We start from the raw sequence: 103,335 nt of genomic DNA on the forward strand, positions 1-103,335 counted from the left end.
TAAGTCTGTCTGTTTTATTTCCAATGTTCTTCTGGTAATATACACTATACATATAATATGTCAATTGTCTTTCTAATGACTACTTACAGGAAAATTTAAAATTTTTACAATATCTCGAAAACATGAAATGGTGAAGAGAATGAAAAGAATCAATTTTCAAACAATCAATCATGATTTTCAGTATAGCAGGATACAAATATACGCGAAAACATACTCAGAGCCTTACAATAAATAGATTGTTTTATTGTAGACCATTGTAATTATTATCATAACAGTAATTTCATATACATATATGTATAACTGGGACTGTTGTTCACCTAAGTATTCTATGATCTATCAAAATAATGGTTTAAAAACAATGACTTTCCTCCTCTTCTAATTTTTATTTCCTACTATTCATCGCCTACTCAATTAATTTCTTAAGAGCCTCGTACAAAAAAACCCTATTTTCATAAAATTGAAACTACTGTTACATGTTTCGCCCGACCAGAGCATCATCAGACTAGATTTTCTCACGACATTTTAAATTTTATTTAAAAAAATGTGATCTGATGATAGCCTTGCCGGGTGAAATAGGTAACCTTAATTTTAATATTTTTCTTGCATTACTGTGAATTTTGACAGTTTCTTTTGTTGAAGCTATTTAATGTAATTACCCTTCATATACCCTTTAAATAAAAATTTTACTTATTACTATCTCAAGCTAAAAATCCATTGACTGTGCATTACGTAGTTACATTTTATTACAGTTACATTTTTAATTACTAATATAACTTCAGTTTGTCCTTAATGCTCCCATCCAGTGTATAAGATAGCAGATTGTCTCTTAGTGTGCTAGGATATTAGTGGTGGATCACACATAAGTATTTTTTAGTTTTAGGTGTAATTAGAACTATAGCTTAATCACGAAACCGGTAGAACATTAAAAAGCTTTATTTCTTTTGAATAATGTTATTAAATAAGCAAAAATTGGTATATAAAATTCCAAAAAAAACAATTATTTTTCTCTGTAAGAGACCAATCAATGTTCCACCTGAAAACAAATTCTAAATACTAATATTTTTATCATAATAAATATTTTACCTGCTAGACTTCCATCTAGTAGGACAATTTTGTACTTTTGCGCTACACAAAGTACACCTTCGGGAAGTACTGTGGATCGGCATATTAAATCCCATTTCACGGAGAACATTTACCTAAAAATGAAGCATTGAAGTACTTAGTCTTCTTTTCTTCTGCATAGTTTCTTTTGCACCATTAAGACTCAATATTACTGTATATCTAATTATTTTTATTGGTATTTTTATTTAACCCGGTGTTTGAAGAGTAAATAATCGTTTACTACACATACATCAAGAAAAAAAATCGATGCCGCAATTTCTTTGATTTTTTGTCTATTTGTTTGTAAATGTATTTTAATGTATCTAAGTTATTAACGTATCCCATACGTCAATTGTAATCGACTACCAGTAGCGGACATGAAATTTTTTAGGGCGCTATTTTTTGTCTCCTATTGACCACTAAACTAGCAGAAAGATCTAAATAGTTGCTCAAAAAACTATCATTTCACTTTTTTCCGTTCGTTATGTGTGAATTAACAATAGTCAGCTAATTTATTTACACTTCAATACTTATATTTTTACTCTATTTATTTACAACTATTTAAATCTCGCGCCAAAATTCCGAGCTTTAATTCACTTAACTGACAACTGGCAACTATCGGCGATGCGGCGCCTTATATACTCGGCACGATGTTCCGGAAAATTCTTGCTTAACCTTCACAATGTCGAGTGGAGTGCAATTTGCCATTCCGGAATGAGGGAGAATCAGCTGGTTTCTCGGTGTTTACGTAATTTCGTTATAATATATACGATACCATCTCTTTCTAGTTCCTTATTTTATTTCCGTTGGTAAATCTCTTTCTTTCTTTTTTTTTTACTGTGCAGCAAGCATAAATGAGATAGACCTGAAGGTCTTTTTGCAGACTCACATAATTAAAATTCACAGAATTATCGAAATAGACATGATACCCCTTTTCAACTAAAATACAAGATTAAGAGAAGTAAGTTTGAGAGAAGCTTTAAACCTAATTCTAGGTTCATCTATTAACTTATAAAGTTTGTCGTAATTTGCAGAACCTTTGGTAAAATTATCATGGAGATGAATATGCCCAAATAACCAATTCAATCTGTCTCTTGATAATGTTTGACTAATAAACAAGTCTCTTAATTTAAGTTAGAAGGACCAATAATTTTTATAACTTGGGAGTTTTTTTTATTTCCATTAACAAATTTATATAAAGTCAGTAGCTTTGAAGGTCGTTGCATTACCATATTTTAAAAAGCATCTAAATTTGTTTAAAAAACTATAAAATCAATAAGACTTACTCTTGATCCACACTAAAGTTATCCGTGTTTATATTAGACTTCCCATCACTAATATTGCCTGCGTCAAAGTCGATATTACTCGATATTTCCTCTAATAGGTTGAAAGATTTCGACTATATTTTACAAAGAGAGCTTGATACAATTTACAAAAAAAATGCAAAGTCTCGGTGTCAAAACCTATATAATTAAATAAAATTATACGTTTCAAGGGGTTCTTTAAATATCAATATCTTTAACACTTTTCTAATATTTAAAGGTGCCCCTTCCATGGCATTCAGATTCATCAGTAGAATTCCCATTCTACTTTAATTCTGTTTTTATATAGAGTGTGTACAAAACCTACCACATATTATTCAGACCAAAATTAACATTTACCCTGTATAAAAATACACAAATATTAAGGAACTTTAAAAAAATATATAAATTAGCAAATACTTAAAAAAATTGAAGGTGGAAAATATCTAGGATCTAAGGCACTAGTTGTATTAAGTCGGTAGCCATTATCGGAAGTAAAAAGATTTTTACAAGATTACAGGGAAATTTTATTTTTTTATGGCTCAGCTAGTAATAAAAAAGTAACAGTAATAAAATCAGATAAAACTGTTTTTAATCTTGAGAAAAGTAGTTAAATATGAAAGCATTGCGTGTCGTAAACTCGAATCTTAAAAAGTAGAAAGTGATTAAGGCGATTCTAAAAAGATTTCCAGAGCAATAAAACAGGTAATTTCAGCTTATTCAATTTGGACTCTAAGTTGTTGTTATTTTTAATCCAATAGGTGCTAAATCTATAGCGCCAGAAAAGCCAAAAGAACGAAAAAGATTGCTTTTCGGACAGATGCGAGGTTTTTATTAAGACATTTACTACTTTAACATTGTTTTATGCCAAAGAAAAAAATTACGATGGGCTATTGTCTTAACACTGCAATAATTTATTTATGGATAGCTAAGTATAATACTGACTGTCCCCTTTTACCATTTTAACGATTAAAGCCTTTGTTACAGGCGTTAATAATTACGTTTTTTGCAACAGCGTAATGATTGAAATATGTCCGTTTTTACCAGAAAATAACTGGCTACTAATTATAGTCTTTTTTTCTACCATTGAAATTGCTTTTAGTAGCTGTTGGTCAAGTCGTAGAGCAAAATAAATTACACTTTTTCATGGCTATTTTTTGACCAATAAATTTAAAGCACCCTTTACATGTAATTAACATTTGTCTGAAATTTATAATACACTATTGCGGACTTGGGGCGGAAAATGTTGACAACGTCCAATAATTCAGCACCTAAGGCAAGCTAATATCAGCTAAGAGGATTAAATTTACACAATCTACTCTATTCATTAAATCCTTTCCAGTTTTTGATTTGACTTTCAAAGTGGAAAAGCAACATTTATTTAAATACAAATAAAAACTTCGTTTCAGCAGTAATTTTCTGTGACTTAGCAAAAGCATTTGACTATGTCGATCATCATGTGTTGCTCCAAAAGTTTGAGGTCTATGGGTTTAGAGATGTAGCTTCAAATTGGTTTAAGTCTTAGTTATGTGATCGTAGGCAGTTATTAACCTATCGAGGACATATTTCCGTGTCAGTGCAGAACAGTTGTGGAGTGCCTCAGGGCTCCATCCTTGGTCCTCTCATGTTTTTGGTCTATATTAACGATGTTGCCTTTATGCAGATCGAAGGAGGTAGTAGGCTTTTTACTGATGATACATACGTCGATCATTTGGCATGGAGGTAGTGTCGGGTTACTTACTTTCGATAATAATTTGGTGCAAAACTCCTGTGCTTCACAATTAATGATAATTTTAAATTTGAGCAACACATCAGGGCTCTTTCGGTAAAGCTGCCTTCTAGTTGTTATGCCTTGAGAGTGCCTTCCAATCACATAGAGCCACTTATACTGAGATCTGTTTACTTCTTCTTAGTTGAGTCTTACATTACTCGTGGGGCATTTGGGGTTGTTGTAGTACCACCAGTTTTTCTTCAATATTTATCCTACAGAAGCGGGCTCTAGGATCTATGTTTTAAATATCTGTTAGGCAGTCTAGTCTATGAGAAGCATTCCAATTCAGTTGTATTTGACCATATGTTACAATGCAAGTGAATAATATTCGATTAGTGATTCCTAAGAGCACTTTGGTGAAAAAGCCTTTAATCGTCTTCTTTTAGGCATTAAGGTCTTCAAATATATACGGTAAATGTATTGCTTTTGGAGAAAGCTTATTATGACTTCTATGAATTCCTTAATGATGCTCTGCAAGGCGAACTATAGCATTTTAATGAATATTGTATATTTGTTTTCTTCTTTTAAGTTATTGCGGACTTGTAACTTGTATCTTTTTATCTCTCCCTAATATGATTTTAATTTGTTTACATATTGATAGATAATAAAACATGTGCAATAACCTTAACTTGAAAGTCTCTAGGTTGATCTGTTTCAAAAGAAACGGTTATTTATTATTAAGAATTAACACGAGTTGCGACTTAGACAGCTGTTGAAAATTTAAATTATCAAGACATCCGATGCACAAAAACAGTTAAATATTATTACTAGAAAACCAAATTTCATTTCTTACCCGCCTAGTTTTTAAGAAAACATTTATAACACGGACCGGATTTGAACCAAGGACCTTTTGCACGCAAATCAGAGACTATAACAATAACGCCAGATATACTGGCAATGAATTTCTCATAACAAGGCTAATTTTATCATATTGCTATTGCATGTTTTTTAATATAAGCAAAATATATAAACGCATAGGATATTAGGTATAACCGCTATCTTATGTAATCTTCTCCTTTACAATGAAATTAAAGTAATTGTTTTTTAAATTTTCACAATCACATTGGTGCAATTTGTACGTTTCTCAATTAAAATTAAGACATAACAAGTAGAATCTAAACGCTCTATTGCTTATTAGTTGTCCTAATGCCCTAGATGTTGGTCAACGGAATACAAATCGAATTTAAAGCAACATGTTCATAATGGCTTATCGGCTATAACGCAAGTCCTATTTTGTCCATTTATCTTTCATTTTGTGGGCAATAGAGCCAGAACTCCCTTAAACGTTATTAGTTATAAAGTAATAACAATAACGAGATACTAAATATTACTATAACTTTTTCATATATTAAGACATTAAATATATGGCTACTATTGATGATGGTTCTTCATAAAATTTGAATATCTGAATAATAAGAATGCAAGAAAATTAATTCCTACAAAGACATAAAATAATGTAAAGCCGTGACAGCAACAATATCAGGTCTTGTTCAAATAAGAATCGGACAATGTAAAACACAGAGAGCGGCCGAAGATAAGAACTTATACATAAATATGCTGGTTTCATTGTAATCTATCACCATCAACAAACTGGGTAAAATATAAAATCTGTTTCGGTACGTCTTTGCTGCGGTACTCCACCTTATTCATTAATCTTGCCCTCCTACCTTATAAATAAGGTAGTTTATTATTTATGTCTTTATTTTATTTAATTAGTCACTCTTACAGGTGGTAAGTCGCTTCGTATAAAACTTTAGAGAGAGTCTAAGGGGCATAACTAATAAGTGAAATGAATTTAAATAATCTTCGTATGCCCGATGGCGAAAATAAAATAAATTTGAAAAGAAGAATCAGCATTGTTAAAAACTGGTGGGTCATTAAATGGGAGATGAGTGTTGCCGTACCCAGATCGAAAAGCTTTACCTGTGGTCCTAAAATATATTCAATGTTAGGTGTCAGAAACCAATAAAAAAATCTAGACATTACTTGGCAGTATTTTATCTTCGAAATAAAAAGGAAAAACATCAATTCTTTCTTGAAATGACATTGGGCGGTACCAATATTTACATCTAATGTCAATAATCGATGGCGCCAGCGATATAAAAAAAAATATGTGCGTAGGATATTGTATTAAAATTAGGTAATACATTTTTTAAAGGTGCAAAATAAATTATATCGAACAATATAAACGAGTTTTGATCAAAGATTTATAACCGTAGTTTATGGACGATAATTTATATTTAAATTAAAGCATTGGGAATTTGGGTGTTATTGAAGTTGATCCACACACAACGTATTTCAAATGAAGTAAACATTCTCGCATTATCTATACCCACGCATCCTTTAAAAAAATAAGTATATTTTTAAACTGATGGAACGGACATAAACTATAATGGATGAGAATCAACACATTATAAATGATATAAAAGGGATTGCGGAGGTTTGCAGAAAATACTGCGAAAGACTGTCTGAAGGTGCTTTTTTCCTTTTGTTAGGTGTAAATTAAAACAATCGATAATGGTCAACTAAGATCGCTCATGACTACTAGAAATATTTATATTTATTTACAACAATTTAAATCTCGCACTGAACTGATAACTGACTACTATCGGCGTTGCGGCTCTTTATATACTCGGCAGAACGCTGTTTCGGACGATTCTCGCTTAACCTTCAAGATGTCGTGCGGTTTACCATTTGTATCGTTCCGGAATGACAGAGAATCAGCTGGTTTCTCGCTTTTAACAATGTCGTTACAATATAAATCGCGACGAGTATAATTCAAACAAAAATTCCAACATTCTAAAGTCAGAGAAAGAAAAAGCAATTAGAAAGCATGAAGATCTCCTGACCAGACCAGATCGCAGCAAGGTTTTAAAAGAGATAGGACAGGATGGAGTTAATATTATACACCTGGTCCGACGACTGGATAACGTCCAAAGTGGAAGTGAATTAAAACAATCGAAAATAGTCAACTAAGATCGCTCACGACTACTAGAAATATTTATATTTATTGTATTTATTTACAACTATTTAAATCTCGCGTCAATATTCCTAACTTTATTTCACTGAACTAACAACTGACTACTATCTGCGATGCGGCTCTTTATATACTCGGCAGACTGGACTATGTCCAAAGTGGACTTGGACGACATCCCTATTGTAGTGTTTTTCACGTTCATTAGGTGTATATTAAAACAATCGAAAATAGTCAACTAATTTATTTACATACTCGGAATTTGTCCTACGTTTACGAATCCGGCCGAACGGAAAAAAACAGTGTTGTCAGAACTCTAAAATATTCTTAGCAATGTGACCGAAATTCAGTATTCAGTTCAGGGAGGGGGATACTGTGTGAAATTGAATGTGATACCAACCATACAACAACTACAACGAATAAGGCCGTTCAACCTAGAACTTATTGTTGTGTGTGTGTGTGTTGCAAAGATTGAAGGATTTGGTAATCAAAGATTTTTTGATCAAGAATTTATTAATTAAGCCAGAAGGTATGAAACTTTTAATAAAATTTAAATTTAAAATTAAATCAGTTTTATACTTATACAAATTATTATAAAATAGACAATATAATTATGAGGAAAATCAAAGTTTTATGACCAATATGCTCTATTTTTTTTAAAAATATATGAAACCTGATCCAACCTTGGGCCAACCTAACTCGCCCTAACTTTGTCTAATCAAATGAAAACGACTGGACATCAATTTAAGCATTATTAAAATTTATTGGCTACACAACGTCCTGGTGACTTGGGTTGGCCCAAGGTTGGGTTAGGTTTTGAAAATTTTAAGAAAATAGAGAATATTGGTCATAAAACTTCGATTTACCTCATATATTGCCTATTTTATTCGGATCGTTACGTTATTGCCCGGCCATTATCGTTAATGTGCGAATTTTTATCATTGACCGTAACATATACACTATACAGAATACCCCATATTTCCATATAACTTAATAATACAGTTGCCGCCCGCGTGCGCCATCTAGCTATTAACAGTTGCGACACAGACAATCCATCGCATCGGTCGCTATTTAGCTGCCGAGATTCGTAAATACGGCGTTGTCAAATATAAATACCTCCTATCCTTGCTTCTATATCGAAATACAAACCCAGGATTTTCGAGGAAAAGCCGAACCGTTCCGATCGACCGTAGGACAAAATCTGAGTAGGACTAATTCCGCCTTCTCTTTATTTTTACTGTATTTATTTACAACTATTTAAATCTCCGCCAATATTTCGAACTTTACTTCAGTGAACTGACAACTAACTGCTATCGGCGATGCGGCCCCTTATATACTCGGCAGAATGCTGTTCCGGACGATTCCCTTAAGCTTCGAGACGTCGCGCGATGTATCAGTCGTGTCATTCCGGAATGATGGAGAATCAACCACTGTTTACAATATCGCTATAAATCACGACGAGGATACTGCAGAGAGAAAATCCAACATTCTAAAGTCAGAGATCGAAAAAGCAATTAGAAAGCTTGAACATCTCCTGGCTAGACTATATCGCAGTAGAGGTTTTAAAAGAGACAGGAGAGGTTAAAGTAAATGGGATACACTTGAGAATAATCTGGCGACTGGACAACGTCCACTTTCATCCCTAAATTAAAAAAACTTGGAAGGAATTCCACCAGATTGCAACAACTGCAGAATGGTAGCATTAATATAACAAGGAAGTAAAATTATACCTCATGTACATCCACAAAAGACTGAAAGCTTTTCTATTGCCCCAAATATCAGAAAAACAAGCAGGATTTGACCCTAGAAAAGAACACATTCTTAATGTCAGACAGCTAATCGAAAAAAACTAGTGATAAAGTAAAATGGCAGCATCTATGGTTAATATTAGCTGAGATGGGCTACCCCACCACTCAATTCAGCTGAAAAGACAACTGTACCGAAATAATAAGTGCACAGTAAAAATATACAACTTACATTCCAGAAATTTCAAAAAATATATGCTCTTAATCTCTTTAACTCTTAATAATCAGCTCAACATCTGAATAATCTCATCAAGTCTCTATAATATCTACAGCGAAAAGTACTAGACGTATGGAATATCAATAAGAGCCTATATGTATTTTGGTGTTACTTTAGTGCTCTTCTTTTTAACTATGAATTTGTAAGCAATGTATTTTATTTTTATTTATTAACGTATATATTGCTTTGTGCAATTTGAGCATGAATAAAGAATTTGAATTAATCTAGGATACATTTTTGTAAGTTTCTCCGCATTCCATTATTCACGATGGCCTAAGTTAGTAATGATTAAATGAAAGTTATAGACTATAACATTTATCCCCTGATGATGGACACCACCGTGTCCGAAGCATGTCGGGAGTTTTGAATAACTAAATGTTTAATAAATAAGTGGAGGGAGATTGCAGGATTTTCATTTTACCTTATTGACGATTTACTTTATATAATCCTAAAGACGACCTTATAGAGGTGGTCATATAAATTATTACAGTTATTTAAATCGACCTAAATCCAACAAAAGTACTATTAAAGTCGCTCTGTTGATGATTTTTGGATGTGAGATCAATAACGATACCTAGAAATAAGTGAGATATTTATTTTATAGCTTCTACCGCATTTCAATTTTCAAGCAACTTAAAATAACGTTTCTCTTCCGTGATAATACTCAATACAGACGAGGATTAATAGCTTAATATGATCCTCGACGAATCTTAGGTGCGAGTCTGTTATAATAACATTTTATTTACCTTCTAAAATGATTGGGCAGGAACGCAAATAAATTTCATAACTATATTTAAATCCAGCTATGACAACCTAATGATAACCATCAAAAAAAAAACTCGAAAATTGTTAGCGCCAACACTAATAGATTTAACATAATTTATGGTTATACGGAATAAAACAGATATTTTCACTATTCCAGCGCGTTATAAATCAAGCGGATCATACTAAATTTTAATACTGGCGTTTGAATATCTTTTGGGATCAAATCTAAAATTTCAAACGCTTCCTGTTTAAAAGCCAAATCATAATCGTCTTAATTAAAACGATTTTAAAATTCTATAATTAAGACTTTTAGGTTTTGTTACACCCTCTGATTTAATGGGTATAATAATAGTTTGGCTTTTCAATGATTTATGGCTCCCTGAGGTCTTTTTTTACCAATCTGTTGTTTATGAACCTTTAAATTAAAAAAGTTTTAAATAGACTGAAATCACGAATAGTTTGACAATAAAAAATTGATTTGCTTCAGCAAATATTAATGATTTATTCCACGTAAGTTTTGTTAGTTTTTATGTGTTTTTTACATTAATATAAATAAATAAATAATAACTTTTTTCTGTGCTATTTCTAATCTATATTTTTTCGGTTGTAGTGTCAAGGTCTTTGAATTTCTGACACATTTTTTTGTGTCAAATGCATCTATATTTAGAATAAACAAACTGCTTTAACAACGTTTTTAATTAAAAATAACCCAATTCAAAGTTACTCCCTATATTTATTTAGTTGTTAATATAGTTAATTAATTAGAAACCAAGTAAAAAATGTTCCCCTGGCAAATTGCGCAGATAAAACACCCATTGTCAAAGTTATTTACGTAAATTTTTACATGCATGATGTGGTTTAAAATGTAAATTAACGGGGGAGATAATAAATTCGGATTAATTATTCAAAACGGTAGTGGATGTTAAATTCGATATAAATTTGAATAGGTTATTCCTAATGGTGCAGTCAAAAACGTTTTGCTTTATTTGATCGATTGATGATGTGTAATTGATGATGTACTTCCAAATAGGCTTGAGCGAAGCAATACGGATATACATAATATAAGTGATTATAAATATTCAACACTTTAGTAGTACAAGCTTTAAACGAGTATGAAGATATTCGAGAAAATTGATTGGTTTTCCTTGAACAACCATTGCAGAAGTCTGAAGGAAAATGGGAATCTGCAAAGTGATTTTCTCAGTTCTTAGAGGAGTAGTTAAGAGACTCAGGTGAGTAGAAAAGGCTACTATGACGCATGACAAAACATAAATGGACTTTTATTTAGGGTTTACTAACTATAGTCGAGTTAAATAAACTCTTTAATTTTTATTTTTTTTATAAAATCAGTGTTATAATATTCAAGACTTGTTTATAAACACACCAAAAGGAGTACCGAGTATTGCAAACGAACTTATTAGTTAACATTCAACAACCATTGCAAATGTCAGGTCAAAAGGGCAAATATGCAGAGAGCTTTTCTCAATTCCAAAAAGGAAATTAAAAATAAATAACTATTATTATTTCAGTAAATAAACCTCGGATTTCCACAGAGTCATAAAATAGCAGTTTACTTTTATATCAGAATTTTAAATAACATTGCTTGTATTTGTTTTATGATAGATAAAAGGGAACTAAATATAAGCATAAAATTAAAAACTTAGAAAAAAATATAATTTAATTAAGAAGCCCTTTTTTTGTCAAACTTTGTTGTTATGTATTATTATATTACTTCTTCTAATTATTGTATTTTCTGCCTTTATTTATTTTTGTATAATTTTTACTTGATTTGTCTGCAAATTTACCAAATTTTTTTGACAATAAAGCCTCATTATTATTACTGATTTATCTATGTATTTCTCGATTACACTATTTGATGGAAAAAAGATGAAAATGTTATAAACCTTTAAAAATTAAATAATGATCACTCCAAGCCAAAACAACAAATTTTCCTTTAATGACAATTGTTAGATACATTGTATAAATGTCATAATAAACGTAAAAATCAACCAAAAACAGCCGCAAAGTAAATATAAAGATATGTTTAAGTGTTGACAGGAGACACGCAACAGTAAATTCAAAAGATGCCTTCACAGTAAATTGCATATCGAGGCAAAATATTAAATTTCAAAGTTAACAAAAGGCGTATAGGTATGCAAATTTATATCCAATTAAATGAAGTTGTCAGAGAGGTAAGATAATAATGACGTTAGATGATACTTCGAATTTAACTATCCCATATGCTCTTAGCTAGACCATACATTCAGACACACGCACGCCCATTCTGTTATTCTCTGTTTCAGAGAATATGCCATTTATACGCGGCATTTCACAGTAAAAAAGCTTCAACAATGTCAAATAACAATTTCACAGCTGTTGAGAAAATATATTAACTATTATAGTACAAAGAGGTAGTCGAGGAGAATTTGCTGGACTGAATTTCAAGAAATAAATCTATCTAAGTAATAGCCTGTCGTTCTATCAACCACGCCCTGTTTCATAAAGCGCTACATTTATCCTTTTGAAGAGCTGAATTTGTTTTATTATAAAGTAATGAGTCGGTTTTTTTTTTAATATTCTTATCCAGTTCAAACCGAAGAAAACGAAAATCCAAATATTCCTTAAGCGGGAGTTGAATGGGTGCTTTAGATAGATTAAACTGACTAGAGTCTATAGAAAGTTTGCGATAAGCTGTTACTCTTTTTTTAAGAGGTGAACTTACAGATAATCTTCTTTAATAATTGTGTTGTAAACTTTTGTGGAATTTTTCTTTAAAAAAATGCCGCTCTTTTGTGTATCTTGAACCAACCAATAAGCTCACAATTCTCCTGCGAATTTTGCAAGAAATTTTAGTAAAAAAATTATTAAACCTTATTTGCTATTTAACAGAGCTAACAAAATTACTCAATGTTCTCCAATTTATGTAATTTCTAACTTGACAAATTTTTTAATTGTCTTCCAATACAGTTTTATTTATTAAATATTTATATCCTTAATAAATTTGTTATTCAAAAACAAAGGCCTTGAGGGTTGACAAATAATTTTTGCAATACAGAATTATTTCTGTAGACAGAATTGAAGAAAAATAAGGCATAACATAAATGGACACAAAGCCACTTTTTATATATTTGTAATTACGGTTTACGGTAATAACTTTTTAGGTGAGTTTTTATTCAAATATTTAAAATCATTATTTTTACTGAAATACCAAAGTTCGCAAAAATAATTTGCAATAACTATAAACTCTATTTGCTTCGTTTTTTTAAATTATTTAATTAACCATTTGCTTTAAATTCAACGAATTTTTTACCATTTATTATATTTCTTTTTTATTTTCGACAAATGGTAATTTGGTAGTTTTCGCAAAATCCATATTTATACAAACCGTTCCCGCCCGTTTTCCGGAATGCCGATTCCCGAGTTGTCATTTTTCCGAATGTAATTTTACCGGAAAAACAAATTTTTCTAAACAATCATTTTATCGAACTACTCATTTCCCGAGCAATTAATTTCTCGAAGGCTCATTTTCCCAAAATCATTGTAGCGAATGTTGCGAACAACAATTTTTCTCGAGTAATAGTATTTTATCTATAGTAATAACATTTATTCGCGGTTGGGTTGAGTTATTCAGTATTTTAATCCAACAATATTTATTTACAGAAAAACGCCTACGCCGAGAAATTGGAAAAGTTTGGGTCACTTCTTTACTGGAAAATGGTGCATCAGGAAAAATTCTTTTCGGGGTTACACTGATTTGAGAATTACTTTTAAGGGTTCCTCAAATACCTCACTGTCCTACCGTTCAGCGGAATTCTTTAAAGTAATCACAGTGCGATACACAACGCGTTTTTAATTCGCCGCAATAATATGTGACAGATCCGTACTTTCATTCAAGGTTCTTTTGAGTTAACAGTAGACATCATCGGAAAAATTGATTTTTTTTTGAGTTTGTGATAATTTTTTATTCTATTACATAGCATTTTATGATTAAACCTTGTATATATATATATATATATATTAGAACATAAACTATTTTTATCATGATTTATGTTCATTACATGCAAATTTTGTCTGGAAATATATTAAAATACCGGAAATTTCACGACTAGACAAATTAGATTTTTTTTATCAATCGTGCTTTGTCGATTGCAGAGCAAATTTTTGGAATCTTTTCGACCAATTTTTGGAGTGCTTCACTGGCGATGTCCAGCTTTTCAGATCAGCCTAGGTCCTTTCAGACTGTCGAAAAACTGTTTTCCACTAGTCACCGGCATGTTCTTCACCTGCCGATCTAGCTTATCCCATAATAATTTTATCGGGTTGACATCAAGGTATTACGGAGGCCAACCCAAATTCTGAGCACACCGTTCACTTCCTTGGATGGTAGATATTTTATGCACAGATGGGAGGTACGTGCTTGGGATCATTGTCTTGTTGAAAGATCAATCCGTAACTGATCAAACCAATGCCAGATAGAATGGCACTTTGTTGAAGAATACTGTGTTAGTGTTTCTTTCTTTGATTTTGACCAGCTTTCAAGACTATCGTAGCTAAAACCCCCAGACTATCACAGAGCCTCCGCCATGTTTAACTATTGAAGTAATACATTGGGAATTATACGGCTCATCTTTATTTCGACGAACATACTGATGCCGCCTGGATCCCAAACTCTCAAACTTTAATTGATCTGTCCATAACTGACCAATCCTTATATTTTCGAGCAAACAATAATCTTTTTGCTTATTTTGTAGTCGTAGAAGTTTTTTCCACAACAACGCGACCAAAATATCCCTCCTCTTGCAAACTACGTTTGACAGTATCCATCGATATTGGGTCAGGGTTTTCTTGATTTCGGCATGAATGTCGGTGATGTTATGAACCGATTTTTCGTGCTCATTAATAAAATGTGCTGGTGATTAGCATTCAGCATAATAGAGTTGGTTTCGGCGAATCACTTCAACGTGGTTTTGAAACACCAACAATATTTGCAATTTCACGAATTGTTTTACCCAATTTTCTAAAAATCAGGATTTGTGAACATTTTCCAAGTGAAAATTCCTTTTCCAGCCATTTTCAGCGGTTTCTTCATAATTCCTTCGTTTTTACTAATAACAGTTAGCTAATTTAATGCAAATGTAAATCATGACTAATTCTAGGCCTATAGCTCTTTTGCCTGTCATGTACAAAGTTATCGATAGATTGGTGAAGAAAAGAATTATTTCGCTTTTGAGACGGTTGATTCTGTTAAGTCCTAACCAGTTTGGATTCTTGGAAAGAAAATGCACAGGAGATGTTATGTTTAGACTTCTTCTTCTAGAGGTGATGTGACTGCAGTGGTGTTTTGTGATGTACGTAAAGATTTGATTGTGTGGACCACAGAATACTGGAGTCGAATCTAGAGAGATATGACTGTCGAGGCGCCTCCTTGAAATGGTTTAGATCCTACTTGTCAGATCGTATTCAAAAGGACAACTTTGACCATTGTTCCTCACAAGAAGTGCGAGTTCGGAATAACTGTGAACAATAATCTTAAAACTTTAGGAGAGGTGTGATGCAAATAAGCTTTGTTTTAATTCCTCGGAAATAAATGTGTTGGTTTTTAATTACCAAAATATATAATAAGTTTCTTCTGGCTATTATTCCGTCAGAATAATTTCTTATAATTCAGACTTTGACATAGAAAGCAGCGCTTATCTCGCTCTTGTGCAGTCAAAAAAGAGAAACTCGCTGTCTGTCTAGAATAGGATATTGTGAATCAACTTTTTGTCAAATGTAAAATTCCAACTCTTTATTCTACAAATTTTATATTTAAAAATCTTAAAAACGAAATTATAAGAGACAATTATTTTGGTACTAGGCTCACTTACACTTTCAAATTGCTGATACCACACAGTGAGCAGTGAAAAGTCATCTGTTTATATCGATAAGAAAATCTTTAAACCACTTTTGTCTTGAAATTAGATCAATCCCCTTAGACTTAAGAAAGCTTTAAACAAACTGTTGATCACAAAGCTTATTAGTCTTTGGACGAATATTTGAATCTAACTATCTAGAATTAATAGTCTACTCATCTATATAATTAGTTTGTGTCTTATTACTGCACAAGTTTTATTTTGTATGTGTTTTAAAGTTGTTAAATTTTTTATGTATTTTATACCCACTTCTCATTTTTGTGCTTAAGAACGACTTTCTGTACTCTATTTAGTGATATTTGTATTTTATTAGAATTATTTTGGCTCATAGCAAGGTTTGTGATAATAAAGCTAGTTTTTTGAATTCGAATTTGCATTAACAAAATATTATGTTTTCTGATAATATACTAAAGTTAATCATAAAAAGCTGTTGATCTGATTAAACTAACTAGGAGTCTATAGAAAGTTTACGATAAGCTGTTACTCTTTTTTTAAGAGGTGAAATTACAGATAATCTTCTTTAATAATTGTGTTGTAAACTTTTGTGGATTTTTCCTAAAAAAACGCCGCTCTTTTGTGTATCTTAAACCAACTAAGCTCTATAAGCTCACAATTAACATGAATTTTGCAAGAAATTTTAGTAAAAAAATTATTAAACCTTATTTGCTATTTAACAGTGCTAACAAAAAACTCAATGTTCTTCAATTTATGTAATTTCTAAATTGACAAATTTTTTAATTGCCTTCCAATACAGTTTTATTTATTAAATATTTATATCCTTAATAAATTTGTTATTCAAAAATAAAACAAGGCTTTAAGGGTTGACAAATAATTCTTGCAATACAAAATTATATCTCTTGAGAGAATTGAAGAAAAAATAAGGCATAACTTAAATGGACACAAAGCCACTTTTTATATATTTGTAATTACAGTTTACGATAATGACTTTTTAAGTGATTTTTTACTTAAATTTTTTAAAATCATTATTTTTACTGAAATACCAAAATTCTCAAAAATATTATCCAAAAACTATACGCTCTATTTATTTCGTTTTTCAAATTATTTAATTTGTTTTAAATTTAATGAATTTTTTACCTTTTATTATTACTTATTTCTTTTTTATTTTTGACAAATTGTTATTTTGTAGTTTTGCCGAAATCATTTTATCTAATCTACTATCAGAACTACTTATTTCCCGAGCAATAAATTTCTCAAAATCATTTTAGCGAATGTTGCGAAAACAACTATTTTTCTAAAGTAATAGTATTTTATCTATAGTAATAACATTTATTCACGGTAGAGTTGAGTTATTACTTTCTATTGAACTCCCGAGATATTTAAAAGTTCGGGTCACTTCTTTACTAGAAAATGTTGCATCAGAAAAAATTATTTTCGGGATTACAGTGATTTGAGAATTACTTTTAAGGGTTTCTCAAATATATCACTACGGTCCTGCCGTTCAGCGGAATTCTTCAAAGTAATCACTATGCATTAATAAAATATTATGTTTTCTGATTATATACTAAATTTAATTATAAAAAGCTGTTGATCACAAACTAAAAAAATCGATTTTTTCAATGATGTCCTTATACTTTTGCACATAAAAGTGCACAAAAGAATATATATATGTATTGTGTTTGCCTTGCTATTTAAGTTACAAACCGAAATAGCTTCTTACTTCCTCTCCATGAGTATAAAAGTTATTTTCGCCAATTAAACCGAAGTAATCAGACTGTGTCCCCATAAATTACATGAGCGAGCCATTTACATAAATCTTTTTATTGATATTAGTCAAGAATGTCATGTGGAGTATCCAAACACCTTAGAGGCATCCCGCATTTTAATCACCCTATAAAATCTAATGGTCCATTAGAAAATACAAACATCTTAATTTTATATCCAATTGTTTTGAAGGCGTATTTATGACAGGCATATGATATGAATATTTGTAACAGCGACGTTTCAGGAGGAGAATATTTTGGTCATAATCATTTAGTTTTTGAATACAGTAGATGCCATTATTTGTAGTTGTTTATTTTTAGTGAGTGATTATTCAAGGAAGATAGTTGTATTTTTTAAATTATTCATCACGGTCATTTTTAATGCTCGAAATTTATATAAATAAAACAAAATTCCCTTCTGAGGACAAAATATAATAAAAATTTGCAGAAAAAAGAACATCGAGTATATTTTAATTTAAATTATACATATGTCACTTATATTGTTAGCGGCTATATACATATAACCCTGAGACTAATCAGAGTAAAGATATCTGCTTACAATAGCGTATACATTGGGCCTGACACCAAGAGATATATACCGAATGGCGACAATTCTTTACAACACTCTAAAACTGCTATCTTTAACAGGTTCATTTAAATAATTTATTCATTAAATTAAAAGTTTTACTTGGTATTACTCTTGATAACTATCGCAAGTAGTCATACGTTCTTGTCTGCAATTCTCAGGTTCTTTGGTCCACACTTATTCTATTCTCCCTTACGTACATTTTTAATAAATTTAGAAAATTAACATCAATACAGTTAAATCTATACGTGGAATATTATCAGCTTGTGCCCAACACATTACAGATAGACACAAGGGTATTCGTTTGTATATAATTCATTTAAAGGCATATTAATATCTAAGTACAAAGGTATTTGGATCAATGTATCTCTTGTCGCTCTACAGCGCTAAATAATTATTATCATTGCACTGCAACCACTTTGATCTATCCCTTTTCAGGGGAGAGGGTTAGTTAACGGATGAGGTAGGTAGTTCTCGACCGAATGGTGCAATTTGTTTACATTTATCTAAATCCTCTAACAAGCTTTAAAATAGTTGGTGAGTTTTATTTAGAAATTGGTATATTATATAAGATGAAACCCAACACGATAACTCATCTCATTGTGACTAACGTCTTTCATTCAATTTAGATCATCATTAGTTTTTTCATGATATTGGATGTAAAAAAATCGTAGATGTTTAGTTTGCGGGATCTGATAATGCTCTCATTTCAGTCAAATATATTCCATTGTGAGACTATGACTTTGTGTTCTGATATTTACTTGATTTCCTAGATATGTTCTTTATATATTTGTTAAAAAAAAGTTTATTGCGAACAGGAAACTCGAATCTAAATATCATGGAGAACACTATAAAAATATTATTTTCATCATAGGCTCCTTTCTTCTATTTGAATATAACATCCTCACTCAATTTAGATTATTGAATAACGAATGCACTAATCATGATATATTATCCTTTTTTACTATAGTATACTCATGTATGAATCGGTCAAAAGCGACAATTTTCTACGATTTCTGTAAAGCTTTCGACTGTGTAAATCATAATATCTTTTTTAATACTAACGTTATTAGAAAATATGCTTATCAACAATATAGGTCTATAATTTTTTTTTGATGTTCTTAAGGGATCATGCCACCTTTGGACTTTAAAAAAATAATTTTTTTTATTTGTTGCTTAAATGTTCGCTTATATTCTGGGGATTAAGAGAAGAGACTACACATTGTAACATTCAGTATTGGAAAACTTGTGCTGAACATTAATGAGTGTTTCTCTTGAAACACACTTTTATAGAAACGGTTCTGGTGGTATCTTCTAAAATTTCTCAACAATTTGCATAATTTTTACACCTAAACACTAAAAATATTTAAAAGATTTTGTTATTACAGTTTAAATTAACAAAAACATGGATAAATGTAGCATTTTCTTTAAAAAAGTCTATAATTTGAAAGCAAATCAATATTTCAACAAATCAATCTGACATTAATAAAGATATTATAATTCACGCTAAGCGCTTCCAGTACGCATGCACAGGATGGCAGATTTCGTAAGATCAGTGAAACTTGAAATAAATTACAACGCTCATGTGATTTTTCAACGAATTTATTGAATAAAAGTGATCTATGGATCTTGGGAGTGTTTTCACTTGTATTCATTAAAAAGAATTCGTCTTTCTTTATTAAAGAACGTTTGAATGATTATCCCAACAGAGAATTTGGTTAAAGTTGTACCGAAGCAGCTTCCTTTTCAAGTATAGTTCAAGCGTTGTTAATTTTTTTACCGCATTATAACCAGGATAGAGTACATGTTTATAAAGTATTCTTTATGAACATGGCAAAATCATTGTTTTTATTTCAAACTTTTATTTTATCTGAATTTCACTGGATCGACTCGAAGTAGCACTCATGCAGACCCTTGGGCGTTTCTTACTTTCAAAAAATTGGAGAAAGTTGATATTGGAACCCAACTCGTTATCATAAGTTCCAACTCGTTATCACGAGTTTGATTTACACGACCTTGCATCTGAAGTGATGCATGCAAGATAGTCTGCAATAACTGAAATCTTTTTTCATTTCTCACTACCCAAAATGTATGTCCCTAATAGTTGAGCTTCCATTCCTTCACAGTATTAACTCCTTCCTCTTCCTTGCCCATTCTGCTAAGAACCTCGATGTTTGTTATGTGATCTGTCCATGGTATTTTCAATATTCTCCGATATAACCATACGTCGAATGCTTCCAATTTGTTCCGTGCAATATTGTTATCATATAATTGTTGTATGAGATAAACTACATAGTCTGGGACATTCATTGACAATAAAGTAGACCACAGCTTTACCCATTTTATTATCAAAGGCTTTGCTATAATCGACAAAACATAAAAGTATGTAAAAGTATAGAATCCTCTCGACTTTTCAATGATTTGTCTATTATTTAGAATTTACTTCCTAGTACTTCTTGCTCTCGTGACTTCAGCTTGTTTAGGAGATATCTGCCATAAAGGTAGTGTTCCAAAACGAATAAAAAAATAGGCACGAAAACTTTGCTGATATAAGATTTTAAGGCAATCAATCTATAGTCGTCACAGTTATTGGTGTCACCTATTTTTATGATATGAAACAAAGACTGATTGATGTTCTCCAATCATCTGGTCATAAACTAATTATCCATATTCCCTGATGTAATATGCTCAAGCCTTCCAGTCCCATAGAACTTAGTGTCACGGCTGTTATAGCATCAATTCCAGGAGACTTATGAGACGGAATATCTGGTTCAAATTGGGTAATCTTGTTTTCACGATTGTTAAGATACTCATTGTCAGCATACAGATCCATACAATACCGATGGCAGACAATAATCACCGGATCCAAATCAGCAGCCAATTTCTTTAGTATCTTTAATTATTCAATTTTTTGTTTAAATTACCCGGTAACAAGTTTGATCTTCTGAAACAATGGAAGAAGTCTCTAGTAAGTTGAAATAAAATTGTATTTCTCTACATATTTCTTGGATGTAAATGTTTTTGTCCCTTCGGCATAACCTTTAAATTTACCTTGTATGCTCACTACATTTAGTTTTTCATCTTCTGCATGTAGAATCGAAGCTTTTAATGATCTTCGTTGTTCTCTTACGTAAAGGTTGTATGGTTCCATCCATGATTCTCTTGGAACAGAGTTTCGTCTACATTGAGTGATAACATCTGTAATATAACTTCTGACTGATTGCCACCCAGAATCTGTCAATATTGTAGCAACTGCTTTATAATAATAAAAATGCATTGTTTCTGTCTCCCCAAGACAAAAAAGTCTGAACCAAATATAATAGAGATACGACACGTTCATATTACCTCTTATTGTAATGGAAGGAGCTTATAATTAAATAAATTCTATAGTATATTCTAAACAATTTATTTATCTATGGTAACATATCTGCTAATCATAATTTATAGTAATTACCCCAATCTTTCAGAGACGATCTGTAATACCAGATACTTAGTACTATCATATTAACTCATCCTGGAGATACCTGACTGACATAGATGCAAAGATATAAATTTACAGCTACAAAATTATACGTATTAAGATACAAAAATCCAACTCTTTACTCATTAAGTTCAATCATGAGAAATTTTTCTCTTTCGTATTCGTTTAAAAAAATCGTTCAGTAAAAGTGGTGATTTCATTGGATAGATGGATCTGTGGTGTCTATTTGTGGCTTCAGTAACTGTCCATGCTTCTACCCCGTAAAACAGGATAATTTTATCATGGTGAGAAATTTTATATGATGGTTTGTGAACACATGTCTCATTTTGCTGAATGCCGTGCTGGCCTCTTCAATCCTGCTTCATATTTTCTGCGAATGATCTCATTGGAACGAGAGTCCTGAGATAAGTAATACTGCTCACTGGTCTTATCCGTTTTTGAAGATTATAAGGTGACAGTGTGTGTAAGGTTTTATATATCTGATTATTGAGCCCTTTTTGTAGCATAAACGTGCACCCTCAGAATGCGACGTCATATATCAAATGACTTTCTACAAGTGAATAATAAGCATATCAGTCGGCCTCCAAGTCCAGATTTTTTGCCGCAACCCTAACAGCATTCACTAGCTACTTTCTAGCTTACATTTGAAATTTGTTCATGGGATTTATTGTCAATGCCCACTCCAATAAACTTATGATATCTATTAACTTCTAAATTTTTTATTGTTTGGATTGATACAGGTAAATTTGAAGGTTAGTAATTTAACTTTGCCAACATCTAAGGATAAAAAATTAGCTATATCACACCGCTGCTTAACCTTTAATAAGTCTTCAGGCACATTGCTCAGCAGTATTTGCTGATGAGGAATATATCACACCACACGATACAACATATAGTCAGCAAATATTGTAAAATGTCCCCTAATATTCAGAGAAGTCAGGTCACTGATGTATAGCAAAAATAATATAGATTCAAGCATAGAACTCTGTGACACTCTAGGTTTAATTAAGGAGTACATACATCAATACGTTCAATACATCAGAAACATTACTTAAGGATTAAACAATTCGTGTTCTACTTAATAAGAAAGATCAAAACAATTCCAAGCCTTTAAAACCATAGTTAAACAGTTTGCCAAGCAGTACCTCATGATTAACGCAATTGAATGCTTTCAAAAAATCACAAAGACTGCGGCTGAAAACAAGAAGGCAAATATTGCATCTTCTGCACTTAAATCTTCAAAAAACTAAACTGATACTTTGTTATGAGGTGTCTTTGCTTATAATCATCTTTTTAAACAGTAACATCCAGGCCATATAGTTGACTGCATAAGGAATATTGTTCACTTTTTTTCCTATATTATTCACTTTATAGGAAAATACCTTAATCCGTGTGTTTTAAGGCTTCTTTAAATATGAGTTCTAAATAATTATTGAGCAACAATGGAGAGAGAATGCAGCTCTGCCTTACACCCCCGAGTATCTTTAACTCCTCTGTTGCCTTATTTCCTATTCTGACAAAAGCTGATTGATTCCAGTACAGGTTGACTATTATGTTAATGTTCGTTCCATCCAAGTCTAAATTTTTTGGAATTTTTACCATTTTTCCATGATTTACCCTATCAAAAGCCTTCTGATACTCAACAAAACATGCAAGCACGTCACAGTTCATGTCTCTGCTTTGCTGAACTACAACTTGGATGCTATATATGGCCTCTAGTGTTCCTAATGGAACTGTGAAACCAAACTATGTAGGTGCTATTTGCTCTTCACAGATCCTGTAGATTCTTCTGTGTATTTATGGTTCTAAACACTTTTTAGCTCCTGATTTATCTATGGTAAATATAACTTCCCTGATGAATATTAATCTCAGATTTAAGTGTCATTAAAAATTATGCTTTTTTTTTTCTAGTAATCTAGATTATGGATATATAACATTTTGAGATACACTAATAAATAAATCAAATGCAGTAGAATCCAAAACATGAGAATTTATTCAATTTTTTTTTATTTAATTACCAGTACAGACCCACATTCCAGGGTCATAATTAAATGATATATTCTATTTGCAGTAGGACAAGTTACATAAAAACAATAGAGAAATTATCTAAGGTTGAAAAAAAGTATACATTAGAAATTCGATATATCCCGAACTCAAATGTAATTCAGGCTGTAACTAAATAACGAAATCCGGTAAAAACCTAAAAAATTAACATTATCAAATAGTTGCATGACAATCTGAATTATGAATTGAACAAATTGTTCATAATTATACGTCTCCATTAACTAGACCAAATTTAATTTTTTTCCAATTTTTTGTCGGAACTAATAATGTGCACAGTGTACGCAATATGCTTAATCTCTTATAATTGAAACTTTTGGTTTTTTAAATGCTAATTGAACGCAAACCCTTCACATAATTAATTTCATTTGTGCTTTCCGCTAAATAATTAAACGGTTTTAAAGTATATGTGTATATAATTCGTTTTTAATTAATTTATATAGACTGTTTTAATAATATACTTAAAAAAAACAAGAGCGGTCTAATAAACACGGAACTTTTAAGTTGTTGATTAACGTTAGAAGATACGGCTGCCATATCATATTACATACCATAGCTTTATGATGAAGCTAAAGTTTATATAGAGTTTTATACGATTTTAACGAGGATATACCTACTCCATTAAACTATGGGTAAATTATTATTATTAATTATTTGCGCGGCGTCTTTATCGCCCATCGTAAATATAATAGACTTTTGTTTTTAGTAAGCTATGTGTAGTTTTTAATTTAAATTGCCTTATTTAGTAAGGTATTTAATAATAATTCAATTAAAAAATAAAACTCTTCCGGCACCTCTTCAGAGTTTTCTCCCTAGGCGTAAAAATATTTCTTTTTATTGTTCTTGACAGGTGTATTATGTCAAAGACCGCGACATAAAAGAAAAAAAAGGAACCATATAAACAAATAAAGCATTTTAACACCAAGAGGTGTGAAAAGTAATTTGGTCTGGTCTCGGGTCTGCGAGAGACAGATCTGATACGATATATGACTTTGTGCCACCCATAGGCCTTTTTTACATTAAAAGTAATGGGTTTCTTGATAAAATTTAAGGAAAAAATTATAAATATATTTTACAGTACGTCTTTTATGTTACTTAGTTTTACGTCAAAGTTTGAGGAAGCATTATTAAATTGGTAATTAATACAAAATAGTTTTCTATGTTTATTAATGATTTTTTTTAAATTGCAGTTATAATTACTGGTCATAGGTATCTAAATGTGTGTTTATATATCACAATACCCTGTGTCAAAACTCAGTATCTCACACTATCTTTGAGCAATGTATTTAAAACTGAAAAAAAAATTATCTTATACAGGATGTTCGAAAAATAGATGGAGATATTTCAATGGGTGATTCCTTGTAAAAAAATATAAAAAAAGTTTCTATAAACATGGGTCCGGAAATGCACAGTTTTCAAGATGCAAGGTGATAAATTTTTTTTTAATATTAATTTGAGAAGGTGTACAGAAATGGATGGTGGACATTTTCAACATTTGTTGTTGCAAAAAGAATGTTTGCTCCTAGAAATGTTTTTGATGTTTTGTTTTCCAAGGCATGTTTCTGTGATTTTTTTACCAAAAATTAATAAACCAATTTTGTCCAGTGGCATGCAATAAAATGGTATTTATTTTGTCGAAAACGAAGTGGGATACGAAAAAAATACAAGAGGCAAAAAAATAAAATTTCAAAAATATTAAAGTTGAAAAAAAGGCAGTGGCGTATATTTTTTTGTCAATAATATTTGCTAAGATGTCTCCCGGGACGCCACTGGACCTTATAATTTTAATCTAATTAGGGCTAAATTAGCCTCTTAATACAACAAGTAATTCTGCCAAATTTTAAAAGAATCGAGTGAATATTTTTTTTAATAATAATAAAAAAATAATATTTTTAAAAAATAAAATAAAAAATTTTATAGAAACTTTTTCTCATATTTTTTTACAAGGAATCACCTATTGAAATATCTCCGTCTATTTTTCGAACACCCTGTATATCCTAATTAAATCCGAGCATTTTGGGGCTCCTTATAAAATCTCCTCGACATAAAATCGATTCAGCAGTACCTCCTTCACATTCTTGTATATTATTAACCAACACCTTGCATGTACATCACAATTTTACTAGTTTTTCATCAATATACGAGATCTATTCCAGTATCCATCGTTACTACTATTAATGGTGAGTAGCTCAACTCATTAAAGTAAAACTTTGAACCATGGATCACACTCTCCAAAGTTTTACTTATATCACACCACACTACGCGCTTTATGATTCCTTTAAAAAATTCAAAAAACTCTTTGGGTTGTTTATTAGGAAAATTGTCTCAACCAAGGATCCTGAATACTTCAGGGAACTAGGTCCTGCCTTTATCCAGAGTGTTAATTTTAAGGGTTACTTTACTCTTCAATAAAAATGTTCATTAGCTAAAAGCATATCACCAATGCAAATCAATTATCAAAAAGCCCTTTTCTTTAGTATTTCTGTTTCATGTATATTGATCAACCAATTCATATGTCAAATTAGAATTATTTGACCAATTGCTAATGAACCAGAATTTTTGAATAAATTATATTAAATCCCTTGATTTTCTTCTTTCATGATATAGCTACAGTTCAGTTTATTTTAAGTTTAAAAGCAGTCAAGCTTGTGTCGAGATCCCTTGGAAATGAACGTGTTGAAGCCATAGTTAGTTCGGTGGATAGGAACGTAAAAAGAGTGGTTATGTCTTGTACATCGAGATAGTGCATAACCTAATGTTCCTTAAAAGAATTATATTACAAAAAATTACACTGCACTCTTTCAATGGCATGGATATGAACATTGTAATAGGGATTCCAAATACATGAACAATAACTAAGGTGTGGGAGCACAAGAGAGCAGAACGATAATTTAATGGATTTTACATTAAGGAAATCTGTTGTACAACGCTTAATGAAACCCAAGATTTGAACCGACATTATGATAATAAAGGATATGTGAGGTATGTGGACAACTGGTAATCAAGTATAACTAATTGACTAAAGTGTCATTTCATGAACTAAAGTCCATCAAATGACACTTATTCAGCGCCATTTTGATCACACACCATTGATCCAAGCGGTCCAAATCCGACTGTAATTTACATTCAACTTCAGAGCATCTGCAACCATAAGAAAGTTTTTATGAAGAAAACAAGATGAAATATCATAAACACTCCAGAAGGCACCTTGATCTCCACCGAATGAAAATTTTTAAGTCGCACCATTTGTGTTCTACCACTCAGATAACACTTCAACCACATTAAAAGCTGACCATGTATACCAATAGTCTCCCACTTGTTAATTAAACTTAAATGGTTTACTCGATCAAATGCTTTCGAGAAATCTGTATAAAGGGTGTGTACATGGCAACCTACGTCCAATGATTTAAGCAGAAAATAAGTAAAGGTAAGTAAATTAAGTTCTGTTGAACGTTGCAAGAAGAAATCGAAACTGTTGATCAAGAAAACGGCTCCTTAAATTGGGTGACAGAAATTCAGACCCTAGGCTCTCAAACACTTTGGGGATACAAATTAAAATGCTTATGGGTCTATAATTGCTTACTTGCGACCTGTCTCTTGACTTTGAACCGAATTTTGGAATAACTCCACTATTAAGAGAGGTATCGAAGACTATAAAAAGTGGTCGAGCAAGTATAAAAGCACAGTGTTTGATAACAATAGAAGGAATTTTGAAAGAATAGAAGGAATATTGCATTTATAAGTTTTTTCCTCAAGTTCCATACTGGCAATTAGTCAGCACTTGTCTTGAGCTGTGAAAATAGACAATATTTTATTTGCACTTGCAAGCAAACGTTCAGAGGCAATAGTTTTTTGCACATAATCATAATATTCATTAATTGAGAATTCCGAGTTTTCGTTACTCCAGAGAACCAGTTTCGGCAGATTGATATTTAATATGCTTTAATCATTTTTTACGTAATTGAAGCTGTCTGAACCTGATTTCGTTCAATTTTTTGATGAATCTCGCTTTTTGTTTGGGTCTTTGCATAACCATGTGCGCTCAGACTATTTTTTTTGTGCCTTTTAATTTGGTGCTGTTTATTATCAGTTGCCAGGAGATCAGATGTCACTAACGTCTCTTTAATAAAAATCAAAGCATCCTCGTGGTACTCCAAAATGTTTTATTATTTTAACATAATTTTTATTCACCAGTTTAATCAATATCTATCAATAAATCAATATCCTGCTCTACACGATACACATCTAACCAATGAGAACCAATTTTTTCAATTTTTACAGGTCATGCGTCTTTCAGTCTTACAAATGATTGAAATTAATATCATGAAATTTTACCATTAAACTTCGGCAAATAAAGACAAAAGGTGACCATCTGCTCATAAAGAATATACACGTTTAAAGCGAGATAGGCATGTCAGTAGTAGTAGGAGTCACAAATGGGAGTTTTATGACTTATCGGCGGCATAGGTATGAATAAAGGCCCGGACTGAAACAGGAATTATTTGGAGGTTCAGTTCCCATAACAACAAATAAATATTAATGGTAAGTTATCGGGTTCATGATATTCGATAGCGGTTCTTATAATTTAATAGCTTTATTCGGTGATGTAAGTTGTTTTGGGAAGGACCAGTTTGATCTTTTCAAACAGTAAACATTTGTTTTTTTTCGAACCGTAATATATCATCGTAAGAAAATTTGAAGCGACTGGAAATACACGCCACTGATCACCTAAAATCAATAAAGAACTCTTATAATCTATTTCCGAGTTATGCTTGGCCATAAAAGCAGTGATAAATCCATAGTAAAGTATTTTCGCTGGTCAGTTATAGCTCGCCATCTAGCAAAAATGTCTATTATTTATATTTCAGTATCAATAAAGAATACCTGGCCACATAAATATAACTTATTTTAAAACCAGGACGAAATAAAGTGTAGACAACATTCGTAAATATCATTGAGAAATTTGCAATTTAGGATACAGCCTATATCGTTATTAATTTTTATGAGAAGTAAACAACATTAAGTTAATTTTATGTGAGAATTTATTATGTAGATGACTGATCAGTACATACCGATCTGTATCTCTTCAATGAGAGCTTAGTATGTAAGTGATTGATTAGACATCAGTAGATCTTGATCTGCTGGTGAATATTAACCTGGTACATTTTTTGACAATGCTCACTCCAAAGTATCTCTTGAGAGAGAACTTAGTATGTAAGTAATTGATCAACAATCACTGATCCGCTGGTCAATACTAATCAATACAATCCTGATAAATTTTCTTGACAATCCCCACTCTAAAGTATCTCTTCGGCGAAAGCGTAGTATGTAAGTGGGTAATCAACAATCAGTACATACTAATCTTCTGGCGAATATTGACTAATACGATCCTGATAAATTATTTTGACAATCCTCACTTTAAACTATCTCTGATCTTTAAAAAATGTTCTCTCTCCTTTTTTATTCTTTATGTTCTCCCTTATTCAAACCCCTTTCTGTTCCCTTATCTCTAATACATGTACACTGAACGACGAGTTATTTTTTAGTAATTTTTAGTTAAATGGTGGTGGACCACAGTTATTTTCTATGACTTCTCAAAAGCCTTTGACTGCGTAAGCCATGAGATCTTACTTCAGAATCTTAAGCATTATGGTCATGGTTCTGCTCTTATCTTAAGGATCGTCGACAACGGGTAAGCTCTAACTGCTCGGATTATAGAGATGTGTTAATAAGAGTGTTCAAGAATCTGTTCTTGGCCCCCTACCATTCCTCATTAATAACAGTAATCTGGCAAACCTGAGGATATGGGGATAATTTACCTTACGGACCTACAGACGTTTTGCAGATAAAACAACCTTCATTCTCTGAATGCCCAGAAGACTAAAGTTTTGTGCTTCGGGGGAACACTGGAAGATGGATACCTACATTACGGCTTGCAGGGAAACTCGTATCCAGATGTTATGTGGATAACTTGGGCCTAAGACAAGGCGGTCAATATTTTACGCTCTCATAAGATTCCGGCTTCGTTATGTCATCCATTTTTGGGGTATCGCAAATGATTACTTACTACAATTACTTTTTGTAATATAGAAACACGCTTTAAAACATGTGTATGTAAGCAGCAATTCTTATAGGCCTTTATTTGATAACAAAAGATTCTCACGATGTCTTGTTTATAAAAATCGTACCAACTTTACTGTTTAATTTCCAAGGCAGACATACACACGACATCAGACAATTTGCACTTGTATCTACGCATTCTTACATCCAGTGTCATTAAAAAATTAATAGTCTTTAAATTTCTTAAGATGTATATCCCTCCAGTCAGACCTCCCTCGTGCCATAATGTCATGTTGACTCCCTAATCCAGTATTGTGTTAAGAATCAGCTTGAGTAAATCTCAAATTATTAAATTCAATTATCAACTTGGTGATAGTGTCTTGGTAAGGGTCTCACAAATAAGGGATTTGGGTTTTCTATTTGACTCCAAAATGTCCTTTAACTACAAATACCGATTGCAATAGAATGCTCGGGTTTATTAACAGACAGTGTGCTGACTTTCAAAATCATAGGACCATAATAACTCTCTATTATTCATATGTGTTTAGTAGACTCCAGTTTGCCTCAGTCATCTCGAGTCCTGGAAACAAGAATTGTAGCAACAGACTTGAACAGATTTTGAGACTTGAATCAGACTCGAACAGAGCCAGTTTTTGAGATTCATTTGTTACAAAGCTCATTTTCTCATTGAGAATCATAATTACTCTGATGCTCGTTCACATTTTAAAATTGTACAAGATTGTAAATGACTCTCAAGGTATACTCGATAAGGTTTGTTTAAGTGTACCTATTTTTCAACTTACAAACCACGAGTTGTTCTATATTCCTTATTCTAGAAGTAATTATTATCTGAATGCTCCCTTAGTATGAATGATTAAAGCTACCAACTTAAATTTAGACTTTTTTGCAAAGAATAAATCTAAGTTCTTAGATTTGGTTTGAGTTTGCGTGTTTTGTTTGTAACATTTAATTTTTAACATTTTGTTAGGTTAGTGTATAGCTAAGTATTACATTTGTTATATTTATTATTTAAATTAGATTATATATTAAATTAAATTGTAATATCAGGATACTATTGTTAGATTTTGTCGATATGTTTGTATCCTAAACACTGAAATATATAAATAAATGAATCATATAAAATGTTGCGAGAAGAAAAATTTTTAGCAAAGGTCATTAATATTTCATATTTACTAAGTTTATATATTAGTTTTATTTGTTTGGTTCAATTTGACAAAAAATCAAACGACGTACGTCCAAGTGTAAAAAAACTGAATTGACGTATCTAAATTATTTTTTTTATAATAAAAATCCCTAGTTTTATCAAATTTGTGTTAACTGTATATATTAATACCGCTTAACAAAGTTTTACTCTCAACAAAGCCTCAACAACTCCTTTAAAGCTGGATCGAATACTTTTTACGTAATTCCAAACTAATTTAGTACTTAAGAAGCATCGGATACAAGATAAAAAAGAAAACTGTAATTAGTATAAGAGCTGCCCATCTTAAAATTTCATCCGCCTTTGGCTGAAAACCCTTGCATTTTACATCGTATCTAATCAGTACAAACTTTTACACTTCGATTGCCGTTTATTGATTGGCTATGCTTGACTTCGGGGCAATTTTGTTAAATTTAATTTTCATACTTGCCGGATGTTTGCCTCATTTATATTGAACGGTTCGCGCGTATTTGCCAATTCTCTGTTTTAGTTCAACGGGTAAATATTTCAGAATTCGGGTGGAAATTGAAAAATTCACTAGTTGGTCAAACACAATTAGAACAATAAATCTGAAAAAATGCATAAATAACAATTTTTAATGGGATTTCGATTAGCAAGAGACCCCTACACCACGGGGATCTATACTAGATAATTGTATTCTTTATGCTAACCCCATCTGACGTGATAGATTGATACGTCACGTAAGATCTTGGCCATGCCCTCGATTAATACATCGAGGGCTTAAGGGAGACACGGATACAATATTGGATCTAATTCATACTAAATATTGAGTTGTAATTTAATGGTAATAGGTAATGTAAACAATAAGTGAGGATTCTATAAATAGAACACCTAAGCTCAATATCAGAACCAGAAAAATATTTATATTAATAAAATCACGGTTACTGTAAAATATTCTTTATAGTTTTTTTAAATTTTAGTTTAAAAGATTAACATAAAATTAACCAATAATCATTAACCGTGCATAATTTGCTTAGACAGTAACAAAAACAGTGACAAAAACTACATATGAAAGGATAATAATATCTGTTCTCGAGTTTATAACATGTTTATAATTATTTGCCTAATGGATCGGATAGGTTTTTGTGATTAAAGTGAAGTTCTTGGAGAAAAATAGACGCAATTAGTTCACTGCCTTTGCATAATAATTATTATAACGGATTATATTACTTTCACTCCGAGTACGTACGAGAATACACATTATTTTATCCGAAAAAAGGTCGGGTAAATTAAAATTTAATTCCATAACGATGTTAAATTTGGCTTATCTCAACACATAATGCGGTTAATGTTTAATCCAAAATGTTATGTAGGTAGTGCAGAACAGTGATTTACTTTCTATTGTTCTACATTAATTACACTGTAAATACAGGGTATCTTAGGGCAATTTTTTAAAACAGCAAAACAACCCTGATTAAACCTTTTTTTATCTATTTATGTTTTAATTCTGAGAACAAATTCCACTGTATCTTAAGTCCTTTATTATGTGAATATTATATGAACTGTGCAGCTCAAGGTTTATCTGAGAGTAAGACTATGATAATAATATTAATAAGAAATCAACATTAATAGAGGAATATTCCAAAGGGATCCCTCAGTTCACTATAGTTCTGTTTGTATTATGAAACCTATATTAACCTAAATTTTTGCTCTACATGGATGACATAAAAATATACGCCAACTCACAACGGCAACTTCGGCAGCTTAACCACATTACAGAAACTATCAACAAGGATATCCAAATGGCATTTGGCACACGCAAATAAAGGCAAAACCATACACATAGAAAAAAAAGTAGACAGACATAGAAAATACTATCTTAATTAGCAAAGAAATAATAGAACACATGACAGTCCAAATAACATATAAGCAAGAATCAACCGCAAAAGAACAGCTTGAAATAAAATAGAAAAAGGCTGAAGGCAATAAACATGTTTAAAGCAATCTATGAAGTACCTGTCCTCATATACTCGTTTGGAATAATACACTGGATACAGGCACGCAATAGACCCACCAGCACACAACACAGAAAACTGCATCCAAAATCTTGCACAGAAAGAATCACAATCAATAGAAAAAGATAAGAAGGTCTCATTGGCATACAAGCCTTACAAATGTACTGTAGACAAATAATTCTTCTTCTTCTTATTTTATAGAGTGTCTTGTTGTTTCAAAGTTGTAGCCTTATCTGTGACTCCAATGTCCAGCATTCGTAGTGACGTTTTAGAGGGCTTCTTGGTGGTCTGCGGTTGGTTGATTTCTCTTCTTTTGCGATTCTAGCTTTAACAAACAATTGACACCACTAAACTTTGCGATACTAAATATGAACTAACGTGCCAAACAAAAACAGAAAAAGAAATTTACATGTGCAGAAAGGAGCTGCACGACAGGCACTACAACATGGTTCACTAGGATGAGGTAAGCACAGACCTGAAATATAGATGGCTCTACCAAGGAAGCCTAAGTCCTACAGCAGAGTATATTAGTCACCTATTTGCAGAAACAATAGATCCCATCACATCTGTGTGTAAGCTACTTACTGCAACCCAATATACAGAAAGATACAACAACGCGAAGATCATCCACATTGAAATCTTAAACAAACTGCCATATTACACACACACACACATACATCCTGTACTATGACAGACCGATACTAATTGATAAAACAGTAATAGTTAATAGATCAGACATAGTATTAATCAACGAACAAACCTAACCAATATACCTTGTAAATCTAGCGAATGACAAAAATTGATATGCTTAACATAGAAAATTTAAAACTATTTACCACTAGAAGAAGTAAAAAGAATATGTAACCTAGTAAAGATTGTGCCGATCATAATTTTAGTAACAGAAATCGTACTGAAAACCACTATACAAAGCAAACTCACACTCCAATTACCCAAACTCATAATCACAAACGTACAGAAAACAGTTATTCTGAAAACAGGTAATATCGTCAAAAGATTCCTTGGCCAAATGCATTTCATATGCCTCAGTAAGTGAATACAGCTCATGATTTGGATTAGTCGCGTCACAAAGCTGTAAATATCAGGCGGTTAGACCTGTGGTGGAGAAATTTCATACAAATAATAATCATAGTAGAATCATCACACCTCCACCAAGCAATGTGCCAGGTCGACAACTCGGACCAGAAATTTCTACTCACCATTCTACCAAAAACGCAAAAATCTAGATGTGGAAGAAGAAATCACTCCATGAGATTACCGCAATGAGATTAACCAAGATTATTCCTATAAATCAGCCAAGACTACGAGCTAGTCTTGGGATAATTGTTTTCTCTTCAATGACAATAGTTTAGTCTTTTTAGTTTTAGTCTTGAGACTAAACAATTGCAACCAGAAACAACTTTAAATATGTAAAAACTGATGAAACCATAAGTAACGATAAATGTAGGTATGGCTATCGAACATCAGAAACTATACAGGATCTCACGGGAGTGCAAAATCTTTGTCGCCACTGACTTCAAAAAAAAAGGTTAGGATGCAGTAGCAAAAATGTTCCATCAAGAACTATCAATGAACTGCATTTATTGGAAATAAAAAAAATTCTATATTAATACTCCTCGAAAACGACGTTTATTGAAGTAAGCATTCATACCATACCAATGTTGTGAAAAATCTGGCTGAAAATATAGAAGTACAGACACCTTAAAGGCCGAATTATGAGACAATGCATGCAGTTTATATGATACCAACACAAAATAATCTGTGGAATTGGAATAAGTGGATTTAAGTCAAAATTTATACAAAATAATGGAAAAGTCTGTTCTCTTAGCAACATTAAGAACCGTTAGGACGTTCCCGAGTAACTCTTTCAATAACCACCAGCAGAACTAATCCAGAAGGGCATCCACTGAGCTCAATCCTTTTGACATCAAGAATGTCTGCCCGTAAGAGAAAGTGCGAATGGCCAAAGTCTAAGAAGGATGAAAAATAATGATTAAAGAAATAAGAAGATCAGCCATATAGCAGTAAAAATTATTTATTGAAAACCCAACAGTGAGATAGTATAATCTGGTACACAGTCGAATTAAAAATGCAATTCTTCAAGACTGGTTTCTGGCCTAACTGATTGGACCAGATTCAGCAGTTATATTATTTTTTTCTAAAATATGTAATAATTGAATGGAATAATTTTATTATTTTAAGTCGCTACTCAAATATTTACTTTTTGTTGATTTTATGTTTGGCTTTCTCTCATCCAGTCTATATTATTTGAGCTCCTAATGTTTTATCTATTTATTGTGCCATTTAAACAGAATCGCATTATATTGTATTTGATAAGTATTTAAAAATATATTGTTCCATTTAAATTAAGTAATTTTCGTTTTAGATTTACTATTTGATACAGTATTTCAACGGATATTGAAAAATACTTTGTAATGACTGGAAATGGAACGGTTTGGAATATTTTAAAAGAAGAAAATGAACCATTTCACACGTTATAATATTTCATTAAAATTAACCACGTGTTTGCTGTTTTTTTTAATTCAGTCTATTCTGAGAATAATTTTGAAGATATCTCATTTAATTATTAAATTTCAGTGATTATATCAATATAATCACAAACAAGATCTCCACATATTTTAGAACAAAATAAATAAAATAACACATAAGATTGTAAATGTTGCGTAGACCTTATTTAATCAAGATTTAACATAACTTAACTAACTTAACTAACGACAAGGTGAGAAATATGTGTATTATTTGCTAATTATATTGATTTTAGATATAATCAACCAACTCAAGATTAATTTTAAAATCTAGATTTTTCACACGTGAGCTGCTTTAATTAATTTTCTTCATGAATATTATTCTAGTTCACCAGTTTGTTAAAAAAATTATCGAATTTGCACTTCAAATCAAATTCCAAGAAAATTAATTTGATTTGTTAACGTTCTTCAATATATCAACTTTGTAAAATAGGAAATTATATCCTGGCATTACAAAATATTTTCTAATACAATCTGACAAAGAATCAAAAGATACTTTCTATCAAACTTCACAGCACAGTTTATGGGCAGCATTCGTCATTGATCAGTGAATTTTACAAGTGTATTAACACAGGTTTACTTACTCCATTTTATTGCAAACGCTGTTGGCGAAAATAAAGATTTATATATTTATTTATATTCCTTTTAGTGCGAAAACAAAAATGAAGGGTGCATTACATTTTTTTAGATGTGTGCCTGATTTTAGTGCTAACTGTACCAAGATACACCTTCACCCTTAAATAAATAATCAAATTTAGAAAAATTTTGAAGGGTTGATTTTTTTATTATTTTTATTTTTTTACATATTTAATCTTCACTTTACAGTTTACATCAATTTTAATTTTTTTTAGTTTTACATATATTTACAGTGGTGATCCCATAATTTCTCCTTCATGTTTAGAGTGTCATCTTCGGCACCAGAGACGTAAGTTATAAGACTTAGTAAGATTTCTTGGGTTGAATTGAAAAGCTCATATGATTTTGCAGCCGGTGTCTTTAAATGTTCCCAGGAGATAAAAGTAGACCTATTATAAACTCATATAAATGTTGTAATGATCTTAACACCCGTGAATATGCCAGTTATTCTCGAAAATCATCGGTGGAAGGATGAAGCGAGCGGCGGGTATACCTCGCGGCTTCTCGGGACATACGTAGAACGTTGGCAAATATTCCGGAACTATGGTCTATCTAATATTTATGGAGCCCAGTACAAATCTGAATATTGGCGCGACTTTAAAATCGAAATAAATACAATGTGAATAAATGTTTCTAGTGGTCTTGTGTTTATTATGTACATGTGTAATAATTGTGTTACAAGTGTATAATAAATCAGTTGGGTTTTTAAAATCTATTCTCAGATCATCATTTTGGCTTTCACAAGCACTATAATGAGTATTCTTAAACTTATTTCACAGATAACAGAAGCTTGAAACTGAAGAAACTGCAGATTTGTTTTGTGACTTGAGCAAGGTCTCTTACTGTGTTGAGCATAATATTCGTTTTTTAAAAACAACATTACAAGATTATGTTTAAACTTCTGCAAGTAGAAAAATTTATGGGTTTGTTCTCTTTGCTGTTGACACTACTATTTCTTTGTCAGAAAATTATTTGGCACTTCTGTGATATAGGCCTAAACAAGCTGAGCTCTAGTTCAACACCAAAGGCCACTTTTTAAATAAAAACAAAACACACCAGAGGATATTTTTATTCCTTTTTTTAAAATTCCTTGGGACATTAGATACTAAATGGCCATGGGCCCTCAGGCAGTAAAAGGAAATCTAAGTGTATATTTACTCTCAAGGTACTCTTATCATGTGTCATCAAGTAGGATATTGCCAGATCTGAGTTACAGGGATAATTCTAGAGAAGCAGCTATGTGGCATTAAATTTTGACATTACCATCTCTAGAAATTTTTGATAATTTATTACTCATTAACTCATGTACTAAAAATTAAAAAAAAACTAGGTTTCTCTCTTCTGCCATCTAGATAGGACCTGGCCAGGATGGACCGGACTGCTGGGTAATAAAACTGTTTAATGTTTTACGACAATTTTATTAAATAACTAATTTTTTGCACTTAATGATTTTATAAATTTTAGATTTGAATTCGTATAATTTTAAGGCAAATTTTTGTATTGTATCTGTTGGTTTATTTATGGGTTTAATAATTAACGTCATTTAATACTATAATATAGTTTAAAAATAAGGAATGAATTATTATAAAATGAGTGTTTTCATACGTAATTGGATTAACTGCAATAGAAGAACACAATTTTAGAATGATTTCGAGGATATTAAAGAACTGAGACAGGGATATGTCCGAAAAACCGGCCAAAAAGTCAAAATTTTGGCTCTCCTAAGACCTATATCCTGGACGCAGTTTAAATAAGCAAAGAAATATTATCAAATTAGTGTTTTCATACGTAATTACATAAACTACAACAGAAAAACACAATTTTAGAATAATACCGAGGATATTAAAGAACTAAGACAATGATATTTCCAAAAAACCGGCGAAAAAGTCGAAATTTGAGCTCTCCTAAGACCTATATCCTGAACGTAGTTTAAAAATAAGCGAAAAATTATTATAAAATGAGTGTTTGCATATGTAATTGGATAAACTGCAATAGAAAAACACAATCTTAGAAGGATACCGAGGATATTAAAGAACTTAAATAGGGATATGTCCGAAAAACCGACCAAAAAGTCGAGATTTGAGCTCTCTTAAGACCTATATCCTGAACGCAGTTTAAAAATAAGCGAAGAATTACTATAAAATGAGTGTTTTCATACGTAATTGGATAAACTGCAACAGAAAAACACAATTTTAGAATGATACCGAGGATATTAAAGAACTGAGACAGGGATATGTCCAAAAAACCGGCAAGAAAGTCGAGAGTTGGGCTCTCCTAAGACTATATCCTATTCTTACTAGTCCACAAACCACTCGCTTGTTTATGTTAGTTTGTTTTATGTTTGTATATAAAAATATTATTCACCTTTTGCAACTTCGGTAAATCCGCTTAATAAAGCACAAAAACCCAATATTAATAAATTGCTGACACATGGTAGATTTACATTCAATAGTTTATAACATAGAAACATCGCAAGACAAACATTTTTTACACAAAGGTTGTTTACAGCATCTCCGTTACGGCCCTTTGTTTTATGTTTGCCCACAGGTAAAATACGTTGCGTATCTGCAATTTAATTAAATCATTAACGCGTATGCCTTAACCTTCTTTTTTGACATTTCATCAAGACTGGTAAATTATAGGAGTGTTCCATCGAGCGTGTGTATGTAAATAAGTAAGGCAATATTATTTGTAAAAATATTTAAATATGAAAGATCGTTCCGCAGACGTTTCTTGGCCAGTTTATTATCACCTGTTATGGCCGAATGGCGCCTTGCTACCCACACGTACCAGAAACTTTAGAAAATTCGACGTAAATTACAACTTGTTCTTTTCGCGCTCGCCTTTTTTCAACATCGCGAGCCGAGATTGTTCAACAAATTTCTAAAAGTGCCTTTTGCTTATTCTCTTTGCGCTGCACACCGACACACTCCAATTATTTTAAATTTACGCGTTCGCCTGCTTTTCAATTGGATGATTTATTATTTTAGCTTTAATAATTTCAAGCTTGTATCACTTGGTTACTTTTTCCTATTTGTTTTGATAATCTTTCTTAAGATGATCATCATTACCCAAGCACGCGTTGAGAGTCTACTACTAAAGTGTTTTGCCAAACTGCTTGTTTTTCAATTTCCTTAATTCGAAGATCAACAATAACATCATAACAATCTTAATAAGAGATGTAGATATAAAATTAATATTAAATGTTTTATGGTTCATATTTGCAAAATTTTCCTGAGTACTTCATATGTTCTATTTAAATAAAGCGTAGGTGTCCCGCCAATGATATTAGGGACAGCACAGAAGGTCTACGAAATCGGCAGCAAGCAAGTCACATGTTTTCTCAAGCCAAACAAAGGTCGAAGATGTCGCACTTAGCGTAAGAAGGCATATAAAATTTTGAGTTAAGAATAGTCAATATTGTATTTGTATTACCGATTCCCACGAATTGTGAAATGTTTTAGCTAATAAAAAATATAGGCGCAGGTATTTACCTAAAGTCATAAAATTAATTGACCTCTCTCAGGCATGTTCCTTTTTTGGGAGCTTGGAAACTCATTCAATTTGCATGATACTTACTTATCACGCAGACATGGGTATTGTTTAAGATTTAAATTATATTTGTGTTCATTATTTATCTAAATTAACTCATTTTGTTTAACAATAATGTTTCGAGGCAAATATTGTCACGCAACTGTTAAATCGTTCAACATATAACTTGAAGAATTCATCCATTTTCCCAAAGATGCTGTCATAAGTTTTTATAAAAGGCAACAAGATTGTAAGCTTTGTTTATTTATATGTTAGGTGTTTTGTGTATGTTATGGTCTGATGATGCTCTAGTCGGGCGAAACATGTAACCTTTGTCGTTTTATTAAATGTTTCTGTAATGCTGTAGATTTTGTGTTTTACCTTTTGTAAAAAAAAAACATATGTCTATTAATTTCAATATTTTTCAAAGTCTTGAAGATTGGCGGACATTCAAATGGTAGATAGATATTTGTACCTTGACTATAAGGTCAGCATCTTAAGAGATAACCAGAGATGCGAACTAAAAAAAAGGCTCAGAAACCTTAACACACTAACTTTGTTAGAGTTACACATAGGAAGATGGAGAGATCCACGTTTGGTGTGATCTTGAGGGACCACATGAGAAGAAACGAGAATTTGTACAGATTAATCGAAGCTTAAGTGGAACTGGGCTGGCCACGTTGCATAGAAGAAGAAGGTAAAAGAAGCTTCTCTATTATTGCCGAGTGGAATTATAATTAATTAATTTATTGCTGAGTGGAACAGAAAAGCGAAGTAGAGAGGACGATTCGCAGGAACTGGATACAAATAGCACAAAACCCATTGGAATGGATAATGATTAGGGACGCTTATGTTCGACAATGGACATAGGCTGAATAATGATAATAAAAGGGAAACTACGTCTATTATAGCATTCTTACTACTCACTGTTAATTAAATGGCTAGCTTTTCAAAATGAAACTAAATAGGAGTCTATTATGTAATCGTAAATACGTAGCAGAATTCTTGGCGTATCCCACCCATCTCTTAAAGAGATCAAGGGATCCCTTGGTGACGAGGTCGCTCTCGTTGATTCGTTAGACTAGATGACGAGCTGAGGGAGAGGTCCCCTACTGCTTCAACAGAAGTTCAATGCAAACACCATTGATACCATCAGGTACAGATAAGGGGTAGTATGGTGAAATAGTTAATATTGGTTACGTGTATCTCGAAATTAGTTAAACTGCCTATTTTGCCCTTATACCATCAAGACTGTCTTATGCGATTTTAATTTGGGATATCTAGCTGGACTAAGATATGTAAAATGCAGACAGATATTCTCTATACAATTTTATGATAATAATCTCCGGGAATATCTGGTATATATTAAAAAACAAAGTAACGAGTCTGGTAGCACATTGCTGATATCTGAAGAGGTGCCAGGACCGTATTGATCTGCCTAGATACTAATCAAACAGATATTTTACTACAAAAAAAGAGTCTATTGAGATCGAGAATAATATTTGTGAAATGTTTACAGAATTATTAGATAAACCTATAGATTTCTTGACTTTTTTAAAAAAGTAGGTTTTTACTTTTATATACTTTTGACTCGCAACATTATAACTTATTAATTTATTTCCAAGAACCATATACAGTGCCTTTTTTTCAAAACCGAACCAACGACCCTTATTAACTTCTTCTAAAAAAAAATACAAGGACGTTTATTTTAATTTTTGATACAGTTCTGTCAATGGAAACCCCCATCGTGTGACACATAAGCCGCATTGAATAGTCTAGTCAATAGTGCCAAAACAAAATTGAATCGGTTGACGTACGAGCGAATAGTGACCAAAAATGTCTGGGAATGATGAATATTTTATCGACCTCAAACTTTTGTATTTTAAAGATGGCTACTTTAAGTGTGATACATAATTTTTAAACACCATACAATCTCCTATAAAAGAATCTGGTCAATTTATTAACTTATCAACTTAAACTGTGGTAGGTCAAATGGTTGCCTCATAGTGTCACACATTATTTTAAATGAAACGTTTGGAAATGCTGATTTAAAATATTTATATTTAAATGCTAAAGAATATTTCCTAAAGATCATGATCATCATTAATGCGCATCATCTTAAGTCATCATTAGAATGAAAATGTTGTATATGATATTCCTGACATTGCAATTTGATATTATAGTATCCATTTAAATTGATACTTAATTGTCTACCATTACCCCATTATTTTCCAAATTATTATGTGGATTAAATATTGTTATGATTCTGTACAATATAAATAAAACATTAATTCATGCCAGATTTTTTAAATTTGTTTGCACGTATTTTTTATTTGCTTTTTGTATTTCTTTATTAAAGCCTATTAAAACCGCTAGGTTTTAATAAAGAAATACAAAAAATATATAGCCGAGTCCAGATTTACTGGACTCGTCGGTACTCCTAAATCGATATGCATATAGTAGGTGTGGTGTTTGGCATAAAACGCCAATTATCGTAATTTTATGTTAATATTAATTTTAACGAAAACAAGCATATTAAATTGGTAAATATTTAAACTCTTATACATGACCCGATTTTTATTTGTGGCGTTATCTTTTAAGTGAAGAAATTCTTTTTTGTTTTCCTTATGTTTCCTTGTACGCTACTGGTTGAAATAGTTAAAAGACCTATATTTGGCAGATATTTACACAGATAAAACAATTTCTATTGTGTGAAGAAATCGCTGCTCCGCTACAGGCTATAAACTGTAGTGAAGCGTGGGCAGAACTTACAGATTTATGGAAATTGTACGTCCACATACGCTTGCAATGTTTTATTTGGATATTAAGGTCATACGCTTAGTTTTTTTGCGATTAGTTGATTTAAACGCAATAAAATTGTTAGAAAGTATAAAACTTTAAATTATAAAACCAGAAGGTATAAAATAGTTTGTTATGCCACCCACGTTTTAACAACACACAAATCAATAGGCGGTTGTATAAACGTCGCACAGGTAGACTAAATTTACAGGTTTCTCGTAAGATAATCGAAAGGAAAAAATGTTTATCCACCCCAAAAGGCCAGCCCAATTGTTAAAACGTCGAAATAAAATTTATAAAGTCTCAAACCGAGATAAAAAAAAAATAATGGTACCAAGACAAAGCCATTCGGGTCAACTACAGCGTAAGTATCGGGTGACAGCTTGGCTTTATCTTGGTTATCAACATCGGTATGGTAAATTAATTAAAGATGCTTGTGACATCATTAGTCACTTAGTGTTTCCTCGATCTGTCTACGGACAGATAGACTAGCTGATTTACAGCTGTTCATGTGGGGTATAAGTTTTACCCTAAAAGGGTCTTACAGGGGTTCTTCCCTCAAATTAATCCCTTTTGCTTGAGTAAATCGTTCCAAAGTTTTGTCATTTTGTCACTGAATCCTCTCGATTTTCAGTTCGATTAATGAATTGTTGCTGTCAACAATTGAGAACTTAGTTTTGGCGTCCTCTTTTTCTGATTAAATTTATAAGGAGTTTTTACTTTAAGAATAAATAAGGAAATGTCTTAAATAAATCAAAATATAACTCTTTTTTTTTATTGTAATTTTTTATTTTAATTTTTTTCTTCCAGTATACAAAGTATTTGTATAAAATGATCTGGTAACATATTGTAACGAAATTCAGGAACACACTTTTATTGACAACGTCAAAAAAAGTAAGAAATGAGAGAGAGTATTGAAAGCCTGCTTCAAAGCATTTTCATCTTTTTTCACCGATACACAACTTTGATTAAAAATTTATATAATAAACGAACTTTTCGAGTTCCATTGAAGGACTGTGCAATCAAAATTAAATTCGGCAGAGAAGTCAGACAGGGCGAACCAATCTCATCAAAATTGTTTACACTTGCGTTAGAGGATATATTTAAGAAAATTTACAACATACAAATTTACAAAATACTTTACAGAAAACATAATACAATTATGTATATATAAAAAATAAGTGATATAAAACTAAAAAAAGATTATAATAATTTTAACTCAAAAAAAAGTAATTTTAAGTGCTTTTTTTGATAAGGAAAAACATATTCCTTTATGGAGACTATTATCTGTCTGCATATTATTAATAAAAATAAATAAAATACAAATCAAACATTTAAGTTTATTATTAATATTTTAACAATTTTGTAGCACCAAGTGGCTTTAACCCAGTTTTAAAAAAATATATTTTCTTTTATATAATATTTCACTTCTTCAGAAATTATTTTGTTCCTTGTTCCCGATATAATTTAATTTAAATAAATGTTATTATGATTTGATGCAAAAATTTTATATTTAATTTAATACAGTTTAAACAATTTTTGGTGATTCACTTTTATCGCGTTGTCTACTACTATATAATTGTGCATACCACTAAATAGTCTTGTTTTTTCAAAAATGTATTCAGGTAACAATATGAGTAATTTTTTAATATTATTATTTAATCCTAAAACTTTAACGGATATAATATTTGATAAAATTAACATAGCATCAATTGGTATCACTGTTTATCTATTGCATACTAGAATAATCCTTATTTATCCACTCTGCATGATTTGTTTCTGTCAATTTTGTAGTTTTGAATGCCAAACAAAAGTGCCGAAAGAAAATTTAGTTGTGGTACAAGTTACAACACTATTGTATAGTAGCAATTTTATGTAAAATGAAAGATTTTTCCAATTCTTGAAATAAAATTAACTTTCATAGAAATGTGAGTTATGTGAAAAGAAATTGAGGCCTGAATCCAAGATAACACCTGAATTTTTATTTAGCAGCATTAATTTTTAAATCGTTGAGAATAAAATTAAATAGTAAATTAAATCAATTTAACGTAGCGATTATTTTGTTAACTATTACCTAAAGCAGACATATGTTTTTTACGAATTTATCTAAAAAAAAAAGAAACTAGTAAGAAAAATGGGGGATATAATGCCCTTTAGCCCTTTGGACACCTGACTGTTATGTATACAGCAAATCCAAAGTAAACTGTGACAAGTAAAGTAAACAATTTATTTTTTTTTTGGACAATAACTTTTCAAAAACAAATAAACATTTTAAGGGTCAAATTTCCAACGAACAGTCCAAATGTCCCTTTAAGCGAGGGACCGTAAGGGTCCTAAGCTCGACCCTTAAAACCAATTATTGTCTCTGATACGGCTGTTTTGAAATTTATGCGGAGCAAAAATTATTCAGCACTGAATTTTTTATAAAAGGGGTGCTTGCTTCTTTTTCTTTGTCGAAAGTAAATAAAGGATTAAAAAGTTAAATTTGTTAAATTGTACAGTGAGTGTCTAAGATTGTCGCACAATGTTAAATTGTACACAAGTATTGCAGACGGTAGCTCAGAATTATTGGATGCTAGGCGTAAGGAATCAATATAAGTTACAGTTTGCAAATTAATAAAATAATGATAAAGAGAACCAAATAGGCGCCACTTAGTTTTACTAAAACTATGAACATTTCTTACCTGATTATTTAAATTTCAGTAAAACAATTTGGATTATGCTATGGCAATCAGAGGCAACAGTTCCCAACAACCCATTTTATTCACATAAAGCCCTTTTTACACTTTATACAATATCTGTAAAATATAATCAATGATCACTCGTTATAGAACAATAATTTGAAATATTACGTAACCCTTTAGGTTAGATTATAGCTTCATAATAATAAATTATTTAAATATAGAAAAAAGATTTAAAAGATTAATAAATACTGGCCTAAATTCTCCTAGGCTCCAATCAGCCACACATAGAGCTTTACCAAGATAAGCTGGGCAGTGTGTCCGAGTCCTATCTGTATGAAATGGGGCTCACAATTAGGCTAGGTTTCCTCATCGTGGCTGACCAGAAAACCAGACTGTTCTGGTGGCACACACAGAACTCTAAACCATTATACCCTCAAGGAAGTGGTAAGGTTAAGAAGCAGTCGAAGATAATAATGAAAAGAAATGAAAATCCTCGCCGAGTTTTCAATTAAATCTTCGGCATCCTGCCAAGAAATTACTAAATCTTGTCTTGATAAGGTAAAAGAAGTTCCAATGAATCAATAGTAAGGAATATTTTATATAACTTGCATCCTCACTTCTTGGATTGAGCCGTAAAGTTTTACGTGCGCTCCTACCAACACACGAGAACCAAGTGGCAATCGATATCGATCTTGACAAGTGACAGGCCCATGAAGAACCAAGGCAGGGAGCAGAACTCCGCGGCGTAGCGATACTAGCGCCACCAGTATACCGTGGTGTACCAGTATATAACAGGTATTCCACTTTAAAATGAGCAATAAAAATGCATTTCAGTTATATTAATCATGAAAAATTGTTGCCTTATTTACTTGATAATTAAAAACAATTTATATTGTGATTTATTTAAGTAACGAATGGAGCATTTAGCTAATTTTAATAAAAATCAGTTTAAATGGAAAAATAAAATGCCTCAAGATGTAGAATGAATTAATTTGGAAATCAGCTATTGATTTTTCAAAAATATTCTTTAATAACTGTTTTATGGGAAAAAACGACTTGGGACTAAAACAGAAAAAGAAGCTTGTAAATTGCTGAATGCCAAATATTCAATGCCAAATGCCAAAATCAATAAAATGGTCAAGCATCAAGTACGTCCAGATAATCCAAAAATTAATGATAGCCCAAAACTGTACATAATATTAGAAATTAAGAAGGTAAGCAAAGAGATGCATCATCTAAAGTAGCCTTAAATGAACAACGTTCTATATACCAACGATGCTGAACGAAGACAATCACAATCGCAAAGTATAGTTTTGTGAAATTATCACAAAATTGAAATGAAATTGAAAAACTTCCCTAAAGTAAAGCAGACCAGTAAATAATCTTTTTGTTTTTTTTTTATAAATTACGTCAAGGACATAGTTATGTGTAATATTCAAAGAAGATAAGGCGCCCTGGTAGCGACCACACCATACCTCAGTAGAGATTCAACAATACATTTATATACCAGAATCAAGAGCTTATTAATAACTCTAATCCCATTTTAAATGTTTGTCAAAAGTAAATCTTAGATATCAAAGTGTTCTCAACTTGAGAGAACTGATCATCAAAGCTATTAATATATTGTAGCTAAAATACTCGATGCTCAAAAATAGTCTACTGATTTATTTTACACCTATAAGCTAAACGCGATCACTTAAGACAACAACAAATATTTATTTGCACTATCGATTAAAAGACGCGCCAACAATATCAAGCACTCAAGACTGCATTAGGGTGCATGGAATCCACCCCCTCTAAGTTACTACTAGCAGAAAGTGGAGAAACCAGTCTGGATTATAGGATGTGGTTTACCAAAAAGTTAGTTGGCACGATGAATGATTAAAAACCAATAAAACTGAAAAACAAATAGACAAAAATAGAGGATATTTTAATATAAAAGGACTAATCTTCTAATGGCCTATGAAGAAGTTGGACCATATGAGAGATGTATACAGAAATACAAAGTAACCCTATGTTATAAATATAACAAAATATCCCAAATGATGACAGTACCTGTCAGTAATATTGGGCTTAAAAAGGGAGAACAAAACATTTTTAAAAAAATTTAGATTTTAAAAATCAAAAATATTTCAAATACCACGACATTTATACAGATGGATCCTTGCACAAGATGAAATGGTAAGCAGGGTGTGGCATATATTGTCCACAAGAAGACCACAGATTCTCATCCAGATTACCAAATAGTCCCGAATATGTACAGCGGAGATTATTGCGAGTCTTAATAGTGTAAACTAATGTCTAGAGAAAGATATTAAGGAATCTATCACTTTTACCACTAAGATCAATACTGCATTAGACTACTTCACATGAACAAATTATATTGAAGGCAAATATGAATGAACTTGACGTATATTGGCTTGGCTACCGAGACATTCGGAGATAGAAGGAAGTATAATAGCAGGAAATTTACAAATATATGTAGAATATAATATAAAAGAGAGGCACTGGGAAAAATGGAAAGAGGTATGGAAGAAAACTCTAGACAACAAAGGCAAGCATATGGTACAAAACATATCATAACATTTATAGGCATAAGAACGGGACATTGTTTAACTCCTCAACATTTATATAGATTTAAAATTAATGTAAACCCAAACTGTTCATGTAAATGGGTGGGAAAATTTCTATATATTGAACTGTGCAAAGTAGTCCAAACACCGATTGCATTAATGACAATCCTCCGTGAACCGGCAGTGGAAATTATTACACAGAATAAAAGATACTAATAAACTAGAGAGTCATAATAAATTAAGTTTAATAAAGATAAAAGTATACCAAGTAAGAAATAAATAAGTAAAAAATAACACAGCGGTGAAGGAGATATAGGAGATAAGAAGTAACTAAGAAAGACAGTAGCAGATTTGAGAGGGCAGAATATAAATTCGACAGAACCTCTGAAATCGAGAAGAGAGATTGGGTAAATTGTTTGGTAGCAGAACGTAGTAGTAGAGAGAAAGAGAGAGAACAGCTGATATTCGCGGCATTGCCAATGTCGTACTACGTCATAGTCATGTGACATTATGACTGTCAAACATGGCGCGCATTTCAAATCTTGCGTTCTTATTGAAACACGCTTTAAATTGGTTTCGTGTTACTTGTAACTGTATAAATTTTTAAAAAAAATTAACGAAAAAAAAATTATTAATTTTTTCCCATAATCATGTAACATCTATCAAATCCACAGCGGTCAGTTACGAAAATTACGTAAAATTTTTATAATGACAAATAGCACGGAATCGTCCCCGCTATTTGAAAATAATGTTGCAGATATTCCCACTCCGATTTTAATCCCAGATTTTTCCATCAGTTACCGGTATAGGCGCATAAAAATATTTGCCTTGCATTGTTTTCGTCCGGACATGTTGCGGTTTTTAACGCTAAAAATTCAAAAATATTTGATTTGGGTAATTGTTATTTCATCTGTTTATATACGGCCCAATAACGCGAGAAAACAAAGATACGTTAGTTTAACTGGCTGCGAATCAATTTCCACTATGGAATACGAATGTTGTATAAATAACAACTTAGCAAATGTACCCCCGAAAGAGTGTAAGTACGTGGCGAATTGAAGTTCTAAGAAATAATATAAGAATTCACAACTTTGCGATAATTACGAGTACTTTCTAACAAAACAAAGTCGGCGAAAAATTCTTCCTAAATTTGTTTAAAGCTTTTTATAGGTTTCTTATCATACTTGAAACTTAAACAAAAAATTTATTTTTTAAATCCATAACAAATAGTTTTTGACGTTGGAAAAAACCCATTGTTAGCATAACTCGTCTACTAAAGTAAAACAAACTAGCAGTTAAGCCTACTAATCCCAAATATGTTAGAAGGGAATCTAAAACTTGGTAATTTGGCTTAAAATTAACCTTAAATTAGTCTTTGGGAATTATAGTTAATCTAGACCTGAATCTACTGATATACGTCGATAATAGCATAAAATACTAAGATATTTATCAATATAGATATGTACTTAAAAGGCATTGCAACAGTACTTATGATTTGCACAATTTATGTTTTTAATTTTATGAAATTTCATTACGGGAAAAAGTCACTGATTTCACATATATGTCTATGGAACCTTTATTTCAATAAAATACTAAAGACTAGTAATACGCTATTTCATTGTTTAAAAATACTGGGGAAATGGCTCCTCTTTCTCTATATACACTGTTCAATAATGTTTCTTTAAATAAAAACCTTGTACTTTATTAGAAAGGCAATATTAAACATAAATTTATACCGTCAAATTTTATATTTTAGTCATATAATATATTTTTAGATTGTGTCAACTTAGAAGTTATCCCTAATGAGCTTACTTTAAACTATAACTTCAAAGCAGATGGTGAGACATTCTACAATGGCAAAATAGGTAAAACGTACTTACAGTTTTTTCATAAAATTTAAGAAGTGGGATTGAACAACTTGATTGTCAATTCTCTTTATCCTTCGCAAAAAATTAAAATGTATATTTATTTAGTTATTCATTTCACCAATTAAGGTCTGGGATAAATTGATAGTACGGCGAAAAATAGGTTTTGTCGATTTTTTTAATTTCATCAGACATCAATTTAATTGCCTAGATGAATTTTCTTTGCTTTCCAAGCAGTTAATGACCAGAACATTCTAGTCCTTATCATGTTAGGAAAATATTGACTTTATTTATTTAAAAGAAATTTTGTTTTTATTTCAGGCAAGTGCATGATCATGACGTCAACATTCTGATCTTCCCATTTAAGTTAAAATGACTTCAACTGCCTGGAATAATCGTGCTTTTATTCCAGACAATTGATGACGTCTATATTCGAACTCTAATTCTAACTCGAAGTGAAATTTTTTTTTAATTCTTGGCAGTTGATGTCAACCTTCGGATCTTATTATTTAAATGAAAAATTGGCTTTATATGCTTTAAAGAATTTGGTTTTTATTCCAGGCATTTGATGACGTAAACTTTCTAATCTTCTTATTTATATAAAAAAATTACTTCAACTTTCTTGATGAATTTAGTTTTTACTTCAGACAGTTGATGGCGTTAACTTTCTGCTCTTATTATTTAAGTCAAAAACAACTTAAACTGCCTAGATGAATTTTGTTTTTATTTCAGACAGGTGATGACGTTACGCTTTGTTCTTCTCAATTAATCCAAAAATTACTTTCAAGTGCCCGGAATAATTGCGTTTTTATTTTAGGCAATTGACGACCTCTATATTTGGACTGTATCATTTAAGTAAAAAAATTGCCTCAACTGCCTGGAAGAATTTTGTTTTTATTTCAGGCAGTTGATGACGTTAACATTCTGATCTTTAATTCAAAAATTACTTTAAATACTTGGAATAATTGGGTTTTTATTTCAGGCAATTGATACATTCGGACTTTATCATTTAAGTCAAAAATTACTTCAACTGCCTGGAAGAATTTTGTGATTATTCCAGGCAGTTGATTAATCATCTTTAAATAGTTTGATAAACGTCCACTTGTATTATTTTCTAGATATCTAGTTATGGTAACTACTCACTAGATATTGGTTTTGTGTTTCTGGAAAAATAACGAATTAACATGAGTGGAAAAACTCTCCGATCCAAATAAACTAACAAACTCGTTCAAAATCAAAAACACGTAATTGAGGAAACTGGAATGATAATAAAATTAGTGAAAAGAATAAAAAATGTATAATTTTCAATGACAAAATTGGTAACCACTTAACCCTAGTTAATTCAGGTAATTGCGATTAACAAATGCCTTTGTCATCCCAATGCCAATTAATTGCTCTAACTTGATAAAGTTTCAATTTTAAGAAAATTAAAAAAAATCGGTTAAAATGAAAGATATGTAGTTTACTATAAAAATTTGGTAATTACAGTTCTCTCATAAAATTGAATGAACTAGTATTTAAAAATTTCGCTGTTAATCCTATTTTTCGATCGATTGACTTCAGTTGCTAAACTCTCACATTCAAAAAACTAATAAAAACATTCAATATTAAAATTACTCAACTCTTTATAACCATTATTTATGTTCAGCTAAGAAAATGAATAGCCAAATAACCGTAAATTTCTTATGCATTTAATAAGCGATTCTAGAACAAACATTGCGCTTTAAAATTCATTTCCCTTATGCATCCGTATAATTCTGCAATATCTGTTCAGCATTTATTCTTTATTTATTTATTTTATTTTTCAGACCCGAGTAATGCACCAATATGTCCTCCACCCTCGCCGTTATGCTTAACAGTGAATTACGTAAACATCGATAACAGGGAGATTTGTACCAAATTAGGGATAGGACCTTTAACTCTGGTAAAATTTCCCTGTTTTGGTATTAATGAAGATGGGCAAATTTTAGTTATTCCTAACATGTATTTGAGAAAAAAATAAAACCATTTAAGACTTTACTAAGTTTTTTTTGCAAATGCATTTCACTAAGTCAATAGTTTCTAGTAATAACCCTAATAGAAAAATACTATCATTAAAAATTACTATTCAAGTATTTGTAAGTGACTTAACAAGTGTGATCCTCATATTAACAATAAACATTTAATTTCAAGATGTTTTTTAAACAATAAAGTATTACTTAATTAGTTATCTTACGCATTATCGCCCGTGTGTAGTATAAATATTTAAGAATCTTTACAATTTTATTGTTGGTTAGTTGTCATAAAGAAGGCACCATGGTTAGGATTCAAGTTTGGTTGGCAGTTTTAATACCAATAGTTTTAGGTGGAGCGATTCCAGATTTATCTACTGTATATAGAAGTAAGTCTTGAAAATAAATATATTTTTTTAATTTACTTATAAATTAAATTTTTTTAGCGCTCGATACATCTGATTACCTAACTGAAATCTATTACCTAAATAACCTGACTGCTCAATATGAACAGTCAGAAATATCCTTCGATAGCATATCACTATTAACTCGTACATCCGAAGACAATGATGACGTCAGCTTTCAGATATTAAACAGAGCAAATTCAGACTTAAATCAAAATATAACTATAAGCCAAATTGCCAACATTACTTCCCTAACTTCCTTCGACATTGACTTACCGACCTTCTTTCTCATCCATGGATGGCGCAATGACATCAACTCAACGGTTAACTTTATTATTTCGGAAACTCTTTTAAGTATTGTAGATGCCAATGTGATAGTGGTTGATTGGGATGATCTGTCTGACGGGCTCTATGTCACTGCCTATAATAAAGTTCCACATGTAGGAAAAGTTGTTGGGCAGTTTATTCTAGCTTTAGAAGATATGCATGATTATTCTATTGAAAACGTTCAGCTTATTGGGCATAGCTTAGGAGCGCATATTTGTGGATATGCTGGTAAGTATTCTTTGAATTTGTAAATTAGACTTTAGAGATTTAGTTTACTTATTGAACTGCTTAGCGTGTCCCATATATTTAAGTGTTTGTAATAAATCACTATATCCGAGGAAGTTGTTACAAAATATAACCTTATGCAATTTAAACTGCATATTTCATATCATTCAATAATTCAGTCATAATCGTAACTTGCAACATTTGAAAAATAAATTCGTATTACCTGGAAAGTTTTTGAAATGCGTGCATGAGTATTTTCAATATAATTTCCACCCGAATTTTCGTTTTTATAATAAATAACGTGTCAACGAAACGTAAATATCAAATTGTTTCAAACAAGTTTTATTTTACGCACGTCGCAGGTTCGTTGAATATTTTTGACACATATTACCATAAATATAAACTGTCGTATTTTGAGGGGTGTTTTGAGGTTAATAGCAGTAAAGTAAAAAAAAAAAGATTTTATTCAAGTTGACTGCAGGTTCCTTTGAAAAACTTTAAAAAATATTTTTTTTGTGACAAAATTTGACTTATAAAAATTTTGCTATTTCGGTAAGTACAATTTCAGCAAACATACGTAGAATTTCACGCGAAATTCAAAAATGAAATAAAAAAAAGGTGTTTTCATTTGAAAAAATGAAGTTGATGGTCGTGTTATATTTTTGAGCAACCCTGTATATACAAACTTCACGTACAAAAATGCGCAACTTGAAATAAAAATCGACGGGTCCGAGCGTTTTTTTTTTCGAACACACCCCTGAATTTTAAATAAATTTAGACATAACTTTTAGGATGCACCGTATAGAATGGCCTCATAAGGTATCTTTTGTACAATTTTTAAAGTACATCATCAGCAAGTAATAAATTACGTTAAAAAATGTGTCCGAAAATCTCCCCTTTCACGATTTTCTCTAATTTATTTAAGATGTTCTTAGTGATATGAAGCCTCTGTACATTTTTTAAACTAAACGTAATAGAGTAAAATCCTACCATCCTACGCATCAGTATGCAAATTTTAGTACAATTTTTAAAGTCAACCCTTGACTAGTTCCGAATAAATAATGTTGATATATTTTCTTCATCAATTAAAAACTTGTACTTAAACACTTTTGATTATCACAATTTTTAAATTTCATTTTAGATACTATCAAAAGCCTCTGGCCACACTTTTTTTTACGTTTTTAGTACAATTTTTAAAATAAACCCTATCTACGAGTTAGGAGTATTGATAGAGCTTTAAATTATTTGACAATTTGTACTGAAACGCAACTTGTGAGGGACCAGAGTTTTTAATTATTAGCTATTCAGTTTCTCAGTTAATAAATTATCAGTAAATGTAAAGTCTGATCTGGGTATTCTTGATTATACAAACTTTGAAAAGAGTATCGATATTCCAAGAGCTCTCATAAATATTCTAGTTTTTCATCAGAGATTCAAGTTCTTCGTGGTCTAGTCCAATATGGATTGTCCCCAAGAAACTCGGTGCATCTGGTCAACGGAAATGGAGAGTTATCAATGACTTTAGATGAATAAATGAGCGTACAGTAGGAGATAAGACTCCCCTGTCTAATATAGCCGATATTCTAGACAAATTAGGTAGAAGCCAGTAATTCACTTTAGATTTGACGAATGTTTTCTACCAAATTGAGATGGGTCCACATGGCATCCCAAAAACTGCATTTTCCACAGTATCAGGACACTTCGAATGCCCTTTGATTTAAAGAATGCACCTTCCACTTTCCAAGGAGTAATAGATAACATCCTACGGGGTCGTCTTTTTATCGTCTTTTTATGTCTTCGTAAATCCAACTTCAAGGTACAAATGTGAATTTTTTCAAAAAGATGTTCAATATCTTGGGATATGTTAAGTCTAATGGAATAAACCTAAATCCAGATAAAATTTCTGCTGTCCAGAAGTTTGCCATCCCATCATGCTTTTCTTACCATTATCAGAATTTTTGCATTTAAATTTAGATTCTATGGAAATTTCTTAGTGATGCATAGCCTTATAATGCATAGCCCCAAGAGGATCTTGAAGATCATGGGGATCTTCATGATCTTGATATTTGGTGCGTTATTTAGCTGTAACGTAATACTCTACTTTCATCTTATTCCAAATTTCAAATCGAAACATGCTTTATTATCATAAAACACAAATTATTTGTAGACAACGCTTCTTATTAGATAAAACATTTAGTACTTGCGCAAGTGGCTTTCAATTTAAAAAAATTATGCACTGGTTTAGCAACTCAAAGCTAAATTGTAGTCATAAAATTTCAGCCTACCATCAATAAAAATTCCAAGTAATTTTTATTACAGAGGTTTATTTCCAGTTCTTTATCCTGTGTATGCATATTTATCTGATCAGTGCAAAATTAGAATCACAGCATTGCTTAACCCTACTTAAATGAATTAAATTTATGAGTCGACATCTTATATCAAGGTCATTAATATAAAGAAGGAATAAAATAGGGCCAAGCACTAAACTCTTGGAAACTCATTAATCTACTGAGCTTACAGCAGATACGTCTCCAGTCTTCTTCCAGATAAGAATGATTCAATAGCAAAAGAGTTTGCCATGTAATACTCTGTGATTCAAGCAATTAAATGCTTTGAAGAAATCACAAAAGAGCGCTGCGGCTGCGTCAACAATCTTCAAACTTAAATAAATATGTTCTAAAAAGGAAAACTGATATTTTCTTAAAATGCTGCACTTAGATAGACATAGTAAAAGTGAGTTGGGTCTATAACTAGCAGGGTCAGTTAGTTTAACACTTTTAAATAGAGGTTTTATAATTGATACTTTAGGGTTATTCGGAAATGTAGCTGTTTCAAAAGAAACGTTAATTCCAAATGCAAGAGAGGAGAGAGCTTGATCTGTCAGTCTTTGAAGAACCTTAGCATCAATCCCATAAGTGTATTATTTATGAAACTATTTCGCCAGTTTGTTGAAGCGGTGTTACCAATCAAAATAGTGTTCAAATTGTATTTTAGGAAACGTTGAACTGCCTGATTCTTCCGCCACCATACAATTCCTAACATTATCAAAATTTTTTGCATTTAGATGTTGATACTATATAAATAACGCATAAGGCATTTTTAGGACAATTTTTAAAGTGAACCCTTGACTTATTAAAAGTATGTTGATATATGATTTAAAAATGGTTATAAATTTTACTTAATAATAAAAAAAGATATGTAAACTTAGCGTCTGTTTAACCTAATAAAATTATATAAATTAAAATAGCTGAATGCTAAGAGTAAATTTATGTGATTTTCGGCGTGTAGGAGCGCACTCTTAGGCGATAAATACCGAATTTAAAGATAAAGTAGAGATATATTTGTGATAAAAACATTTATGGCCCATTCCGGATAAATTTGAATATTAATTTTATTAATCGACCATTTTTTAACTCGATAAGAAGACATAAAATGGGACAAACAAAAACTTTTAACTTTTGAAAGACTGAGTTTAGATTCCCAATAAAAACATAATTTTACTAAACTAAAAGTATATTGGCACAATTTGCATCGATGTACAAATTGTACTAAAATTATGAAACTTTAAAGTGGCTGTAATGATTGATTTTGAATAGCTTAATCGGATAAATTACGCAGGAAGTAGTTAAACGAGATTAAATACCTCATACTTATTGCGACCTATTTAATGTATACAACATGCAATCAGATGTGGAAACTTAAAAATTGAGTGTTTACGCAAATTATTTATTTAGTAGTAAGTAATTCAAACGTCTGGGTATTTTTAGAAAAAAATATTTTGCCTCATATTATTGAATTTTTTCGTTCAGTATATCTGCAAAATTCGCTGTAATTTGGCGAAGGCGACAATTTTATAGCATACAGCATTATATGCTCTGGACCTTGATGTCAATTTTAGTTGTTTCCTACTTTTTGTGTACTTAATTAATCTGAAAGGCATTAGTACCTAAAATTAACATAAAGAGCATAATTATTACCTGTGCTGCGAGATACAAAAAAATTAAAACATGTTACGGCCTCTCAGATTTTTTTGCTTCATTAGGCATTTCCATATGTGCTTTGATGTCACCTGAGGGTTCGAAAGGGCCTTTGAACCTCCCTGAATGTCCCATATAATTAGTCTGTGCTCTTTCGTAAGCGCTTTTCTGTATTTATTGTTGCTGTGCATTCGAAAATTCCCAATGTGTTTCTTCGAAACAGGATTTCCAGTTGATGGGAAGTCTTTGTTTTTTTGAGTTTTTCCTGAACATTTCAATTTATTTCTTCAACAATTTTTGGTTATGTTATATACCAGAAGTCTGACTTACCAAAATTACAAAGCACATTCCTTTTTTGCACGTTTTTTTTTTAATTATAGGTTTCATTTAAGAATGCCTGTGGCGTCATCTAAAAGCCATTTTACAAACCATAAATTAATTATCAATGAATTATCTGTTGCCGAAAAGGTAGTAAGATTATAATACATAGTCGCACAAAAAGTGTAGCGCCAAACTAAAAATTCTACACTCGTTACAGATAATAAATTTCTCATCAGAATCATTTCTTTTTAGGTCAAGAAACTAATGGTGCAATCAAAGTGATCGTAGGACTGGACCCGGCAGGACCTCTCTTCTTAAAACTATTCCCAGACCGCAGACTGAGCGAGGATGATGCGCAGCACGTCCAGGTCATCCACAGCTGCGCAGGTGTACTCGGAGTGGACTACAATGTAGGCCACGCAGATTTTTGGCCTAATGGTGGACACATACAGCCCGGCTGCAGCCTTGATGTGAGTTGCTACCATGGAAGGTCATATTATTACTTCAATGAATCGTTAACTTCTTCGTTGTTTATGGCAAAGACATGCGGGAGTTATACTTCTTATACTAAGAGCAAATGTGAAGATAATGCTTTTGTTATTATGGGAGGACTCTCTATTAATACTACGTAAGTAATATTATTTAAATGTTTATAGGATATTAAAGTAATCATTTTGTAGGTTATCTGGAACATTTTATTTGGAAACTAATTCGTCTTCTCCATATGCATTGGGAGATATTGGACTGTAAAGGTGTACATAAATGTATGTTATAAAAATGAAATATAAGTAACTGTGTTTTTAATAATAATTAATGTGTTTTTTTATTACCTAAAACGTTTTGAAAAAACAGTCTTCCTTTGAAACTGGATAGAGAGGTAGAAGATTTTAAACTACTAGGGATTGCATCAGAGGCTTTAACTACAGTATCAGTAAATGAATTATGAAATTTAGTAGTCCTATATTTAGGAATAGTAAATCTCGCGTAATTGCGTATATTTCTACCATGTGTTGCTGTTATGGGTGAGAAATTTTCTAATAGAACTAGCTTATGAGCTACAGTAGAGAGATGCACTTGGTATATATCTTCTAAACTCAACCAGTTAAGAGCTTTAAGTCAAAGTATATATTTTTTAGCGTTGAGGCAAAAATTTTGAAGTTTCTGTGAACTCTGTTTTCATTCTGATTAAGTTTGATTAGGTCACAGTCTGTATAGCCACATTGTTTCCAAGGCAACGGCGTAGTGGTTTGTCCAGACTTTTTATAGTTTAGTCCCCTAAAACAAAAATTATCCTAAAATGGGAATTATCCAACCGGATACTATCCCGTTTGGAAAAATCCTAGAGGATACAGGTACATTTATGGCAGAGGTTGTGATTTGAACTTCCTTTATAGTTGAGGCATTACCAAATTGTGACCTTAATAGACAAGTTTCATTAATATCGGAGTTATTTTCGAACTCCAGTAATGGGGTCAATCATCGATCTGTTGATTGAATTAAGATCATCAGAACCATTTTCACACTTGGACTGTTGCTCTTTATATTCTTAGAGTTTCGTCTCTAAATTATTTTTGCTCTTTCTCTTTTAGAATTTAATTCACTTTGTATCTGTTTTTAGAGGCAAAAACATGTTTAAATTACGATGTTCTTTTTCTTTCCCTTTTCATTGCCATTTGTGGCTTACTATGATCGGATTTCATTGTACCTATCTGCTCTTGCAACTCAAGAATGGTTTCGTCTTTATTCGCACAGTCAACTGATTTATTATAGAATTATAGCAACATATACATACACTATATTCATTTCTTGCTATTTATTTGGAATTAAAAGTCGCGCCAATATTCAGACTTTCTTTTCCGGTTCCGCAACTTTCCACGTGCGCTCCGAGATGTCGCGCGTTGTACTCTTCGCTCGTGACACAGATCTGGTTCCAAGGACTCTAAAATGCTTGTATCATTTCCGATTATTTCGAATATTTGTGTAGTTATTGATTAGCACAACCTTTATAAAACGATTATAGTCAAAAACTATAGAAAGACTTAACCCTCAAATTGTGCGAGACTTACATTTACCATTTACGGTCAAAAACGTTCAGCTTATCTCCTTACAGGGTCGAGAATTCATGTTTTCTTAACTGCTGGACCGATGTTCTATGGTTTTTTGGGTGCCAAAAATTGTCTGGTCAAACAAGGTATATTAGAGCGGACAAAAAAGAGAAAAAAACATTAAATAACATTATCATTATTTCAAAATAAAATACACACAATCTATTTGACAATACAAAATTTTCCGTTTAATGATAAAAAAGGTATTTAACGCAAGTATTAAACAAAATTAAAACACTCGGTGCGCAAAAATAGTCAACTAATTTATTATTACACACCCTTAGCAACATTTATTTATAGTGTATTTATTTCCTACTATTCATTTCGATTTAAAAATAGCGCCAATGTTCGGACTTGAACTGGCCTCCTAGCGGCGAAAGCTGCAGATATACTGTTGTTCCAGAACTTACTACGTGCGCCCCGAGATGTCGCGCGGTGTACCTACCGCTCGCGATACTGAGATGATCCCCGAAAGATCGAGAACAGCTGGAGTATTCTCGATCTTTACAATTGCATTACTGTTTTTTTAGGACAAATATCATTTTTTGAAAGAGATGACCTTTTTTTCATAAAACTTTCTAAAGTACTTTTTTAGTAACTATGCCTCAAAGAATGATCTGAACAGTTTCAATTGCAAATAAACGATTCAAATGTTTGATAATAATTGTTGTAAGATTATATTTTTAGATAAATTTAGGTAATAGCTATTTCAAAACTGATTAACGTAAGCTAATTATTCTTATTTATTTCATTATTAAAACAAGTAAAAAATCTTATCATAAATAGCAAATTTAAATATCGATATCTTAACACTCAATTAAGTTTCGAGAGGATATAAATAATTCGATTATTTTATTCTTGTATTATTGTCCTTACTTGACACCAATATGGCTACAAAACTGTTGGTGGTATTGGCGACATTTGTTGCTGTAGGTTTAACCAAACCTTCGGGTAAGTAAAAAAAATACTTTAAAGACTTACCTCAATATTTAATATTTGCAGCTTCTTTATATAAACAATCAGAAATCAAAGAATTTCTAAACAACCCTAGATACATGGTCATTGAAATCGAAGAGGGTGTTTTTGAAGTTGAAGATCTTGAAACGAGTGTGGCTGATATCACGCTTACTGCGACCGATGATGATGTTACCTTTTATGTCTACACCCCCGAGAACACCAGCGGTAAAAAAATTATTTTAATTAAAAAAAACTCTAAAATGTATTCTTTATTTAGGAGCTATAGTCAAGGCCAGCGAAATACCCAATATAGTAAAACAAACCGGATTTAACCTCGCAAGAAGTACCATTTTCGTAGTTCATGGTTGGAAAAACTCCGTCGAATCAGCTGTAAATGACAGGGTTAAGGTAGCTGCCCTTGCAAATCGTAATAATATCAACGTAGTTGTAATAGACTGGAGTCCAATTGCTACCAAGAATTACATTAGTGCCCAGGGGTCAGTCTTGGCTGTAGGTAACTTTGTTGGAGACTTTCTAATTGCTCTGAACAGCCAATTAAATTATAGCTGGGATAGTATGACTTTAGTTGGACATTCACTTGGTGCACACGTTTCAGGTAATATGACTTAACAACTTTTCTCTTTAAAAAAAAAGTATTTTTTTATGATTTATACTATACAGAGCATCCCAAATATGATGCTTGTAAGGCTTATTAAACATGTCGACTATTTACGGAGATATTTTTTAAAAAATGACAACTAAATATTTATTTTTGTTTTTGGTGCTATTTAAAGTGGTGGTGGTCAAATAAATGGAACTTTTTCATGGTCATTTTTTTCGTTATCATCATCATCATCACGAAACCTTCTCGTGTCCATTCCATCGTCACATGAGGGAAATTTTAACATTTTAAACGCGCATATTTAAACGGTCCTTTTTAATTACCTTATTAACGACGTATTACACTTACATATCCAATAATTATCTCGGATTTTTTCCATGAGACCGTTTCTCATCGGAGAGAGAAGGTTAGATCATTTTTACGTAATCATTCATGTAGTCTATCAGAAAAAAAAGTTGATGATGGTCACCAACAGAAACGTTGTATCATTAATAATTGTGAATTATTTTTCTCTAGAGCTCTAAATAACGTCAGGATTTTTTTTTTATTTTTCGTTTTTTTTCGGTTATTTCTTAAAGTATTTATTTTTTTTTAGAGGATTCGACCCTGCACAACAATACTCTCGATTATTACAAGTGTGTACTAATTATGTCCGATATGTCAGTACAAATAAAGATAGTTTAAGTACAATCAACTTATATTTAATCTAATGTGCGATTTCGAGATTAAAATGTGCGACTACAAAGAATGATATTTTTTAGTGTCACATTCCTGAGATATCTGCCTACGGTATTTCGGGGAAATTCCATTTGAATTCTAGAAATTCAAAACAATTGTTACAGATCTCTTTTAAAAATTCTACCACTATTTTTCAGAATGCTCGGGCCTCATATTAATTAAACATTAAAAAAATCGGATCGAGTATATTAAGCATATATTTTCAAACAAAAACTTCTTGTAAGAAAAATAACAACTGCCTAAAAATAATTACAGGTAATGCTGGCGCAAGAACCGGAGGCAAAGTGGGTACCATCGTCGGTTTAGACCCTGCTGGTCCTCTTTTTACCAAAAAAAACATTAACAATCGTTTGGACCCAACTGATGGTGCTTACGTTCATTGTATCCACACCAACACTGCTATATTAGGTACCTCATACAAAACTGGACATGTGAACTTTTATCCTAATGGAGGTAGTAGCCAACCCGGATGTGGCTTGGATGTAGCTGGAAGCTGCGCACATAGCAGAGCGTATGAATACTACGCAGAAAGTTTAAATAGTAACAACTTCAGCGCCTATTTATGTGACAGCTATTCTAACTACAAAAAAGGCACATGTAGCTCTAATACTGCTTGTAAACTGGGATGGTACCCTGTGGCAAAATCGTAAGTTATTCAGTAATTGTGTAACTTTATCATTTGTTTCGTTGGTTTTAGGACATCTGGAGATTATTACCTGTATACTAACAGCAAATCCCCATTTGCTCAAGGATAATTCAATAATGAAGTATATGATATCAAATGTTAAGCAATTCATTTTAAGAATTGTATTTTTTGATGAATAAATATAAAAAATTGTCATTTTAAAATGTGTCAATTTAATTGAAATAAAGATTTGTAAAAACAATTTTTCTTATTACGACTGCCATGTAATAAGTAAGTAATGTAAGAAAATTAGTATAGAACCAAATACCCATATTATCCTTAACAGAACATAAGAGCCCTCGAATTTACCTGATGTACATCTAAGTTGATATAGAATTTCGTATAAAACACTTAGGTGGATTAAAGGGCGGAAGCAAACATTTCTCATCTGAATTTCAATATACAAATATAAAGATGACGCTTTATTCTCATAGAGAATGCAAATGGAGTAGCTAATATATGAGGAGCTTTTTATGTAGAAAGACATATTTAGAAATGAGAAAATGTAATTAAATTTTTTGCAAAGGTATTTCGAATGCCTTAAAAGCTTATGAATATTCGTCAAAGCGATTGGGAAAGGGAATTATACATTTTATACGTTATCTGACTTTTTTAAGTCAAGAGGGGTTTAAAACGTCTATGCGTAGGAAAAAGTATTAATAAAAATGATATGTAAATAATTCAGTAGTCTATAAATGTTCTTGGATATGTGTAATTCCAGTGGCGGCTTTATTATTATTTACTAATATCAAATGCCCGGAAACCATAAAAACTTACTTTGGAAGCCTTAAAACGTAACAAAAAAAAATTACGACATATTAAAGCAATAAGTAACATCAAAATATTACGTCAAAATGAAATATTAATCCTAAAGGAAAATGCTATTTCGTTTCAAATTGTTAGAATACATAAAGAAGTTGCATCAACTAAAAGTCGCGAGAAATTCTTTGCAATGCTTGGAACAAAAAGAAAACTGTTTCTAAAAGCATGAAACAAAAAGGGACATTTTAAATGCCTGGAATTAAACGAAAAATTATTTTAAATTCCGAAAAGATATGAAATTGGCATTTTATACATAGCAGCATAGATCTTAAAAAACCAATAATTTGTACATTTTATGAAATATTTTGTCGGCTTCGAAAGATGATGGGATGCAACCCCTAAGAAATTTGCAATATCTCGAGGAAGTTTTCGTGAAAAAATGGCAACAATTAGAAGAGATTCGTTTGAATAATGGAATGGTTAGATAAGCCCAATCCAATTGTCGAAAATATGAGTTCAAAATTTATCCTTCAACAAGATAATGACAGACCTCGAAAGAACAAGTGTTCGTATAAGAATGGTAATGGCCAGAAGATATTTCTTTGAAGAACGGTATGGTTAAGTCAACCCAATTTTATTCTTAATAAATTGGTTAATGTTAAATGCCCAAAAAAAGGTATGAGACGATGCTGGCGAGAAACCAGCTGATTCTGGTATTACACAAGTGGCACACCGTACGTCATCTCGAAGGTTAAGCGGGAATCTTCCAGAACAGCCGAGTATATAAGGAGCCGCATCGCCGAAAATTGTCAGTTCAGTAAATAAAGTTCGGCAAAGCAATTTAAATATTTGTAAATAAATATCTCTAGTAGTCGTGACTGACCGTGTTTTCGTAGTGAAGTGTGTAAATAAATAAGTGTACTATTTTCGATTACAATATTATAGCGTTTTTCCTGTGGGATAAGGTGTGAATTAAATACTCCATTGCACAAAAAGTAAACTAATTTATTTACACAGTAAACATATTTTTTACAACTAATTAAAGCTCGCTACATTATTCCGAACTTTACTTACTTTACCTTACCGAACACGATCATTTAACTGATATTTTACCTATATTTATTTATTAATATTATTAATGTCCGATTTAAATATCGCGCCAATATTCTAAACTACACTGTACTGAACTGGAAACTGTTTCAGCGGCGACGCGACTCCTTATATACTCGGCTGAACGGCTGGTTTCTCGGCGCTTCCAATATCGTTACAATATAGAAATGTAATAATCAAATTGCTTGAATTCTCCGTCACTTTTTTATCCCTGATGAGAATAATTCGACCTTAACTTTAAAAAAATAAGAATATCCACTTGCATATCAAGAAAAAATATAAGAGACAAAAGAACTGCTTCATCTATGACACAAAATAATAAATTAGCCAGAGTACAAGTTTCAAGATGCATTGGCTTATTGAACACAGAATGTACATGAAGCTTTAGACAAAAGAAAACCAGTAATGAGCATTTTCATTCATTTAACTACGGCATTTAATACAGTTGATAACCGTGAAATGCTTAAAACTTTAGATAGTTTAGGGTTTAAAGATACGTAGTTTAAATTAATAAAAACAGTGCAGTTAACATTAATGTAAAAGTGAAGGTTATCAGGTTTGCCCATGATATAGGGATTATCTAGGCCGAAAGTGACTGAGAAAAACGTAAAAACTATGGCAGAAGCTGATTACTCAAAATACGATAAGTTTATTTTGTTTAAGAATCTAACAATGAACTGGGAATCGACAATGTTTATGCCATTTAGTCTTTACTAATCAACTCTACCCAGCTATAATTATCCTAATTCGAGTAATCGAGATTAAGTGTTGTTTTGCATGAAGGTCAAGTGTACAATCCAAGCTTGTTGTTGTTGTCAATGTTGCGCAACATAATTCATTCATTCTGTTATATCTAAGAATACAACGCTGCAACTAAATATCACCCATTAGAGTCCATTTTGCAAGCACCGATATATTTTTCATCTATTTCTTCAATATAAATTGCTTAATATAATATACATGCTAAAATGAAAAAAAAAACAAAATCAGTAATCAACAAATCATTTCCTCTTATATTCTAAATATAAAGTCAATATGTAGATTGACGTATAAAGTTGTTTCAAGTATAAGAGAGGATGATTTTTAAAGCTTATTTTTGCTTTTGTCCAATTTGATATCTTGAGATATCAGTTGTGCAATAATGGATAAGACACTAAGAAAACAACAAAATAATAATAAAATTCATTTTTTTAATCTTATCATCCTGAATAGAAGTTAATTATAAATGCAGATTGTGCGAATTTACAGCATATAAATACAATTTTTACTAAGTACCTTGCAGTTGACTCCGGAAGACTGTAGTAAGAATGAAGATACTAATAATATTTTTTGCTGTTTTTGCAGCAGCTGTTGCAAATACAGTATTTTTAACCGACGGAGAAGTCCCTCCGGAATTTACAGATAATTCTAGATATCTTTTGTGGAAGCATGAAGAAGGACCTCGAAAAGGACTGACCCAAGTTGAAGATCTACAAGCAAATGTCAACCTATCTGAACCAGAGTTGATGGCTAGTGAACGAACTGTTAGCTTTTATGTTTATACTCCTAGAAATCCAACACAAGGTAAATAAATATTAAGTAAAATAGATTGTAGAGTGCTAAATAAAACTCCTTGTTACAGGTGTGCAAATAAGAGAAAGTCAATTAAGGAACTTAGTCGAGCTTACTGGATTCCAAATAGGCAGACCAACAATAGTTTCTATTCATGGTTGGACCAACGATTATAGCTCTTCAGTTAATACACGCATTAAAAATGCTGCTTTGGAAAAACACAACATTAATTTCATCGTTGTCGATTGGAGCTCCATTTCTAGACGGCCGTACACTACTGCACAAGGCAAAGTTTTGGAGATCGGAAACTATATTGGAGATATTCTTTTAAGAATGGAAAGCGAGCTGGGACATAGAGTTGGATTAAACACTCTGGTTGGATTTTCACTTGGAGCTCACATTGCAGGTATACCAGTTTAATTACTAAATGAGCAGACCTGATTGGTGAAGGGACATAACGTGCCCCACTCACAACATACCTAACCTAACCCAATCAGTTTAATCAATAAGCCTTTTAGTATTATTTATCGTCGTTTTTAGGAAATACTGGAGCAAGAACGGGCCGTACTGAAGTGATTGTTGGATTAGATCCAGCTGGTCCTTTATTCTCCAGGAGAAGAACCGACAACCGCCTTGACCCTACTGATGCTAAGTTTGTCCAAGTAATCCACACTAATGATCTTGTTCTCGGTTTTGGAATTCGAATGGGTCACGCAGACTACTACCCTAATGGTGGAAGCATTCAGAATGGCTGTGCAGCTGATTTGACTGGAGTTTGCTCTCATAATAGAGCATGGAAGTTCTTTGCTGAAAGTATAAATGGTGACACGAAATTTGTTTCTAGACGGTGTTCTAGCTACACTGCGTACAGACTAGGAACTTGTGCAAGAAATACTGCTAGCGATATGGGAGGATATCCTGTTAACGTAAATACGTAAGTATAGCAATTTATTTAATAGTTCGTGAAATTATTTTTCACTTTCTTGTTTTCAGACCTGACGATGAATACTTTTTAGACACCAAGTACTTGTCTCCATATGCAAAAGGTTGATTTGTAATTGTCTATTTTTGATTGATTTATTTCTTTATTCGTTTCTTTCAGTAATAAATATATGTTATGCAATTATGAGACCCTTTTTTATTGATCTCTTTATTTATCCCAGTATATTTTGTGCAAACTTTTTTGGTTGGGGCACATTTTCGGTTGTAGCTTCATAAGAAAAATGGACTGCATGTTTTAAGGACGCGCTGGAGTAGGGCAAAAAAACACTACAAAGTTCAGGAAATTTTCACGAGTTACAGCTATTTATTTATACACGAGTTACAGCTATTTACATTTTATGTACAATGAGTAGCATTTTTGCTTTAAAATTTAAATTTTTGGAAACATAAAGTACATCGTAACTGTCAAAGATGCACTAACTGGAAAATTCTTGTCTCACGTGAAGTGTGACGTTAGTCAAAACGCTGTCAAAAAAGTGGCGTGGCGTTTTATCATCGGCGTGCATGCATTAAACTACACTAAGTTAAATATAATATTATAATTAAAATGTTACATACAACATACACAAATAAAAGATTGCTGGAACATATTTGAGTTACTTTAAAACCACCTCAATTGACTTACTATAAGTTCTTAAAAATCCTAAATTTGCTGAAGATGTTATTTGAATAAGAATTTCTGGATGAGTTAAAGTTTTATTTGGAAGTTTTTCTGAGAAAATTTGACTGGCCAGTTCAAGAAAAACTTGAATTGGAGTTAATTTTAGTGAAAAAAACTGAAGACATCAACTATCATAACTATACTTCTCGTATGCAGGAAGCAAGATAATTTCAAACAAAATTTTTTTTTAAGATGATTCAGCTAGTAGTCGAGAAACAAACTGCAGTAGAAATGAAAAAAATCGAAGAATTGGCTTTTTTGCAGTTTCAGTCGTAATTTCACATCTGATATTTGAGTAGTTTAATTATAAAATGCTTATCGTATGCAGTAAGCAAGATAATATTAGAAAAATATATTTTCAAGATGATTGAACTTGTTGGTCCTCACAATGTAATAACGTAGCCGAAGAAAAGTCGATCATTCTACATTTAGGATCATAATGAAATTATACTGATTATATCTAGTAAAGAAAACTTCGTGAGAAAAATACGTTTTAATGATCATGATGATTCAGTCAGTAGTCCAGAAATTGGAAGTGAGGTAGGGTGGAAGAAAAGTTGAAAAATTCTATATATCTTCTGAAATATGATGTTTATTATTATAATTATGTGAACTGTGATTTTGTTGCTATTGATAATTACCTTGCTAACATGAATCTTGCTTTTGATCAGCAAAATGTTAAGAAATACATTGATGTTTTTTACATGCTATTAAGATGTTTGTTCCAATAAAGCATTTTAAATCATCCAATTTTCCCACTTGGTTTAGTAGAAAATTACAGAACCTTGTTATTAAAAAAAAAATTGCTCACACAAAATTCAAAAATAGTAAGGATCCCATGGATTATGTCAATTTTTGGGCCATATATTGAAAGATTTAACATTAAAATATCTCATGATCTTTCTTCCCAGTAGCATGCATATGGAAATTGAGCTTGCTGTTAATGGTCAAAATATTGTGAACTTATTTGCCAGGCATTTCATAACTACATACAGCGAATCTGTCAGCAAAGTTCCTGATTATAGGTTTGATTATATTTTACGCCTCTAACAGAAACCTTTTAACCCTGATGGTATCCCATCTGTTTTTCTTAAAAACTGTATGTGTACTTTAAGTAAGCCTCTTTATTATCTTTTCAATCTTTGCTTGACAAAAAGCAAATTTTCTGATTATTAAAAGGTTTTTCTCAAGGTGGATCTACGGTGACTTTTGAGATTTCTATACAGGTTGACAGTGTGTATACGGACTCCTCAAACGCCTTTGATAGGATCAGTCATGATCATCTAGTTGGAAAGTTTGAGGTTTTTTGACTGGTCACACACAGTTGATTAAGATAAATAATTATATTTCTAATGGTATTAAAATATCTTCTGGGGTGCCTTAGGGCTCGCATATTGGTTCAATTTTTTTTAACTTATTCATAAGAGATTCGAGTGATTTTATTGTTCACGCAAAGCATCTAGGTTTTGCTGATGATTTTAAAATGTATAAACCCTTTCAGTCATATCTAAATGCCGATCTACATCAATTGGATTTTAATAATATTGCTGAGCAATGACAATAGTCTGGAACTGAATCTAGAAATGTGTATAGATTTCATTTGGTTGTTCTAATAAAATTATTGATTATTAATACACAATCAACAATATTGAACTTAGAACTAAAGTTACAATTTTTCGTAATTATTAAATTAATTATAATGCTTTAACATTTTATAATGTAATGATATAATAAACCCCGAGAAACCAGCTGATTCTCCATCAATCGGGAATGTCAAAAGTGGCACACCGCACGACGTCTCGAAGGTTAGCGGGAATTATAATATTCCGGAAACAGCGTTCTGCCGAGTATATAAGGAGTCGCATCGCCGATAGTTGTCAGATCTCAGCTCAGTTCGGAATATTGGCGCGAAATTCAAAATAAATATTTCTAGTAGTCCTGAGTTATTGTGATTTCGTATTATAAGTGTATAAATAAATTAGTTGCCTATTTTTGATTGTTTTAATTTGCACCTAACAAACGGGAAAACGCTACATAATAATAAGATCTTGAATGGTTTATATTATTGTCCTACTATTTTGGAAGCAAATCCTTTTGACACCTGTCAAAGAAAGGTTAACTCCTCTATGTTTCGTTTTTCTTTTCAGCCAACTATGGGTTTATTTATCCACTCACTAGAACTTTCCTTTCGTTAATGATGATCTGATATCATAATGAAAAGTTGCTTATTGCATGTAGTAAGCAAAGCTAAGTAAAAATAAGAATATAAGAAAAAACATTACGATGGTGATTCATTCCATATGGGAATAACCAAGAAATTAAATAAAATTTAGTTGAAATGCGGATATCCATCAATGCATCAGAGAAAGGCAAATTGAGACCTAAATATCATAAGGAAATTATACTTTTCGTATGCAGTGTTTTCAAGATTATTAAACTTGTGAGGACTGATGATAAGAGGGAGAGCCGAAGAAAAGCTGATAATTTTGCATTTAAGATCATTATGAAATTATGCTTATCATATCCAGTAAATAAGACAACATGGAGATAACATTTTTTATTCAGGAACCCAGGAATGAACTGTGGTAAATTCATAAAAAAACTAGAAAACTTCTATATCTTTGCATTTTCCAACATGACGTATGTTTTCGCATCCGATAACCAAGTATCATGAACGATCATAATGAAATCTTGAATTTAGAATTTAATATCATAACAAAATTTTGCCTATTATATTTTCTAATAACTATTTTCGTGGTGATTCAGTTCATAAAAGGAAATAGTGAAGATATTAAAAAGGAGATAGATTGATTCAAAATTCAATTTTTGTTGCTACATCCCAAATTCAAGTATCATAGAGTGCTATTAAATATTCGAAGCAATAAATTGTATGCTCTTAAATTATCAAAGTCGTATGATTTCAAATTATTGTTATTTATGATTATCAAATTTGGCTTTCGTATAAAAATTGTAAATCCCCTACAGTCCTTTTAAGGCCCAGATTTCCGTTCATTGCCATTTGTATTAATATTAACATTGTATGCAGATTTATTTCTATTTTTATTCAGTAACTTTTTCAAATATTTTTTAAAAAAATTGGAAAATAAGCCACTTGAAGGATTACTTATCGAAAAGGTACTAGAGTTTTTCTGAACAGAATCCACTAGCAATCAATCATTCTAATGGCATCTTTAAAAGCATTGTTTATTTATCTAAACGTAAAAATGTATGCAAATTACAATAATTGTTATAAATATAAAAGGAGATGAAAGTTTTTTAGTTCAGTTGACAACCTCTAATCAATTTTTTTTTAAATGAGAGCCCTACTCGTTTTTTCTGCTGTTTTAGCTATTACTGTAGCTAAGTCAGGTAAAAACAATTTGTTAATCACAATCACTTATCTTAACTAAATTTTCTTCAGTAATAACTGATATAGAAGAGGTAAAAAAACTCGTAAAAGACCCAAGATACTTGGTATATGAAAATGAAGAAGGCCTATACGAAGTTGAAGATTTAGAGGCTGAAGCTGAACCATTTAACCCAGAACTGCGTATTAATGATAATCAAATAATTTTTCATGTATTTTCTCGCCAAGACACAAGAGGTATATTATAACACTTTTAATAATTAACATCTAATATTTTTTCCCATATTTAGGTGCTGTAATTCGAGCGAGCCAAGTACGAGACATAACGCGTTTAACTTCATTCACAAATAACAGAAACACTGTTTTGATTATCCATGGATGGACAAATCATGCACATTCGCCCGTAAATGTTGTGATCAGAGAATCCTTGATTGCCCACAGAGATGTTAATATAATTGTGGTGGACTGGAATACCATTTCATCCGAAAGCTATCTAACTGCTCAGAGACAAGTTTTGGCTGTAGGGAATTTCATTGGGGATTTCTTGATTAGACTAAATAATGAAGTTGGACACTCTGTTAATAGAGTCACGCTGGTTGGGCATTCTTTAGGAGCACATATTTCAGGTAAGTTATCCATTTAATTATACATTATTTTGATATTAGGAGTAAAAATGCAGTCTTCTTACTTTTAAAGTTTTTACGTCTGAGTTAGCTCAATCCTTTATAGCACAAAATATCTCAACATTTCGGGAACATTGCTTGCTCTCTTTGTGTGTAATTCTGATTATTTTTTCCATATCATAAGGGAAAATGTAATATCATGATTAAATTAGGTAACGCTGGAGCAAGATGCAATGGCCTAGTCGACTCAATAGTAGGATTGGACCCAGCAGGTCCGCTATTCACTGAAAACAACATTAACAATCGTCTAGATCCCACTGATGCTAGATACGTTCAAATCTTACATACCAACGATGGGCTGCTCGGGTTTAATATAAGAATGGGCCATACTGATTTTTACCCAAATGGTGGTTCTACGCAGCCCGGATGTGGCGTTGATATTACCGGAAGCTGTGCACATGCCCGAGCTTACGATTACTACGCAGAAAGTATCGCTACAAATAGGTTTGTGTCGAGGAGTTGCGGAAACTACAATGACTTTTTGGCTAATCGTTGTAATGGCAACGTGTTTTTGAACATGGGCAATTGGCCTGTTAACAGAGGGTAAATTTTAAGGAATTATTTTGATTTTTTTTATTGTTTATTTTGGGTTTTAGGGCCAGTGGAAAGTACTACTTGATGACGAATAACAGAGCACCATTTGCCCAAGGTTGAAGTTATTATTAAAAAGTTTTTCTTGTATATATTTCAAAAAAACTGGTTTCTGGTTTAACAGAAAATTACGTATTTATTTTTAAATATATTATTTGAGTATACGAATTATGAATTTTTTTTTTAAATTTAAGGTAAAAAATTTTTATTTAATTTATTTGTAGAAGTTTTAACTACTTTAACAAGAGAGAACTTAGTGTGCGCTCAGAAGTTACGCCGCACTATGCAGTTTTTCCTATCGTTACTCTATGTATTAATTGGCCTCTAGCCACGATTATATAATAAAAAATTTTCCCATATAACTTAATACATCCCAAGCAACACATCATATATTATTATCAAAAAATATATATTTGTTACGAATTTTTAGTAAATTTTTGGTCAAGGTATATTTATTAAACTATAGAATATACGTATATCATATATGATTCTGTTTACAAAAGGGAGAAAATTTCGGTATTTAAAAAAATTGACACGAGATTTACATATCTATGTTTTAAGCCCGATTACTACACCTCAAATATTTCATGAAATTCTCCTGAAAAATCACTGTTATTCTTCCATATTAACCAATCTAATAACGCTGTTCTTATACTAAATATTTATATATAAAATTATTTCAAATTTAAATAAACAGTGTTATTAAATTGAATATTGAATATATATTTTCTGCAAAAACATTGTTTTTCCTCAACACAACCCTTATCCCCCCCACCCACCCCAAACATTTGCCCAATAAGAAATTCTTTTAAAAAATCACCGTTTTTCGTCCGTAATATCTAATCTAATAGCACTGTTTTTATATTAAATATTTATTAATATACATATATATAACTATATAAAATTTAAATAAATAAACTGTGTTATTAAATGCCGAAAGCAGCTCTTATTCATGCGTATTATTTTGGAAAACAATGATTCTTGAAAACAATTTCCTACTGATAAGTTGAGTGGGGTGGGTGGGGGGTTAAGGCTAGGTTTAATGAAAAACGTTTTTTTTTTGCAAAAAATTATTGCCTGAGAAAAAAAAAATGCTTTTTAAGAGAATTATAGGTGATAAAAAAATCTTTAGTCGTTGCATCTATACTTTTCTCACTTAACCTTAAGGTTTTCGAGTAACACATGAAGTAGTAGTGATACCATTTTTTATCGCAAATAAGTGAAAATTTAGTTTTTTAATATCAAGTTTTGAAAAGACAATATACCATACTTAAATAACTTTTATGAAATAATGAACGTGAATAAAACATGAACATAATATTAAATTTATCAACGTATATCACGCGGACATTTTATCCGTTAAAGTTCAATCAAAAGTGTACATCTGGTGTAAATCAAAATTAAACGTTTATTTAACTATCGTGTGTTGCTTGGAATATCTCTCTAATCCCTTTTTTTGAAACTAACTAGAATCTGCAATAAAAATTGTTCATAAGTCCGTTATTTTCAACTTGAGATGCGTAGTAACCTTTTCTATTTAAAAAATGGCTTGATTTTGATCGTTGTATTACTATAAAGGGGTAATTTTTCAGTTTAAAACAATGTCAATCTAAATGTTAATAAAGCATACTGCGAGGATTCCTTAAGTTAATACCTTAAAATATAGAGACCAAAATACGCATCCGAAAAATAATTCTTTAAAAATCCCAAGCTTCTCCAGTAGTTCATAAACTTTTTCTAAAATGAAATTAAAACTTTTAGATTTAAGTGCGGGAAACTTAAACTCATGAAAAATTCTTCGCAAAACTGCATTTTAAGTAAGTAGATATAGAAATACGAATTTAGATGGATTGGGTTATTTTGAAAAATAACTGAGGCTACAGTTCGTATATTTTTTTAAATACGTGTTTAATTGTATATATAGGCCTTTATTTAATAACAACTATAAAATCATTGGATTGTTGTCTAAGGATTCCCTTGTCCATAGGGCGATGCACTGTTAGTTTCCAAATAGAATAATCCTCTCGCACTAAAAACATTAATTTAAAGAAAATAGTTTTTAAGAAAATAATTCGATACGACTTACTTTCTATTGATTGCCAATAGTCCACCCATAAGGCTTCTACCATTCGGGCAATTTCTACTTCTAAAGTTGTTCCAGCTATTACAACCCAAAGAGACAAAGCTGTTATTAAGAACTGACTCTACAAAAAATTCCCAGGCTCTATTATGAGCACAACCGCCTATCAAATCAATACCACATCCAGGCTGTCTGGATCCACCATTAGGATAAAAATCTGAATGACCAACTGCATCAGACATTCCTAAGGTACCACCATTAGTATGGATAACCTTAAAATTATTTTTGTTTAAAATCTTAATGTGATAATAATTTTAAACCTTTACTTGAACATAACCAGCATCAGATGGCTGGACACAATAATCAGTGTTAGATGAGCTTATGCCAGGTCCAGCAGGGTCCAAAGCTACAATAGTACCAATTCGTCCTGGAAGACGTTTACCGATTATGCCAGCGGTGTGTGCCCCCAAGGAAAACCCAACCAAGTAAACATTTGATAAGTTATAATTAAAAATACTGGAAACTTTTGATAAAAGGTTTGCCGCCAGAGTTGCTACTCCTGGAACTGAGTTCCTTGCTGTAGAGTATCTAATAAGATAAGATGTTAGAGTATAATTAAGGGATAAGATCTTTACTTACATTAATCTGGATAATGGACTCCAATCAACTTTAATAACGTTAGCGTTCAGTTTGGATAAGATAGCTGTTCTGACGTAAGTGTTAGAATCTGCTTCGTAGTTATCCTGCCAACCATGGATCAGTATTACAGTTGGTAAACTGGGATTAAACACGTCTCCTATATGTTTGGCATCTGGCTCTTCATTGTAGTGAATTCGAACTCCATCGATCTTTTGTCTTGAGTAGAAGACGTAAGAGACATCGCTTGGATCCACATCTCGTGCTTTGAAAATGGCAGATCATTATTATCAATATGTTCCTTTACTGGGTGTTTTTAACCAAAATGAGATTAAAATTAAGAGAATATCAGTTAATTTCTGATAGAAAAATCAAGGTAATCTTAAAAACATCCATCCTTAAACTGACGAATACATCTCCTCTAATAAACACATCAGTCTTTTAAAGGAATGTTTCTTTTGATATAGTCAATAGTCATAGAGGTATTCTCTCAATAAGCCAGGATTTTTTTTCTTTTCTGAATATATATTGTATGCATATTCAGAGAACTGACATCGCTGGTTTAGAGAAATGAAACATATTGGTGTGAAGCTTTCCAATCTACAGGTTTAAATCCTCCCTCACACTAAAAATATTATACGTAAATTGGAAATTACAATTTTTAGTTCAAAGAAAAAAAATCAAATATACATACAACAAACAGTTTTTGAGGTACATCTGAGAGTAACTCAATGACGAATATAAAAATAGGATATTCTTAAGCAGATATCAGTGATATGATTTCACAGTATGCATGGGGCTAAGAAACGACGTAATTTACGTTTTATCAATTTACTAGACAACATTGTTTTAGACGTACTATATTTTATTACACAATATTGAGCAATTCATCATCAAAAGTACAAATCATATAATAATTTTTCTTTGGAAATTTGATTTGATGAGATAAATTATTATGATCTAAAATTCACAAATATTTACCTGAAGAAGGGTGAAGATATCCCAATACCAAAGCAAAAACTACAACAAAAAATTTCATTTTTTAAATTGAATTCACCCTGAAAAGTAATTCCATAGGCTCGTATACTACTGCTTCACTGATGAATTCAAACTTTACAATAAATGCTTAATGAAATTGGCTACTAATATAACAAATTTATAATGATCGTTTTATCCTTTTTTGAGATATACTTAACGAAGAGATAAGCGATAACAAGTAGCCAAATCTATTAATGAATCAATAATAAATTATCATAAATCATTAAGAAATATCAAAAAACAGCATTGACGGTAAATGTTCTTGTTAATTCGGTCATACAATGTTGAAATTTACGACTTTGTAGTAAATGATTTATGATACTTACATGGATAATGTTTTGTTGGAGCTTATAGACCTCAATAATCCTTTTACTATTACCTCTTTATGTAAAAGACATGGAATTATTAGATATTACTTTTTTTTTACATGTTACATTAAAATCACAAAACTTGAAATTCAATATTAAAAGCATGATATCCATATGTATAATGAAGCACGTAGAATAATTTGTTTAAATACATAATAGCACCTATTAAGATAAATAAAATAATGCATCAGATAAGGTGAAATGCTTACTGCGACATCTGACCAGTAAATTCATGTGAAACAATCCACTTATAAATTATTGATCTGTTTGCTTACGACTTAAGTTGGTTAAGATGCCGCCACGAAGAAGTGTTCGTATAGAAAACTCCAATCTAGAAATCAATGGCAAATATTATAAATAATTGATCGGTTTACAATATAAAAACTTTCACTAAATATAAAAATTATAGAAACAAATTAAATGATCTAATAACTCAAACGAATAATAACTATAATATAAACATTGACCCAATAATCAGGAAAAACTTGACGAACATTCTATAAAAGTTCTGAGATGTCTGTGAACATTTCAAGATCACAGTGGTCATGGGATGTTCACCATTATGTCAGCAACTTTGAAAATTGATTGTCTATTATATGGAATTAAATATATTTATGATCATTTGTCCTTTACAGTTAGAATAAGCAGAAAATGCTTCAACCTAAAATTAAATTTAAACTCATCTTCCAGGTTATTACGCTACGCCCATTCTCGTGAATCCTTCTATTTTGGTTTAAAATGTATGAAAATATTTTAGCCGGCACTTTGTTTATACTCAAAAATGTCGGCTAATGAATTAAAATGTTGATGTTGCTATATTAGATTCAAGACTTCAAATTGGTGGCTATGTTTCCATTTTCCTCAGAACGTGTTTATGATATATTCTAGTATCAGACTATTAAGAAATGATGTTTCCTTTTTCAAAACCCTATAAACAATAATTGAATTATTTTCTGAACATTTTCTAATTCTTACTTGTCAGATTCCTGCAAGTAAATAATAAACTTTCCAAAATCATGTTTCTGATTAGAGCATTATCGGGCTTTGTATCTTTTCCTACTCTTTTAACAGCCTTCCATGGGTATTTTTCTCCTCATATGTTGTACGGAATATTTAATAGGAGACTTAGTCATCATGCTAAGAAGATTTTCGTATTGCAGGGAAGGTGTGTGAGAATTTTGGTAGGACTGGGTTACCATAAGCGTTATCAGAAATGTTTTGTAACATTTACTTCTTCTTACTGTTTCATCTCTATATATTTATATAGGTCTAGTCTATATTAAGAACAACATCTCTCAATGTTTACATCATAGTCATGTACATAATCAATCAATCCGTAATCACAACAACATAATCCTCATTTCCGCAGACTCTCAGAAACTTGGAGAGACACAGACCATTCTTGCTTAAACTTTTTTATGCCTTACCGGAATTCTTCCTTAAATAGAGGAGGATACGATTATTAAGTGCCACTGGAGAATACTAGTGGACTGTATTTATTTACTTATTATCCTCATCGAACGACCACAGCTTATATATCGCGCTGAACCAATTAACTTGTAGCAAACAAATTCGTCTTTTATTAAATCCAAAGATAGGAAAATGGAACAGATGTTTAGTATGGCAGTCTTTACGTTTACTAATTTAAACTTAGTTACACTCACTTTTGGTTTTTAGAAGGACGACTCACCTCTTACTAACTAGGTACATACTTATACTCTAATCACCATGGGTGCAGTATCTTAAGCTAGTCCATCAACACACAACGACAGAACTTAAGATACTGGAGATATTTATGCTCATAAAAGTACGTTACAGGGTTCAGAGTATAAGATCATTTACGGACCTTCACGAGGTCACTATAATAATGTAAAGATCCGTTTCTGGATTATTAGGGATCATGGACCTAAATTTGGTTACTATAGGTATAAAGAAAAAGAGAAACAGCGAAACCCATCTTGGGTATTAGGGGAAATAGGGAAAACTCTTTGAGCAAGTTCTCATTCAATTACGAGAGGATTACGACACTCGAACTGAAAATCTTGGACCAGCAATTGCTCATCAATAGTCTGAAGAGAGACCTTCATCAGTGTTTAAAGAGTAAAGGGAATAGAGGTAACCGTGTCACTTTTTACCAGCTTGTTTTATATAGTGGACGCAAACGTGCTTATTACGTGCATATTTCATTAAAAAGGAATTAGAAAAAGGGTCCAAGATCTAAGAGCCTAACAGTTTCATGGTAATTTATGGGTTATATTTATGATCTTAGCGTTTAAAAGTTACCACTTAAGATCGATTGTTTTATGACCAAATAGAAATAAATACATCTTGATGACAGAAAACAGCGTTGTTGGGTTCTTTGCCAACAATCGGTTAATGCAAAAGTATTGGAACCCAGGAAATTCAATTAGAAGGGTAAAGACTACTTATCTCTTAGTGTTTTGCAGGTGTTGCAACATGTAATAGTGTATGTATAACTTTATAAATTATTGTGTCTTTATGTTTTACAATATATTATTTTATGAGTTACCTACATTAAATTTTATGATAATCCCATGTGTATAATCATTTTTATATACTGATAAATATTTGATTTGATTAGGAAATATTAGCAAATAAATATCCCAAGGAAATATTTCCTTAATGATAATAGCCAAAGAGAATTAAGCCAACAACTATTGCAACAACAAAATAATTGGCAAAACTTTGATGGTACGTTTACAATAAACATCAAATTACCAAAAACCCATTTTAAATTAAAATTATTAAGTATTAATAGATATAGAGATCACTAATTGCTCTTCTGCTAGAGCATATCATCTAAAATTGTAGTCTTTATACTTAAGGAGGTGTACATATAATAGAAGTTATATAACGTTGCAGTACAAAGCTCTATCTACAAATATTAGGACAAATTGTATATTGAAAAATTACGTTCCAAACTGTTTTAGAAATTCTTCCTATAACTACGTATTGTCATATATTTTAAAACTTATACTCAAAAACCATATTACAATTCGTCACATTTTATTATTGCTGGGGATTTCTGTTTTATAACTCTTCTATGTGAGAATGTTTTCTGAATATACTTAAAGTCCTTCAATCTAAAAGAAGAAAATTTAAATGACGTCCTTACCATGAAAGGATAACTTATGAACTAAATTAAAAGACTGTATTTAAACAAACAAATGTTTTATTCAAAATAAAAAATACTCCAATATGACACATTATTGTTAAATAAGTTAGGTACAAAAATATATTATTTGGCATACAAAATGGGGGGAAAATTATAAATATGTTTATAATGAAGTACTTATACCTTAAGCTTGAGCTGTACAAAATACTTAGTACAGAGTTAAAAATAAAAACGAACTAAAAAAAAGGATAAAATTGTGCAAATATTTAACAAATATTAATAAACAAAAGTTTTAAAGAAGAACGCATCTATTCTCTCTACATTATCACCTATTTGTTACCCTTAACCTGTATTTAGAATTCTGTCTACGTTGTTATTCATTTTTAAAATGGCCAACTTTGCATTTAGAAAACAGATAAGTTGCAAAGTGGCGTTTTAGTATTTTATAAACAAAAACTTAAGTATGGCAGCATAATAGAGAAACATTGTTAAAATGAGGACTTTTTTCTTACTTTAAACATTATACGAAAAAAAAGGAATATGCTAAACATGTAATGGAATAATAACAATATAAAATTAAAAAAAAAGTTTAGTCAATTTTCATTAAAGCATAGCTTTAGAATATATTAACTTTTTTAGAGAAATGTACAGGTTCCCTAATAATAATGATAAAGATTTAGTTAGTATTTTACTGAAATGAGTTTTTTTAATTGATATGATTTATTTCTCAATCTTTAGTGGTACAAACCATTCTTGTGGCAAAACTAAAATTAACACTGAAATGATTTTACATATATATATGCTATTTTAACTATTTTTCAACAAGATACTTTAAAAGTAAAACCGGTTTAAAAAATAAAACTTTTAACAAAAGTAACTGGCCAGTTAAGGAAAATGATATGGTAAGTTCCCAGGTAGAGCTGATTGATAGTCTACTGTCTACAATAGCCTAACACGACTATTTAAACTTTAAACACCATCTATAACAGAATTACCTAACACCTAGTGACTAATTTAGAATATGGTTTATCATTACTTGTTTTTTTTTACCTAATAATGTAGCTGCCCACTAAAAAAAATATTAATCAGAAAAGAATAACTGATCTAGGAATACTAAAAAATAATACATAAAATTGGTATAGCATTAGCTATCTACCAGCAAAACAAAATGAATTAAACAATCTTTTGTGAGTATTGGAAACCAGAGGGCCCACAAAATAATTTAGACGCCGCTGTTTCCTGGTGGTGCTGGGGCATCTCCTTGGAACCAAGACGTTTCTTTGTATAAGAACCACAAGTCTGCTGCCCAAAGGAAAAAGTTTAGAAATCCGAAAATCTAAGTAAAAAAGGAAAAGAGATATTATCAACGAATGAAATATTAATTTCACAATAGGAAATAAAAAATATCAAACTTAAATAATCTTTCTTACCACAGATATATTAAGAGAAGAAAAACTGGTAGTGAATGTTCCAGTTTTATCCCCACAACAATTGCTTGCTGGAATAAAAATCGGGTTGCCAGTAGCAGTTTTTAACGCAGACAATGCATGAGCCCATGCGGCACTACTTGAAATCCATAGAACTGCCAAAAATACTGTTACCAGAAAATCCTAAAAAACAAAATTATTAGCACAGGAATAAAGGTCTGAGAGTGAAAAATTTGCAAGAAATATAATTTGAAATCACGAGGAGTATATGAGAATATGATAACATCATATTGAAGATTTACATACTTTTTTTTAATATTAATCAAAAAAGAAATCTTAAAAGATAGTAAGAAACTTAAGAATTCAGTGAATCTATTTTATGTTTTAAAATGTTTCTTTTGAATATTTGATATCATTGATTTTGTGCTTAAATATTTCATTCAGAATGAAACTATCATGGTCACAAAAATATATTTTTGCCACAAAACATGTCAATAAAAATATATGTTTCTCTAAGCAAGATATTTATGCAAAACTGGACTTACATAAAGCGGCAATTTTTTGTTACTCTTATAGGCTTCATCCATCTTGATGTAAACTACTATAATAGCCAAAGAAATTAACATTGAAAGCACTCCTGTGGCAACAAAGAATCTTGAGTCAGATGAAAAGTCATTTAACACCGTAGCTGAACAATTGTTTGTTGGTGAAACAATTAGATCTACTGTTTCCATAATGCTGAATGGATAAGAAAATTCCAATTTCGCAGTTCCATTGCATGCAAAACTGATGTATCCAGTGTATCCTGTGATCGTTGCAAACGCACATATTGAAAATATCTAAAACAAAACATAATTATTTTAATTGATATGATATTTAACTAATAGTTTATAAGTTACATCAAACTAAAAGATATATTCAAGAAACATTTATTTGTCTAAGAAAAAAATACAAAATTTTACTCACTAAATTACAGCATTTTTTTTTATAGCAAGTAGGTATGCATCTCGATTTTCACAGAACCAATATAATTAAATTAAATACATCAAATATAATTTTTTTCCAATTAAAAAAAAGGCAATGTGAATGTTAAAGGCAAGAGCAGGCAAAGAACAGAAAAGGAAGGCACTTTCTCTAAAAGAAACCTTTGAATATATTTTTTTTTTAATTTAATGTTTTGCACAAACAAGCAGGTATGTTGTTAGTCTATTCTATAGGGATTGAAATATCTTGTATAGTCTGAGTAATAATGAATATTAAATAGCTCTTTTGCCCAGTTTTAATTATGTGATAAATGAAATAGTATAAATGATATTTTTGCCTATTGTCCATATTTAAATAAGAGTGAACATTAAAAAAAGGAGTTATGTGACTTTTGTATGAGATTTCATAAGAAATATCTGTGCCTTCAGGGGTACCACAAAATTCCCATTGTAACCCTGTTTTGAAAAATTTCAGTGTCCTAATGTCTGTCTGAGTGCTCATAATTGAGTCTTTCAATAATGCTGCACTACAAGAGGAACTGCAAACATTTTTTTATTGGTGTGATTTAGACAGGATGTCACTTATAAACCAACAAATGTCATAAAATACCTTTTCAAGACAGCGAAAAAACCTATAAATTTTATTTACTGAATAAATAATCTTATAATTAATTCTGAAACAGAAGTTTTAGACTTCAAAATCTGGATGGACTCTTAGACTCTAAGAATGCTTTATTGCTCCCTTGTTAGACCAAATTTGGAGTATGGGTGAGTTGTTTGGTACCCATCCTAGAATTGTTACACTGAGCGACTTGAAAAAGTCCAGAATACATTTTTGAGAATTGCTGCATTTAGAAGCAGGGATCACGAGATATCACAGAGATGAATATAACTATCAGTGGGTGATGGATAGTCTAAATTTGCCTACACTGGAGTCAAGAAGAATTCTATTGGATTCATGATTTCTACATAAAGTAAACACACTTTGGTGTAGAATGAACACTTTTTAAACTTTGCTCTTTTTAAACTCCTGCCTGTTGATATTGCGGAAATTAAATCCACCCTTAGGGAAATTAAGAAAAAAAGTCTTTTGGCTATAGACCATCATAGCCAGTGTGCAGCATTTCCTTAACTTGCCTGATTGTGCATTGGAGGTATTGGTTAGTGCCATAAATCACTCTTTTACCACAGGTACAATTCCGGATTGCCTTAAGATAGCTAAAGTAATTCCATTATTTAAAGGAGGTGATCCAGAGTCTCCCTCTAATTATAGACCCATAGCACTGCTGTCAACACTTTCCAAAATTATTGAAAGACTAGTAAAGAGCCGCATGATGTCCTATCTGACCCAAAAAAATATAATTGGAAGCGAACAACTTGGATTCCAGGAAGGTAAAGGAACGCCTGACCCTATTTTCTCATCCCTAGAGTCCCTCTTTCTCGGACTGAACAGCGGCGGGTTGGCTGCGGCAGTGTTTTGTGATCTGACCAAGGCCTTTGATTGTGTTGATCACGGAATACTGCTGTGGAAGCTTGAGCGTTATGGTTTTCAGGGGCCGGCTCTGCAATGGTTCGCATCGTATTGGAAGGATAGGTATCAAAGTGTTTCCTCAGATGGTTCCTTCTCAAAACAGCAGCCTGTTTCACATGGTGTCCTACAGGGATCAGTGTTGGGTCCCATTTTGTTTCTGATATATATAAATGATATGGCAAACCTTCATATACAAAGTATATTTATTCAATTTGCAGATGATGCAACGGTACTTTGGCATGATGTTAGTGTTGAAAACCTAAATAATACAGTAAATAGGGATTTAGCCAAAATTAAAAAATGGTGTGACTCAAACAAGCTAACTTTAAATGTTCTTAAAACAAATGTCATGAACTTTAAATGCAGTTTGAGAAGAGTTTGCCTTGGAAACATTGATATAAATGAGAATAAGTTCTTGGGAATAAGTCTTGACAACAAATTGAAGTTTGAAAGTCGTATCAGATTATTGTGCAACAAGTTGGCGTCTAATTGTTATGCCCTTAAAATCATAACAAGAGAAGTAGAGTTTGGTATGGCCAGGAATGCCTATTTTGCACTGATTGAGTCACATCTGAGGTATGGTTTGTGTTTTTGGGGTGCATGTACCAATCAATTATTTATGAGTGTTTTTATCTTGCAAAAGAGGGCTATCGGATATATTTGCAAAGTAGGTATAAGAGATTCATGTAGAGAATTTTATTACTTTTTATTACCCACAAAATCCTTATGCTGCCTTCTTTATTTATACTGGAAATGGTGTGCTTAATTCACAAAAAGTACAGAGATCTCAATGTTGAAGATCGGCACCATTATAGCAGCAGAAGGGCTAATGATGTGATTTTTCCTGTACCCTCAAACTCATTAATAAAAAGGTCATTTATATTTGATGGTAAAAAAATGTTTAATCATCTTCCAGTGGATATTAAGGAAGTGCAAAGTAAGAGAGTCTTTAGGAAAAGGGTTAAAAAATTGTTGCTTGCAAGAGGCTACTATGAAGTAAATGACTTCTTTTTAGATAGATTTTAACTTATGACATTATATATTTTATATTTTCTGACAAATATTTGTTTGAGATAAATGTGTATGTAGTACTTGAGTTTTGCTGTAAGAGATTTTCTTTTTTAAGCATTATTTTAGTTGCTATGTTTTTTTTGTTTGTACCTATGTATGGTAATGCCATTCTTCCCATACAGCTTTGTCGACAAGATTATCTCTTATGACAATAAAGCATATTTTGATTTGATTTGCTTACTATAATTTTGAGTGATATGATATGAAGTTTTCATATTGGGTAATATGGAGTGTGATATTTTTCACTTCAACTAAAATATATAAATAAGTAAAAACTCATACAGGAATGTATGAGTTTTTGAGGAAGTATGCAGTTCTTAGCTAGAATTAGAGACTGCACCAGTACCTAATTGCATTATTATAAACTACATTGCAATAGTCAAACGGAGATAGTATTGCATACAAAGCATATAGTTTTGGCTGGAATGTGACACTCTAGATTATGCAGACTCCTTAGCCACATATAAAAAGTTCTCAAGTTTTTATTTATTTGGGCTAAGAAGCCTAAGAAGCCTAAGCTGCTATCAACAATTAATTATAACTTTTTGGCTTCATCCACTACTGGTATATTTGTATTTTGGAGTTTTAGAGTATAATTCCTCGATACTTCGAGTTGAATTTTATTGAATCCTAAGAAAAGAGCATATGATTTATTAGCATTCAATTTTATATTATGATTTTCAAAAATGTTATCCAAATCATTATTAAATTGTGTTCAGAAAAAGGTAAGGAATTAGGACCAAACTTACTATATCTAGTTTATAGCAGAGTATGAGTTTGCTGCTGTATGTGTACTTTTCATCTCTTGCCAAGGTGTATATTAGGACACTCAACCAACTACATAGACAGAGAAGTATCAGCAAGGAATAGAGAAAAAAAGACAACAGAACATTGCAGAATTAAGATAATAACGGAAATAAGAAAAAATACTCTTATCTATGCATGTTTGTGGTATATGTCTGAAGTAAAGAAGTATGAATATATTAATTTATGAATGAGTAAATTAATTGACCAAATTTTGAAGTTACTTTTGTATAATGGTTATCAGGCTATTAGATTATGATTATCCTTGAATTAAAAGGAATAACCTTCCTTACAAAATAAATGGTTCTTATCTAGATATGGGAAAAATATGTGGCATTTCCTGTATATAATTGACATAAGCATTTTTAATAAGAATGACCCAACCTTCTCAGGTTTAATAAGAATGGTACACCCACATTATGGCATAATTATAGTGAGCATTTAAATTATTTTAAGTATAATAAAAATATACTTACGAAATGTAGGATTCTCATGACCCCCCGGGGCTCCTGAAAGGCTGAAAAGTTCAGATCCATTTCTAGACGATTACTTTCTTCTACTAACCCCTAAACCCTAACAACTCTTTACAACTGATATTTAAAAATATAGCGGGAATTAACACTAATCTTAAATTAATCCCTACTTTTCAGGTAAGCCACTTGACGGGTGGTTTCAGTGACTGTGTTATTGAATTTTTTTCTGACATTGACTCATTCATTGCATTGACAATATTTTGTCATTTTGTTAAACGAGGAGCCATTCATAACTCGCGGCTCCTCACGTAGAGTGTCTTAGGAGGGCATGTAGACAGCATAATATACCGCGGTGTTGCCAGATGTTTAATAAATTAATCAGGATGTTTAATGCTAGAATATTTTTGAGTTAAGTAGCTTGAACGTTTTAATTTTAGCTATTGAATTTTTTTTCTGATATTGACGCATTCATTGAATTGACAATATATTTTGGCATTTTAATGAACGAGGAGCCATTCATATGTGCTGCTCCTCGTGGTGTGTGTCTTAGGAGGACGTGTAGACAGCATAAAATACCGCGGTATTGCTAGATGCTTAACAAATATTTATTTATTTATTTGCAACTTACAAACATCATCAGGTAAAGATACTAACAAAAAAAAACATCCACACACCAAATATAAGAAAGAATAAAAATTAGAAACAAAGTAGTACTACATAATCATATATAACTGTAATCCAATATCCAACTGCGCTCAAAAAAGAATGTCCAGTAGAAAAGAGAAGAACATTCACACAAGAAGAGTGACATTCTAAATCCTCACCTTATAAAGAAGCTTTAGACCTGAAACAAGATACACAAAGAGCAAAAGCAGCTCGTTTAGAGGTAAAAAAAGCAACAAAAGAAATTAAATTTGGAGAGAAGAATAGCCAGACCATATAAGAAGAAAATTGACTTGCAAAGAATACTCGTAAAGGAAATAACAGAATTCAAATGAGACAAGGTTTGGATTCAATACCATAAATGCAAAAACAAGGCTCCAGAGGAATGTGCAGACCGGCCGCTATCTGCTCAAAATTACATATGTGACTTTTGAAGAGTTTTAAAATAGGTTTTAATTTTTTTCTCTAGTTTATAGGGAGTTATTTATGTGCTCCGATGAACAAGTCACAATTACTAGTGCACATAATACAATAAATTGTACGGAGTAAACTCTAAATCCATAATTGGTCCAGTAACTCTTGTTATGAAAGAGAATTCTTTGCCATGTTGCTCTACTTGGGATGTTTAATGAAACTCTACTTAAAAGAAAGGATCTTGAAATTTCGCCATTCAATAATTTAAAGAGAGAATAAATTGATGCATTGTTTCTTCGTCTTTCCAGTGTTTGCAGACCGATTATTTGACACCTAATATCATAAGTGCCTGTTTCATGCAAAAAACTATTTTTTTAAAGTAAACATTTGCAGAACTTGTCTAAGTCTACATAGATCCACAATATACAGGGTATTTCAGAACTATGGGATCAAACTTCTGGGGGTTGTTCAGTGCAACAGAAGAATCTATTTGAGTATAGGAACCCATGTCCGGAAATGCGTCACTACGGCCCTAAGACGCGTTAAAATTTATAAAAAACATTAATTACTTAAATAGGATCTGCTGCATTTATTGTTACCTTTTGTACATGATACCATAACAACAATTGTTTAAAACCAACGCTTATCAATGTCAATTCGCAATGTGATGTTTAAAAATTTTATAGCTTACAATGTTTAAACATTTTTTGCTGGATGGAAAACTTTACCAACCAAGAATTGGCGAATATGCATTTGGCATACGGAGCAATAAACTGCAATGCACGAGCAGCATCGCGGTTGTATCATGAACGTTATCCCGAACGACAGCATCCTGGATACAAAAAGTTTATTGCGGTTCATCGGCGGCTCGCTGAGACAGGCATGTTTAAGACCAAGATGCATGATACTGATGTTGCTCGAACCGTAAGAACGGCCGAATTTGAAGAAGAGGTGCTTCAGAGAGTTGGCGATGAACCATCAAACAGCACACGTGACGTCGCTAAGAATATGAATACGAGTAACGCTTCTGTCTGGCGGGTACTACACGAGCAACAACTCCATCCTTACCACTTCCAGAAAGTTCAAGGTATGACTGCAGCCGATTATCATCCTAGAGTTCAATTTGGTCGATGGCTTTTGGATCACATCATTGCACAACCAAATTTTTTACGATATGTTTTGTGGACCGATGAAACCTCTTTCACAAGAGACGGTATTTTTAATAGTAGGAAAAGCCATGTTTGGGACGAAGAAAATCCTTATGCAATTTTTCCAAGAAAACATCAGTTGATTATTTAATTGGGACATACCTTCTACCGGAACGGTTAACAGGACCTATTTATCTGCGTTTCTTGGAGGAATTTCTCCTAGAACTCCTTGAAAATGTTCCACTAAACGTTAGACAGCAAATGTGGTTTCAGCATGGTGGAGCTCCGGCTCACTTTGCTGTACAAGTACGCAAGTATTTGGCTCAGCGGTTTGGGCACCGTTGGATTGCCAGAGGTGGAGCAGTTTCTTCGCCTCCTAGGTCACCCGATTTAACGTCGCTCGATTTTTTCTTGTGGGAACATACATATCTACGAAACTCCAGTAGAATCAAAGCAAGACTTAATTGGACGAATAACAGCAGAATTTGAAATTATTCAAAACTAGGATCAAATTTTTAGTGTAGTCCGCCGAAATCATGTGCGGCGTTTAAATCGGTGTATTGAGGTTGGACGAAGACATTTTGAACAATTGTTGTGATGGTATCATATACAAAAGGTTAAAATAAATGCATCAGATCCTATTTAGGTAATTAATATTTTTTTCTAAATTTAAACGCGTCTTAGGGCCGTAGTGGCGTAGTGACACATTTCCGAACATGGGTTCCTATACTCAAATGGATTCTACTATTGCACTGAACAACCCCTAGAAGTTTGATCCCATAGTTCTAAAACACCCTGTATAGTTTAACTTGTTGCGGTTATTAAAATATGATTTTATCCAATTGTTATGATCCGTGTATTTCTATTGACGAATGTTTTTCATTAATAGCCCATGAGTTGCACCATCGGAGGCTTTTTGGAGATCAGTGTAAACGACGTCAATCTGATAACCTTCCTCAATCTTACTATTTAAAAATTCTTGAAACTCGGCCAGATATGTTGTTTAGGAGAAATGCATTATGTTTTAAACGTATTTAAAATGTCAACAGTCAAGATTAAGTCAAGAATTTTGGAAAAATTGAAAGCAAGGAGACTCCCATATTGTTTTCAATATTAGTTTTGCATCCACTTTTATATATAGAAAAAAGTGTTGATAGTTTGCAACATGTAGGAAATGAGAATGTATCAAATGACTTCTGAACAATGAGCTGAAGAGGCCTAACCAACACAGTAGAACAATTCTTGATAAACAAAGATGAAACTCCATTAGGTCCAGCCTTTATCAACATCTAAAGAGTTGAACTTATCCAACATTTCTTGCAAGGTAAATATGTGATGAGACAGAACTGGAAACAGATTCTCTACTGGAATAGGCGCAATATTTTTATTGGAGAATCGGTGTAACAGTGACTCAAAGTGGTTCGCAAAACCATTAGTTATCTCTTCAGGAGTCCTCCTACTTATTCCGTTATATTTCACTGACTCTGGCATGCCTTTGTCCTTGCATATACTATTAGGATAATTCCCAAAATACGTTGTATTTTTGGTATCACTTGCTCTGTGTTTGTGACAAATAATAGGTAACATAAATCTTTAAGGTACTTCATCTTTAGCCTAATAGTAGAATAATCATTGTAGTCCTCTTGTAGACCTGATTTTTTGATATTTCTGATAAAGCATATTGTTAAAACCAATCTTATTTTTGAGTTCCAAACTGTACGATGCTAGCAATTTTTCATGCTGGATCTTCTTATTTGTCACAAACTTACAAGTCACAAGTAATATATACTCATAAAATATATTCTTCACTTTCTGCACTGTATTGTGACATAAAACTTGGTCCCAATCAATGAATGCAAGATATGATTTTAATGTTAATTTTTAATATGCAACTGTAGAGGCATTTAGCTCAGGTCATTGAAGCAGGAAACCAGTGTTCTCAGATGAGATGTTGGGCAACAATCGTTGCTACCAGCGGTGCAATGTGCTGTCTACAAGCCTACTATTAATTTTATTACAGTTTTCGTAGGTTCCAAAAAAAAAATTTAGAGACAGTAAAAAATGTTTATTGGACGTATTAAATTAGATACAGATGTTGTAAGCATATACCAGGAATGCCTGTACAATATTACAGTGTTATTTATAATTTTCATTCCAAACTTAACACATAAATCATTATACAGGGGACTGATAATAAAGTGCAATCTATTGCTTCTAGGAGGTATTAATTAGGGATGGTGTCACCCAACTTAATAGTGTCTAAGTTAGTATAAAGGGTTGATTTGATATATTTGTTTATAAAAGGATTATTGGTTCCTCTAAAAATTTAATACTGAAAAAAACACGAATTATCAGTCATTTACTAAAATGTATACAATAGTTGACAAGCAAAAGTAAAATGTAAAACCCAATCAAAAGCAACGGCAGAAGAAGAATCAGATGATCCGCAACAATCAATAGCCACTTGATATACTTTCGGATAATAATCGTTCCAAAACTCAAACGCCTTATAGTTTACACTTTTTATGTCGCTCATGTAAATATTATTATCCATAATCAAAAGCCCTGGCTTGTCCTTACTGTATGCGTCCCACTTTATTGCATAAATCGTATTTTGAGTAGGGTCCGAGGTTTTTGCAAAACTCGTCCAAAAAGACATAACTGTATCAGCAATCCTTTTATCTCGAGGATCCCATTCTTGTTGATCGGGCTTCCAGTAGGGCAGACCCCATACATAAGTAAGATCAAATAGGTGAGGAACCTTAATCCAATCAGGTAATTCCTTGTTTGCTACTTTTGAGCTGGGTTTCATATCAAATCTATACACATAAACCGGTTGATCTTTGCTGAGGTAGTTCGCCATCTGAATGGTAGAAGCTGCATACGTTTTTTCAACCAGAAAACTAGTAGCGATTTTCCTAAAGCTATCTGCAGTATAGTTCGGACAAGCAGGACCATAGAAAAACATTACCGAATCCACCAATAAATCAAAATTGTAGGAACAGCTCGACTCTGTGTTATTGATATTGGGAAGATCTCCACTTATAAGCTCTGTTAAAAGCTGTTCTAACGTCTCATGCGAGAAAACCGTATTATTATCCCATTCACCAAACTCTAGACCATGTTCCATGTTAGTATACCCAGTCAGGATGGGAATTTTAGCAAATTCTCCTCGATCAAAGTAGTTCTTCGGAGGTTCTGACAAAAATGCCGAAGTACTATTACTTAAATCCTTATCAATTAAAGGTCTCCAATTAATGTTAGAAGTCTGCTGCACCAGCTGGTTTGCGTCTGCACGTCTCAGGCAATCAATCAGAAGCGAAGTTGGTTTTCTAAGGCATCCAAAATCTTTTGCAACTCTTTCAATTAGTGGTACATCCTCTTCAGGATATCGATAAGCTGAAGGCTGGAAAAGGCTACTGCTCATGATAATTGCTCGATTGAAGAGATTCCTGAAAAAAAGATTGAATTTTATAGTATGAACATTAAGTCTGTTGGCCCCTTCTAACTTAAAGCCGCTCGGTATACAGGTGTTGTGAATTTAGATCTTGGGTTCGAAAATTAATGTGTTAACGGCCAATGATAAATCGAAGTCACAAGTTAAAAAGAGAACGAAAGCGTTTCTCCTATACTCTCTTACTGGGGACTGAGATAATACCCTCTAAATGAAATATTGTCGTTTTCTCTTTAATTTAAGGCTTTGTTTATGATTTCTTCTATTGCTTGTTAATGCATTAGTATTTCGGCACCCAAGAAACAAATTGGCTCGTCGTGTATGTTCAGATAAAATTTGGAATGCTGTTATACGAGATGATCCCTTACGTTTTCTAGGGAATATATGAATCTATTTTTCGTTTAAAAAATTAAAAATGGCCATACATAACAGAGTACTGAAATTTTATTTGAATATACTGAGTGGTTCAAAAATTAAAGAGAAGGCCACTTTATGTCCTTACTGTATAGAAAATATAAATGCAATGGAAATTTATAGTATGGGCTAGAAAATATATCAAAATTGTGTTCATAGTTCAAGTTATACCCTTCAACTTTAAGTAAATTAATTCCTAAAAGTTGTGTTGAAATATTTTCCGCATTAATTCCAATTCAATGTCACGGCATGCGGCCTTGATTTTAAGGGCAAATTTTTATGGAGCCGCATAATTTCCCCGAAACTGGCAATTTTATATTACAACTTTCGAAAGTAATTATTATACCACATGCAATCTGATTATTACAATAGTATATGAGTCGTAAAATATTATGATGCATTTCATAAGATTGCCTAAAGTGGCTTTACCTCGACTCGGCATTAATCATGTGGATTCCAATACTGGTCGCACCAGTTCCATAACCCATAACACAAATATTGTCTGGATTTCCACCAAAATACTTAATATTGTTTTTCACCCACTGCATAGCAGCTTGCTGATCCATCAATCCGTAGTTTCCAGGAGCTTCTCCATCCGTTGTAGTGAAAAACCCCATAATATTTAACCTCCAAGCGAATGTTACTACTATTACCCTTTGGCGATACACCAAGGTATGCGGATTCCAAATGGAAGGCATTCCAGTGGTAAAGTTCCCGGGATGAATCCAAATTATAGTGGCGAAGCCTTGAGGAGGTGGACCTGTTAAAGAAAATATAGTTATTAATAATGAATTATAAATATTTTAATTAATTTTCTTTGAAAGGTGCCACAATGTAAACTGGATCATTAAACCAGAAGCGGCGAAAGTTCAAAGTTGAGCAGAAAGCATTAAAGCAATTTCATTCGTCAAAGTCAAAAAGGTGCGGGTGCATTACATTGTTTTTTATTGCTTTAAACGCTTTAAACGTTGGAACAGATTGCTATCTGACATTTTACGGGTTATCTGGGAATGGTGGGTTAGAAATTGCGAACAGGCACGTAAAGTTGGTGATTTTTCATTTCAGCTTTTATACATATTGAACTATCCGTTTGTAGTACGATAATAAAAGGTTATTTTTAGGCATGGATACATATGCAAACTTTCGTAAATGCTGGCCTTTATAATATTATATAATATTTACTTTTTTGCAAATACATGTGCCCAGCCTTGGCATTTAAGAAAGAATATTAAAAATAATGGGACAATAGAACAACGAAGAGTGCGATTTCGTGTTTTTTGTAACATAATAATAATTAATTTTTTATCTATATATTTAAATGTGAAAGTATGTCCGGAGTGTCAGCATCACGCCTAAACTGCGCTAGGGAATAATACCAAAATAAGTATACTTATGTGTTTTTCCTCGATTTATCGTCGATTTTGCAATAATATTACGCGAATGTTGAACACTAGAGTCATATGATCGTTCTCGCGCAGCGCTCTTTGCTTTGCGGCGTCAGTTAAAGTCAGGGTAAAAAGTAACATTGCTCATGGTTAGCCTTAAAGAGGGTGAAGAGCTTTGAAATAAACTGTCAAGATAATGATGTTCGTATACAAAAAAAAATCTGCTACAATGTGGAAAAAGAGGCCTATAAAGATATGAACTGTCTGCACTGAAGAAAATCATAGCCAGCAGTAAATAACAACATAAATGGAGATCGTTTGGGTCCCTTTAATCGACCCTTATACAGGTGCGTGCAGCCTATGGTAATGAAACACTGGCACGCTACAAAATGGCGTTAGGGCTCTACCTACGTCCGGTCCTGTGCACGTATATTTTGTTTATGTGCATGCAATCGGTGAAGCCGAAATCTGCATTTGCTCCCTTGTTATTTTGGAGGTTTCCAAGAGTTACCTTTTGTTGTGCTTTAAGTGATTCGTAGAAATTGTTTTCAGGACCGTACTATAAGCATTTCTCTTAAGTGACTTAAATCCATAATATCCACTTAATTAGTAATCCTTGTAATTGAGTTAAAAAAATAATTAATAAGCGGTAGTTGTTAAAAAATGGTTTATTTTTATTTCTTCCGCTATACAGGTTGGGGAATTGAAGATCACACATTGTCCAAAATGTGTGTCCGGAGCAATGGCCTCCGGTCGTTTGATATTTACATAAATTTAAAATGTACAGCACTAAAAATAAATATGTGGATTAAAGAGCCATTTTTAGCATCCTAATAAAGTTAGGGCTATTGGGTCCACAAGATAAACAAAATTTAGAGATACATCTAAATTTTCAAATTTTAAATCATTTAGAAAAAGGGATCACATTTGTGTTTTTTCCAAATTATTAAATGGTTTTATGGAGGCAATTCGGCAGTACAAGTTAGGGATTTGTTTTTAAATACATTTAAAAATAGACCGAGTCCTTGCGAAAAAAAAAGCGATTTTTTTTTAGCTTTAAGTTTGTCATAAATGCCGCAGAACGTATAGCAAGAACGACTGAAAGAAATGGTGCCTTAGAAGTGGATTCAACACGATTATGTAGAAGTGTTGGAGAGGAACTGGGGATGGACCATGAAACTGTTATCAATATTTACAGAAAAAAATAGGTACAAATGTTTCAAATATTCCAAAACTCACGAGATATTTCCCGAATACCAGTGGCGAAGAATGACATTTTGTGAATGATCGAAAAAACAAGAAAATTAAATTTCTTTACGAAATATTCTATTTTCAGATGAATCTTCCTTTCCATTACATGGGAAATTGTCCTTCCGTTGTTCGATATTGGTCTTGGGAATATAAAGAGCACAGAAATTTTCTATTCCTCAAAATTTGAATTCTTGGTCTGGTACTTTGAATGACCATGTTACAGGGCTATTATTTTTATATTTTTTAATAAACATCCAAAAATGCTTTGAATTGCTGCAAAACCAAGTTCTTCCTACTATTCAAACCCTCCCTGATTTAGACCTGGGATCGGTATATTTTCCACAAGACGGCTGTCCGTCCTGCTCATAATACAGTTATGGTAAAAGAATTTGTGACAAATACTTTTCCTAACCGTCCGCTTATTAGTAGGACTGGCCATATTAAATGGCCTCCTAGATTTTCAGATTTGTCCCCAAATGATTTTTGTTGAGTTGTCTTAAGGAGATCATTTACAAACATAAATTTAGTAGGCCAAAAAATGTAGGGAAGCTGCGAGAGAAAAATGTTGAATGAGCCAATTCCACTTCATCAGAAATTCTTCTGGAAGTACGGAATGGCTTATATTATAGATTAATTTATTGTTTACCCACAGGTCTGTTTAAGCATAAAAGAACTAATTTTTGTAAAGTTTATTTTTAAGAGTTTATATTTTATTTTTAATAGAATAACGTTTTAATTTTTAGTATACACCGCATAATAAACGTAATGCTCATAATGTGGGTTGTGCACTGATATATCTAATTTTTGCATCAGAAAAATATTTTAGAAAAGCCTCGCGAAATATTGTGCATCATTTTGCGAGTAGCAAAGCTCCCGAAATACATGCGAGCGCCATATTTCGCCTTTCAGAACCTCTCTATTGTTAATGATCGATTCCCCAACCTGTATACGACTTATCGATTTATACAATCGATCGCATTTTGACAAGTCTGAACTTCAAAATAAATAGAAGTGGCTAAATTCTGTAGCATGATGCCAATGCATCAATAAAAAAAGGCGCACTATATAATTCCCAGTCACACTATTTAGAAGCTAATTGCCTAGCGCTTTTGGAAAATAGAAAATTTTCACGAAAGCCATAAACAACACGGTTTTCCGCCTTAACGGCTTTTAAGGCTGCAATCGCTTGATCAGCGATCTGATTGCAATCGAAGTAATCGATTGAGCTACCCGATGTTCAAGTTGGAGCCGTGCTAAACTAGTTTTGTCCTTGTCGTTCTCGTTTGTGTTGCGCTAGACAGGTTGATTACGGTGGTTTTACGACATTCTTGGAAATCAAACACGCGATTTTAATTATTTTTTTTGAGATTTTCTGATTAGACTTTTTATAGTTTTTTATATTGGGTTTAACTTAATTTGTATGAAGGTTAATTTCAGTTTGGGATTGATTGCGGTAGTTAAATAGGGTGAACCATTCAGAAGTATACCATAAATTTCTTATGAGAATAATTATTGCATTTCACTTTATCTGTAAAAATCAGGCAAAGTGTATGAATGTTGCAAAAATTTAGGGAAGTAGTCGACTATAAAAGAATAACTTAAATGCTACTCTTAAAGTCACGTCAGAGAAAAATGATCCTGGAAGACATGGAAGAGAAAGTGAGAGGGTGGCTTATCCTTATCATATTAGAAAAAAAGCCAATGATTGCTTAAAATTATGCCATATATCAAAGTCCTTAAAACTTAAAAAATACTTATAAGATTTTCCATATGGTAAGCATAAAATAATGAAAATGATTTTGGAATATTGTTTGGTTGTTACTGCATATATGTATACTGATCAAATTATTCCTAATTTGCGTGTATATAAGGGGCATTTATAGACACATACTTTTTAAAACCAATGAAGATTTATTCATGTATTTATTGATCGATGCCAAAAAAAGTGGTGCTAGTTCTTTAAGGTGTATTAACAAGACTCATAGAAGATTACAAAAAAAATAGGCCAAGGGTATATATATAAGGCACAAGTGATTCCCATTTGCATACTAATCTCGGGGGTGTATATAATTTACAAGTTTCCTTTGAATGGTATAAAACGTAATCAAAATATTACGTTTTATATAAAGATTTTTGAGTTGCGTGCCACATTGCGGTTATAATGGTTTTGTCAAATAAACGGCTTTTAAAAGAAAGCCATGTAAATAATTTAGCTTTTTTATGAGGGATAAAATGTTTATTGATTTTATTATGGCAACCTTTTATAAACAGGGTGTTTCAAAATAAGATGCCATTTCTTGCAAATACTAATCCTTAATTCAAATAAATCCTAAATCTTCTTAACTTTTGAACTATACAGAGTAGGTACTATTTTACAAAGTTGCCTGTAGAAGATGTGTATTATAGATATTATTAAAAAAAATTATTACATATAGAGCCATCGCTTATAAGCATTATAAAAAATTCAAAAATTACAACAAAAAAAAATAAAATTGCTGTCTCTTACATGGTTTCTGTCTCACCGGTATATTTAATAATATTAATGAAAGTTTAACGAGAATCACATACAAATTTAAAAACTATTATTAAGAATATATTATTAATATTTTGTTAATCAATTTACTTTTTAGACTACATATAAATAGCAATTGCAAAAAGAACCTTTCATGCAATTTTAAGCAAATAAAGCGCCATTTCCAAAAATCACAACGATTATGAATTATTTTACTTCGCTATACTAATTTGACCATTTATATAAAATTTTTCTGGCTATTCTACTAATAATTTAATCTATTCTTACTTACCAGTAGGAACAAACACGTTCAGATAAAGACAATCCTCACTAATATTACTAGGAAACTCCATATCTGTCAAAAGTGTAAGGAACGGTAACTCTGAAGCTTTATAATCCTCCCTTACTTGTAAACAAGACGGTTGATAGTCCGTATTATTTTTAATATCAGACCAGTCTGGAAGCGGATTTGTCTCTGGAGGTGCGAATCTTCTATTTCCAATAGGCGGTTGTGCATAAGGAATACCATAATAAGCAATTATCTTCTGTATACGCACTTTTGATATCTCAATACCCTGAATTTTTCCCTGATTGGGAATATCAACCACGTGTAACTGAGCGAAACTAGTATAAAAAAGGCACACGGTAATAAATTGTTGCGTGAGTAAAATAACTGAAAAATTCATTTTAAATTAAGCCTAGAAAACTGTTGTTTCTTAAGGGAAATTCTCGGTTCGACTGCACGGTCTTGATGAGGGAAAATGTTGCGTGATAAAGTTTCCCGCTAGGTTGTTTATTTGCCGATCAATTTAAATTCACAAAATGGGTCAAAGGACCTAACAATTGCCATTTTCTTGTTTACGGTGGAATATGTCTCGTGGTTGCGATGTTTATATAATCTTTGGCGAGTTGCGCTCAAACCAGTTGCCGATACTGAATCTCGGAAATAAATGTTTTCCAGAACCGGATTTAGGATATTTTTATTTTGATGATTTTTTTGGAATATATAAAAAAAAGCAAAAGCCTTTTTTTAATTATGAAATAATTCGTGTTTGCCAGTTTACCTATTGCAAGATAATTATATAATAAAATATATAGTAAAATAATTAATAATAAGTTTTGAAAGGCTTTTTGAAAATCGAAAAATAAGTCTGCAGTTTTCAAATTTTTTAGTAGATATTCAATATAATGCATCAGCTGAGGAGAGATTAAGTAATAACTTGTACGTGGTCAATAATGATAGACTATTATTATTAAATATATCTCTATTAAGTCCACTCCTTAGCAATTATTTTTGTCTTTTTTCAAAATGAATGGTTTAACTCTTCCTTTATTTCTTGTTTGGACCTGTTTTACACCCAAATATTTTTTATATTTCTATGGCCATTGCGCAATTTTACGAAGTTGCAATAAGCGAACCTGTGAACCGGGCTTTAGAACACAGTTAAATTTAATTTCAGTTTGAATTGAAATTGCAAATTGGTTTTAAAATTGGATTATCTTAGACCCAAATTTACTATTATTATTGGAAAAATCAAATTCATTGTGAAATTTGAATCAAATTCAAATGTACACTCGTGGCACGAAAAACGCAGGACTTAAATAAAACAACATGTTTTAACTAATTTCTTACAGCAATCAGCCATTTATTTGAACAAAAAATTGGGTTTAATAAAAAGTGTATTTAAATAAAAACTCATATAATTAAATCACTCAAAACTGTAAAATTGAAAATGGGCTTTTATTGTTTTTAGTTTAAAAGTTCGACGGATGTTTGTTAAACTTTTGCTGTGTTCATGCAGCAAGTAAACGTCTTGCTTGGCTTGAAAAATTTGGCTACGCTTATTTGAGATGAAAATGCTTGCTAAAACGGCGGCTACTATGGTTGCGTTGATTTAAGACGGCAAAAGTGAGCGTATACACGTTATTTATACACGCTTTTTGGAAACTGGAGGTTACACTAGATGGCCTGGAACTGGCCCCTAACGAAGGACCAACGCACATGACGATCGCTTTACCATCTTACAAAGCCTCCGAGGTTGTCACGCTATAGTACGCTACTGCAAGAATCAGAAATCGACTTGATCACATCCAGAATACCCAATGTAAGCGAACGGACCCTTAGGTAAAGACTTGGTGAAACCAATCTTGCTAGTCATAGATCCGCGACAGGTCCAGAGCTTCTTAGACGTGTTACCCAACTTTGTCAGGAATCATGAGCAAAATAAATGACGGCGCCTTTTGTTTACTTATGAGTCGACATTTAGCCTACGATCTCGGGATGATCATGAAAGGATACGACGAACATTTCTCTAGAGGCACGCACAGACTTTGTTGTTCCTTATATTGATTTAATTGTAAATAATTTTATTCTGATTCAAGCATGATAACGCAAGGCCCCCCCATACCACGAGAATTGCTCAAGAATGTTTGTGATGATGCAGTCATTGTTGTCTTGAAGTGGTTAACGTTTAAACCAGATGCGAACCCAATTAAACATGTTTGGGACATGCTTGGGCCAAGACTACGATGTCGTGTTTCCGCTCCTTTAACCTTGAATGGATTACAATACGCTCTTTTATACGAATGGGAGCTTATTTCTCAAGAAGATATTCTTCACTTGATTTTAGTATAACGGACACGTCCATGGAGACAACACTCGACATTAAAAAGGCCCCTTCGCAGATTTGGGCAAGCAATACGTTAAATTTTACAATAATTTAAAGTCTCTTTAACAAACGGCCAAAGTATGTGTTTTCGTAGTGTTGTAACAAAGTATTTTTCCAAATAAGTAGTTGATTGTTTTTCGAAATTACTTACATGTTGTTTTGTTTGTGTTTAAGTTATTAGAACAATACAACATTACAAATAATTTAAAAAAAATTATATACAAAAAATACTGAACTTATATGTAACGGTTATAAAAGAGACTTTAAGTCAATTGACTATAATGCTGTTTCAACGTTTATGTCAGGTTTTCTTTGGGATATTTATAGTATTTTCTTTTCTACCAAGAAAAGCAAGCGATATGTCAACTTTATATTTCTTTTTGCAGCTTAAAAGCAGGGTGCAAGTCACCGAAGAGGCATTGTTATCATGAGTATCTTGAGTTTACTGAAGATTCTCTAAGTTAATGAATTTTTCGAGGTTGATGAGATCCAAGAAAATAAGGTACAGATTCCAAATAAAATTTCCTATAGAGGCACTACTACGTTCTCTGGTACTGAGATAGCTAATCTATTCACCGATTACTTTTTTGAAATGAGAGAGAGCTTATTCAGTTCTCAATAAACCAGTTTTCAGCAATTTGGGTTAAACAGAATTATCGATTTCAATTTCTGATATCTATATAAAGTTGTCACTATTGGATATAAGCAAAGAGCTGGGTCCAGATGGTCTTCCTTCAGTTTATTGAGGCAATTCAGCTTTCTATAAGCACAGCGTATGTTCTGATCATTTTACTGAGATAAATCTTCTAACATTTGCTGACTTTCTAGCTAGTTCCCTGAAAAAAACTTTTCAGGTCCATGCCTTGTACAGATTGACTTCTCTAAGGCCTTCGACGCGGTCAATTACCAAATGTTATTATATAAAATAAAGAGAATGGGTGTTGACGGATTCTTGCTGCAGTGGAGCTTAAGTTGTTCGAATCCAAGATTATCAATCTAAACAGATTTCTGTGCTATCTGATGTGCCACAATGATCACACTTAAGGCCTTTGTTATTCAATATTTATATCAATGGCATCTCTCAATATTTGCACAACTGTTCTTTCTGATCTTTTTGCTGATGTAGAAAAATTGCCTCATAATTATGCTCGGCTGCGAGGGGATTTGAACAGGCTAGCTGCTTGCTGCAATAATAATTATATAGATTTAAATGTTAAAAATTCCACTCAGTATGCTTCATTATTACTATATCAATAACAATATCTTTGAATCTGTTTCACACCTAAGAGACCACTTGTCTAAAATTACTTTAAATGCAGGCTTTATTAAGAGATGTTGTAGAGATTTTCAGAGCATAGACTCCATTCGGCTGCTTTATTGGTCCTTTTACAATATCCATATGTTGGAGAGAAGGTGATTGAAAACACCGATGTTAATAAATGTGCATCTACTTTGAAATCGCCTAAATTATATCAGAAGCAAATCAGCTTAACACGTTCGCTGCCAAATTTTTTTTTAACAACACTCTAAAAAACCGAAGAATTTTTTTTTTTTAAAACGTTCAAGAAAGCCATTTTAAAATGATTTTGTATAATTTTACCTGTCACTTAGACAGATTTGTGACATTGACAGTGACATGATCCCATGACGCAAGGGTTGCGTCATCGGCTTGGCGCAAAAAAATTACCTCTGAAAAGCCGATGACGCCACACGTGCGTCATGGTTACTTAAAAAAATATTTTTATTTTTTGAAATTTTTTTATTATAAGATTGACATATAAGCACTTACTAATATAAAACAAAAGACAGAAATGCTAAAAAATAATAACTAATATAAAAAACACCAAATACTTATTTTTTTAAATTTATTTACGATTGTGAAAATTTTTAAAACAGTCTCCTAAGCAAAGTCCAGGGGTATCTGGGCAGGTTGGACAGTAAAATACCGTATCTTTTCTAATTTTGTGAACGTAACACATTCTGCATCTTTTTCTAATTTGCTTTCCATTTCCATCTTTCTGGAATTTCAAAGGAAGATGTTCACTTGCAACATTGCTTTTAGGTATAGTTACCTGTTTATTGGTTTCGTTTGCTTCAGAAAGAAGTTGTTTTACAAGAGTGTGTCGAAAATCATAATAATCGAGTTTTCCTTTAGAAGAATATCTATTATACAATAGAAAACTATTCAATGTAGCAATTGACAAAAAGTGGACAAACAACTTCTTATACCATCTTAGAGTTTTTCTTTCGGAACAATAATAAGACAGCATTTGGTCTTGACGGTCTATTCCCGACATATTTTTATTATATTCTATTATTGCCTTAGGTTTTAGTTTTCTTTCACCTCTTCTATTTTCGACATTTTCCAAATTACCGCCAAACTCCGTTGAAATAAACAAAACTTCTCTTTTATCTAGCCACTTTCCAATCACTATATTTTCAGAACATTTTGTTAGTACTTCCCCCTTCTTGAGCTTTGCCTCAACTACATCTTTGGGATTTTCTTTCCTATCTTTTCTTAGTGTTCCAGTGACAAAAGTCTTGCATTGTAATAGTTCTTTGGCAAGGGTATAACTATTGTAAAAATTGTCAAGAAACACACTATGCCCCTTGCCTAAAAAGTTTTGCATCAATGCCAATACAACATTTGTAGCATGTCCTTTCCCTGACATATCATCTTCTGCACCAGTGTATACTCTAACTTTCAAAACTAGCCCGTTGGGTTCGCTCAGGATATATAATTTCATTCCATACTTGTGTCTCTTGTTTTTAATATACTGGCGAAACCGCAATCGTCCTCGCCATGACACCATTGACTCGTCCAGGGATACATTTTTACCAGGATAATAAATTTCATCCATTTTGTTATTTAGAAAATCTTGAATATATCTTATTTTATGCAAACGATCCCCAAATTCAGCTTCTCCTCTATTGGGATTTTTTGAAAAATGCAAACAACGCATTATGATCAAAAATCTATTTCGGCTCATATAGTGTGTAAAAAAAGGCAAGTTGTAAAGCTGATCTGTCTTCCAATAGTCCTGGGTTCTCTTTATTTGGATGTGACCCATATGAAGCAGTAAAGCAAAGAAAATTTTGAGGTCGCAAACCGTAAGTGGTTTCCAAGTCGTAATTCGGGATTTTTCACTAGTTTTCTCATTTAGAAAAAGTTCTTCCGCATATCGATTTGTTTCGTCTACGATATGTAGCAAAAGTTCGTCCGTAAATAATAAATTAAAAAATCCATAAACAGAGTCGTCTAATACATCTACTTGTAGGCCAGAATTACCTGAGAATGGATTTTTTTTCAAGCAAAGTGTGTCAGTCCAACCAATAGTCGGCAAATTATCGTCGCTTTGTACTGGAGCAGGAGAGGCAGGCAGTTGAAAATTTTCCTCGTCCGGCCCTGAACTTTCGTCACTACTGGAAGGCTCATATTCACTGCCACTATCCATGAATGGTTCTTCCTCACTTTCTGAATCGTTAGCGTGCTGCAGCAGTTCATCATACCTTAGAGGTCTCCTTCTTTCCCAATCACTACGTAATTTTTTCGGGCCTGAAGGCCCCGGAATTTCGTTATCCATAACACTCTAACTTGACAAAAATTCCCAAAACCGACAATGCAAAAACACATGCTTAAATATAGATATATCAGATATATCAATAACCATCACTCAGGGCTTACTTAACTCAATTAGAGAACGTGATAAGATAAAAAAGAGGTTTGGATCTTGTAAGTTTAATGTTTGAAAAAGGGTTGTGTCCTGAAATATTTAAGAATGCTATAATTTTGTCCTTGCATAAGGGGGGTTCTAGACAGGACATGGGGAATTATCGACCAATAGCTCTTACCAGTAATATAAGCAAAATTCTGGAAAAATGTATTAAGTTGTGTGTTACCGATTTTCTCAATGTCAGTAACTTGATAGCAAATTCACAATATAGTTTTCGATAGAAGATGGGTGCTAAGGATACTGTTGCACTAAATTCGACATGTTTGGATAAAACAGAAGTGCCTTTTCGTTTTTTTGTTTCTTGCCAAGGCCTTCGACACGGCATTTTTTCTGTGAGGCAATGTCATATATAAGTAAAGGTCCCTTTGTGATTGGTACTATGTTGAAGTTTTGTCTGTGCGCTACTTAAAACTTTTAATATTAATTAGTTTGTCGTAGGCATGCAATTGGGATTTTAATT

General features: G+C 32.0%; 7 protein-coding genes across 11 annotated transcripts; 5 read left to right on the top strand and 2 right to left on the bottom strand.

Moving 5' to 3' along the window:
• Positions 1 to 10,861: 10,861 nt before the first annotated feature.
• LOC126748984 (uncharacterized) lies at positions 10,862 to 51,624 on the top strand. 5 transcript variants are annotated; one of them, XR_007664849.1, is made up of 4 exons: positions 10,862 to 10,999; positions 11,097 to 11,166; positions 49,516 to 49,605; positions 51,414 to 51,451. XR_007664849.1 is itself a non-coding variant. In XM_050458551.1 (3 exons), the coding sequence occupies exons 1-3, from the start codon at positions 48,449 to 48,451 to the stop codon at positions 51,605 to 51,607; spliced, it is 615 nt and encodes a 204-aa protein (XP_050314508.1). In that variant the 5' UTR covers positions 48,093 to 48,448; the 3' UTR covers positions 51,608 to 51,624. The 5 variants fall into 5 exon arrangements, 1 of the variants encoding a protein (XP_050314508.1); XR_007664850.1 differs by lacking the exon at positions 49,516 to 49,605 and having other exon boundaries at positions 51,414 to 51,624; XR_007664847.1 differs by having other exon boundaries at positions 10,862 to 11,166.
• A 145-nt stretch (positions 51,625 to 51,769) lies between these two features.
• LOC126748983 (phospholipase A1-like) lies at positions 51,770 to 57,660 on the top strand. Its single transcript, XM_050458550.1, has 4 exons — positions 51,770 to 51,985; positions 52,043 to 52,555; positions 57,103 to 57,478; positions 57,531 to 57,660. The coding sequence occupies exons 1-4, from the start codon at positions 51,901 to 51,903 to the stop codon at positions 57,598 to 57,600; spliced, it is 1,044 nt and encodes a 347-aa protein (XP_050314507.1). The 5' UTR covers positions 51,770 to 51,900; the 3' UTR covers positions 57,601 to 57,660.
• A 2,080-nt stretch (positions 57,661 to 59,740) lies between these two features.
• LOC126748977 (pancreatic lipase-related protein 2-like) lies at positions 59,741 to 62,159 on the top strand. The gene is made up of 5 exons (XM_050458543.1): positions 59,741 to 59,906; positions 59,958 to 60,137; positions 60,190 to 60,528; positions 61,528 to 61,918; positions 61,970 to 62,159. Exons 1-5 carry the CDS (start codon positions 59,843 to 59,845, stop codon positions 62,025 to 62,027), a joined length of 1,032 nt encoding a protein of 343 aa, XP_050314500.1. The 5' UTR covers positions 59,741 to 59,842; the 3' UTR covers positions 62,028 to 62,159.
• Positions 62,160 to 65,100: 2,941 nt separating this feature from the next.
• On the top strand, positions 65,101 to 66,509 carry LOC126748932 (pancreatic lipase-related protein 3-like). Its single transcript, XM_050458475.1, has 4 exons — positions 65,101 to 65,392; positions 65,451 to 65,786; positions 65,921 to 66,314; positions 66,374 to 66,509. Exons 1-4 carry the CDS (start codon positions 65,137 to 65,139, stop codon positions 66,429 to 66,431), a joined length of 1,044 nt encoding a protein of 347 aa, XP_050314432.1. The 5' UTR covers positions 65,101 to 65,136; the 3' UTR covers positions 66,432 to 66,509.
• Positions 66,510 to 70,294: 3,785 nt separating this feature from the next.
• LOC126748500 (phospholipase A1-like) lies at positions 70,295 to 71,852 on the top strand. Its single transcript, XM_050457770.1, has 5 exons — positions 70,295 to 70,412; positions 70,465 to 70,647; positions 70,701 to 71,036; positions 71,246 to 71,636; positions 71,690 to 71,852. The coding sequence occupies exons 1-5, from the start codon at positions 70,358 to 70,360 to the stop codon at positions 71,745 to 71,747; spliced, it is 1,023 nt and encodes a 340-aa protein (XP_050313727.1). The 5' UTR covers positions 70,295 to 70,357; the 3' UTR covers positions 71,748 to 71,852.
• A 1,721-nt stretch (positions 71,853 to 73,573) lies between these two features.
• Positions 73,574 to 85,441, bottom strand: LOC126748158 (phospholipase A1-like). The gene is made up of 8 exons (XM_050457190.1): positions 85,235 to 85,441; positions 80,915 to 81,208; positions 80,373 to 80,552; positions 80,173 to 80,278; positions 74,404 to 74,665; positions 74,091 to 74,352; positions 73,771 to 74,036; positions 73,574 to 73,713 (listed from the first exon to the last, which is right to left on the bottom strand). Exons 1-8 carry the CDS (start codon positions 85,292 to 85,294, stop codon positions 73,650 to 73,652), a joined length of 1,494 nt encoding a protein of 497 aa, XP_050313147.1. The 5' UTR covers positions 85,295 to 85,441; the 3' UTR covers positions 73,574 to 73,649.
• Positions 85,442 to 89,506: 4,065 nt separating this feature from the next.
• Positions 89,507 to 97,379, bottom strand: LOC126748492 (cholinesterase 1). Its single transcript, XM_050457759.1, has 3 exons — positions 96,765 to 97,379; positions 91,754 to 92,084; positions 89,507 to 90,908 (listed from the first exon to the last, which is right to left on the bottom strand). The coding sequence occupies exons 1-3, from the start codon at positions 97,156 to 97,158 to the stop codon at positions 89,819 to 89,821; spliced, it is 1,815 nt and encodes a 604-aa protein (XP_050313716.1). The 5' UTR covers positions 97,159 to 97,379; the 3' UTR covers positions 89,507 to 89,818.
• Positions 97,380 to 103,335: the final 5,956 nt, after the last annotated feature.

The sequence above is a fragment of the Anthonomus grandis genome, chromosome 22 (assembly GCF_022605725.1).
Source record: "Anthonomus grandis grandis chromosome 22, icAntGran1.3, whole genome shotgun sequence".
NCBI lineage: Eukaryota > Metazoa > Arthropoda > Insecta > Coleoptera > Curculionidae > Anthonomus > Anthonomus grandis.

What these genes read in the sequence shown, in the direction of transcription:
- LOC126748984 (XM_050458551.1), top strand. Translation starts at nt 48,449, where the DNA reads ATGACAAATAGCACGGAATCGTCCCCGCTATTTGAAAATAATGTTGCA. An exon ending in AAATGTACCCCCGAAAGAGT is followed by an intron (nt 48,780 to 49,515) that starts GTAAGTACGTGG and finishes ATATATTTTTAG; the next exon opens with ATTGTGTCAACTTAGAAGTT. An exon ending in ATTCTACAATGGCAAAATAG is followed by an intron (nt 49,606 to 51,413) that starts GTAAAACGTACT and finishes TTTATTTTTCAG; the next exon opens with ACCCGAGTAATGCACCAATA.
- LOC126748983 (XM_050458550.1), top strand. Translation starts at nt 51,901, where the DNA reads ATGGTTAGGATTCAAGTTTGGTTGGCAGTTTTAATACCAATAGTTTTA. An exon ending in GCATATTTGTGGATATGCTG is followed by an intron (nt 52,556 to 57,102) that starts GTAAGTATTCTT and finishes ATTTCTTTTTAG; the next exon opens with GTCAAGAAACTAATGGTGCA. An exon ending in GGACTCTCTATTAATACTAC is followed by an intron (nt 57,479 to 57,530) that starts GTAAGTAATATT and finishes ATCATTTTGTAG; the next exon opens with GTTATCTGGAACATTTTATT.
- LOC126748977 (XM_050458543.1), top strand. Translation starts at nt 59,843, where the DNA reads ATGGCTACAAAACTGTTGGTGGTATTGGCGACATTTGTTGCTGTAGGT. An exon ending in CACCCCCGAGAACACCAGCG is followed by an intron (nt 60,138 to 60,189) that starts GTAAAAAAATTA and finishes TTCTTTATTTAG; the next exon opens with GAGCTATAGTCAAGGCCAGC. An exon ending in ACTTGGTGCACACGTTTCAG is followed by an intron (nt 60,529 to 61,527) that starts GTAATATGACTT and finishes AAATAATTACAG; the next exon opens with GTAATGCTGGCGCAAGAACC.
- LOC126748932 (XM_050458475.1), top strand. Translation starts at nt 65,137, where the DNA reads ATGAAGATACTAATAATATTTTTTGCTGTTTTTGCAGCAGCTGTTGCA. An exon ending in ACTTGGAGCTCACATTGCAG is followed by an intron (nt 65,787 to 65,920) that starts GTATACCAGTTT and finishes CGTCGTTTTTAG; the next exon opens with GAAATACTGGAGCAAGAACG. An exon ending in TATCCTGTTAACGTAAATAC is followed by an intron (nt 66,315 to 66,373) that starts GTAAGTATAGCA and finishes TCTTGTTTTCAG; the next exon opens with ACCTGACGATGAATACTTTT.
- LOC126748500 (XM_050457770.1), top strand. Translation starts at nt 70,358, where the DNA reads ATGAGAGCCCTACTCGTTTTTTCTGCTGTTTTAGCTATTACTGTAGCT. An exon ending in TATTACTGTAGCTAAGTCAG is followed by an intron (nt 70,413 to 70,464) that starts GTAAAAACAATT and finishes AATTTTCTTCAG; the next exon opens with TAATAACTGATATAGAAGAG. An exon ending in TTTAGGAGCACATATTTCAG is followed by an intron (nt 71,037 to 71,245) that starts GTAAGTTATCCA and finishes TGATTAAATTAG; the next exon opens with GTAACGCTGGAGCAAGATGC.
- LOC126748158 (XM_050457190.1), bottom strand. Translation starts at nt 85,294, where the DNA reads ATGGATCTGAACTTTTCAGCCTTTCAGGAGCCCCGGGGGGTCATGAGA. An exon ending in TCATGAGAATCCTACATTTC is followed by an intron (nt 81,209 to 85,234) that starts GTAAGTATATTT and finishes GTTTTGTTTTAG; the next exon opens with ATATTTTCAATATGTGCGTT. An exon ending in CTTCTCTTAATATATCTGTG is followed by an intron (nt 80,279 to 80,372) that starts GTAAGAAAGATT and finishes TTTTTTACTTAG; the next exon opens with ATTTTCGGATTTCTAAACTT.
- LOC126748492 (XM_050457759.1), bottom strand. Translation starts at nt 97,158, where the DNA reads ATGAATTTTTCAGTTATTTTACTCACGCAACAATTTATTACCGTGTGC. An exon ending in GAACGTGTTTGTTCCTACTG is followed by an intron (nt 92,085 to 96,764) that starts GTAAGTAAGAAT and finishes TTTCTTTAACAG; the next exon opens with GTCCACCTCCTCAAGGCTTC. An exon ending in ATGATTAATGCCGAGTCGAG is followed by an intron (nt 90,909 to 91,753) that starts GTAAAGCCACTT and finishes TCTTTTTTTCAG; the next exon opens with GAATCTCTTCAATCGAGCAA.